General features: G+C 42.4%; 7 protein-coding genes, 3 long non-coding RNA genes and 5 other non-coding genes across 19 annotated transcripts; 6 read left to right on the top strand and 9 right to left on the bottom strand.

The window, feature by feature from the left end:
- Positions 1-6,809: 6,809 nt before the first annotated feature.
- On the bottom strand, positions 6,810-14,798 carry LOC112229065. Its single transcript, XM_024394964.2, has 4 exons — positions 14,721-14,798; positions 13,743-13,839; positions 13,480-13,584; positions 6,810-11,264 (listed from the first exon to the last, which is right to left on the bottom strand). Exons 3-4 carry the CDS (start codon positions 13,571-13,573, stop codon positions 7,570-7,572), a joined length of 3,789 nt encoding a protein of 1,262 aa, XP_024250732.2. The 5' UTR covers positions 13,574-13,584; positions 13,743-13,839; positions 14,721-14,798; the 3' UTR covers positions 6,810-7,569.
- Positions 14,799-17,299: 2,501 nt separating this feature from the next.
- Positions 17,300-20,311, bottom strand: LOC112228226. Its single transcript, XR_002950003.2, has 2 exons — positions 20,164-20,311; positions 17,300-17,999 (listed from the first exon to the last, which is right to left on the bottom strand). It is a non-coding gene; the product is annotated as an uncharacterized LOC112228226 (long non-coding RNA).
- Positions 20,312-36,648: 16,337 nt separating this feature from the next.
- LOC112228228 lies at positions 36,649-39,927 on the bottom strand. Its single transcript, XR_002950005.2, has 2 exons — positions 39,459-39,927; positions 36,649-37,968 (listed from the first exon to the last, which is right to left on the bottom strand). It is a non-coding gene; the product is annotated as an uncharacterized LOC112228228 (long non-coding RNA).
- A 20,528-nt stretch (positions 39,928-60,455) lies between these two features.
- Positions 60,456-68,973, top strand: LOC112228229. The gene is made up of 3 exons (XM_024393388.2): positions 60,456-60,871; positions 63,289-63,393; positions 64,516-68,973. The coding sequence occupies exons 2-3, from the start codon at positions 63,300-63,302 to the stop codon at positions 68,235-68,237; spliced, it is 3,816 nt and encodes a 1,271-aa protein (XP_024249156.2). The 5' UTR covers positions 60,456-60,871; positions 63,289-63,299; the 3' UTR covers positions 68,238-68,973.
- Positions 68,974-77,881: 8,908 nt separating this feature from the next.
- LOC112228230 lies at positions 77,882-81,656 on the bottom strand. 3 transcript variants are annotated; one of them, XR_002950009.2, is made up of 7 exons: positions 80,864-81,640; positions 80,245-80,326; positions 79,910-79,951; positions 79,604-79,653; positions 79,321-79,377; positions 78,656-78,708; positions 77,882-78,124 (listed from the first exon to the last, which is right to left on the bottom strand). It is a non-coding gene; the product is annotated as an uncharacterized LOC112228230 (long non-coding RNA). The 3 variants fall into 3 exon arrangements; XR_002950008.2 differs by having other exon boundaries at positions 79,321-79,653; positions 80,864-81,656; XR_002950007.2 differs by having other exon boundaries at positions 79,321-79,951; positions 80,864-81,652.
- On the bottom strand, positions 78,794-78,869 carry LOC112229160. Its single transcript, XR_002950136.1, has one exon. It is a non-coding gene; the product is annotated as a small nucleolar RNA SNORD65 (small nucleolar RNA).
- LOC112229163 lies at positions 78,975-79,051 on the bottom strand. Its single transcript, XR_002950139.1, has one exon. It is a non-coding gene; the product is annotated as a small nucleolar RNA SNORD65 (small nucleolar RNA).
- LOC112229161 lies at positions 79,460-79,534 on the bottom strand. The gene has a single exon (XR_002950137.1). It is a non-coding gene; the product is annotated as a small nucleolar RNA SNORD65 (small nucleolar RNA).
- On the bottom strand, positions 79,765-79,839 carry LOC112229162. The gene has a single exon (XR_002950138.1). It is a non-coding gene; the product is annotated as a small nucleolar RNA SNORD65 (small nucleolar RNA).
- Positions 80,043-80,109, bottom strand: LOC112229152. The gene has a single exon (XR_002950128.1). It is a non-coding gene; the product is annotated as a small nucleolar RNA SNORD49 (small nucleolar RNA).
- Positions 81,657-83,249: 1,593 nt separating the features above from the next.
- On the top strand, positions 83,250-87,478 carry camlg (calcium modulating ligand). The gene is made up of 4 exons (XM_024393389.2): positions 83,250-83,768; positions 85,567-86,033; positions 86,191-86,256; positions 86,387-87,478. Exons 1-4 carry the CDS (start codon positions 83,630-83,632, stop codon positions 86,585-86,587), a joined length of 873 nt encoding a protein of 290 aa, XP_024249157.1. The 5' UTR covers positions 83,250-83,629; the 3' UTR covers positions 86,588-87,478.
- Positions 87,479-88,720: 1,242 nt separating this feature from the next.
- ddx46 (DEAD (Asp-Glu-Ala-Asp) box polypeptide 46) lies at positions 88,721-112,544 on the top strand. The gene is made up of 23 exons (XM_042309107.1): positions 88,721-88,866; positions 89,489-89,680; positions 89,820-89,939; positions 90,041-90,128; positions 90,231-90,399; positions 90,540-90,772; positions 90,925-91,035; positions 91,386-91,551; positions 94,446-94,566; positions 96,807-96,982; positions 97,827-97,948; positions 100,926-101,004; positions 102,055-102,137; positions 102,289-102,453; positions 104,121-104,283; positions 105,069-105,262; positions 107,275-107,412; positions 107,700-107,849; positions 109,748-109,969; positions 110,068-110,286; positions 111,139-111,283; positions 111,441-111,514; positions 111,792-112,544. Exons 1-23 carry the CDS (start codon positions 88,850-88,852, stop codon positions 111,837-111,839), a joined length of 3,195 nt encoding a protein of 1,064 aa, XP_042165041.1. The 5' UTR covers positions 88,721-88,849; the 3' UTR covers positions 111,840-112,544.
- Positions 112,545-112,924: 380 nt separating this feature from the next.
- LOC112228232 (UPF0461 protein C5orf24 homolog) lies at positions 112,925-114,895 on the top strand. Of its 2 annotated transcripts, none has more exons than XM_024393391.2 (2): positions 112,925-113,337; positions 113,988-114,895. In XM_024393391.2, the coding sequence occupies exon 2, from the start codon at positions 113,994-113,996 to the stop codon at positions 114,603-114,605; it is 612 nt and encodes a 203-aa protein (XP_024249159.1). In that variant the 5' UTR covers positions 112,925-113,337; positions 113,988-113,993; the 3' UTR covers positions 114,606-114,895. The 2 variants fall into 2 exon arrangements, with proteins under 2 accessions (XP_024249159.1, XP_024249158.1); XM_024393390.2 differs by having other exon boundaries at positions 112,933-113,337; positions 113,991-114,895.
- A 5,049-nt stretch (positions 114,896-119,944) lies between these two features.
- On the top strand, positions 119,945-124,784 carry txndc15 (thioredoxin domain containing 15). Of its 2 annotated transcripts, none has more exons than XM_024393393.2 (5): positions 119,945-120,135; positions 120,668-121,116; positions 121,485-121,648; positions 122,559-122,689; positions 124,116-124,784. In XM_024393393.2, the coding sequence occupies exons 1-5, from the start codon at positions 120,030-120,032 to the stop codon at positions 124,310-124,312; spliced, it is 1,047 nt and encodes a 348-aa protein (XP_024249161.2). In that variant the 5' UTR covers positions 119,945-120,029; the 3' UTR covers positions 124,313-124,784. The 2 variants fall into 2 exon arrangements, with proteins under 2 accessions (XP_024249161.2, XP_042165591.1); XM_042309657.1 differs by lacking the exon at positions 119,945-120,135 and adding an exon at positions 120,202-120,298.
- Positions 124,785-125,843: 1,059 nt separating this feature from the next.
- LOC112228234 (pterin-4-alpha-carbinolamine dehydratase 2) lies at positions 125,844-136,234 on the top strand. Its single transcript, XM_042309550.1, has 4 exons — positions 125,844-126,008; positions 127,456-127,587; positions 134,987-135,067; positions 136,097-136,234. Exons 1-4 carry the CDS (start codon positions 125,910-125,912, stop codon positions 136,190-136,192), a joined length of 408 nt encoding a protein of 135 aa, XP_042165484.1. The 5' UTR covers positions 125,844-125,909; the 3' UTR covers positions 136,193-136,234.
- The last annotated feature ends 6,256 nt before the right edge of the window (positions 136,235-142,490 follow it).

The following is a 142,490-nucleotide window of genomic DNA, read 5'->3' as shown; positions in this document are numbered from 1 at the left end:
TTCACCTTCACACTCCTGGGCCAGACTACACTCAATCATATGACCCACTGAAGAGATGAGTCTTCAGTAAAGACTTAAAGGTTGAGACCGAGTTTGCGTCTCTCACATGGGTAGGCAGACCATTCCATAAAAATGGAGCTCTATAGGAGAAAGCCCTGCCTCCAGCTGTTTGCTTAGAAATTCTAGGGACAATTAGGAGGCCTACGTGTAGGTATGTATGGCAGGACCAAATCAGAGAGATAGGTAGGAGCAAGCCCATGTAATGCTTTGTAGGTTAGCAGTAAAACCTTGAAATCAGCCCTTGTCTTGACAGGAAGCCAGTGTAGGGAGGCTAGCACTGGAGTAATATGATCCATTTTTTTGGTTCTAGTCAGGATTCTAGCAGCCGTATTTAGAACTAACTGAGGCCATGATTATTTTCATCATTGTGTCAAGAGATATAGTACTAAAACACTTGATCCTAGGTCCTGGCAGAGTTGTGCAGACTCAGGACAACTGAGCTTTGAAGGAATACGCAGATTTAAAGAGGAGTCCGTAATTTGCTTTTTAATAATCATGATCTTTTCCTCAAAGAAGTTCATGAATTTATTACTGCTGAAGTGAAAGCCATCCTCTCTTGGGGAATGCTGCTTTTTAGTTAGCTTTGTGACAGTATCAAAAAGGAATTTCGGATTGTTCTTATTTTCCTGAATTCATTTGGAAAAATAGGGTGATCGAGCAGCAGTAAGGGCTCTTCGATACTGCACGGTACTGTCTTTCCAAGCTAGTCGGAAGACTTCCAGTTTGGTGTGGCGCCATTTCCGTTCCAATTGTCTGGAAGCTTGCTTCAGAGCTCGGGTATTTTCTGTGTACCATGGAGCTAGTTTCTTATGAGAAATGTTTTTAGTTTTTTGGGGTGCAACTGCATCTAGGGTATTGCGCAAGGTTAAATTAAGTTCCTCAGTTAGGTGGTGAACTGATTTTTGTCCTCTGGCGTCCTTGGGTAGACAGAGGGAGTCTGGAAGGACATCAAGGAATCTTTGTGTTGTCTGTGAATTTATAGCACGACTTTTGATGTTCCTTGGTTGGGGTCTGAGCAGATTATTTGTTGCAATTGCAAACGTAATAAAATGGTGGTCCGATAGTCCAGGATTATGATGAAAAACATTGAAAGATCCACAATATTTATTCCATGGGACAAAACTAGGTCCAGAGTATGACTGTGACAGTGAGTAGGTCCAGAGACATGTTGGACAAAACCCACTGAGTCGATGATGGCTCTGAAAGCCTTTTGGAGTGGGTCTGTGGACTTTTCCATGTGAATATTAAAGTCACCAAAAATGTGAATATTATCTGTTATGACGACAAGGTCCGATAGGAATTCAGGGAACTCAATGAGGAACGCTGTATATGGCCCAGGAGGCCTGTAAACAGTAGCTGTAACAAGTGATTGAGTAGGTTGCATACATTTCATGACTAGAAGCTAAAAAGACGAAAACATCATTTTTTTTGTAAATTGAAATTTGCTATTGTAAATGTTAGCAAAACCTCCGCCTTTGCGGGATGCACGGGGGATATGCTCACTAGTGTAGCCAGGAGGTGAGGCCTCATTTAACACAGTAAATTCATCAGGCTTAAGCCATGTTTCAGTCAGGCCAATCACATCAAGATTATGATCCGTGATTAGTTCAATGACTATAATTGCCTTTGATGTAAGGGATCTAACATTAAGTAGCCCTATTTTGAGATGTGAGGTATCACGATCTCTTTCAATAATGACAGGAATGGAAGGTCTTTATCCTAGTGAGATTGCTAAGGCGAACACCACCATGTTTAGTTTTGCCCAACCTAGGTCGAGGCACTGACACGGTCTCAATGGGGATAGCTGAGCTGACTACACTGACTGTGCTAGTGGCAGACTCCACTATGCTGGCAGGCTGGCTAACAGCCTGCTGCCTGGCCTGCACCCTATTTCATTGTGGAGCTAGAGGAGTTAGAGCCCTGTCTATGTTAGTAGATAAGATGAGAGCACCCCTCCAGCTAGGATGGAGTCCGTCACTCCTCAGCAGGGCAGACTTGGTCCTGTTTGTGGGTGAGTCCCAGAAAGAGGGCCAATTATCTACAAATTCTATCTTTTGGGAGGGGCAGAAAACAGTTTTCAACCAGCGATTGAGTTGTGAGACTCTGCTGTAGAGCTCATCACTCCCCCTAACTGGGAGGGGGCCAGAGACAATTACTCGATGCCGACACATCTTTCTAGCTGATTTACACGCTGAAGCTATGTTGCGCTTGGTGATCTCTGACTATTTCATCCTAACATCGTTGGTGCCGACGTGGATAACAATATCTCTATACTCTCTACAATCGGCAGTTTTAGCCAACGTCATCTTCAGATTAGCCTTAACGTCGGTAGCCCTGCCCCCTGGTAAACAGTGTATGATCGCTGGATGATTCGTTTTAAGTCTAATACTGCGGGTAATGGAGTTGCCAATGACTAGAGTTTTCAATTTGTCAGAGCTAATGGTGAGAGGCTTCGGTGTCTCAGACACCGTACCGGGAGGAGTAGAGACAAGAGAAGGCTCGGCCTCTGACTCTGCCTCGCTGCTTAATGGGGAAAACCGGTTGGAAGTTTCTGTCGGCTGAATGAGCGACACCGGGTGAGCATTCCTACAGCATTTCCCTCCAGAAAACGTGAGAAAGTTGTCCGGCTGTGGGGACCGTGTGAGGGGATTTATACTAACGTTACTATCTGTACTTACTGGTGGCACAGACGCTGTTTCATCCTTTCCTACACTGAAATGACCCTTTCCTAACGATTGTGTCTGAAGCTGGGCTTGTAGCACAGCTATCCCTGCCGTAAGGCGATCGTTCTCCTGTATATTATGAGTACAGCGACTGCAATTAGAAGGCATCATGTTAATGTTACTACTTAGCTTCGGCTGTTGGAGGTCCTGACGAACCACGTCCAGATATAGCATCATGTTAATGTTACGACTTATCTTCGGCTGTTGGAGGTCCTGATGAACCATGTCCAGATAAAGCATCATGTTAATGTCACTACTGGTTGGCTGGTGGAGGTCCTGTAGAACCACGTCCAGATAAAGCATCATGTTAATGTTACTACTGGTTGGCTGGTGGAGGTCCTGATGAACCACGTCCAGATAAAGCATCATGTTAATGTTACTACTGGTTGGCTGGTGGAGGTCCTGACGAACCATGTCCAGATGTAGCATCATGTTAATGTTACTACTGGTCGGCTGGTGGAGGTCCTGATGAACCACGTCCAGATATAGCATCATGTTAATGTTACTACTGGTTGGCTGGTGGAGGTCCTGACGAACCACGTCCAGATAAAGCATCATGTTAATGTTACTACTGGTTGGCTGGTGGAGGTCCTGACGAACCACGTCCAGATAAAGCATCATGTTAATGTTACTACTGGTTGGCTGGTGGAGGTCCTGACGAACCACGTCCAGATAAAGCATCATGTTAATGTTACTACTGGTTGGCTGGTGGAGGTCCTGACGAACCACGTCCAGATAAAGCATCATGTTAATGTTACTACTTAGCTTCGGCTGTTGGAGGTCCTGACGAACCATGTCCAGATAAAGCGTCCGGAGTGAAAAAGTTGAGGAAAAAAACAAAAATATAAACGGTAATTAAAAAGTAAAAACCGTAAAGTTGTCAGGTAGCAAAAGTAAGGTTGTATGTAAACTTCCGACGTCAACTGTATGTTTGTGGGTGTAGATATGGTTGTCCTTGTTTGATAGAGCCATTTGGATGTTTTTCAGCTATGTTCCGATCTGTGGATTCATTGTCTCACGTCAGAATTAGACTTTCATCCATGTTTCTCCAATGTCAAATTTCAAAGTTGTTGCAAGTTTAAGTTTAGGCATTAACTCAGAATTTAAGGTTAGGCTTAAGTTAAGGCATGAACTAGAAACACTTAAAGGTAAGGAATAAGGTTTGGGATAGGCTGAAAACAAAAATCTCAAAACAACTTTCAATCATTGGATTTTAACTTGCAACCTTTGGATTCAGAGGCAGATGCTAACACCCATCCACCATCTGTGTCCACGGTGTCAGAGACCTACTTGAAGGTAACAGCTCTCACTGTACTTTGCTCCATTCACCTTTCCCTCGATCCTGACTAATCTCCCAGTCCCTGCCGCTAAAAAACATCCCCACAGCATGATGCCGCCACCACCATGCTTCACCGCATGGATAGTGCCAGGTTTCCTCCAGACGTGACGCTTGGAATTCAGGCCAAAGAGTTCAATCTTGATTTCATCTGAGATTCCTTTGGCTGCTTTCTGGCAAACTCCAAGCAGGCTGTCATGTGCCTTTTAACGGAGAAGTGGCTTCCGTCTGGCCACTCTACCATAAAGGCCTGATTGGTGGAGTGATGCAGAGATGGTTGTCCCCTTGATTCAGACTCCTTGACTTTTTCCAAATTTTGTTAGGTTAATTTTAGAATAAGGCTGTAATGTAACAAAATGTGGAAAAAGTCAAGGGGTCTGAATATTTTCCGAATGCACTGCACTTAAGGGTGTTTGGCCACCACAAGCTGTCAGAATAGCTTCAATGCTCCTTGGCATACATTCTAATTGTGGACCTAAACCATGCCAGGAAAATGCACCCCATACCATGACATTATTTGTAGCCCTCATTTACTCAAGTGTTTCCTTGAGTATATATACAGCTTGTTGCATTGTGGCCATAGACACATAATCCATAGAAGGGTTTGGAATCTCTTACCCTGGCAATTAGACTGTTAAACTAATAAGTACACTAGCAATGGACGCCAGTCCTGACTTGGGAACGGCCATCTATGGACTGTACACTGAACAAAAATATAACCTGCCTGCCCTGACCCTGACTGCCGTCCGGTACTGCTGCTCCACCTCTGCTTAACTGACACCTGCCTGCCCTGACCCTGACTGCCGTCCGGTACTGCTGCTCCACCTCTGCTTAACTGACACCTGCCTGCCCTGACCCTGACTGCTGTCCGGTACTGCTGCTCCACCTCTGCTTAACTGACACCTGCGTGCCCTGACCCTGACTGCCGTCCGGTACTGCTGCTCCACCTCTGCTTAACTGACACCTGCCTGCCTTGACTTGTCTATTGCCTGCCCCTGTTTGGATTATTAAGCCATAGTTAATTCAACATGGTCTGCATCTGTGTCTTCCCTTCATATCTGATATCCTTCATATCTGATATCCTTCATATCTGATATCCTTGATATCTGATATCCCGCCAAAATCCAGCAACTTCTCACAGCCTTTGAAAAGGAGTGGAACCACAATCCACAGTCCACAGGCCACAGTCAACAGCCTGATCCACTCTATGGGAAGGAGATGTGTCGCGCTGCAAAGGTGCATATCTGTATCCCCAGTCATGTGAAATCCATAGATTAGAGCCTATTTTATTTATTCCAGTTGACTGATTTCCTTCTATGAACTGTAACTCAATAAAGTCTGAAATTGTTGCATGTTGCGTTTATATTTTTGTTCAGTATATTTCTATGGCTGGTTGCAACTGTCTGTTTGCCTTTTGCAGATTTCAAAATACAATGCTGGAAAAATGTAGTTTGGAAAGCAAATGTCTACTGCTGAAAAGAGAAGACTAATCTGTATGTTAAAACAATACAAAAAATTTAAAAGAAATCTACTCCAAATTTCTAGCTGACAGCAGCACTGTTTTTCAAAGTCGCTCATCTTGAGATGGACTATTGCCACAGCAAGCACAATGGCCATCACTGTGGGTAGTCTATGGCTTCATCTCCATCATTAGGTGAGTCAGTGTGCATCATTTATTTTAGATTTTTTTAAACCCTGGGCCTATGATTTCTTAATCCGGCCCTGTTCACAGGCTGAACTAGAACCAATAATTATAAAAACACAAATCAAATAATGATTTAATGTTTCCTTTAGACAAAAAAAAAACGTTTTTGAATTGTTTGATTTCAGATTCAAATCAAATAAACGAGGAACGACCCTTTATTATTTTCTTTACTTGTCATGCAATAAAAATATGAATTGGCCAAAAAATCCACAGACCTCTGTGTCCTCATATGTAGTTAAGGCTAAGCTCCTATACGCTATAGTCGATGCTACACAATTTCACACAGTCAACTCTGTCCAATACAACTTTAACTCATTACCTTGACTCGTTCTCTGTCCAATCTAACGTGACCCTGCTGTAAATCAAGCAGACAGATGATCAACACCAATCATCTGCTAGGGATGTTAGATCTAATATGGACCACGGCACAATGGACTTCATCGGGTTAACGAAGGAGACAACTAAATATTTTGGACATTCCTCGCAAACAATATTTTCCCTGCACATTGGCTGTTGTTGCATCGAGTGCTGTATCACTTCGAAGAATCTAAAATATATTTTGATTTAACACTTTTTGGGTTCCTACATGATTCCATATGTGATCTCATAGTTTTGATGTCTTCACTATTATACAATGTAGAAGATAGTAAAAAATAAAGAAAAACCCTGGATTAGTAGGTGTCCAAACTTCTGAATGGTACTGTCCATTTTGGATTTGTGTGCCCATGAAAACTATATTCACACCGTAACATAAGGAAACACTAAATGTTAAGTAAGCCTAGTCACAGTGCATTTCCAAACTCTCCATACAAAGAACTGTCAGAGCAACATCCAGGATTCTTACCGGGATCAAGTTCAATGTCTCATTTAACTGATAAATGCTTAATATATGATAGAACAACAAACACTCGGCAATAAATGCAATAAATGTAGTGTTTTATGTCACATGATATTGAACAAATTTGTCAAGACACCAACCATGAAAAAGGGTTAAACAGAGTTGGTTAAATTAACTCTGGAATTTTATTGAATGTTCCTTATATCAATTACTAGTTATCAACAGCTGTATCTGAGAGTTGTCCACCGCAGGAAATCATCACTGGTACTGTAGTTTATATTGACCCTTAGGTGATGTCAGAGGTGTTACTGTGTTTCCAGGCGTTATACCTATCGCTAGTGCGGACATTGCCATTCGATACACAGAGAAGCTTTAGTAGAAATCTCATGCATCCGGTGGACAAGGTTGAACATAGGAATGTGTGTTGTAATACACAGTACACCTCCATTAGGATGATATCCATCCTTATTCTTTCATTTAATGATGTTCAATGTGTCATTATTTCTATATAGTCTACACTTTCTCCTTCTGAACTTCTAGCACCGGTAGGATGGGTGTGGCTTTGTGACAATGACCACAAGAAAAGCCACTAAGCGATTTGATGCAGTTACACCTCTGACATTGCCTGAACAAAGACAATGATTTTCTATAGAGTTCTGATTTAATCTAGGATCTCATTTTTGTTCAGTTACCTTGGGGTGGACAAATTAACATAAGGCTTTACACAAGGCTAAGAGTTTTAATACAAAGCCAATGAACCACACATCTCAGTTGGCTCTAATCAGTAAACACAAACGTTCCCAACATTGGGAAGCTTAATGTTCAAATGGAGACAACATTTTTCATTTCCAGATAATGTTAGCAGGACAACATTCCATGACTGACTTATGTTGGAACGCCATCCATCCTATTTTTCCTTCAGGAATTTTCGCTCATTTGGGAGTACATCTTCTCCTTTTATAATCTTATCCAGAATCGTAAACTCTCCCTTCATTTTCTTCAACTCTACGATCCGATCCTCGAAGCCTGGTTTGCGTTCGTCCTCCTCTGTGCGAATGATTATCTCAATGTACTCCACAGTGGAGAGAGAGCTTGGTTTCAGGGCAACATCATTAAGTCTCTTGAGACAGTCAGAAGACTTCTTGATCGAATTCATCAGTGCGTCCTTGATCATCTGAAACTCATCCTCAAGCTTATCCAGCATCTCCTTGGTTTTCATAGACTTGCCCCACGCCTTCATGAAGTTGTCCTTCAGTTCTTGAATAGTCTTTTTCTCAGTCTTTGTTTCGTAAGTCAACAAGACTTGTTCCCTTATGTGGTTACTGGAAGAGCATTTTCCTGGACATATGGTACAGTTGCCATCATCATCCATCACGGCACAACTGTTGATGTCATCCTCATTTGGAAGAAAACAGCAGGTGTGACATGTTACATTACATACCATGCAGTTTGTTGCAAAGTCCTGGGATAATCTGCTTCTCTTGACCTGTAGCACATTTATCTCAGTCTCAAAATGTTGGTTCTGTTTCATGTTCTCATCCTCGTTCTCCAGACACTGTTTGAAGCTTTTGATCTCACTTAGCTTTGACAGACCTGCTGTGATCTGAGGGGTCAGGCGTGTCATGGTCTTCTCCAGAAGCTCACGTTCTTCCAGAACTTTCTTTGTCAGGGTCACATCTTTACTCTCAATGCTTTCCAGTGCTTGGAAAAATTTCTTCATCTCCTTGAAAGTTGACCTCCATTGCTCTGGACACTGGGCCTTATGATCATCATCAGAATCATCCTCTTCAGAGCTGCTCTCCGCCTCCTTTAAGAACAGAAATGAACTGTTGAACTTGAAATGGGTTGGTAGCCCCTTCTTGTCTTTCTTACAGGGCAGATTTATAGCGTTGATGGCCTCTAGTACCGGTATGTGCTTCCCATCAACAAATGTCACAAGCATCAGGATGTTTTCAGCAACATCCTTTCCAAAGATGGACAGGATGGAATCAAAGATGTATCTCTGGGAAGGACTGAGACGAACAAGTGGTGCCTGCACAACAAAGCAGACAGCATCAATGTGATCAATCCCTAAAGGGTTACACAAGAAATCCTTCAACATCTGGATGAGCAATTTATCATGAGCCATTCCTCTGGTGTCTCCGAACCCTGGTGTGTCAATGACAGTCAGAGAATAAGGAATCTGATAGCCTGGCTGGTTGTAGAGCTCATATGATGTCACAACCACAGTCTGGCTCTCAGCCTGGGACCTGTTGGTCACCTCATGGATGAGCTTAAAGCGGTAACAATCTTCCCACTTTACCCCAAGAATGTAGTTTATCATGGTATTGACCAGAGTTGTTTTTCCTGCACCTGTGGCCCCCAGAAGCAATATCACCTTGTTATTCCCTTGCTCAACTTTCCTCCCAAATGTGTACCGGTCAAAACTGTCACTTACACCAAACTTCTGTTCCAGATTCAGCCAGTGGATTGAGGGTTTGCCCTTTTCCACCTTCTGGGATTTTGTGAGGAATTCCTGACTTTTTGCTCCTGTTGATTTGCTTGTCTTCGGTTGGGCATCAGAGACCCTAAGGGTAGTCAGCACAGTCTCAGGACTGGGTAGACTATTCCCTGTTTCGCCACAGTTAGCATAGACTCTGATGCTGTATGCAGTGTCAGCCTCTAGTCCTTCCAGTGTACTCTCTCTAGTGGTGGCTTTGATGGTGTGCCACATCTGATTGTCTATAGCCTTTACACTCTTTCTGTATTCTACCACATAACCAATGACTTCAACATCATCTCCCGCCTTGGTAGGAATGTCCCAGTTCACTCTGATACTTCCCGATTCTATCCTCTTCTCTGCAGGTGGTCCAGGGGGGCTACATGGGCGGGTCCTGACGTATTCTGTCCAGTCACTGGAGAGGCTCACACCAGGTCTACACACTGCCTTGCAGCTAAAGCGGTACTTTTTGTAAGGGTCCAAACGACTGATGGTGACCTGGTTAGTTGTAGCATCAGATTTGACCTCGGTCCACTCAGAGTCAGCCTGCTCAGCCTGGTACAAAACCTGGTACGACGCCACAGAGGTAACACCAAGGTTGGGAGGGTTGACTTGCAAGTGGACACAGTCATGCCCCAGACTCTTGATGTTGGGAACACCTGGCTTTGATGGCAGCTCAAACTGTGGAGTCAAAAGTGTCCCTCTTTCATAGAGATAGATGGAGGATGCGGTGAGGAGTTTGTTTGGAATTGATGCAATACAGAATGCAAGATTTTCTCTGCCTTTGTTAGACTCTTTGAAGTCTAGGAACAGATTTATGGTTTGTCTGGTTAGGGTCGTTACCTCCCCTGAGCGAAACCACCTTTCTGCCGTAGTCTTCCCGGCTGCGTTGGGGTTGTAAGGTATCAGTGAAAAATCACTCTTAGATTCTTCCAGCAAGTAGTTCTCCAGGACTACCAGATACTCTTCTTTCTCCTTCAAAAAGGATAATGCAAAACACACTACATAATCATTAGCTTTATCAAGCACTAATCCATCCAATTCACTGCTTGAATACACAACTTGTACCTCTTTCATTATGTCAAGGTAAGAGCTGACAACATTCATCTCTCTCTCTCTGTCGTCCAGGTACGTGATCATGAGGTCATTCTGGAATGGAGAACGTTCTTTGCTGTTGAGAATTTTTATCAGCTCTTCCTCCTCCATTCCTCCTCCTCTTATGTTGGGAAGAACCTTGCAGAGACCTTTCTGGAACACCAGCTTGTACTCTGAGCACAAGTCCCTGAACTTGTTGAGCTTGGCTTTGAGTTCAGGGAACTTGATAGCCATGTCTTCCTTCACCATGTCCTGGCATTGTACATCCGTATTGTCCAGTCCGTCTAAGATTCGCTGTACGCGACACACCTGGCTAACACTGATCTGCCTGACTAGCTGGGCAGCTGCAGAGTCCAGGTTCTTGAGAGGATAGAGCCAGACGGTCATGGGCACGGCATGTTCTCCGTTATTCCCAAGCAGACGTGGCAGGCCAGCATACACCTTGATGGCATCTCCAAATGTGACAGGGTTGTTTTCTAGTGCCAAATCACCATGGAAGGTGCAGTTGAATTTATTGGTCTCTCTCTGCTCTTCCTCACTCATCTTCAAATTTCCCTGCCCTTCTATTGACATGAGAGGGATCTTTTTTATTGTAGCCTGCAGGTTTCCATGGATGTCCTGGTGGTTTTCTCCTGAGGAAACCTCTTGGTCAAAAACGAAGAAGGCCTGGGCTCCGTAGAGCAGGCCAGTCACCACATGGGTTGCAGAGCCCTCTTGTAAGACATTACAGTGTTTCACATTTCCTGCTCCCAGGTGGTCCATGGTCAACTGCTCGAAGCGAGTGGTGTTACGGTACTGCAGAGAAACCCTAGACTGATGCTTTGAGGTCTTTTTGTCATGTAGGAATTCAGCAGAACCCTTCACACTGACTAAGCCACCAAGAAAACTGGCCTCAAGAGATGCAGACACATTCAAAGCTTCTGACTTGGCTTCACTTGAGTCTGAAGCAATGATTTTGAAGTCGGTGTTCGGTTGTGGACGGACATTGATGTGTTTCTGCAGCATCTCAGAATCCCAGAGAGTGATACCTGCAGTTTAAAGAGAATGACCAAAGAACGTTATTGTGAAAATTATAATCCATCGTGTACATGTGTAAATATTTATATATGTAAACATGGTTTCATTCAAATAACTAATTAAAGGTACATATTGAACTCAAAGTAAATATTCTAGGTGTCAACCCATAGTTAGAAAACCTACACCTCCTACCCTCAGAAGTAAAGAATGCTCTGTAGCACCATTTGAACCAGTCTGGAAATGGGTTCTATCTGGAGCTTCTTTCAGGTCAAATAGAACATATGTTCCAAATAAAGAGTGCCATTTGGAACAGGAAAAGTTATCTAGAACATTCCCCTACAGGGACACATGGTGCCACATACAATCATTAATAAAGTGCCATCTTTGCCATTGACAGCATTACTACAATATGAACACTTCAAAACCAACTTGCATGCCATCACCCTTTTGTCCCAAGTGCGTCCTCTAGCTTTTCTTACTCTGTGGTGACCATAAAGATGCACCAGAAATATCATCTCTCTCTGCAATGACCGCTTCTGTGACAGTATCATAGAGGACTTTAGTGCCCAAAAGCCTGTTTTAGCATGGGCAACTCCATTCAGGACTTTCACCATTTGAAGTACTCAACTGGGAGAGACTTCCTTTAGGTTAAAGAAGGATTATAAAATTAAATCTGGGTCCCAAGGAGGGCTCAGACAGAATATAATCACTGCCACCTGGTGAGGTTAGCATAGGGCTAGCAGATGCCATGTTATCTGATGGGACCAGCTACAATTTAGCGAACCTGTGGCCCCCAGAAGCAATATCACCTTGTTATTCCCTTGCTCAACTTTCTTCCCAAATCTGTACTGGTTAAAACTGTCACTTACAACCAACTTCTGTTCCAGAATCAGACAGTGGATTGAGGGGTTGCCCTTTTCCAACATCTGAGATGTTTTGAGGAATTCCTGACTTTTTGCTCCTGTTGATTTTCTCATCTTCGGTTGGGCATCAGAGACCCTAAGGGTAGTCAGCACAGTCTCAGGACTGGGTAGACTCTTCCCTGTTTCGCCACAGTTAGCATAGACTCTGATGCTGCCCCAATGTCCTTCCAGTGTACTCTCTCTAGTGGTGGTTTTGATGGGTGCCACATCTGATTGTCTATAGCCTTTACACTCTTTCTGTATTCTAACATAACCAAACTTCAACATCATCTCCCGCCTTGGTAGGAATGTCCCAGTTCACTCTGATACATCTATCCTCTTCTCTGCAGGTGGTCCAGGGGGCTACATGTTACAGGGTAGACGTATTCTGTCCAGTCACTGGAGAGGCTCACACCAGGTGTAAAGCCTAAAGGTTGGGTGATTTGACCTGTGTAGTAGCATCAGATTTGATCCACTGTCAGCCTGCTCAGCCTGGTACAAAACCTGTACGACTGTTCGGGAGGGTTGACTTCCAAGTGGACACAGTCATGCTCAGACTCTTGATAGTGGGAATACCTGGCTTTGATGGCAGCTCATACTGTGGACTCAAAAGTGTTCCTCTTTCATAGACATGGATGGAGGACGCAGTGAGGTGTTTGTTTGGAATTGATGCAATGCAGAATGCAAGATTTCCTCTGCCTTCGTTTGACTCTTTGAAGTCTAGGAACAGTTTTATGGTTTGCCTGGTTAGGGTCGTTACCTCCCCCGAGCGAAACCACTTTTCTGCTGCAGACTTCTCGGCTGCGTTGGGGTTGTAAGGTCGTTACCCTAACCAGGCGGACCAGCTACAATTTAGCGTTCTGTCACATGCAAGTAAATCAACCATTTTAATTTGCTGAGACGCATTTTGAGCTGAGAAACGGTTTAAATGTAAATGGCTGCTTCTGTTCACAAATATGGCCCCAATGTCTTCTACTTCTATGAGTGTATTAGCAGTTTGTAAATAAACTGTAAAGGTGCAGACCACCACCTACTGTGTGGAGTGTTACAGTATAGTCTGAACAGGTATAAAGCCAAGGTTGGTGATTTACTGACATCTGCAGTTATGGAATGTCTGTTCAGAAGTGCAATTCATTGGCTGACCCCTCCTGCTGATTCTTCCTTAATCCATAGAAACTACTTTAAAATGGTGAAAGCCCTCAATGGTGTTCCCCGTGCTGGAACAGTGTGCCCTCTATCCAACTCAATGGTGGAAACATTGTCAATGAATTTAAGATGATGCATATTGATTACCTCCAAACCAACGAGGAATAGTTTCCTGTACCTGGAATGAGGACATCTCTACGACAGTCATACAGCATCCCCAGCTGGAAGGGTCGGCCCAGAGCGGCTAGCTCGATGGTCTCCGAGTTAGACATGACTCAGTGTTCTGAAAACATATCAGTACTGGGGTTACTTCAGCAGCCCCGGTATTAGACCCTTTCAACAGATCATTTGGCTGTTTTTTGCTCATTGCCCAGGCAATGCAGCGTGTGTAAAAAAAATCACTGATATACAGTATGTTATGGAAACATTTGAGTCACTCACATCTTTGTCCACCAGTCTTGTTGTTCTTTCTGAACAGGAAGAGGTCTCTGGAGCCCTGACGGTTGGTGCTCTTATTTCTTTGGATAAAACCCTTGAACTGCAGAAACACAAAGACACTGTATATGTTGATGACTGGCAGACATAATACAGTCTTAATTAAAACAATCCACATAAAGATTTGACTGAAGTAATGCACCAAGGGTAAAAAAAAAATAAAAAAATAGGAGACATGTTACAATTGTGATTAGAAAAGTTTTCACTCTGGAATCGTTCTTCAGCAAAACGGCAGCCACACCTCTGTTCTTTGCATTCAGCTTAGCTTTTGGATGAGGCTGGTAACCCTCTAGAAGGGCTGTCAGTCAGCGCTCTAGATGATATTCACAGGATAGTTTTTAAAATGTATTTTGAAGCTATATATGGTTTACTTTGTAAACAATGGAGAAATAAAACCGTATATCATTGTCATCATTTATGCAACTACAAGCCACGCTAACATCATTGGGAGTTTCTAGAATTTGAAGACATTGGGTGCTCAGCTCCCCCCAAAAAATGGAATTTCAACAGCTAAACGCAGGAATTTGGTGCACTTTGAGATGAACATTGAGAGATGAGATATTCGAGTTAACTTGTACTTTTCCCCCTGCCACAGCAGACACTGCCAGTACTCAATTATAGTAGCTACTGTAGGTCTCTAGCCTGGAAAACTATTTTTCTAGTTTATTTAGCAAATGTCTTACTTTTTTAAACTCTGCATTGTTGGTTAAGGGCTCGTAAGTAAGCATTTCGCGGTAAGATCTACACCCGTTGTATTCAGCGCATATGACAAATACAGTTTGATATGATTCGATTTTTGATCTACAGTGTATTGCCAAAAACCCCTCAACAACTTCAAACAGACAGACTTGCCCAACGAGCCAAACTGATTAAAGGATCCCACAGTATCCAAACACACGCAGTGGTAGTAATTAGAATACATACAGCAGCTTTAGGTAATAGGCAGAGGGCTGAGCTGTCACGACTTCCGCCGAAGTCGGTCCCTCTCCTTGTTTGGCGGTCGACGTCACCGGCTTTCTAGTCACCATCGAACCATGTTTCATTTTCGTTTTGTTTTGTCTGTATTACACACACCTGGTTTCAATCCCCATATCATGTTCCTTATTTAACCCTCTGGCATACCTTTCTGTTCTGTCCATGATTGTTGGTGTCTTAGTGTCACAGGTCGGCTCATAGCCTGCGGCAAAAATTAGGGGACACGAACAACAGGTATAGGCCAATCAAAAAGGTTCTTTATTATAAACCAAACTATTAACTGTAAACAGAAAAAGGAAGGAGGTGTGAAAGTATCATAATGTAAGGTGTATGGAAAGTGCAGGGATGCATGAATCTGTGTGTGTGTGAATGACTGAGTGAAAACTAAGTAAAACTACAAAGGAACAAACAAAACAGGATCATACCTGGAGGAGCAGAGAGAGAATTGATGATTACTTGATGAGAGACTCCGAATTGATGATTACTTATGTGCTGCCAGCTGTGGATAGCTAGCTACACTGCATGTGCTTTCTTCCTGTCCTACAGTTACAAATAACACCGTTCAGATTATGAAATAGCAGCCTACCTTTTGGCTCTTGGTCATTGTACCATACATTTTTTATTCCATAATTTGAATTCCATCTTTTGGCGATTCTCGTTGAGCAGTGGAGAACATACTATTAATGTTTAATCCACAACTCTGTCCATCGCTGTTGTAAAGTGACTGCGATTCCAAAATGAAAGCAGAATAACCTACAATGTTTTTACAGTTTTACTCACGGGACAATAGCATCCAACACAGAGTAAGAATAGCCTATAGGCCTAGTGTTTACATTAAAACATTTATTATTTTGTATTCATTCAGGTTCACAGTGCGGACCAAACCAAGGTCCCCGTGCCGAACGGTTTGGCAGGTATACCTGTACAGTTACAGCCCTATCCTAGTATAGTGACTCAACCAGGGCAACTCAACTGTAAAGAAACATTTAAAATGTTCACATAACAGCGCAACACAACTCCAAACACAACACATAAGAAGCTACATAGCCCCCTAGGCTTTATGAATATAAAGAGACTTGAGCCAAAGAAAAATGGACTTTTGGAATGGACTGAGTTAACAGACCTCGTCAGTTCTACCATTACCTAACATTTGAAGACACCATTTAAAGGCCTATGTATTTAATGTTTTGTTCCCTGTACAATATAACCACAAAACTAGCCATCTTTTCCCCCCTCTTTCTGGCTGCTCTCCCCCTTCTTGCAGGTTCCCCTCTCAAAAATGCAACAATAGAAAAAGTAAGTGACTAAATAAGTAGCTAAATTGAAAAAAAGAGTAAAAATAAAAGCACAATTAAATTATTTCACCAATTTAATAATGGGCAGTTCTTTACAAATAGTTACATAGCCTATATGGAAATAACACGAGCCAAGCATGTTTACATGTAGAATGATATAGGTTATAACACCTGTGATTAATTTCATTTCATCAGTTCTACCACCTCAACATTGCTCATTTTAAAAAGGGTTAATTATGTTGTACCAAATTTCAGCTTCCGTCCACAGGGGGGCACTGTGTCACTGTCAGAAGATATGTGCTTCAGTCAGAACCAGTTAATCATCTCTTCGGTCTCAGCTAGCTACAGAAGCTAGCTAGCTAGCTACAGAAACTAAACCCATCAAATACACTTGCTGGAAATAACGACTTTTCCTAATATCATGACTTCTATCAACATCCTTAGCTTGCTCATTCACTAAATATACTGTTAGATAACTCAGACTGACATCCAGCACCTTTAGGATACTGAAACTTAACACTAGCTTATTAGCATTAGCCTAACCTTATGCTGATGGAGACTAGTTAGCTACCAACAACCCTGCAGCTAACTCTGCTGCTGCACTGACCTTCTGGCTGTTCTACCCTCTCCACCTCATTCACTACTCAACCTGATCGCTTTTTTTTGCCTTTCGGGAAAAAATCTGAATATCCATATTTGTTGTGTTATGTTGAGGTGTTTTACTGAGTGATGGGATTGACACCTAACCAGTGCTGTAGGGGTGGGGTCAAGGGACGGGAGCGGTCCACTGCGTTGTGAAATCTCGACCAATCACAGCAGGCACTGAGTCACATCAGGGATTTCTTGCAGTGCCTGCTACTGCCTAGCAAAGTATATTGGATAGTTTATTTTAGTCATAAAATGTGAATAGCGCAACTGATGTGTGGTTATGAAAACTCAGACTGAAATGTATATATTTTTTAAAATAATATTGATAATAATAATAGCATCAAAATGGTATGGTCGGGCTGGACCATTAACATCCAGGGCTGAAGCCCCAGAAGCCCAGGCCTAATGGCGCCACTGGCTAACATACTGGCTATGGATACATGTTTATAGAAAACATGCCTTGCATTGAATGCTGTCTATAAGGGAGTTTAATGTAAATATTGAATGTAATAAATCCTGAGTAAACTGTTTGCATTTTTCTGTGTCAGGTGTGACGTGTCAGAGAAGACATCGGACAACAAGGCATCAATAGAATCTATTTATTGCAAAGCTACAGAGGATTCTCAGATATTGACAGGCATTGGTTTGAAAAGCATTTGGCGACAGCAGCCAGGTAAACAAAAACGGTTAACAGGGTTATTAAACCACTGTGTCATTTGTGTGAACTATCCCTTTAAGCACATAATTTGGGGGAAATAAAAACAGGCAGCGCAATTGTGGATATTAAAGGTTTACAATGATTGTGTGCTTTGGTCAGTAATTCATTATGTGGATCATTTAAACAGTTTATGCCCTTGTCACTTCATATTTGGATACATTTTAAACGGTTTTCTGATCTCCTTTTGCATTTTCTAGCTGAATTCTTGTCCTTTCATCTTTCTCTCGCTGTCTATTGTGTTCCATTAATTGTAGTCTTTGCTTCTCAAGCTCCTGTCTTCGTTTTTCTTCCATATTTTGTTCTGTTTCCATTCTCGCGTTCTTAACAAGGAGCTCCCTGTAATCCTCTTCTGTCTTTTTCTTTTCCTTCTCCATGTTCTGTTTTTCCTTCTCCATGTTCTGTTTGTCCTCCTCCGCTTTCTGTTTGTCCTTCTCCGCTTTCTGTTTGTCCTCCTCCGCTTTCTGTTTATCAGTTTTGGCTTGATCGCGGTCTCGCTCTGCCTTATCCGCTCGATCTTTTGACGAATCTCCACCCATTCTCTTGTTGATCTTGTAGGTCTCTGACTTTCTTGGAGATGAGATATGAAAATAACCAAAAAACAGACAGTGAATGCTTTTGCTCTCGAAACAGTATTTTTTGTACTGTATATTTGGTACTGTTTCCTGAAGAAAGTGTTCCAGCTTCGACTACATTTTGTTTTGATAAACGTGGGTTCTTAGACTCAGTAGAAGCTATTAAGGTATTTGTGATCCACCAGTATGACTAAACAGGATGGTCAAACAAGGCTAACTTTAATGTTTCTTTAAATACCTTCAGACAATATAACTGCCACCATCCTCTGTGTTTCTACTCTACATTTGTAAATAATTTGTTCTTAATTGACTTGCCTAGTTAAATAAAAGTTTCATATAAAAAATATTGATGGTGAAAATCTATTTTCTCATCTGTCTGTTCAAGTGAAATGGTGCTGGGAGTGTAAAGTAGTAATGTTGTCTTCCTCTGAATCTCTTTCCAAGTTGTGGAAGGTGTAAATATGGCTGGATTGCGTTCCAGTGCTTCTAAATCGCAATAATTATTCAATACGCTCAAACTAGCTAGGCTTCAGTAAATTATTGCATAAAGATTATTTTCACTCCATCAGGGATAGCGTACACAGACAGGAATAATATGATAGACAATCAAATTCTCTCCATGAGCGTTTTCGCGTTCGAGGACACCCCGATATTTGGCTGATAAAGCTTCAAAACAAGTTAGTTAAAAGCTTGAACAGAATCCAGTTAATTAATAAATCTCAACAAAAACATAAGAAACTGTGGCTACTTTGAAGAATCTCAAATATAGAATATATTTTTGTTTGTTGAACAATTTTTTTGGTTACTACAGTGCATGATTCCATATGTGTTATTTCATAGTTTTGATGTCTTCACTATTATTCTACAATGTAGAAAATAGTACAAATAAAGAAAAACACTGGAATTAGTAGGTTTGTCCAAACTTTTGACTGGTTCTACATATACACACACACACACACACACACACACACGCGCGTTCTTGTACTAAGATGTATATTAACAAAACATCCCACACATTGAAAGTACGTCTTGGAGAACATAAATCCACTATTAGAAGTCAAAATATCACCTTGCCAGTTGAGACACTTTATAGAACACAGAACACAATCATTCTATTAATGAATTGCGTTGCGTCGGGATCAAAAAAGTTAATCTACATATATGTGGTGACCATGACAACAAATTACTACACAGAGAAGCCATGTGGATATATACATTAAATTCTGTATCTCCACGTGGTGTAAACTAAGCATTAGACTTCACCTCCTTCCTATAAGCCACATTTAGACTGTTATACAAGAACACTGTCCATATCAGACCTTGCATACAGTTTATGAGTTCGACCCACGAACGAACGGCTTTACCTGATATCCTTTGTGAATTGATACGATGTATTTAGTTGAGCGGACACCTGCGGTGGTATATTTGAGTTGTCATTCGCTCCCGCTCCCAAACCCTATAATTCTGTTTTTCTTTGTGACTAATTTGTATACAGGTAGAGCAGAAAAGACACATCCCTGATTGCTCTGGAAGAGCGCGATGGTTCCCGTTTGTTCAGTAAATTATCCTCCTTATTAAAAGCTAGTCTCGGATTGGTACATACATTTTTGGACATTTAAATTGACACAGAATAACCATACATTTTTGAAGAATATAATTTAAATATCCCATTAGAACCCCACATAAACGCTGATTTTACTCCATTATTAGTAAATGTAAAGAATCAATGTACAGATTAAAAGCATGGTTAAAACTATGTCAATCTTGGCATCTAGAGCACTGTTAATTTGACAGGGATTACATTTCCCTGGCCCCATCCTTCAGTTGTATACCACAATAAGTGGAGAAACGCACGATTTGTGTAGTATTTCTCAAAGATCAACTCAAACCAGAATCGACATTTGGTAAAACAAGGCAGCGATATTGTTTTAGTGATGAAAGGGAGGAGAGAAGCATCCGGCAGTGGGATTTTATTTTGCAATGATGTCAGATGTCGAACAAAAAAACGTATTTGTTTAAAGTAACTTATTCGTTGTTGTAATATCCCAAACGGACGTGCCAGTTTCACCAACTGCAGATTGCAACTTTAATGATTTCCCGTAAAGGTTTCGCTAAGCAACCATTTAGGCCTACCGTTGAAATATGGTTTAGTAGCCTACCTTAAATCAACGAAGCTTGCCGATGGATGTCAAACAGAATAAAATCACATGTAGATGTTCAGAATAGAAGCCAATGATGCAACATACACCAGCAAGTATGAGATGAATCTCTACCAAGATGTAGACTGGCGTCTGACACCCTCTTTTATAGACCAAATCACAGAGTTTCTAAACCCAGAGGCGCAACATCGCAAGATTTCCAGGAACGCTTGTGAAATAGACTAAACAGAAGAGGCCGGGGTTTGGGGCTTGAGAAGTCAATGAGAGTGAAATATCTTCCTTAGTTATTCATTTTCACGAAATCAAAGGGCTCAACCAAGATTCGAGTCAATTTCTTAAGTAGTTGAACATGTTATTACGCCAACCTCGTGAAAGTGATAAACTGACACGTTTTAATTTTTGTCAAAAACAAGTTTATATCGAAGGACTGCATTTGAATTGACGGACTGCACATGCGCAGTTCAGCGCGAGACGACCGTTAGACCGTGGCTTGTTTCTACGCCTGAGCGTCACTATCCAACGTCAATATGACATCCCCTACAAGTGTGGTCGGGATTTCTGTTGGAGAGAAGCAGTTTTAGCTTATCTTCATACTGTACTGTCTTTGACCAAATCTCTTTTTATTGTAAAACACGTGACCACCCCACAAATCAAATCAAATCAAATTTTATTTGTCACATACACATGGTTAGCAGATGTTAATGCGAGTGTAGCGAAATGCTTGTGCTTCTAGTTCCGACAATGCAGTAATAACGAGCAAGTAATCTAACTAACAATTCCAAAAAAAACTACTGTCTTATACACAGTGTAAGGGGATAAAGAATATGTACATAAGGATATATGAATGAGTGATGGTACAGAGCAGCATAGGCAAGATACAGCAGATGATATCGAGTACAGTATATACATATGAGATGAGTATGTAAACCAAGTGGCATAGTTAAAGTGGCTAGTGTTACATGTATTACATAAGGATGCAGTCGATGATATAGAGTACAGTATCAACGTATGCATATGAGATGAATAATGTAGGGTAAGTAACATTATATAAGGTAGCATTGTTTAAAGTGGCTAGTGATATATTTACATCATTTCCCATCAATTCCCATGATTAAAGTGGCTGGAGTAGAGTCAGTGTCATTGACAGTGTGTTGGCAGTAGCCACTCAATGTTAGTGGTGGCTGTTTAACAGTCTGATGGCCTTGAGATAGAAGCTGTTTTTCAGTCTCTCGGTCCCAGCTTTGATGCACCTGTACTGACCTCGCCTTCTGGATGACAGCGGGGTGAACAGGCAGTGGCTCGGGTGGTTGATGTCCTTGATGATCTTTATGGCCTTCCTGTAGCATCGGGTGGTGTAGGTGTCCTGGAGGGCAGGTAGTTTGCCCCCGGTGATGCGTTGTGCAGACCTCACTACCCTCTGGAGAGCCTTACGGTTGAGGGCGGTGCAGTTGCCATACCAGGCGGTGATACAGCCCGCCAGGATGCTCTCGATTGTGCATCTGTAGAAGTTTGTGAGTGCTTTTGCTGACAAGCCAAATTTCTTCAGCCTCCTGAGGTTGAAGAGGCGCTGCTGCGCCTTCCTCACGATGCTGTCTGTGTGAGTGGACCAATTCAGTTTGTCTGTGATGTGTATGCCGAGGAACTTAAAACTTGCTACCCTCTCCACTACTGTTCCATCGATGTGGATGGGGGGTGTTCCCTCTGCTGTTTCCTGAAGTCCACAATCATCTCCTTAGTTTTGTTGACGTTGAGTGTGAGGTTATTTTCCTGACACCACACTCCGAGGGCCCTCACCTCCTCCCTGTAGGCCGTCTCGTCGTTGTTGGTAATCAAGCCTACCACTGTTGTGTCGTCCGCAAACTTGATGATTGAGTTGGAGGCGTGCATGGCCACGCAGTCGTGGGTGAACAGGGAGTACAGGCGAGGGCTCAGAACGCACCCTTGTGGGGCCCCAGTGTTGAGGATCAGCGGGGAGGAGATGTTGTTGCCTACCCTCACCACCTGGGGGCGGCCCGTCAGGAAGTCCAGTACCCAGTTGCACAGGGCGGGGTCGAGACCCAGGGTCTCGAGCTTGATGACGAGCTTGGAGGGTACTATGGTGTTGAATGCCGAGCTGTAGTCGATGAACAGCATTCTCACATAGGTATTCCTCTTGTCCAGATGGGTTAGGGCAGTGTGCAGAGTGGTTGAGATTGCATCGTCTGTGGACCTATTTGGGCGGTAAGCAAATTGGAGTGGGTCTAGGGTGTCAGGTAGGGTGGAGGTGATATGGTCCTTGACTAGTCTCTCAAAGCACTTCATGATGATGGATGTGAGTGCTACGTAGTAGTCGTTTAGCTCAGTTACCTTAGCTTTCTTGGGAACAGGAACAATGGTGGCCCTCTTGAAGCATGTGGGAACAGCAGACTGGTATAGGGATTGATTGAATATGTCCGTAAACACACCGGCCAACTGGTCTGCGCATGCTCTGAGGGCGCGGCTGGGGATGCCGTCTGGGCCTGCAGCCTTGCGAGGGTTAACACGTTTAAATGTCTTACTCACTTCGGCTGCAGTGAAGGAGAGACCGCATGTTTTCGTTGCAGGCCGTGTCAGTGGCACTGTATTGTCCTCAAAGCGGGCAAAAAAGTTATTTAGTCTGCCTGGGAGCAAGACATCCTGGTCCGTGACTGGGCTGGGTTTCTTCCTGTAGTCCGTGATTGACTGTAGACCCTGCCACATGCCTCTTGTGTCTGAGCCGTTGAATTGAGATTCTACTTTGTCTCTGTACTGGCGCTTAGCTTGTTTGATAGCCTTGCGGAGGGAATAGCTGCACTGTTTGTATTCAGTCATGTTACCAGACACCTTGCCCTGATTAAAAGCAGTGGTTCGCGCCTTCAGTTTCACACGAATGCTGCCATCAATCCACGGTTTCTGGTTAGGGAATGTTTTAATCGTTGCTATGGGAACGACATCTTCAACGCACGTTCTAATGAATTCGCACACCGAATCAGCGTATTCGTCAATGTTGTTGTCTGACACAATACGAAACATCTCCCAGTCCACGTGATGGAAGCAGTCTTGGAGTGTGGAGTCAGCTTGGTCGGACCAGCGTTGGACAGACCTCAGCGTGGGAGCTTCTTGTTTTAGTTTCTGTCTGTAGGCAGGGATCAACAAAATGGAGTCGTGGTCAGCTTTTCCGAAAGGGGGGCGGGGCAGGGCCTTATATGCGTCGCGGAAGTTAGAGTAACAATGATCCAGGGTCTTTCCACCCCTGGTTGCGCAATCGATATGCTGATAAAATTTAGGGAGTCTTGTTTTCAGATTAGCCTTGTTAAAATCCCCAGCTACAATGAATGCAGCCTCCGGATAAATCGTTTCCAGTTTGCAGAGAGTTAAATGAAGTTCATTCAGAGCCATCGATGTGTCTGCTTGGGGGGGGATATATACGGCTGTGATTATAATCGAAGAGAATTCTCTTGGTAGATAATGCGGTCTACATTTGATTGTGAGGAATTCTAAATCAGGTGAACAGAAGGATTTGAGTTCCTGTATGTTTCTTTCATCACACCATGTCACGTTGGCCATAAGGCATACACACCTACACTCTTCTTGTAAATCATATAATGAGTAAAGGTCAGCTTCTGTGGTAACATTGGAGTAACATTGGAGACAGAGTTTATCCTCTACTCTTGAAGTACTCCCTCATGTGCAATTTAACAGTCAGCCTATGGTCTCATGAGTCTTCTCAGGTACCCCCTGTGGAAAGGCCAAGTACCCCCAGATGTCCTAATACCCCTGGGTAGGAACCAAGGCTCTAGTGGATACAGACTGCTACAGTAGACTACTGGTGGTCATGGAATTGATCTGATTAATTGTGTTTCTGCTTTGTATGCTACTTTGAGTACAGTACAACTCCAGTACAATGCCCATGCACTGATGGGTGAAGGTGAATATAAACTTTGTTACATTGTCCTTACTGCATAGTGAGTTTTGATTGACATTCACGTAGATACAGAATAACAATATAATCATTGGAAACCGTGAATAATGGACTTAGGCCTTCAGTTGGGAAATAAATTCCAATTGGTTCTACATCATCAAATTCTAAAATCATGAAAAATACCAGAAACAGAGCATCACTTAAAGGGGAATGGAAACACTTTAGGAAGTAAATATAATAGATGTATTCAATCCACTAATCTTAAACATGTATTTAACATAAAAACATCTCTATATTTAGTATTTTGATCGTCATAAAGGTTTCCTTGAGCTACGGTCAACGCCATTTAAATTGCCATAGTAACAACTGACGCCAGGGAGTCACTGGCAGGAATCAGGTAATTGTCCGTGGTACTGAGTTGTCGCACGGAGACTGAATCGAAGAGAGTGAGGTCAGGTGCGGACAATGAAGATGACAACAGTTAGTAATTCAAGCAAACTGTATAGCGCCAAGCTGTACGAATCTATAAAGAGTTTATTTAATGTCTCAATACATACTGTACCTATTTGATGGTTTGTGTCGAATTTGAATAGGGGTTTTAGGGCGGCGCTGACCTTTGCTTCACAAGTTAACTGTGTGTCGCGGCTTTTGAGAGTCATGATGCAGTGATGACGCAAAATAAATCCTTATGGATTGAATTAACTACTGTATTGATGAACTCACAAGTAATTCACTTTACAATCACTATTGACACTGTCTTGATAAATAAATAAATACAGTTTTAATTGATGAATTGGACAAAGTAGGGAACTTTATTTTCAGAGGGGAAGGATGTGATTCTGTTCAATGTGAGATGAAGGAACATAATGGCACTTTATATAATGTTAATGAACAACGCATGAGAATGATTAGAGTTTATACTACAACTTCCAAAAGCACAAAATAAGTAATTGTATAAACTACATATCGTTAGTAAATTACTGTATAAAGCAGCAATATTAACATAAAAATAAATATAACACCACAACATAAATGTAACACCAACTGACCTCTGACCTCTCAATCCATCATATGCACCGAGTACAATAAGTTATGAACACCTGCTCTGTCCATGACATATGTAATAACGTTATGTTGGATTACACGGAAATGATGTCCACATTTGTGAGTCAATTTCATGTTCATGAAACCCCCCCAAAAATAACTGATTTCCTTTTACATATTTTATACTATGCTAGGCTATCGATAAACTTACAACAAATGCTTGTCTAGCTTTGGCTGTAAAGCATATTTTGAAAATCTGAGATGACAGGGTGATTAACAAAAGGCTAAGCTGTGTTTCAATATATTTCACTTGTGATTTTCATGAATAGGAATATTTTCTAGGAATATTTATGTCCGTTGCGTTACGCTAATTAGTGTCAGTCGATGATTACGCTCCCTCACGCGGGATGGGGAGTCACTAGAGGTTAAAGGGGAATGGAAACACTTTAGGAAGTAAATCTAAGAGATGTATTCAATCCACTAATCTTAAACATGTGCATTTAACATAAAAACATCTCTATATTTAGTATTTTGATCGTCAACAATGTTTATTTGAGCCTGGTCAGCTCCAATTTTAATTGCCATAGTAACTACTGACTCCAGAGCATCTGTCATGTCTACTCCCGCTCCTCCCCTCCCGCATTCGACGTCCTCTAGTCAGGATCGAGGGAAAGATGAACTGAGCAAAGTACAGAGAGATACTTGATGAAAACCTGCTCCAGAGTGCTCAGGACCTCAGACTGGGGTGAAGGTTCACCTTCCAACATTACAACACCCCTAAGCACAGCCAAGACAACGCAGGACTGGCTTCGGGGCTAGTCTCTGAATGTCCTTGAGTGGTCCAGCCAGAGCCCGGACTTGAACCTGATTGAACGGCTCTGGAGAGACCTAAAAATAGCTGTACAGCGACACTCCCCATCGAACTTGATAGAGCTTGAGAGTGATCTGCAGAGAAGAATGGGAGAAACTCCCCAAATACAGTTGTGCCAAGCTTGTAGCATCAGACTCAAGAAGACCTAAGGCTGTAATCGCTGCAAAAGTTGCTTCAACAAAGTACTGAGTAAAGGGTCTGAATACTTATGTAAATGTTATATTTCAGTTTGTTTATATAAATTAGCAAAAATGTCTAAAAACCTGTTTTTGCTGTGTCATTATGGGGTATTGCCAGCCTGCCTTTTTCTCCTACTTTTTTCACTGCTTCTATTTATTTTTCCCTTAATCCTAAAAATGTTTTTCCACCATTCCTCAAGGGGAACCCATCCTGAGCCTTTATTCTTCCACCAATCCTCATGGGGAACCCATCCTGAGCCTTTATTCTTCCACCATTCCTCAAGGGGAACCCATCCTGAGCCTTTATTCTTCCACCATTCCTCATGGGGAACCCATCAAGGGGAACCCCTGAGCCTTTATTCTTCCACCATTCCTCATGGGGAACCCATCCTGAGCCTTTATTCTTCCACCATTCCTCAAGGGGAACCCATCCTGAGCCTTTATTCTTCCACCATTCCTCAAGGGGAACCCATCTTGAGCCTTTATTCTTCCACCATTCCTCAAGGGGAACCCATCCTGAGCCTTTATTCTTCCACCATTCCTCAAGGGGAACCCATCCTGAGCCTTTATTCTTCCACCATTCCTCAAGGGGAACCCATCCTGAGCCTTTATTCTTCCACCATTCCTCAAGGGGAACCCACCCTGAGCCTTTATTCTTCCACCATTCCTCAAGGGGAACCCATCCTGAGCCTTTATTCTTCCACCATTCCTCAAGGGGAACCCACCCTGAGCCTTTATTCTTCCACCATTCCTCAAGGGGAACCCATCCTGAGCCTTTATTCTTCCACCATTCCTCAAGGGAACCCATCCTGAGCCTTTATTCTTCCACCAATCCTCATGGGGAACCCATCCTGAGCCTTTATTCTTCCACCATTCCTCAAGGGGAACCCATCCTGAGCCTTTATTCTTCCACCAATCCTCATGGGGAACCCATCCTGAGCCTTTATTCTTCCACCATTCCTCAAGGGGAACCCATCCTGAGCCTTTATTCTTCCACCATTCCTCATGGGGAACCCACCCTGGGGGCTGCGGTGGTCACTGCTGTGTGGGCAGCGATGGGGGGCCGCTGCTGTGATCCTCACCACCTGGATGTGGTCATAGACCGTCCGGTTCAGGGGGAAAATCCCAGCCTTCCTGAACCCACCCTTGATGTATTTAAGGTGCCCAGGGTGGTAGGGCTGGTGCTGCATGGCGGAGAAGTGTTTCTTGCCTATGACAACATCCCCCAGCACCAGGCCCAGGGGTGCCGCGTTGGTAGTGAAGACTGACTTCAGAGGGCCGAAGACACAGACATTTCCTCTCAAAATCAAATGAATTTCGTAATTTTTTTTGTGTTCATGCAACCTCATTGTTAAACATAGTTCCAAGGAAATGGACATCATTTCCATGTAATCCACCATAACGTTATTGCAAAGGTCATGGAAAGAGCAGGGGTTCATAACTGTTAGTACTCAGTCTATATGATGGAGTGAGAGTTCAAAGGTCAGTTGGTGCTATATTGTTGATTTATACATGAATGTATTAATTTCTTATTAGTTTATCATCTCGTGCTTTTGGAATTTATAATATTAACCCTAATCATTCTCATTCTTTGTTCATTAACATTATATAAAGTCACATTATGTTCCTTCATCTCTCATTGAACAGAATCACATCCTTCCCCTCTGAATATAAAGTTCCTTACTTTGTCTAATTCTTATATTTGATGGTACTTATTTATTTATTGAGACATTATCAGTGGGAAAATGCTCACCTTCAATGGCCACTGGCACGCTAGAGAAGTATGCTCTTCACAGATTAATCTCAGTTTCAATTGTACCGGGCAGATGGAAAACAGCAAGTATGGCGTCACGTGGGCGAGCGGTTTGCTGATGTCAACATCGTAAACAGAGCACCCCGTGGTGGTGGGTTTATGGTATGGGCAGGCATAAGCTACGGACAACGAACACAATTGCATTTTATCGTTGGCGATTTGAATGCACAGAGATACCGTGCGTTGTCTGTTTGTGTCTCTTAGGAGCAGGGCACCTATCAAGGGGGTAATATCTGGGGTATCGTGGGAAGTAGATGTTGAAGAGAGTGATTGATGCCTGCCGGATGCCCGGTTTTTGATAGGGAGTCTCTCCCTATTCACGTGCAGTTAATGTATTAACTACAGAGTCAGAGCTTTTATCCAAAGACCAATGGGATCGTTGCAAAGCTTTTGGTCATGTAGCAAGTGTTTTCAGAAGGGAGAAACCGAGATGTCCTAGTTGTGGAAAAGATCCTATTACATGTTATAAAAATGATGAATATGTGACGTGTTGCAATTGCGGTGGGAACCATGGAGCCACATCTTCTGAATACTTTACAAGGGTGAAAGAGAATGAGGTGGCCAAAGCCAGGGTTGTACAGAGCATTTCATAAGCAGCAGCTGTGAAAAGGGTTGAGGGTTTGAATGGTGCATCAGAGTCCATGGTGGTGGATTGGCCTACACTGCAGGAAGCAGGGGTTTCCTTTCACCAGCAGGATCCGGACATTTTAAAGGTTAAGGAGGTGGACTTTGTGGCCTTTATAGCTGTGGTAATTAATGGCACTGCCAAGGTGAAGAAGAGGTCCAGGAAGATAGAAATCATAGTGATTGCAGCGGAGCGGTTCCCAGGGCTGAAAGATTTCTCAGTGAAGGAGTTACATGCAATATTGTCACAAGACATACCATCGCTCTCAGGTTCTAGAGCCTGAGAAGGGAGATCTGGAGAATTAAAAGAAGGAAGGAAGGAAGTGGGAGTTTTGCTTGTTTTGGCAATGTACTATTTTTATTAGGATGGATTAAGTTAGTTTCACTATTACATATGGATTTATTTACGACATTATTTTATTTAAATGTTTTGGTTTTCAAACTGTCCAGTTGGTGGCGGCAGTACACCTTTTGGGGTGTTGTCTGCCATAAAACGCACAGAAGATGGAGGCAGGGAGAAATAGAAACCAACCATAACAAGCCGATTTGCGCAAGAATACGAACGTGTTGCTTGTCATAGCTAGGTTATTTATCATCCGATATGATTATTTAGTACCACACGGAGGCTCTATGACTGTAGTGGCACTTTGATGACTTGTGATTGGCCGACAAGCTACACGCGCCACTCTGGGCGATTCTTGTTGAGCAGTAGAGAATATATTAACATATTATCCACAACTCTGTCCATCGCTGTTGTAATCGACAGTGAAACCAAAATGTTCCCAAACGGGAGATTTATACGATGGAGGATTCTCCAATTCTGGTTTATCAATCCCACCACTCACCATCTACAGAGTTCCCGGCTGCACCTCACAAAAGGAGCGTTTCAAATCCGTCAGTTAACATTCACATTTTGATTACAATGTGCGCATAAATTGTAGTTGTTTTAACAGAATAATCTACAATGTTTTTTCAGCTTTACTCACGAGGCAGTGGCATTCAACGCAGCGTAGGCATGGCGTTTTTTTATTTTTAAAATGTTTTTAGTATTCATTCAGGTTCACAGTGCGGACCGAACAGTGTTCCCCATGTCGAACGGTTTGGTAGGTATACCTGTACCGTTACAGCCCTATCCTAGTATCCTACTATACTGACACAACCAGGTTAACTGAACTAAAGAAAAATGCATGTGTTCACATTACAGCGCAACACAACTCCAAACACGACAGATATGCTGCATAGCCCTCTAGGCGTTATGAATATAAGCCAAATGTACTTATAGAACAAAATGAGTTGTACGACCTCGACAGTTCTACCAGCTAATGTGAGATTTTTAGATTACAAAACATTTGAGGACACAATTTAAAGGCCTATGTATTTTCATCGTTTTGTTCAGTGTACAATATGACCACAAGGCTGGCCATCTTTTCCCCTCTATCTGGCTTCCCTCCCCCTGGTCTAAATTCAAGTTTGATTATTTGTCATAAACACGGAGCACAGTGCAATGAAATGCTTACTTCACCTCTCTGCAATGCAACAATAGAAAAAGTAAGTAGCTTAATTAATAATTAAAATAATTATTTCAATTTAATAATGGGCAGTTCTTTTTCTTTTTCTTTTATTTCACCTTTATTTAACCAGGTAGGCCAGTTGAGAACAAGTTCTCCTTTACAACTGCGACCTGGCCAAGATAAAGCATAGCAGTGCGACAAAAGCAACAACACAGAGTTACACATAAACAAACGTACAGTCAATAACACAATAGAAAAATCTATGTACATTGTGTGTAAATGTAGAAGAGTAGGGAGGTAAGGCAATAAATAGGCCATGGAGGCTAAATAATTACAATTTAGCATTAACACTGGAGTGATAGATGTGCAGACGGTGATGTGCAAGTAGAGATACTGGGGTGCAAAAGAGCAAGAGGATAAATAACAATATGGGGATGAGGTAGCTGGGTGGGCTATTTACAGATGGGCTGTGTACAGGTACAGTGATCGGTAAGCTGCTCTGACAGCTGACACTTAAAGTTAGAGAGGGAGATATAAGACTCTAGCTTCAGTGATTTTTGCTATTCATTCCAGTCATTGGCAGCAGAGAACTGGAAGGAAAGACGGCCAAAGGAAGTGTTGGCTTTGGGAAGGACCAGTGAAATATATCTGCTGGAGCGTGTGCTACGGGTGGGTGTTGCTATGGTGACCAGTGAGCTGAGATAAGGCGGGGCTTTACCAAGCAAAGACTAATAGATGACCTGGAGCCAGTGGGTTTGGCGATGGATATGCAGTGAGGGCCAGCCAACGAAAGCAGACAGGTCGCAGTGTTGGGAAGTATATGGTGCTTTGGTGACAAAACGGATGGCACTGTGATAGACTACATCCAGTTTGCTGAGGCGAGTGTTGGAGGCTATTTTGTAAATGACATCGCCGAAGTCAAGGATCGGTAGGATAGTCAGTTTTACGAGGGTATGTTTGGCAGCATGAGTGAAGGAGGCTTTGTTGTGAAATAGGAAGCCAATTCTAGATTTAGATTTTGGATTGGAGATGCTTAATATGAGTCTGGAAGGAGAGTTTACAGTCTAATCAGACACCTAGGTATTTGTAGTTGTCCACATATTATAAGTCAGAACTGTCCAGAGTAGTGATGCTAGTCGGGCGGGTGCAGGCAACAATCGATTGAAGAGCATGCATTTAGTTTTACTAGCATTTAAAAGCAGTTGGAGGCCATGGAAGGAGTGTTGTATGTCATTGAAGCTCGTTTGGAGGTTTGTTAACACAGTATCCAATGAAGGGCCAGATGTATACAGAATGGTGTCATCTGCGTGGAGGTGGATCAGAGAATCAGCAGCAGCAAGAGCGACATCATTGATGTATACAGAGAAAAGAGTCGGCCCGAGAATTGAACCCTGTGGCACCCCCATAGAGACTGCCAGAGGTCTGGACAACAGCCCTTCGATTTGACACATTGAACTCTATCTGAGAAGTAGTTGGTGAACCAGGCGAGGCAGTCATTTGAGAAACCAAGGCGGTTGAGTCTGCCGATAAGAATATGTTGATTGACGGAGTCGAAAGCCTTGGCCAGGTCGATGAAGACGGCTGCACAGTACTGTCTTTTATCAAGTGATTGACAGAGTCAAAAGCCAAGTTTCTGCAGGGGGTGCTGAGCTGTTGGCCGGGGTAGGGGTAGCCAGGTGGAAAGCATGGCCAGCCGTAGAAAAAAATGCTTGTTGAAATGATCGATTATCGTAGATTTATCGGTGGTGACAGAGTTTCCTAGCCTCAGTGCAGCTGGCAGCTGGGAGGAGGTGCTCTTATTCTCCATGGACTTTACAGTGTCCCAAAACCTTTTGGAATTAGTGCTACAGGATGGAAATTTCTGTTTGAAAAATCTAGCTCTAGCTTTCCTAACTGACTGAGTATATTGGTTCCTGAATTCCTTGAAAAGTTGTGTATCGCCGGGGCTATTCAATGCTAATGCAGAACGCCTCAAATAGTTACAAAGCCTATATGGAAATAACAGACATGAGCCAATCATGTTTACTTGTAGAATGAGAAGTTAAGACCTATGATTCAGTTAATTTAATCAGTTCTACCACCAAAATTGCTAATTTAATAAGGGTTAAATATGTTGGGCTTACCTCCGCTGTACCCGCACCCCACCACCCCACCATACCCCTGTCTGCGCATTATGCCCTGAATATATTCTACCATGCCCAGAAACCTGCTCCTCTTATTCTCTGTCCCCAACGCTCTAGGCGACCAGTTTTGATAGCCTTTAGCCGCACCCTCATACTACTCCTTCTCTGTTCCACGTGTGATGTGGAGGTAAACCCAGGCCCTGCATGTCCCCAGGCTCCCTCATTTGTTGACTTCTGTGATCGTAAAAGCCTTGGTTTCATGCATGTCAACATCAGAAGCCTCCTCCCTAAGTTTGTTTTACTCACTGCTCTAGCACACTCTGCTAACCCTGATGTCCTTGCTGTGTCTGAATCCTGGCTCAGGAAGGCCACCAAAAATTCAGAGATTTCCATACCCAACTATAACATCTTCCGTCAAGATAGATCTGCCAAAGGGGGAGGAGTTGCAGTCTACTGCAGAGATAGCCTGCAAAGTAATGTCATACTTTCCAGGTCCATACCCAAACAGTTCGAACTACTAATTTTGAAAATTACTCTCTCCAGAAATAAGTCTCTCACTGTTGCCGCCTGCTACCGACCCCCTCAGCTCCCAGCTGTGCCCTGGACACCATTTGTGAATTGATCGCCCCCATCTAGCCTCAGAGTTTGTTCTGTTAGGTGACCTAAACTGGGATATGCTTAACACCCCGCCAGTCCTACAATCTAAGCTAGATGCCCTCAATCTCACACAAATCATCAAGGAACCCACCAGGTACAACCCTAACTCTGTAAACAAGGGCACCCTCATAGACGTCATCCTGACCAACTGGCCCTCCAAATACACCTCCGCTGTCTTCAACCAGGATCTCAGCGATCACTGCCTCATTGCCTGTATCCGCTACGGAGCCGCAGTCAAACGACCACCCCTCATCACGGTCAAACGCTCCCTAAAACACTTCTGTGAGCAGGCCTTTCTAATCGACCTGGCCCGGGTATCCTGGAAGGATATCGACCTCATCCCGTCAGGTGAGGATGCCTGGTCATTCTTTAAAAGTAACTTCCTCACCATTTTAGATAAGCATGCTCCGTTCAAAAAATGCAGAACTAAGAACAGATACAGTCCTTGGTTCACCCCAGACCTGACTGCCCTCGACCAGCACAAAAACATCCTGTGGCGGACTGCAATAGCATCGAATAGTCCCCGTGATATGCAACTGTTCAGGGAAGTCCGGAACCAATACATGCAGTCAATCAGGAATGCTAAGGCCAGCTTCTTCAGGCAGAAGTTTGCATCCTGTAGCTCCAACTCCAAAAAGTTCTGGGACACTGTGAAGTCCATGGAGAACAAGAGCACCTCCTCCCAGCTGCCCACTGCACTGAGGCTAGGTAACACGGTCACCACCGATAAATCCATGATTATCGAAAACTTCAATAAGCATTTCTCAATGGCTGGCCATGCCTTCCGCCTGGCTACTCCAACCTCGGCCAACAGCTCCTCCCCCGGCAGCTCCTCGCCCAAGCCTCTCCAAGTTCTCCTTTACCCAAATCCAGATAGCAGATGTTCTGAAAGAGCTGCAAAACCTGGACCCGTACAAATCAGCTGGGCTTGACAATCTGGACCCCCTATTTCTGAAACTATCCGCCGCCATTGTCGCAACCCCTATTACCAGCCTGTTCAACCTCTCTTTCATATCGTCTGAGATCCCCAAGGATTGGAAAGCTGCCGCAGTCATCCCCCTCTTCAAAGGGGAGACGCCCTGGACCCAAACTGTTACAGACCTATATCCATCCTGCCCTGCCTATCTAAGGTCTTCGAAAGCCAAGTCAACAAACAGGTCACTGACCATCTCGAATCCCACCGTACCTTCTCCGCTGTGCAATCTGGCTTCCGAGCCGGTCACGGGTGCACCTCAGCCACACTCAAGGTACTAAACGATATCATAACCGCCATCGATAAAAGACAGTACTGTGCAGCCGTCTTCATCGACCTTGCCAAGGCTTTCGACTCTGTCAATCACCATATTCTCATCGGCAGACTCAGTAGCCTCGGTTTTCGGATGACTGCCTTGCCTGGTTCACCAATTACTTTGCAGACAGAGTTCAGTGTGTCAAATCGGAGGGCATGCTGTCCGGTCCTCTGGCAGTCTCTATGGGGGTACCACAGGGTTCAATTCTCGGGCCGACTCTTTTCTCTGTGTATATCAATGATGTTGCTCTTGCTGCGGGCGATTCCCTGATCCACCTCTACGCAGACGACACCATTCTATATACTTTCGGCCCGTCATTGGACACTGTGCTATCTAACCTCCAAACAAGCTTCAATGCCATACAACACTCCTTCCGTGGCCTCCAACTGCTCTTAAACGCTAGTAAAACCAAATGCATGCTTTTCAACCGATCGCTGCCTGCACCCGCATGCCCGACTAGCATCACCACCCTGGATGGTTCCGACCTTGAATATGTGGACATCTATAAGTACCTAGGTGTCTGGCTAGACTGCAAACTCTCCTTCCAGACTCATATCAAACATCTCCAATCTAAAATCAAATCAAGAATCGGCTTTCTATTCCGCAACAAAGCCTCCTTCACTCACGCCGCCAAGCTTACCCTAGTAAAACTGACTATCCTACCAATCCTCGACTTCGGCGATGTCATCTACAAAATGGCTTCCAACACTCTACTCAGCAAACTGGATGCAGTATATCACAGTGTCATCCGTTTTGTCACTAAAGCACCTTATACCACCCACCACTGCGACTTGTATGCTCTAGTCGGCTGGCCCTCGCTACATATTCGTCGCCAGACCCACTGGCTCCAGGTCATCTACAAGTCCATGCTAGGTAAAGCTCCGCCTTATCTCAGTTCACTGGTCACGATGGCAACACCCATCCGTAGCACGCGCTCCAGCAGGTGTATCTCACTGATCATCCCTAAAGCCAACACCTCATTTGGCCGCCTTTCGTTCCAGTACTCTGCTGCCTGTGACTGGAACGAATTGCAAAAATCGCTGAAGTTGGAGACTTTTATCTCCCTCACCAACTTCAAACATCAGCTATCTGAGCAGCTAACCGATCGCTGCAGCTGTACATAGTCTATTGGTAAATAGCCCACCCATTTTCACCTACCTCATCCCCATACTGTTTTTATTTATTTACTTTTCTGCTCTTTTGCACACCAATATCTCTACCTGTACATGACCATCTGATCATTTATCACTCCAGTGTTAATCTGCAAAATTGTAACTATTCGTCTACCTCCTCATGCCTTTTGCACACATTGTATATAGACTCCCCCTTTGTTTTCTACTGTGTTATTGACTTGTTAATTTGTTTATTCCATGTGTAACTCTGTGTTGTCTGCTCACACTGCTATGCTTTATCTTGGCCAGGTCGCAGTTGTAAATGAGAACTTGTTCTCAACTAGCCTACCTGGTTAAATAAAGGTGAAATAAAATAAAATAAAATACAAATGTTGTAGTAAAGTTCAGCTTCAGTCCACAGGGGGGCACTGTGTCACTGTCAGAAGATATGTGCTTCAGTCAGAAAAACATTTGCTCATCTCTTCATTTTTATTTTTTTTATTTAGCTAGCTACAGAAACTAAACCCATCCAATACAATCGCTGGAAATAACTACTTTTCCTAATTTCATGACTTATATAAACATTCTTAGCTTTCCCATTCACTAAATATACTGTTAAATAACTCAGACTCGCTTAGGATACTGAGCGCTAACTTATTAGCATTAGCCTACCCTTATGCTGATGGAGTCTAGTTAGCTACCGCCAAACCTGTGGCTCTGTTTCTGCACTCTGACTTTCTGGCTGTTCTACCGCATTCATTACTGCCTCAAACCCGCCCACTTTATTTGCCTTTCGGAAGAAATTCTGGAGTGTCCATATTTGCTGTGTTGAGGCATTTTACTGAGTGATGGGATTGACATCTAACCGGTGCTGTAGGGGTGGGGTCAAGGGACGGGAGCGGTCCACTGTGTTGTTATATCTCGACCAATCACAGCAGACACTGAGTCACACCAGGGGCTTCTTGCAGTGCCTGCTACTGCCTAGCAAAGTATATTGGATTGTTTATTTTAGTCATTAAAATGTGCATAGCGCAAGTGATGTGTGGTTATGAAAACTCAGACTGAAATGTATATACTTTTTAAATAATATTGATAATAATAATACCATCAAAAGGGTCGGGGCTGAACCAAAAACATCCAGGGCTGAAGCCCCGGAAGCCCGGGCCTAATTACGCCACTGGCCAACATACTTCGTCTGGTCAAGATACATGTACATTTTATATAAAGCATGCCTTGCATTGAATGCTGGCCTATAAGAGTTGAATTTAAATACATCCTGAATAAACTGTTTAGATTTTTCTGTGTCAGGTGTGACGTGTCAGAGAAGACATCGGACAACAAGGCATCAATAGAATCTATTTATTGCAAAGCTACAGAGGATTCTCAGATATTGACAGGCATTGGTTTGAAAAGCATTTGGTGGCAGCAGCCAGGTAAATAAAACCAAAAGACGGCTAACAGGGTTATAAAACCACTCGCCACTTCAACACAGAATGAGGAAAATAAAACAGGCAGTGCAAATGTGGATATTAAAAGTTTACAATGTTTGTGTGCTTTGTTCAATAATACATTTTGTGGATAAATTAAACAGTTTATGCCCTTTTTTATACAGTGTTCTGATCTCCTTTTACAATCTCTTTTTCCTGCTTAATTCTTGTCCTTTCATCTTTCTCTCGCTGTCTATTGTGTTCCATTAATTGTAGTCTTTCCTTCTCGAGCTCCTGTCTTCGTTCTTCTTCCATCTTTTGTTCTGTTTCCAGTCTCACGTTCTTAGCAAGGAGTTGGTTGTAATCGTTTTCAGTCGTCTTTCCCTTCTTCACTTTCTTTTTTTCCGTTTTGGCTTGATTGAGGTCTTTCTCTGCCTTATCCGCTCGGTTTTTTGATTTATCGCTACCCATTCTCTTGTTGATCTTGTAGGTCTCTGACTTTCTTAGAGATGAGATATGAAAATAACCAAAAACAGACAGTGAATGCTTTTGCTCCCGGAAACAGTACTTTTTTTTACAGTATATTTGGTACTGTTTCCTGAAGAAAATGTGTGTGTCTGCTTCGACTACATTTAAAAATATATATATAAGTGTTCTTAGGCTCCGTAGAAGCTAAGGTATTTGTGATCAAACATGCATCTCAACACTGACCCAACAGCATGACTAAACAGGATGATCGAACAAGGCTAACTTTGTAATTTCTTTAAATACATTGAGACAATATAACTGCCACCAGCCTCTGTGTTTCTACTCTAGAAACACTGTAAATAAACATTTGTAAATAATGTATTCTTAATTGATTTGTGAAAATCTATTTTCTCATTTGTCTGTTCAAGTGAAATGGTGCTGGGAGTGTAAAGTAGTAATGTTGTCTTCCTCTGAATCTCTTTCCAAGTTGTGGAAGGTGTAAATAAGACGTGATTGCGTTCCAGTGCTTTTGAAGTCGCAATAATGCATCAGTAAATTATAGCATAAAGATCACTCAATTTGTTTAATTATTTTCACTGCATCAGGGATAGCATACACAAATGTTTCAGCTTTACAGCCTTCTTCGGTGTTTAGGTACAACTTTATTCTAATTCAAAACAACATTTGTAAAGAACCGATGAGCAGCAGGTGCTTCTAATCAGGGTTGCCACTCATCTGCCAATCAGGGATGTGGCTTCTGTGGTCTACCTGAAAACAAGTTACAATCACAAAGAAATACAGAATTATAGGGTATGGGGGCTGGCCGGATGGGCAACTCACAAATCAAATCGCCCCACTCATGTCAATTCATGAAAAAAAGCCCACCACAAAGGACATTATGCAAAGCCGTTAAGAAATATGTTGGGCAACTCAAATTATATGCAAAGTCTGATATGGACAGTGTTCTTGTATAGCAGTCTAAATGTGGGGAAATCTAATTCTTCATTTAAACCGTGTGGAGATACATAATGTCATTTATTTATCCACGTGGCTTCTCATTGTAGTAATTTATCGTCATGGTCACCTATACTTGGGGCGGCAGGGTAGCCTAGTGGTTAGAGCGTTAGACTAGTAACCGCAAGGTTGTGAGTTCAAACCCCCGAGCTGACAAGGTACAAATCTGTCGTTCTGCCCCTGAACAGGCAGTTAACCCACTGTTCCCAGGCCGTCATTGAAAATAAGAATGTGTTCTTAACTGACTTGCCTGGTTAAATAAAGGAAAAATAAAATAAAAAACTTGGTGGATGAACGTTTTTGATCCCGACGCAACGCAATTCATTAATAGAATGATTGTTCTCTAAAGTGTCTCAACTAGCGAGGTGATATCTTGACGTCTAATAGTGGATTTATGTTCTCCAATACGTACTTTCAAGGGGCGAGATGTTTTGCCAAACTATTTCTCATTACAAGCACACTAACATATAAATAACTCATTTAGTTGTGGAAGTTATACATGACTTTATCTCATAGGTCCTAGAAGTCTGAGGGCATACAACGTTAGAACGTTTCCTTATGGCGCTACAAGAGGTACAAGATCTACAGGGAATCATCCTTTAATGAATGTCTCTTTTCTCTCTCTGACCACATCTGATTGAACTAATGTTTGATAGATTTATTGATCGTTTATAGGTGAATAAAGGTGGCTTCTGGAAGGCAGAATGTTGATTAACAACAGACTTGATGCCATTACTGCTTTCAAAATAAGCGAAATAAATGTTTATTTGTTTGTAAATGTTATAAAGCAATGTATAGATTCAAAAGATGGTTAAAACTATAATGCAGATATCATGGACGGTCAGTCCTGGCATCTAGAGCACTTTAGATTTTGAGAGGGGTTACATTTCCCTAAACCCATCCCTGAGCTGTGGACCACAATAACTGGAGGCACTGACAATGTTATTTCTCAAAGATCAATTCAAGTTAGAATCTACATTTGGTGAAACAGCGCCTTTCATATTGTTTCAGTGATGAAACGGAGGAGAGGAGCGTCCGTTTCTGGTATTTTTTGTTGTTGCATTGATATCCGATGGGAAAAAAGTGTACTTTGTTTAAAGTAACTTATTCGTTGTTTTAATATCCCAAACGGACGTGCCAGTTTCACCAAATACGGATTGTGGCTTTAATGATTGCCCAGTAAAGGTTTAGCTAAGCAACCATTTAAGCCTACAGTTGAAATGAAATAAGGGTTCGTAGCCTACCTTAAATCAACGAAGTTTAATGGATGTCAACCAGACAAAATTACAAGTAGATGTTCGAAATAGGAGCCAGGTATACAACATACGTATATGTGTCTCTACCTAGATGTAGATGGGGTGTTACACCCTGTTTTATAGACCAAATCACAGAGTTTCTAAACCCAGAGGCGCAACATCGCGAGACATCCAGGAACGCTTCTGAAATAGTAAACAGAACATGCCGGGGTTTGGGGCTTGAGAAGTCAATGAGAGAAGTGAAAACATCTTCATTAGTTGTTCATTTTCTCGAAATCAAAAGGCAAAACCTAGATTCGAGACAATTTCTTAAGTAGTTGAACCTGTTATTACAGCAACCTTGTGAAAGTGGTGAACTGACACTTTTTCATTTTTTGTCAAAAACAAGTTTATATCGAAGCAGTGCCTTTGAGTTGACGGCCCGCACATGCGCAGTTCGGCGTGAGACGACCATTAGACCCGATGACTTGCTTCTCTCCGGATGAGCTCTGCTAGCCAACGTCGCCATGACATCGCATACAAGTGTTTTCCGGGATTTCTATTGAAGAAGCAGTTTTACCCTATCTTCATACTGTCTTTGACCAAATCTCTCTTTCTTGTAAAACCACCCCAACACTCGTCTTGTAAATTACATGACTACAAGTCAGTCTCTGGCTGTTATACTGTAACATTGGAGACAGCTCATCCTAGTGGATACAGACTGCTACAGTAGACTACTGATGGTCATTGAGTTGATCTGATTAATTGTATTTCTGCTTTGTATGCTACTTTGAGTACAGTACAACTCCAGTACAATGCCCATGCACTGATGGGTGAAGGTGAATATAAACTTTATTACATTGTCCTTACTGCAGAGTAAGTTGATTGTTATTCTGTACCTACATGAATAACAATATAATCATTGGCAAACCTTGAATAATGGCCCTAGACCTTCAGTTGGGAAATAAATTCCAATAGGACCTACATCATATAAAATTCTTAAATCATGAAAAATACCAGAAACAGAGCATCACTTAAAGGGGAATGGAAACACTTTAGGAAGTAAGTATAATAGATGTATTCAATCCACTAATCTTAAACATATATTTAACATAAAAACATCTCTATATTTAGTATTTTGATCGTCAACAAGATTTATTTGAGCTATGGTCAGCGCCATTTTAAATTGCCATAGTAACGACTGATGCCAGGGAGTCACTGGCAGGAATCAGCTAATTGTCTGTGGTATTGAGTTGTCGCGCGGAGAGTGAATTGAAGAGCGTGATGTTAGGTGATGACAACAAGTAGTAATTCAAACACAAACTGAATAGCTCCATGCTGTATGAATTGGCTCCAACAACAATTGGAAGCTAACATCGGCCTACCCAAGGACCCACAACTTTTGAAGAAATGGCTTCATGTCCTGAAGAGAAGTACTTTTTCTGCTGTTTTCACCCGATTTGTCCAACTTATCACCTCTAAAATGTCAATAAACCACTCTAAAGAGAATAAATATGTCTCATTACACACAGTGCATTCAGAAAGTATTCAGACCCCTTGACTTTTTCCACATTTTGTTATGTTACAGCCTTATTCTAAAATGGATTAAATTAAATAAAACCAATCAAGTTGTAGAAACATCCCAAAGATGATAAATGGAAACAGGGTAAACCTGAGCTCAATTTCGAGTCTCATAGCAAATGGTCTGAATTTCTTACGTAAATAAGGTATTTCTGTTTTTTAATAAATAAAACTTTTTGCTTTGTCGTTATAGGGTATTGTGTGTATATTAGGTACATTTTTAAAAAAAAATCATTTTAGAAAAAGGCTATAAGGTAACAAAATGTGGGAAAAGTCAAGGGGTCTGAATACTTTCCAAATGCACTGTACTGATGGAAATAAGATAAACGCTGGATGGGGTTACATAATTAAAGGAAAGAGTGGAGACATAAGCAGAGCCAGAGGCTCAGCACAAGTAGGAGAAGTAGAGGCCCTGTTAGAAGCAACAAGATTGTCACCTCCGTTGAAAGGAGAGGACCAAGGTGCAGCGTGGTGAGCATACATTTTCTTTATTCAATCAAAATGACGCCGAACAATAAACACTACAAAACCAAACCGTGAAGCTCAAAGGCTTTGTGCCCTAAACAAAGTCAACTTCCCACAAACACAGGTGGAAAAAAGGGATGCCTAAGTATGGTTCCCAATCAGAGACATCGATAGACAGCTGTCCCTGATTGAGAACCACACCCGGCCAAACACAAAGAAATACACAACACAGAAAATAGAATACCCACCCCAACTCACGCCCTGACCAAACCAAAATAGAGACATAAAAAGGATCTCTAAGGTCAGGGCGTGACAAAGATGTACAGAAAATAGTGACAGATTCTAAATATGTACAGGAAATAGTATTTGAAGATAATATATTGTAGGGGATGAATGGAGGAATTACTAGGGCCACATGGGAAAAAAATAGCAGGTATAGTAAAATCTGGGAATTATATAATAGTGCATGTTAAGGCCCACCAAAAGGGCACATGGACAGAGGACCAAGAGATGGCAAGGGGGAAGTTTGTTTAATGATGGGAGGTGGTGGATAAATAGATCCCAGGGGAAAAAGACTCATACCTCAAGAATGTTTATTTTGCCTTTATTTAACGTGGCAAGCCAGTTAAGAACAAATTCTTATTGACAATGGTAGCCTAGGAACAGTGGGTATAACTGCCTTGTTCAGAACTACACATTTTTGCCCTGTCAGCTCGGGGATTCAATCTAGCAATCTTTTGGTTACTGGGCCAACGCTCTAACCTCTAGGCTACCTGCCGCTCCCGTGTATGTGCAGAGGGAGTGTTGACCCAGCTGTTGAGGTACAAAAAGGAGACAAGTCACAAAGAAGCCAATGTGATGAGCCATGCATCAGGGAAACACTACTTATTTTCATTACATTGGGTACGTAATGAGTTCTAGTGTGACGTTTGTCAGGAGGATTATTAACAAAGAGTTCGGTCCTATTGGGAAGTCTCTGCATGTACACTTAGGTTAATACGTTTTTTAAAATTGTGATTTGACGCATGCACAGGCTTCACTGTGACTAGGCCAACACACCAGGCTACCAGTGAAGGGCTTAAAGGAATCCTGGTAGATGCCTTCAGTGACCTAGAGGTGCCAAAAATAAAGTTGGGATAAGGGATCCCTGGAATCCTTACAAAAAGAAAACATTTGAATGGGGAGAGCAGAGGTCGGACGCTGACGCAAAAGGATTGGATGAGTAGTTTAAAGTTTTTTGCTTTCGCTGTAGGGTCCTGCTTGTTTTGTGTGGGGCATTAAAACAGGGATAAAAATATACAAATATTGCGCAAGGAAATTATGTGTACGCTAAACGAAACAGTAGAAACGATTTACTAAATGGTGTATCAGACGCTATGAGTCGAGTACAGCTGGTGAGTTTAATAGTGTAATGAACATGGAGCTATACAAGACAACGCGAGAGTAGGGTCTGGACATGAAACATAGTTCCATTCCCCACGCAGTATTGATTCTAAGGGAGTGACAGATATAAAGGAGGTAATCAGTGAAGTTGATGGAGTCCAGGTGTATCTCATAATGAGGCACAGGTGCGCATAACGATGTTGCCAGGTGTGCATAATGATGGTTGTCAGAGTCAGTGATTAGTAAACCGGCAACGTCGAGTGCCGCATAGAAGGAGCAGGACCAGGAGAAGACGTGACAAGGTGAGTGCTCAGGTTTAGGAGGACAGGTAATAAAAGGATGAGAAGAGCTAAATAAATGGTTTGAAAAACTAGAATTTGAAAATAGTAGTGACTTGTTTGACCATACATGCCCAAATAAGACAGGGTCAGCAGATTCATCGCTGCAACTTAGGGAGGAAATGAATGTGGTAGTGAATAAGTGTACAACAGGGTACTCAAACAGGGCCTCAAACAAGTCACTACTATTTTCAAATTCTAGTTTTTCTAACCATTTATTTAGCTCTTCTCATCCTTTTATTACCTGTCCTCCTAAACCTGAGCACTCACCTTGTCACGTCTTCTCCTGGTCCTGCTCCTTCTATGCGGCACTTCTATGGGAACAAGAGCAAGAGGCTAACATGATAACTAGGGCCTACTACACTGGTGGAGGAAAGGTCATAGAGGTTGCAGGCAGTTTAGTAAACATGTTAAAAACCAAAGATACACCCTCCTGAATGTTCATGACAAACAACAGATGTATGGAATGGGTCAGAAGGTTAGGAATCGTACGAAAGACACTAATAATTCACCGCGGACAGTATCTGGTGTAAAAGACTGTTCTCATTATGTGTAGAAACCAGGGTCTAGCCCTCAAACTGCAGCCATCTCGACCCTGGTACCTCAGAATAAAAACATCAACTCATGCTATGGAATGCGGTCTTGTTAAGATTTATCACCCAAGGCATCATAAATCTTCTGTCAGCATTAAGCCCCCAGAAGCCCTTCTCAGTAGAACACACACAGATGACAGTGTTCTAAGAACCCTCTTCTGTTGCATAAAACAGTCATTAAATGCAATAACAGTATTTATAACATAATCTTGTAATTTCTCTCACAAAAGGATAATCGCAGTGGTGGAAAAAGTACCCAATTGTCATACTTGGGTAAAAGATACCTTAATACAAAATTACTCAAGTAGAAGGGAGAGTCACGTGGTTAAATATTACTTGAGTTAAAGTCAAAGTATTTGGTTTGAAAAATACTTAAGTATATTTTAGCAACTACATTTACTTTTGATACTTAAGTATTAAAAGTATAAATATTTTCATATTCCTTTTATATTAAGCAAACCAGATGGCACAATTTTCTTGATTTAATTTTTTTTTTATGAATAGGGCACACTCCAACACTCAGACATCATTTACAAATGAAGCATTTGTGTTTGGTGAGTCCGCCAGATCAGAGGCAGTAGAAATGTTCTTGTGTGTGTGAACAGATCACCAGATGGTGCAATCTCTATTGCACTCCACACTGCCCTTTCCCACCAGGACAAAAGAAACACTGGTGTGAGAATGCTATTCATTGACTACAGCCTAGCGTTCAACAACATAGTGCCCTCAAAGCTCATCAATAAGCTAAGGACCCTGGGACTAAACACCTCCCTCTGCAACTAGATCCTGGACTTCCTGATAGGCTGCCCCCAGGTGGTAAGGGTAGGTAACAACACACCCGCCACGCTGATCCTCAACACAGGGGCCCCTCAGGGGTGCGTGCTAAGTCCTCTCCTGTACTCCCTGTTCACTCATACCTGCACGGCCAGGCACGACTCCAACACCATCATTAAGTTTGCGGATGACACAACAGCGGTAGGCCTGATCACTGACAAAGACGAGACAGCGTACAGGGAGGAGGTCAGAGAATGGGTGTGTGGTGCCAGGACAACAAACACTCCCTCAATGTGATCAAGACAAAGGACATTGAAAAATCAGAAACTTTCTGTCGAAAAATTATGCAGAAAAATGAATCCATGCTTTAGTTATTTCTAGGTTAGACTACTGCAATGCTCTACTTTCCGGCTACCCGGGTAAAGCACTAAATAAACTTCAGTTAGTGCTAAATACGGCTGCTAGAATCCTGACTAGAACCAAAAAAATTGATCGTATTACTCCAGTGCTAGCCTCCCTACACTGGCTTCCTGTTAAGACAAGGGCTGATTTCAAGGTTTTACTGCTAACCTACAAAGCATTACATGGGCTTGCTCCTACTTATCTCACTGATTTGGTCCTGCCGTACATACCTACACGTACGCTACGGTCACAAGACGCAGGCCTCCTAATTGTCCATAGAATTTCTAAGCAATCAGCTGGAGAGAGGGCTTTCTCCTACAGAGCTCCATTTTTATGGAATGGTCTGCCTACCTATGTGAGAGACGCAGACTCGGTCACAACCTTTAAGTCTTTACTGAAGACTCATCTCTTCAGTAGGTCATATGATTGAGTGTAGTCTGGCCCAGGAGTGTGAAGGTGAACGGAAAGGCTCTGGAGCAACGAACCGCCCTTGCTGTCTCTGCCTGGCCGGTTCCCCTCTCTCCACTGGGATTCTCTACCTCTAACCCTATTACAGGGGCTGAGTCACTGGCTTACTGGTGCTCTTCCATGCCGTCCCTAGGAGGGGTGCGTCACTTGAGTGGGTTGAGTCACTGACGTGATCTTCCTGTCTGGGTTGACGCCCCCCCTTGGGTTGTGCCGTGGCGGAGACCTTTGTGGGCAATACTCGGCCTTGTCTAAGGATGGTAGGTTGGTGGTTGAAGATATCCCTCTAGTGGTGTGGGGGCTGTGCTTTGGCAAAGTGGGTGTGGTTATATCCTGCCTGTTTGACCCTGTCCGGGTGTATCATCGGATGGGGCCACAGTGTCTCCTGACCCCTCCTGTCTCAGCCTCCAGTATTTATGCTGCAGTAGTTTATGTGTCGGGGGGCTAGGGTCAGTCTGTTATATCTGGAGTTCTTCTCCTGTCTTATCCGGTGTCCTGTGTGAATTTGTCTGCTCTCTCTAATTATCTCTTTCTTTCTCTCTCTCGGAGGACCTGAGCCCCAGGGCAATGCCTCAGGACTACCTGGCATGATGACTCCTTGCTGTCCCCAGTCCACCTGGCCGTGCTGCTGCTCCAGTTTCAACTGTTCTGCCTGCGGCTATGGAACCCTGACCTGTTCACCGGACGTGCTACCTGTCCCAGACCTGCTGTTTTCAACTCTCTAGAGACAGCAGGTGCGGTAGAGATACTCTTAATGATTGGCTATGAAAAGCCAACTGACATTTACTCCTGAGGTGCTGACTTGTTGAACCCTCGACAACTACTGTGATTGTTATTATTTGACCATGCTGGTCATTTATGAACATTTGAACATCTTGGCCATGTTCTGTTATAATCTCCACCCGGCACAGCCAGAAGAGGACTGGCCACCCCTCATAGCCTGGTTCCTCTCTAGGTTTTTTCCTAGGTTTTGGCCTTTTCTAGGAAGTTTTTCCTAGCCACCGTGCTTCTACACGTGCATTGCTTGCTGTTTGGGGTTTTAGGCTGCGTTTCTGTACTGCACTTTGAGATATCAGCTGATGTAAGAAGGGCTTTATAAATAAATTTGATTTGATTTGAACTGCTCGGCATCCGACCGCAAGGCACTACAGAGGGTAGTGCGAACGCCCCAGTACATCACTGCGGCCAAGCTTTCTGCCATCCAGGACCTCTATACCAGGCGGTGTCAGAGGAAGGCGCTGAAAATTGCCATACTCCAGCCACCCTAGTCATACACTGTTCTCTCTGCTACCGCATGGCAAGCGGTACCAGGGCGCAAAGTCTAAGTCCAAGAAGCTTCTAAACAGCTTCCACCCCCAATCCATAAGACTCCTGAACACCTAATCAAATGGCTACCAAGACTATTTTATTTGCATTGCCTGCCTGCCTCTGTACCAAGGTAGCTTCCCCCCCCATAAGTATATAGTCTCGCTATTGTTTTTTACTGCTGCTCTTTAATTACTTGTTACTTTCATTTCTTATTCTTAGCCTTATTTTTTTTTAACTGCATTGTTGGTTAGGGGCTCATAAGTAAGCATTTCACTGTAAGGTACCCGTTGTATTCGGCGCACGTGACTAATACAATTCGATTTGGACCATTTTCCCATCCTGCTAAGCATTCAAAATGTAATGAAAACTTTTGGTGTCAGGGAAAATGTATGGAGTAAAAAGTACAATATTTTCTTGTAATGAAGTAGAAGTAATAAAACATATAGATAGTAAAGTACAGATACCTCAAAAAACTACTTAATAAGTAGTATTATTACTTAACTACTTTACATGGGGCTAGTAACCGGAAGGTAGCAAGTTCAAATCCCTGAGCTGACAAAGTACAAATCTGTTGTTCTGCCCCTGAACAGGCAGTTAACCCACTGTTCCTAGTCCGTCATTGAAAATAAGAATGTGTCCTTAACTGACTTGCCTAGTTAAATAAAGGTTAAAAAAAACATTACATTTTTTTATTTTTTTTAAACACAACTGGTTAAATCAAGAACTCTCTTGAAAATTGAACTCAGGAGCCCCTTGCAAGCTGGGGTGATCAACTGCAATAGCAGTTGTGGTTAACGCTGGAGGCTGGGCACACCCAATCTAAGACGTAGTAGATGAAGACACATGAAGCTCTACTCGGAAAGCAAAGAATAAACTTTTTTTTTAAACGGGGCCTTAAATCTGATATCAAGATTACCCGCTTGTGAAGAAGGCCTAAAGAAAATAATGGGCCAATCATATCGATTGGATGCCATGACGAATTTGACGCTAAGCGACCAACCGCTGGAGACTTCCTTCAGCAAAGATGGCTGACAAAAATACTAGGACCGAAGCAAATGTTAGGTCATTATAACGCCATAACGAATCAATCAACAAATGCACAGTTGAGGGAATATGTTAGTTAATGTAGAGACAAACGATTATAAATATTTGTTGGTCATGAAGTCAATTGACAAAAATCGCTATTTAGCTAGTTTATCTAACTACCTAACATCAGCCAGCTAGCTTTATGGGTGTTGTGACATGAGTATGAAATTGTCATTCGTGTTTAATGTTTCAGTGACTCCTGAGAAAACCACCAAACCAGGCTGTCGTCTTGTGAAACAGTGGATGTAAGGAATATAGTTAGCTAATGTTTTACTGAAAATGTAATGTACATTTTGTATGCTTGCCTTGCTGGTATTTGCCATGAAATGCAGTTGAAGTAATGTAGCTAGCTAACCATTGTCTTGCTTATTGTGTAGTGGAGGATAAAAATACCTGTATGCCTATGGATGTGTAGCTAGCTATAAAAAAAATAGCTAAGATTTATATATTTACTGATCATGTGCTCTACCTTGGCAAATAAAGGTGCGGTTCAGGTCATTTTTCAGTCATATACAATACCAAGAATAGCAAACTCCAGTCTTTGAATGATGCTTTGTCTGCATGTATGTATTACAATTATACACTTCAACAGTGTTTACCAATTCTGGTCCTGGGACATCTATGGTTACACATTGTAACTATGCAATATGTAGACTTTACAGTGAAATGTTTACTTACAAGCCCTTAACCAACAGTGCAATTCAAGAAGAGTTAAGAAAATATTTACTAAGTAGACAAAAATAAAAAATATAGTTTAGTTGAAGAGACACTGTTCAACAGGAATCTGTGTGTGGCCTCACCTGCTGTCCACACTACGTGGCTGCAGAGTACTTTATGCTGAAAAACATGCACAGACACACGAGGATAAACAATTTAGTTAAAGAAATAACAAAGTTTTCTCTTGTCTATTCTGTTGAAGGTGGAAGGAGCCACAGTTATACAATATAACGTAGTTATAGAAATTATGAAGTGTCTTACTATTCTCCATGGTTGGCCCTCTTCCCTGTTCTTTGAAGTTGGAAGGAGCCACAGTTATACATCTGAGCTTGCTTACTGCACAACACAATCCATCAAACATTGATACATGAATGTGTGGGTTATAAGGTGTCTAATTGTTTTAAATGAATAGCCTGTTTGTTTTTGTACAGACATCACACTCTTAAACAGCACCCTCACCTGATAAGTAGAAATCAAAGGGAGAGAAACTGGGAATTGAATAACTGCAGTTGACATTAGCTAAGTAAATAGAAGAATAGTCTTAGAAAGAGGAGGAAGGGAAGCGCTACTAAGGTGCACAATAGTACATTTTGGTAGACAGAAGGGGCTCTTTGGTAAAAGAGGTAAATTGGTCATCAAAAAGGAGGACCAAGGCACTCTTCATATAATGAATTAAAATGGCTTTATTTGTATGGCATGTTCAATAGAAACAACATTTAAAAAGAAAAAAATGTTTTCTGCGAAGCGTGAACATGCCATACAAATAAAGGCATTTTAATTCATTATATGAAGAGTGCCTTGGAAGAATACTCTTAGTGCAGTGTGGATGGCTCTTAAAAGGGCCTTTGGTTGTGCATAGTGTAGTCTATGGTGTTGCCAGGGAACAGCACCCTCTTCGAAGAAGTAGGTGAAGAGCTCCAACACACGGATTGCCTCTCTTGCTGCGTTGTTGGAACATCTTGACACCGTATTGACGCAATAGTAGCCTTGGTGTGCAGGCCTTCAATGGTGGCAGGGTGGGCACATCCATTGTAAGGCAGGATTATCTCTGTGTTGATGGTAGATGGTGATGATACACCAGTACAGGTGGTGTGGTACCAACTGGAGCATGTGGAACACTCCTTCTGTGAAAGTACATGTCAATTAGGCCATTGATTCCATGATATGATGTCACAGTTAGAAGGATAGCTCAGCAATCCACGATTTGGTTTTGTTTAACTAACCACTGCCGTTCAATTCTAGGTGAAATCATTGACAGACAATCCATGCAAGAGATGATTTGGCCATAAATGTGGCAAAGAGGGGAGATTGACAGTTTGGTGAAGAAATGGCCATTAGCATTTGTTGGCAGTGGCTAGTTAAACCTGAATATTAATCACTACCTGCTATAAATGTAAGGAAACAGATTAAACGAATGAAATTACTAATCCACCCCTTTTAAGGTTATAGACATAGAATTACTACAAAAGTCAACACCTCTCAGACCACAGCAAATTGCCTAGACTCCGACCATTGTTCATAGAGCAACGGACATTTGGGCCCCGTTCAAACGTGGAAAGATTAAAGTTCTTATGGAATTGTCACGTCAACTGTGTGACATGGAGTTGTGTGTGACATGGAGTTATGTTAGATTATAAGGCTACTTAGGATTTCTAATGTAGTCGGCCAGCTCCTTTGACCTCCATGTAGGCTGAAACTACAGCAAAACGTTGCCAACCTCAAACATGGCAAGTTAAACGATAGTGCCATCAAAACACTATTGATAGTCTATATAAAAGTAGGGGCCCAATGTAGCAACACTAAATGAGATAAGCCATCAGTGACTTGGGTTGCAGCACCTTATACCCCATCACACAGTAATGACACACGCTACAGTGTATGATGTAGACTAGACTACAATCCTCCAGTTTTACATTGTCTATCACTTTTTTATTTTTTTATCTGACAATCTCACCTTTGTCCAGGATCTCTTTCGCCACCTCCATTCTGGCCCCACTGTCACGAATCCCGCTTCCTGAGTCTGTTTGCCTGTGTTTCTGTCCTGGAGTGTGTTTCCGGTGTCCTGGAACGCACCCTGTCTCGTTGCCGGGCGAATTAGCTTGTTGGGAGATCGATGTTCACCCGCACCTGTATCCCATCAGTAATCTGCACACCTGTCCTGATCATCACCTCTCCCCTTCAAAAGCTCTGACCTGACATCCATTCCCTGCCGGATTGTTAGCCATGAACAGTATGTTGTGCCATAGTATCAGCCTCAAGTTGGATAGAATTTGTTTTGTTGTTTTTTACGTATTGCTTGCCTTAAACTTACCTCCGTTTGTTCTGTCTTCAGTTACTCACCCGGATCATTTGCCCCATTCCCGCCTGGTCGTCGGAGGATTCCGCTACCCCATTGGATCCACCTATTTACTCCCATCAACTCACCACCGCTGCCCGCTACGCCACCTGGATATATCCACCCATTCACATTCACTTGTAAATAAATACTCACCTTCTTCCTACTCTCCTTGTCCTGGTCTGCTTCTGGGTTCGATTTTGAAAGAACGTGACACCCACTGATGTTAACATGCATTGGGACAGTTGGGTCACTTAGTACCTTCTCCCTCTGCATTAACTCTCTGGCCATCTAGGTAGTATATAAACAACAGACGATGGGACAAATCATGTCTACCATCTATAGAGCCATTATTGTCTACCATCTATAGAGCCATTCTTCATTGACCTGGGTCATAGCAACCAGGTTCTCCATTGAGGTTCTCCATTGACATGGGTCATAGCAACCAGGTTCTCCATTGACCTGGGTCATAGCAACCAGGTTCTCCATTAACCTGGGTCATAGCAACCAGGTTCTCCATTGACCTGGGTTGTATTCATTAGTGGACACCATAGCACATCGGTTAGCAACAGAATAAAATAATGGTTTCTCCTTGAACACCTATGCACATGGGTCCCTTCCTGTTTCGGACCATTTTCTTAGGTGTGAACGTGACCAGTGTGCTAATCTAATCCTTTCAATGGAATGACTTTGGCTAAACCCTCAAAGATCTCTGCATGTGAACATTGGGTGCATTTGTTTTTGGCCCACTTTTTTTGGGTGGCCTACCCTTAAGGGTTACGAACAGATTTCTAACATAGATTTTGCCTACTGAATTATCCTGGGAACTAATTAGCATATGAACTCACCAGAAGCACATAACACAATTGTGGCCGTCTCTTTGCTTGGTGTGAGGTATTGTTGTCGCCTGGGAGGGGAACATTGTTCAACACAGATTCTGTGCCGGGTTCTGTGGGTTTCGTTGCTCAAACCAGTAACTGGTTGGGGAGGAAAACATGACTTGTTTGTACATATACCATGACATTCTCTACTCGCTAGTTCCAACAATATACATACACCTGCATTGCATACCACATGAACAATGGCTGCTCATGATTGAGATGGCCTGCTTAAATGGAGATCAATAATTCTTCATAATGACCTCTTCATAGCATGAATACAACTAATTGAGTCTTCAATATGCAACTGGACTATAAATTGTAACAATAGTCTCAACATCATTGACAGGTCAACTTAATGAATTATGAATACTATGCCGGACATTGGAGAAATAGCTGAACAATCATTTTGCCAGACCATAGAATAGATTTACCATACCTGATGTGCTTGATCAGGTTTTCACTCATATGGTGCTCCGCATTAGGGGAACCAGTAGGGTCCAGGACAATGGCAGAGTGGGTCCTGCGATTGACATACTAAAATGCAAGCAGTAATAAATACCAAGCCAGTGTATCAAATGGCCTCAAACATATTCAAGTAAAAATATATATTTTTTAAAAATACCATTATTTAACTAGGCAAGTCAGTTCTTATTTTCAATGACGGCCTCTGAACAGTGGGTTAACTGCCTTGTTCAGGGGCAGAATGACAGATTTTTACCTTGTCAGCTCAGGGAGAACAAACAGTTCTATTTTTGTTTCATCAGACCAGAAGACATTTCTCTAAAAAAGTATGATCTTTGTCCCCATGTGCAGTTGCAAACCGTAGTCTGGCTTTTTTATGGCGGTTTTGGAGCAGTGGCTTCTTCCTTGTTGAGGGGCCTTTCAGGTTATGTCGATATAGGACTCGTTTTACTGTGGATATAGTCAACTTAGTGTATGTAAACTTCTGGCCCACTGGAATTGTGATACAGTGAATTATAAGTGAAGTAATCTGTCTGTAAACAATTGTTGGGAAAATGACTTGTGTCATGCACAAAGTAGATGTCCTAACCGACTTGCCAAAACTATAGTTTGTTAACAAGAAATTTGTGGAGTGGTTGAAAAACAAGTTTTAATGACTCCAACCTAAGTGTATGTAAACTTCCGACTTCAACTGTACACACACTACCGTTCGAAAGTTTGGGGTCATTTAGAAATGTCTTTGTTTTTGAAAGAAAAGCTTTTTTTTTTGTCCATTAAAAATAGACTGACGAGTTTCAGAAGAAATGTCTTTGTTTAAATCGAACCCTGGCCTGTAATCGAACCTGTAATGAACAGGTTTTCAGATTTTATAAAAATTTATATATAAACATTTACATGAGTATTCAGACTCTTTGAAGTTGAGAAACACGACGCCTCACAAGTCCTCAACTGACAGCTTCATTAAATAGTACCCACAAAACACCAGTCTCAACTTCAAACTCTGTTCTTACCTCTTTCCCTTTCACACTCTCACACCTCTCTCCCCACTTCCTCTTTCTTCCTGTTTTTATAATGCACACCAGATGTGCAATGAAGTACAGAACTTTTATTCATAATACATTTATTATAATTGTAATATAATGTATTTATAACACTTGAATTTTTTCAAATCATTTCACATTCTCTACTGGTTGAAATAAGTCTCTGATTTGATGAAATACTCCACCTATCCTGTGTCCTCAGATCAGTGCAGATGAAGGAAATTAGATATTGAGATGAACTGTTTATTCCAGTATTTACATGATACATAGAAAGTATAGGGTACCTTTCTTTTTAAATTCTGTTTCTATATATATGTGAATTACAAATCTGTCTTTAACTAGTTAAATCATGTTTCTAGTCCATTGCATAGTTACAATGTGTAACCATAGATGGACCAGGATTGGTAAACAAGGTTGAAGTGTATAATTGTAATACATACATGCAGACAAAGCATCATTCAAAGACTGGAGTTTGCTATTCTTGGTATTGTATATGACTGAAAAAGACCTGAACCGCACCTTTATTTGCCAAGGTAGAGCACATGATCAGTAAATATATTCTTAGCTATATTTTTTATAGCTACCTACACATCCATAGGCATACAGGTATTTTTATCCTCCACTACACAATAAGCAAGACAATGGTTAGCTAGCTACATTACTTCAACTGCATTTCATGGCAAATACCAGCAAGGCAAGCATACAAAATGTACATTACATTTTCAGTAAAACATTAGCTAACTATATTCCTTACATCCACTATTTCACAAGACGACAGCCTGGTTTGGTGGTTTTCTCAGGAGTCACTGAAACATTAAACACGAATTACAATTTCATACTCATGTCACAACACCCATAAAGCTAGCTGGCTGATGTTAGGTAGCTAGATAAACTAGCTAACTAGCGATTTTCGTCAATTAACTTCATGACCAAAAGATATTTATAATCGTTTGTCTCTACATTAACTAACATATTCCCTCAACTGTGCATTTGTTGATTGATTCGTTATGGCGTTATAATGACCTAACATTTGCTTCGGTCCTAGTATTTTTGTCAGCCATCTTTGCTGAAGGAAGTCTCCAGCGGTTGGTCGCTTAGCGTCAAATTCGTCATGGCATCCAATCGATATGATTGGCCCATTATTTTCTTTAGGCCTTCTTCACAAGCGGGTAATCTTGATATCAGATTTGAGGCCCCGTTTAAAAAAAATGTTTATTCTTTGCTTTCCGAGTAGAGCTTCATGTGTCTTCATCTACTACGTCTTAGATTGGGTGTGCCCAGCCTCCAGCGTTAACCACAACTGCTATTGCAGTTGATCTTTTTCGCTTAGCCCTTGTTTTTCTAGTTTTTTGTTTATCGCACCTAAACCCCTGTGGTTTAGGACAATCTCAAACCAACACCCTAACACCCTAGCTAGCAAAGGGCTCCTGAGTTCAATTTTCAGGAGAGTTCTCAATTAACCAGTGCTGTAAAGTACTTAAGTAGATTTTTAAAGTATGTTTTACTTAAGTGTTTTTTGGGGGGTATCTGTAGTTTATTATTTATATTTTTAACAACTTTTACTTCACTATTGTACTTTTTACTCCATACATTTTCCCTGACACCAAAAGTACTCATTACATTTTGAATGCTTAGCAGGATGGGATAATGGACCAATTCACAAACATATCAAGAGAGCATCCCTTACTGCCTCTGATCTGTCAGACTCACCAAACACAAATGCTTCATTTGTACATCATGTCAGAGTGTTGGGAGTGTGCCCCTGGCTATTCATACATTTATAAATAAAGAAAATGGTGCTGCCTGGTTTTGCTTAATATAATGATTTTAAAATGATTTATACTTTTACTTTATTTTTTATTTTTTTATACATAAGTATATTTTTGCAATTACATTGACTTTTGATTCTTAAGTATAATTCAAACCAAATGCTTTCTGACTTTTACTCCAGTTACTGGATGACACTTTCAAATCAAATCAAATCAAATGTATATGTATAGCCCTTCGTACATCAGCTGATATCTCAAAGTGCTGTACAGAAACCAAGCCTAAAACCCCAAACAGCAAGCAATGCAGGTGTAGAAGCACGGTGGCTAGGAAAAACTCCCTAGAAAGGCCAAAACCTAGGAAGAAACCTAGAGAGGAACCAGGCTATGTGGGGTGGCCAGTCCTCTTCTGGCTGTGCCGGGTGGAGTCTATAACAGAACATGGCCAAGATGTTCAAATGTTCATAAATGACCAGCATGGTTGTATAATAATAAGGCAGAACAGTTGAAACTGGAGCAGCAGCACGGTCAGACTTTTACTTGACTCATTTTCTGTTAAGGTGTATTTACTTTTACTCAAGTATGACAATTGGGTACTTTTTCCCACCACTGCAATTCAACTTTCTTTCTTTCTTCATCCCATACTCACTGCCTAATCTTATATTATTCTCACAGTTCACCGTTCACCCTGTCACCAGAACCCTCAATGGGATCCAAACCCCCTTTGTGGCGTTACCATAGGCCCAGTGTGATTCCACTGCAAACAATACTGATTGTTCATGTTTCCTCTTTGTTTCATTTTGCCAAATGTACAAAATCCATTTATCCTGTCCTGGAGCTATATTTATTTTCACATTTTGTTTTTACCCATTTTCAGTCTAAACTTTGGCTTAAGGCCTGGATACGACTTCTGAATTTTACAATAGTCAACCAGCCATTCCCACATAATTCTCTCCCATAAATGACTGGCTACCGTATATCCTTCCCCGTGCTTCCTACATATTTTAGTTCAATTTATCATAGCCAATTCAGGGGGTCTAACAGTTTTTCGGGAGCGGGAGCAGGCTTTCCGTTGCGATGTCGCAGAAGACCCATCTGCTATCCCCGGCCCGCTAGCTTTCTGAACGCCGTGTCTCCCGGCCCGCTAGCTTTCTGAACGCCGTGTCTCCCGCTCGCCTAGCGCAGTAGCGACTACCGAACGTCTCCGTTTCACCTATTGCTGCTCATTGGACCCTATAATCACTCGGCTACACAGCTGATGCCTCCTGGACTGTTCACTGACACAGTACTTCATTTTGTTTATCTATTGGCCCCAGCCTCAAACTCAGGTCCTGTGTGTACCTAACCTACCTCGCTCTCTGCCCATTCATCACCTTTTACCCGTTGTTGTTGCCTTACCCACTGTTGTCTTAGCTCTCCCAATCAACACCTGTGATTGCTTTATGCTTCTCTCTCATGTCCATATGCCTTGTCTATTGCTGTTTATTGTTATTGTTTTATGTTACTGTGGAGCCCCCAGTCCGCTCAATATGCCTCAGCTAGCTCTTTTGTCCCACACCCCACACATGCAGAGACCTCACCTGGCTTAACTGGTGCCTCCATATGTAACGGATGTGAACCGGCTAACTAGTTAGCGGTGGTGCAGCGCTAAATAGCGTATTAATCGGTGACATCACTTGCTCTGAGACCTTGAAGTAGTAGTTCCCCTTTGCTCTGCAAGGGCCGCGGCTTTTGTTGAGCGATGGGTAATGATGCTTCGTGGGTGACTGTTGTTGATGTGTGCAGAGGGTCCCTGGTTCGCGCCCGGGTATGGGCGAGGGGACGGTCTAAAGTTATACTGTTACACATAGATGCAACCTCTCTCATTGTCACTCTATGCCTAGGCTTACCTCCACTGTACTCGTATCCTACCATACCCTTGTCTGTACATTATGCCCTGAATCTATTCTACCACGCCCAGAAATCTGCTCCTTTTATTCTCTGTTCTCATTTGTTGACTTCTGTAACCGTAAAAGCCTTGGTTTCATGCATGTTAAAACCTGTCTAGGTCTGGGGTTCCGCTACCCCGTTCCACTAGCGGAACCCCTTGCCAACAGCCGATGAAATTATAGGGCGCCAAATTCAATCAACAGAAATCTCCTAATTCAATTTTCTCAAACATACAAGTATTAGACACCATTTTAAAGATACAATTCTTGTTAATCCAACCACTTTTCGGCGAAAGCAGAACATATCATTATGTTAGGTCAGCAACTAGTCACAGAAATCATACAGCGATTTTCCAACCAAAGAGAGGAGTCACAAAAAGCAGAAATATTGATAAAAATAATCACTAACCTTTGATATTCTTCATCAGATGACACTCCCGGGACAATATGTTACACAATACATGTATGTTTTGGTCGATCAAGTTCATATTTATATTCAAAAACCTCAGTTTACATTTGGCTTTGCCTCCAAAACATCCTGTGAATTTGCACAGAGCCACATCAAATCACAGAAATATTCATAATAAACATTGGTAAAAGATACAAGTGTTATTCACAGATTTGCAACCGCTGTGTCAAATTTTTTTTTTAATTACTGAAAAAGCAAACCATGCAATAATCTCAGTACGGCGCTCAGAGACCAACACAACCCAAGAAGATATCTGCCATGTTGGAGTCAACAGAAGTCAGAAATAGCATTATAAATATTCACTTACCTTTGATGATCTTCGTCAGAATGCACTCCCAGGAATCCCAGTTCCACAATAAATGTTTGATTTGTTCCATAAAGTCCATCATTTATGTCCAAATTCCTCCTTGTTGTTCGAGTGTTCAGTACACAATCTAAACTCACGACGCGTGGGCCGGTCCAGGAACAAGTTCAGACGAAACGTCATATTACAGTCAGTAGAAACATGTCAAACGAAGTATAGAATCAATCTTTAGGATGTTTTTAACATAAATCTTCAATAATGTTCCAACCTTTGTCTGTAGAAAAGCTATGGAACAGAGCTCGCTCTCAGGTGAATGAGCATCACGAGCTCAAAGCATTCTGCCAGACACCTGGCTCATTCCCCTCTCATTCGGCCCCACTTCACAGTAGAAGCATCAGACAAGGTTCTAAAGACTGTTGACATCTAGTGGACGCCTTAGGAAGTGCAACATGACCCATATCCCACTGTATCTTCAATAGGGAATGATTTGAAAAACGACCAACCTCAGATTTTCCACTTCCTGGTTGGATTTTTTCTCAGGTTTTTGCCTGCCATATGAGTTCTGTTATACTCACAGACATCATTCAAACAGTTTTAGAAACTTCAGAGTGTTTTCTATCCATGTCTACTAATGATATGCATATCATGCTTCCGTCTGGCCACTCTACCATAAAGGCCTGATTGGTGGAGTGCTGCAGAGATGTTTGTCCTTCTGGTAGTTTCTCCCATCTCCACAGAAGACCTCTGGAGCTCTGTCAGAGTGACCGTCGGGTTCTTGGTCACATCCCCGACCAAGGCTTCTCTCCCCTGACTGCTCAGTTTGGTCATGTGGCCAGCTCTAGGAAGAGTATTGGTGGTTCCAAACTTCTTCCACTTAAGAATGATGGAGGCCACTGTGTTCTTGGGCACCTTCAATTCAGCAGTAATGTTTTGTTACCCTTCCCCAGATCTGTGTCTCGATACAATCCTGTCTTGGACCTCTACGGACAATTCCTTCGACCATGGTTTGGTTTTTGCTCTGACATGCACTGTCAACTGTGGGACCTTACATCGACAGGTGTGTGCCTTTCCCAATCCTGTCCAATCAATTGAACTTACCGCAGGTGAACTCCAATCATAGTTGTAGAAACATCTCAATGATGATCAATGAAAATAGGAGTCTCATAGCAAAGGGTCTGAATATTTATGTAAATATGATATTTCTGTTTTTTATTTTGAACACATTTGCAAAAATGTCTAAAACTCTGTTTTAGTGTTGTCAGTAAGGGGTTATTGTGTTAAGATTGATGAGGATTTGTATTTTATTTAATCCATTTTAGAATAAGGCTGTAACATAACAAAATGTGGAAAAAGTCAAGGGGTCTGAATACTTTCTTAATGCTCTGTGTGTAATGAGACATTACATAATCTCTTTATAGTGGTTTATTGACATTTTAGAGGTGATAAGTTGGACAAATCGGGTGAAAACAGCAGTTACCCCAACACAACATATTTTCCCCTTTCACTATCGATCAGTAACCTTCACTTCTCCAGCCACCATTTTGACCCAGCGAAGCTCTACTACCTGCTTCAATCATGCAGAGAAGGGCAGCGGGGAGGTCTCGTCATTGATTTTGCTGGAAATTGGAGAAATTGTACTTTACAATGGTATTACCATTACAGTTGACTTTGTAGTATAAACTAATTTCTGCTAAGGTCAAGTGTACGGGAACACTGTGATGTACTTTAGGTAGCAGTAGCTTGAGCTGGCACAGGACATGGAGCCATTTCTTCAACAGTTGTGGGTCCTTGGTGTAATATTCACATGTGTAAACATACTGAATTGTAATTGGATGCATTTTACCGCCATATCATACTGTGCTATGATTGGTTAAGACCACCCAAATGGTTAGGTCATGGCAGTTTTATCCTGGTTGGAGATACGTCAACATGCCAGTTATAGCTAGCTAATAAAGAGCTACGTTAAGAAATATCCTGTAGTACTGCATTTTATTATTTTGTACAGCCTGACGCTATACAGTTTGTGTTTGAATTACTACTTGCTATTTTCATCTTCGTTGTCTTCACCTAACCTCAATCTCTTCCATTCACTCTCTGCGCGACAACTCAATACCGCAGACAAATTAGCTGATTCCTGCCAGTGATGCTGTAACGAAGACGCTGTGAGTCGAGAAGCAGGTGCAGGTGAAACGTTTAATAAAACAACAAACATTTTTATTCTGCACCTACATGAATGTCATTCAAAACGTACTATGCAGTAAGGACAATGTAATAAAGTTTATATTCACCTTCACCCATCAGTGCATGGGCATTGTACTGGAGTTGTACTGTACTCAAAGTAGCATACAAAGCAGAAATACAATTAATCAGATCAACTCAATGACCATCAGTAGGCTACTGTAGCAGTCTGTATCCTCTAGGATGAGCTGTCTCCAATGTTACAGTATAACAGCCAGAGACTGACTTGTAGTCATGTAATTTACAAGACGAGTGTTGGGGTGGTTTTTACAAGAAAGAGAGATTTGGTCAAAGACAGTATGAAGATAGGGTAAAACTGCTTCTTCAATAGAAATCCCGGATAGCACTTGTAGGTGATGTCATGGCGACGTTGGCTAGCAGAGCTCATCCGGAGAGAAGCAAGTCATCGGGTCTAATGGTCTGTCGCTCCGAACTGCGCATGTGCGGGCCGTCAACTCAAAGGCACTGCTTCGATATAAACTTGTTTTTGACGAAAATGAAAACGTGTCAGTTCATCACTTTCACGAGGTTGCTGTAATAACAGGTTCAACTAAAGAAATTGTCTCGAATCTAGGTTTTGCCTTTTGATTTCGAGAAAATGAACAACTAATGAAGATTTTTTCACTTCTCTCATTGACTTCTCAAGCCCCAAACCCCGGCATGTTCTGTTTACTATTTCAGAAGCGTTCCTGGATGTCTCGCGATGTTGCGCCTCTGGGTTTAGAAACTCTGTGATTTGGTCTATAAAACAGTGTGTAACACCCGGTCTACATCTTGGTAGAGACACATATCATATTTATTTTGTATACTTGGCTTTTCTATTTTGAACATCTACTTGTGAATTTTTGTCTGTTTGACAATCCATCGGCAAGCTTCGTTGACTTAAGGTAGGCTACTAACCCTTATTTAATTTAAACGGTAGACCTAAATGGTTGCTTAGCAAAACCTTTACTGGGCAATCATTAAAGCTACAATCCGTATTTGGTGAAACTGGCACGTCCGTTTGGGATATTAAAACAACGAATAAGTTACTTTAAACAAAGAACACCGTTTTTACCCCCCATCGGACGGAAATCATTGCAAAGAAAATACCACTGCCTGACGCTCCTCTCTTCCGTTTCATCACCGAAACAATATCAAAGGCGCTGTTCCACCAAATGTAGATTCTAACTTTAATTGATCTTTGAGAAATAACATTGTCAGTGCCTCCAGTTATTGTGGTCCACAGCTCAGGGATGGGGCTAGGGAAATGTAATCTCTCTCAAATTCTAAAGTACTCTAGATGCCAGGACTGACCGTCCATGATATCTGCATTATAGTTTTAACCATCTTTTGAATCAATACATTGCTTTACTACATTTACAAACAAATAAGCGTTTATTTCGGGTTCTAATGTGGTAAGACAATGGTAATAAGCTCGTGACGTATTTATACATTGTATTCATCAAAAATGGATGGTTATACTGCGTCATTAATTTAAATGTCCAAAAACCAATCCCAGATTGTAGATTTAATAATGTGGATAATTTACTGAACGAAAGTGAACCGTCGCGCTCTCCCAGATGCTTGGCTGGTGCGTAAATCCACCGAATTCAGACAAACAAAGGGTCTAATGGGTTCGCACTCAAAGTTGGCCATAAAGCTGACTTCATTATTCGATGTTTTTAGTTATTTTCACTGCATCGGGGATAGCGTAGACATACGTTTCGGCTTTACAGCATTCTTTAGTGTTTAGGTACAATTTTATTTTAATCCAAAACAACATCTGTAAAGAACAGATGAGCAACAGGTGCTTCTAATCAGGATCTGCCAATCAGAGGTGTGGCATTTTTTCGTGTATTTTTATTTAGGATTTTTATTTTTATTTAGGAAAATCATCTTTACAAAGATCATGTGAAAGAGTGGACCCGCTATATAAATTATTGCTTAATGATCTGGACGAGTCCCGAAATTAAATTAATTATTTAACTCTAGAGTACAATCGATTTCCTGAAACTATGTCAAATAACATGAACTCTATACATTTCTTAGATGTACTTGCTACAAAGAAGGGACAATCTAGTACTACAGTTTACAGGAAACCTACAGATAACAATTAGCTGCCAAATATGGTACTTTTTTTCCATCACCCTCTCCTCCTAAGAGGTTTACCAGTAAGCCAACTTAATAGACTGCATCGCATCTGTGACATAGAGGAAGAATATGACAGACAATCAAATTCTCTCCTAGAGCGTTTCCACTTGAGAGGATAAGCGATACCTGGCTTGATAAAGCGCATAAACAAGTTAAAAGCTTGACCAGAAGCCAGTTACTTAATACATCCAACAAGAACATGTGAAACTGTTTTTTTGTAAACGATATACTCACGTTCAGTGATCGCCGTAATGGCATCAAGTCTGTTGTTAATCAACATTGGCACATATTATTATCAGACTCCTCTTTAAATTCTGCCTTCCAGGAAGACACCTTTATTCACCTATAAACGATCAATAAATCTATCGAACATATTGGTTCAATCAGATGTGGTCAGAGAGAGAAAAGAGACATTCATTAAAGGATGATTCCCTGTAGATCTTGTACCTCTTGTAGCGCCATAAGGAAACGTTCTACCGTTGTAGGGGAGAGCGAGGTATGTCGTCACACTTTTCACGCTGTCTTGACATTTACTGGGCACAATACATCACAATGGTATAAATGTCATACCGAATGAAAGATGGAAGTCTTGGGCACATATTTTGTATTCATTGTATCATCATATCTTATTTCAGTACGGAGTTGTGAACCGTTAAATGGAGAGTGTGCACTTGTGACTATTTGCCCCATCAGCGGGTAAATTGTGGCACTCTTGTCTGGTAAATTGTCACATTGGATTATCAACAAATAAGAAAAACAAAAGGTGCCTTGACCAGATGAAGTATGTTGGCCAGTGGCGTATTTAGGCCTGGGCTTCCAGGGCTTCAGCCCTGGATATATTTGGTCCAGTACCGACCCTTTTGATGGTATTATTACATTTTTTTTTACATTTCAGTCTCAGTTTCCATAACCACACATCACTTGCGCAATGCAGTATTGTTATTATTTTATTACCTTCATTAAAATAAACAATCCAACCGAAGACTGGGGGACAAAAATGTGAGTGACTCAAATGTTTCCATAACATACTGTATATCAGTGATTTTTACACACGCTGCATTGCCTGGGCAATGAGCAAAAAAACAAGTAATTTTGTTAACAGCCAAATGATCTGTTGAAAGGTTCTAATACCGGGGCTGCTGAAGTAACCCCAGGTCTGATATGTTTTCAGAACACTGAGTCATGTCTGACTTGGAGACCATCGAGCTAGCCGCTCTGGGCCGACCCTTCCAGCTGGGGATGCTTTATGACTGTCGTAGAGATGTCCTCATTCCAGGTACAGGAAACTATTCCTCTTTGGTTTAGAGGTAATCAGTATGCATTAGTTTAATTAATTGACAATGTTTCCACCATTGAGTTGGATAGAGGGCACACTGTTCGCACAGGAAACACCATTGAGGGCTTTCACCATTTTTAAGTAAATCACCAACCTTGGCTTTATACTTGTTCAGACTATAGACACTCTACACAGTAGGTGGTGGTCTGCACCTTTTCAGTTTATTTACAAACTAAATCATAAAACATGAAAACATTGCCACCATTTACATTTAAACAGTTTCTCCAACTCAAAATGCATATCAGCTAATAAAAATAGTTGATTTACTTGCATGTGACAGAATGCTAAATTGTAGCTTGTCCCATCAGATAACATGGCATACGTTAGCCCTATGCTAACCTCACCAGGTGGCAGGCGATTATATTCTGTCTGATCCCTCCTGAGGACCCAGATTGAATTATGTAATCCTTCCTTAACCCAAAGAAAGTATCTCCCTGTTGACTACTTCAAAATGGTGAAAGTCCTGAATGGAGCTGCCCATGCTAAAACAGGCTTTTGGGGCACTTAAGTCCTCTGTGGTGCTGTCACAGAATCAGCCATTGCAGAGAGAGATGAGTTTTCTGGTGCATCTCTATGGTTACCACAGAGTAAGAAAAGTTAGAGGACGCACTTGGGACAAAAGAGTGATTGTTTGCAGGTTGTTTTTGAAGTGTTCCTATAGTAGTAATGGCAAAGATGGCACTTTTTTTCCCCCTTCTGAGAGTGTAATGTGGCGCCATTTGTCCCTGTAGGGAACCATCTGAAAAAAGGTTCTAGATAGAACTCTTTGTGATTCCAAATAGCACCTTTTATTTGGAACAAAGGTTCTATTGGACCTGAAAGAAGCTCCAGATAGAACCCCTTTCCAGACTGGTTCACATGGTGATACAGAGCATTCTTTACTTCTGAGGGTAGGAGGTGTAGGTTTTCTAACTACGGGTTGACACCTAGAATATTTACTTTGAGTTCAATATGTACCTTTAATTAGTTATTTGAATGAAACCAAGTTTACATATAGAAATATTTACACATGTACAATAAATTTCACAATAACTTTCTTTGATCATTATCTTTAAACTGCAGGTATCACTCTCTGGGATTCTGAGATGCTTCAGAAACACATCAATGTCCGTCCACAACCGAACACTGACTTCAAAATCATTGCTTCAGACTCAAGTGAAGCCAAGTCAGAAGCTTTGAATGTGTCTGCATCTCTTGAGGCCAGTTTTCTTTGTGGCTTAGTCAGTGTGAAGGGTTCTGCTGAATTCCTCCATGACAAAAAGACCTCAAAGCGTCAGTCTAGGGTTTCTCTGCAGTACCGTACCACCACTCGCTTCGAACAGTTGACCATGGACCACCTGGGAGCAGGAAATGTGAAACACTGTAATGTCTTCCAAGAGGGCTCTTCAACCCATGTGGTGACTGGCCTGCTCTACGGAGCCCAGGCCTTCTTCGTTTTTGACCAAGAGGTTTCCTCAGGAGAAAACCACCAGGACATCCAGGGAAACCTGCAGGTCACAATAAAAAAGATCCCTCACATGACGATAGAAGGGCAGGGAAATTTGAAGATGAGTGAGGATGAGAAGAGAGGGGCCAATAAATTCAACTGCACCTTCCATGGTGATTTTGCACTGGAAAACAACCCTGTCACATTTGAAGACGCCATCAAGGTGTATGCTGGCCTGCCACGTCTGCTAGGGGAGAACGGAGAACATGCTGTGCCCATGACTGTCTGGCTCTATCCTCTCAAGAACCTGGACTCTGCAGCTACCCAGCTAGTCAGGCAGATCAGTGTTAGCCAGGTGCGTCGCGCACAGCGACTCTTAGACGGACTGGACAATACTGATGTACAATGCCAGGACATGATGAAGGAAGACATGGCTATCATGTTCCCTGAACTCAAAGCCAAGCTCAACAAGTTCAGGGACTTGTGCTCAGAGTACAAGCTGGTGTTCCAGAAAGGTCTCTGTAAGGTTCTTCCCAAAATAAGAGGAGGAGGAATGGAGGAGGAAGAGCTGATAAAAATGCTCAACATCAAAGAACGATCTCCATTCCAGAATGACCTCATGATCACGTACCTGGACGACAGAGAGAGAGAGATGAATGTTGTCAGCTCTTACCTTGACATAATGAAAGAGGTACAAGTTGTGAATTCAAGCAGTGAATTGGATGGAATAGTGCTTGATCAAGCTAATGATTATGTAGTGTGTTTTGCATTATCCTATTTGAAGGAGAAAGAAGAGTATCTGGTAGTCCTGGAGAACTACTTGCTGGAAGAATCTAAAAGTGATTTTTCACAGACACCTTACAACCCCAACGCAGCCGGGAAGACTGCAGCAGAAAAGTGGTTTCGCTCAGGGGAGGTAACGACCCTAACCAGACAAACCATAAATCTGTTCCTAGACTTCAAAGAGTCTAACAAAGGCAGAGAAAATCTTGCATTCTGCATTGCATCAATTCCAAACAAACTCCTCACCGCATCCTCCATCCATGTCTATGAAAGAGGGACACTTTTGAGTCAACAGTTTGAGCTGCCATCAAAGCCAAGTGTTCCCACCATCAAGAGTCTGGAGCATGACTGTGTCCACTTGCAAGTCAACCCTCCCAACCTTGGTGTTACCTCTGTGGAGTCGTACCAGGTTTTGTACCAGGCTGAGCAGGCTGACTCTGAGTGGATCGAGGTCAAATTGGGTGCTACAACTAACCAGGTCACCATCAGTCGTTTGGACCCTTACAAAAAGTACCGCTTTAGCTGCAAGGCGGTATGTAAACCTGGTGTGAGCCTCTCCGGTGACTGGACAGAATACTTCAGGACCCGCCCATGTAGCCCTCCTGGACCCCCCACAGAGAAGAGGATAGAATCGGGAAGTATCAGAGTGAACTGGGACATTCCTACCATGGTGGGAGATGATGTTGACGTCATTGGTTATGTGGTTGAATACAGAAAGAGTGTAAAGACTATAAACAATCAGATGTGGCACACCATCAAAACCACCACTAGAGAGAGTACACTGGAAGGACTAGAGGCTGACACTGCATACAGCATCAGAGTCTCTGCTAACTGTGGCAAAGCAGGGAACAGTCTACCCAGTCCTGAGACTGTCTTGACTACCCTTAGGGTCTCTGATCCCCAACCGAAGACGAACAAATCAACCGGAGCAAAAAGTGAGGAATTCCTCAAAAAATCTCAGAAGGTGGAAAACGGAAAACCCTCAATCCACTGGCTGAATCTGGAACAGAAATTGGGTGGAGATGAACGTTTTAACCAGTACAGATTTGGGAGGAAAGTTGAGCAACGGAATAACAAGGTGATATTGCTTCTGGGGGCCACAGGTTCAGGAAAAACAACTCTGGTCAATACCATGATAAACTACATTCTCGGGGTAAAGTGGGAAGATTGTTACCGCTTTAAGCTCATCCATGAGGTGACCAACAGGTCACAGGCTGAGAGCCAGACTGTGGTTGTGACATCATACGAGCTCTACAACCACCCAGGCTTTCAGATTCCTTATTCTCTGACCATCATTGACACACCAGGGTTCGGAGACACCAGAGGAATGGCTCATGATAAATTGGTCACCCAAAAGGTGAAGGATTTCTTGTGTAACCCTTTAGGGATTAATCACATTGATGCAGTCTGCTTTGTAGTGCAGGCACCACTTGTTCGTCTCAGTCCTTCCCAGAGATACATCTTTGATTCCATCCTGTCCATCTTTGGAAAGGATGTTGCTGAAAACATCCTGATGCTTGTGACATTTGTTGATGGGAAGCACATACCGGTACTAGAGGCCATCAAAGCTGCAAATCTGCCCTGTAAGAAAGACAAGAAGGGGCTACCAACCCATTTCAAGTTCAACGGTTCAATTCTGTTCTCAAAGGAGACGGAGAGCAGCTCTGAAGAGGATGATTCTGATGATGATCATAAGGCCCAGTGTCCAGAGCAATGGAGGTCAACTTTCAAGGAGATGAAGAAATTTTTCCAAGCACTGGAAAGCATTGAGAGTAAAGATCTGACCCTGACAAAAAAAGTGCTGGAAGAACGTGAGCTTCTGGAGAAGACCATGACATGCCTGACCCCTCAGATCACAGCAGGTCTGTCAAAGCTAAGTGAGATCAAAAGCTTCAAACAGTGTCTGGAGAACGAGGACGAGAACATGAAACAGAACAAACATTTTGAGACTGAGGTAAATGTGCTGCAGGTGAAGAGAAGCAAATTAGCCCAGGACTTTGCAACAAACTGCCAGATATGCAATTTTACATGTCACACCTGCTGTTTCCTTCCAATGGAGGATGACATCAACAGTTGTGCCGTGATGGATGATGATGGCAACTGTACCATATGTCCAGAAAAATGCTCTTCTAATGACCACGACAGGGAACAAGTCTTGTTGACATATGAAACAAAGACTGAGAAAAAGACTATTCAAGAACTGAAGGACAACTTCATGAAGGCGTGGGGCAAATCTATGGAAACCAAGGAGATGCTGGATAAGCTTGAGGATGAATTTCACATGATCCAGGACGCGCTGATGAATTTGATCACGCAGTCTTCTGACTGTCTCAAGAGACTTAATGATGTTGCACTGAAGCCAAGCTCTCTCTCCACTATGGAGTACATTGACATACTCATTCACACAGAGGAGGATGAACGCAAGCCAGGCTTCGAGGATCGGATCGTTGGGTTAAAGAAAATAAAGGAAGTGTCTGAGATTCTGGGCAAGATTGCAAACGGAGAAGATTTACTCCCAAATGAGAGATCATTCTTAAAGGATAAAGAGGATAGAGGGCAGGAGGTTCCAACATAAGCCGGGGATGTTGTCCTGATAACATTATCTGGAAACAAAATTGGGTTTCCATTTTGAACATTTAGCTTCCCAATGTTGTCGGAACGTTTGTGTTTACTGATTAGAGCCAACTGAGATGTGTGGTTCATATGCTTTGTATTAAAACTCTTAGCCTTGTGTAAAGCCTTATGTTAATTTGTTCACCCCAAGGTAACTGAACAAAAATTAGGTCCTAGATTAAATCAGAACTCTATAGAAAATAATTGTCTTTGTTCAGGCAATGTAAGAGGTGTAACTGCATCAAATCCCTTAGTGGCTTTTCTTGTGGTCATTGTCACAAAGCCACACCCATCCTACCGGTGCTAGAAGTTCAGAACTAGCAAGTGTAGGCTATATAGACACTCAAATAAGAAGAAAATAACTTAAAATAAGGAGTAAGGATTGATATGATCCTAATGGAGGTGTACTGTGTATTACAACACACATTCCTATGTTCAAACTTGTCAAACATGGGATTTCTAATAATGCGTCTCAGTGTATCTTATGGCAATGTCCGTGATAGGTATCGGTATAACGCTGGGAAACGCTTGTTGATTTTACAGCTACAACACAGTAACACCTCTGACATCGCCTAAGGGTCTTTCTATAAACTAGAGTACCAGTGAGGATTTCCTGCGGTGGCCAACTCACAGATACAGCTGTTGATGATAAGTAATTGATATAAGAAACATTCAATAAAATTCACAAGTTAATTTAACCAACTCTGTTTAACCCTTTTTCATGGTTGGTGTCTTGACAAATTTGTTCAATATCATGTGACATAAAACACTACATTCATGGCCGTGTGTTTTTTTTTTTTTTTTTTTTTTTTTTTTTTGGTCAATGCTTAATTAATATATGGGTAGCCTAGTGGTTAGAGTGTTGGACTAGTAAACGGGAGGTTGCAAGTTCAAACCCCCGAGCTGACAAGGTACAAATCTGTCGTTCTGCCCTGAACAGGCAGTTAACCCACTGTTCCTAGGCCGTCAGTGAAAATAAGAATTTGTTCTTAACTGACTTGCCTAGTTAAATAAAGGTAAAGTAAATTTAAATTAAAAAAATCAGTTAAATGAGACATTGAAAAATGTTGTCTCCATTTGAACATTAAGCTTCCCAATGTTGGGAGCGTTTGTGTTTACTGATTAGAGCCAACTGAGATGTGTGGTTCATTGGCTTTGTATTAAAACTCTTAGCCTTGTGTAAAGCCTTATGTTAATTTGTCCACCCCAAGGTAACTGAACAAAAATGAGATCCTAGATTAAAATCAGAACTCTATAGAAAATAATTGTCTTTGTTCAGGTAATGTAAGAGGTGTAACTGCATCAAATCCCTTAGTGGCTTTTCTTGTGGTCATTGTCACAAAGCCACACCCATCCTACCGGTGCTAGAAGTTCAGAAGGAGAAAGTGTAGACTATATAGAAATAATGACACATTGAACATCATTAAATGAAAGAATAAGGATGGATATCATCCTAATGGAGGTGTACGGTGTATTACAACACACATTCCTATGTTCAACCTTGTCCACCGGATGCATGAGATTTCTACTAAAGCTTCTCTGTGTATCGAATGGCAATGTCCGCACTAGCGATAGGTATAACGCCTGGAAACACAGTAACACCTCTGACATCACCTAAGGGTCAATATAAACTACAGTACCAGTGATGATTTCCTGCGGTGGACAACTCTCAGATACAGCTGTTGATAACTAGTAATTGATATAAGGAACATTCAATAAAATTCCAGAGTTAATTTAACCAACTCTGTTTAACCCTTTTTCATGGTTGGTGTCTTGACAAATTTGTTCAATATCATGTTTTTTTTTTTTTTTTTTTTTTTTTGACATAAAACACTACATTTATTGCATTTATTGCCGTGTTTGTTGTTCTATCATATTGTTGTTCTATCATATATTAAGCATTTATCAGTTAAATGAGACATTGAACTTGATCCCGGTAAGAATCCTGGATGTCGCTCGGACAGTTCTTTGTATGGAGAGTTTGGAAATGCACTGTAACTAGGCTTACTTAACATTTAGTGTTTCCTTATGTTACGGTGTGAATATAGTTTTCAAATTGCAGAGCGCCAAATTCAAAATACAGAAATACTCATAATAAACATTCATAAAATATATAAGTGTTATACATCGGTTTAAAGATGAACTTCTTGTTAATCCAGCCACTGTGTCAGATTTCAAAAAGGATTTACCATGCCATTATCTGAGGACAGCGACCAGCACACAAAAGCATTACAAAACATTTTACAACCAAGTAAAGGAATTACAAAAGTCAGAAATAGCGATAAACTTAATCACTTACCTTTGATGATCTTCATATGTTTGCAGTCACAAGAGTCCGTGTTACACAAAAAATGCTCTTTTTGTTCGATAAAGTCGCTCTTATTGTCCCAAACCTCAGTTTTGTTGGCGCGTTTTGTTCAGTAATCCACTGGCTCAAAGGCGGTCACGACATGCAGATGAAAACATGCTAATAGTACCTGTAAAGTTCGTCGAAACATGTCAAACGATGTTCATAATTAATCCTCAGGTTGTCTATTGTCTAAATAATTGATCATATTTCAACAGGATAATAGCGTCTTCAATAGAAAAGAAAAACAACGAACGGCGCGCAATCGGTCACGCGCTCAAAACAGATCTGGTTCATTTAGAGTCCACTGAATACAAGCCTGAAACAATGTCTAAAGACTGTTGACATCTAGTGGAAGCCATGGGAACTGCAATTTGGGTCCTATCCAAATATATATACTGTATAGCCGTTCAATAGAAAAGTACCCACATCAAAAATATCCCACTTCCTGGGTGGATTTTCCTCAGGTTTTCGCCTGCCATATCAGTTCTGTTATACCCACAGACATTATTTTAACAGTTTTGTTAGAACTTTAGAGTGGCTTCTATCCAATACTGGGCCTGAGTAACAGGCAGTTTACTTTGGGCACGTTTGTTATCCAAACTTCTAAATACTGCCCCCTACCCAAGAGAGATTATTAACATTTAGTGTTTCCCTATGTTATGGTGTGAGTATAATTTTCATGGGCACACAAATTTTCACACATCAAATTTATTTTCTGAATGACAATCAAGTGACAAACAGCCGTGATACAACACTCGATGCAACAGCCAAAGTGTGGGGAAAATATTGTTTGCGAGCAATGTCCACAATGTTTTGTTGTCTCCTTCGTTAACCCGATGAAGACCATTGTGCCGTGGTCCATATTAGATCAATCATCTGCCTGCTTGATTTACAGCAGGGTCACGTTAGAATGAAAAGAGAACGAGTCAAGGTAATGAGTTAAAGTCGTATTGGACACAGAGTCGATTGTGCGCAATTGTGTAGCAATTGGTTTTGGGTCAGGGTAGCCTAGTGGTTAGAGCGTTGGACTAGTAACTGAAAGGTTGCGAGTTCGAATCCCAGAGCTGACAAGGTACAAATCTGTCGTTCTGCCCCTGAACAAGGTAGTTAACCCACTGTTCCTAGGCCGTCATTGAAAATAAGAATTTTGTTCAGGCCAAAGAGTTCAATATTGGTTTCCTACGGACCAGAGAATCTTGTTTCTCATGGTCTGAGAGTCTTTTGGTGCCTTTTGGTGCCTTTTGGCAAACTCCAAGTGGGCTATCAATTGTCTTTTACTGAGGAGTGGCCCCTTCCCCCCTCCGTCTGCCCCTTTAACAATAAAGGCCTGATTGGTGGAGTGCTGCAGAGATGGGAGAATCTTCCAGACGGACAACCATCTCTACAAAGGAACTCCAGTGCGCTGTCAGAGTGACCATCTGGTTCCAATGCCCTTCTCCCCTGATTGCTCAGTTTTGCTGGGCGGCAAGCTCTAAGAAGAGTCTTGCTGGTTCCAAACGTCTTCCATTTAAGAATGACGGAGGCCACTGTGTTCTTGGGGACCTTCAATACTACAGACATTTGTTGGGCACCCTCCCCCAGATATGTGCCTCGACACAATCCTGTCTCTGAGCTTTACGGACAATTCCTTCGACCTCATGGCTTGGTGTTTGCTCTGACACGCACTGTCAACTGTAGGACCTTTTATATAGACAGGTGTGTGCGCCTTTCCAAATCATGTCCAATCAATTGAATTTTCCCACAGGTGGACTCCAATCAAGTTGTAGAAACATCTCAAGAATTATCAATATCGAGTCTCATGGCAAAGGGTCTGAATACTTAAAACCTCTTAAGGATCGGGCCCTTCTTTTCAATTTTTGCCTAAAATGACAAACCCAAATCTAACTGCCTGTAGCTCAGGACCTCAAGCGCCAGAACAGAAACAAAGTAGAATCTCAATTCAACGGCTCAGACACAAGAGGTATGTGGCAGGGTCTACAGTCAATCACGGACTACAAGAAGAAAACCAGCCCAGTCACGGACCAGGATGTCTTGCTCCCAGGCAGACAAAATAACTTTTTTGCCCGCTTTGAGGACAATACAGTGCCACTGACACGGCCTGCAACGAAAACATGCGGACTCTCCTTCACTGCAGCCGAGTTGAGTAAGACATTTAAACGTGTTAACCCTCGCAAGGCTGCAGGCCCAGACGGCATCCCCAGCCGCGCCCTTAGAGCATGCGCAGACCAGCTGGCCGGTGTGTTTACGGACATATTCAATCAATCCCTATACCAGTCTGCTGTTCCCACATGCTTCAAGAGGGCCACCATTGTTCCTGTTCCCAAGAAAGCTAAGGTAACTGAGCTGAACGACTACCGCCCGTAGCACTCACTTCCGTCATCATGAAGTGCTTTGAGAGACTAGTCAAGGACCATATCACCTCCACCCTACCTGACACCCGAGACCCACTCCAATTTGCTTACCGCCCAAATAGGTCCACAGACGATGCAATCTCAACCACACTGCACACTGCCCTAACCCATCTGGACAAGAGGAATACCTATGTGAGAATGCTGTTCATCGACTACAGCTCGGCATTCAACACCATAGTACCCTCCAAGCTCGTCATCAAGCTCGAGAACCTGGGTCTCGACCCCGCCCTGTGCAACTGGGTACTGGACTTCCTGACGGGCCGCCCCCAGGTGGTGAGGGTAGGCAACAACATCTCCACCCCGCTGATCCTCAACACTGGGGCCCCACAAGGGTGCGTTCTGAGCCCTCTCCTGTACTCCCTGTTCACCCACGACTGCGTGGCCACGCACACCTCCAACTCAATCATCAAGTTTGCGGGCGACACAACAGTGGTAGGCTTGATTACCAACAACGACGCCTACAGGGAGGAGGTGAGGGCCCTCGGAGTGTGGTGTCAGGAAAATAACCACACACTCAACGTCAACAAAACTAAGGAGATGATTGTGGACTTCAGGAAACAGCAGAGGGAACACCCCCCTATCCACATCGATGGAACAGTAGTGGAGAGGGTAGCAAGTTTTAAGTTCCTCGGCATACACATCACAGACAAACTGAATTGGTCCACTCACACAGACAGCATCGTGAAGAAGGCGCAGTAGCGCCTCTTCAACCTCAGGAGGCTGAAGAAATTTGGCTTGTCACCAAAAGCACTCACAAACTTCTACAGATGCACAATCGAGAGCATCCTGGCGGGCTGCATCACCGCCTGGTACGGCAACTGCTCCGCCCGCAACCGTAAGGCTCTCCAGAGGGTAGTGAGGTCTGCACAACGCATCACCGGGGGCAAACTACCTGCCCTCCAGGACACCTACACCACCCGATGTTACAGGAAGGCCATAAAGATCATCAAGGACAACAACCACCCGAGCCACTGCCTGTTCACCCCGCTATCATCCAGAAGGCGAGGTCAGTACAGGTGCATCAAAGCTGGGACCGAGAGACTGAAAAACAGCTTCTATCTCAAGGCCATCAGACTGTTAAACAGCCACCACTAACATTGAGTGGCTGCTGCCAACACACTGACACTGACTCAACTCCAGCCACTTTAATAATGGGAATTGATGGGAAATGATGTAAAATATATCACTATCCACTTTAAACAATGCTACCTAATATAATGTTACATACCCTACATTATTCATCTCATATGCATACGTATATACTGTACTCTATATCATCTACTGCATCCTTATGTAATACATGTATCACTAGCCACTTTAACTATGCCACTTTGTTTACATACTCATCTCATATGTATATACTGTACTCGATACCATCTACTGTGTCTTGCCTATGCTGCTCTGTACCATCACTCATTCATATATCTTTATGTACATTTTCTTTATCCCCTTACACTGTGTATAAGACAGTAGTTTTGAAATTGTTAGTTAGATTACTTGTTGGTTATTACTGCATTGTCGGAACTAGAAGCACAAGCATTTCGCTACACTCGCATTAACATCTGCTAACCATGTGTATGTGACAAATAAAATTTGATTTGATTTGATTTTGATTTGATTTGACCTGAAGCAAGGATATGCATATTCCTGGTATAATTTGAAAGGAAACACTTTGAAGTTTGTGGAAATGTGATATTAATGTAGGAGAATAACACATTAGATCTGGTAAAAGGTAATGAAACAAACATGCGTTTGTCTTATTTTGTATCTTTGAAATGCAAGAGAAAGGCCATTATCTGATTTAGGACTATCGGCGCAATTTAGATTTTGGCCACTAGATGGCAGCAGTGTGTGTGCAACGTTTTAAACTGATCCAATGAACCATTGTATTTATGTTCAAAATGTATCAGGTCTGCCCAAATGTGCCTTTGCAAAACCGCTCAAGGTTGTCAATATATATATTTTCAAGTACATAACTGTGCACTCTCAAACAATAGCATGGTATGTTTTCACTGTAATAGCTACTGTAAATTGGACAGTGCAGTTAGATTAACAAGAGTTTAAGCTTTCTGTCCATATAAGACATGTCTATGTCCCGGGAAATTATCTTGTTTATTACGTCTTGCTAATCACATTAGTGCACGTTAGCTCAACCGTCCCATGGGTGGGACACCGATCCTGAAGAGATCCTTAAGAGGTAATCTAATTTCAGCAGTGCTGATGTAACGGATCTGAAACGCTAGCTTAGTTAGCGGTGGTGCACGAAACAAATAGTGTTTCAATCGGTGATGTCACTTGCTCTGAGACCTTGAAGTAGTGGTTCCCTTTGCTCTGCAAGGTCTGCGGCTTTTGTGGAGCGATGGGTAACGATGCTTCGTGGGTGACTGTTGTTGATGTGTGCAGAGGGTCACTGGTTCGCGCCGGGGTATGGGCGAGGGGACGGTCTAAAGTTATGTTACACCGAGCCCTCCTGTTGTTTGAACTTACATGGACTATGGCAGCGTCAGCTGTCGCAGAACGGTCGGAAGTAGGCTTTTTTATGTCCTGTACTCATGCTACAAGACAGCACAGGGTTTTTGCCCCCAGGAACCAAGATGTTGATTACCATAGAGCTGCCAATGACAACAGCTGGTTCTTTCACCTTGAGTGGTTTCGCAAACCCCTTGAGGACCGAAGGGCAGTGGCGCCCGATGGACCCGAACTAGCTGTAGTATCCATTGTGAATGATGAATGACCGGAGTCTTAGCCCCCAGGGAATAAGGCACCGGAACCTCTTGATCCAGGGTGGCGAAGCCATTTCTAGTCCGTGTCTGGCCCTGACTTAACTTCGCCAAGGGCCCCTGTTGGGCCCCTGTTGCCAGAAGTCGCTGTTTTCGACTTCCACGGTGAGTGACATCCAAGTCATCCAGAAGCATCCTATTAACTCCAGTCTCCAGGGAAGGGGGAGACCCCTTTGGGAAGGGATCCCTGCAGAGTTCCCGGCCAGTCGGCTGTGGAGAGCCGACACGGCAGGCAACACTTCCACCAGGTCAGAGCGGCATCCGGGGACATGGATTCCACAGGAGCTTGTGTAGGTTCGCTACTTGTGTGCTAAGAGTAGCCACTTCTCCGCTGTTGTCCTCTGCAAAGGAATATTAGCTCTTGATCCATTAGCCTCATTATTATCAATATGGGTTTAAATGAAACATAAAATGTACCCTAAATTTGTATTAAGCCTTTGTGCTTCATACCGGGACTATCCAACCTTGTAGCTGGAGAGCTACCGTCCTGTAGGATTTTGCCCCAACCCTAATCTAGAGCACCCAATTCTAATAATTAGCTGGTTGATAAACTGAATCAGGTCAGATAAAACTGGGGTTGGAACTAAAATCTACAGGACAGTAGCTCTCCAGGAACTGCGCCGGAGAGCCATGCTCTAAACCAACCAAATTAGACAGGGGTTTGCACAAGAAATGCAGTCAAATATAGATCCTCACACTAATTAGTGGCCTGTAGGCCAAGTTCTCCCTGGGAGATAACTTCCATAGCGTAAGAGGGGGAACAGCCATCAACAGGAAGAAAAAAGGAAATTGAGTGGTAGCGCTTACAGGACTGGCCATCTTTCCTAAACCATAGTACAATAATAAGAGGGATAGCTTCCATTTATATTGCCACATAGTGACGCAACACTATATCCCCACCAGGAAGCAGCCCCAGTCTGTATGACACTTCAATATATTGTCCATTGTCTGAATGTCCTGGACCATAGAAAAATATAACCAAGTCCAATGTTATGAAAGTGTGTTCCTTTTACCAAACTGAGGGCTGTTCTCATCATCCTATGGAGGGAAGCATCATAACCATAGGCTTAGTTGTGTTTGTGCATGGATACCATACCTGAATATTGAGCCAATCCCAGAGCTGTCAGCTCTTCCCCATGTCTGCTGGGCTTAATGTTTTTCCTCAAAGACATCTCGAGCCTCCTTGACAGTGGAAAACATTTTTTATTCTGGTAGGTCAAGATGAACTTTGGCAGGTTTAGCTGGAATCTCACATCATTGGTCACCCTTTTTCTACAGCTCAGCACTCAGCTCTATTAAATGCTAATCCTCTTCCATGCATTCCTCAAAGACGTCTCGAGCCTCCTTGACAGTGGAAAACACTTTTTTATTCTGGTAGGTCAAGATGAACTTTGGCAGGTTTAGCTGGAATCTCACATCATTGGTCACCCTTTTTCTACAGCTCAGCACTCAGCTCTATTAAATGCTGATCCTCTTCCATGCGGCAGGGTAGCCTAGTGGTTAGGGTGTTGGACTAGTAACCGAAAGGTGTCAAGTTCAAATCCCCGAGCTGACAAGGTACAAATATGTCGTTCTGCCCCTGAACAGGCAGTTAATCCACTGTTCCTCGGCCGTCATTGAAAATAAGAATTTGTTCTTAACTGACTTGCCTAGTTAAAGGTAAGATCACCTCATTCTGCTGCGAGGTGAACAATTTGCCATTTGACTTCAAAACTGTCGATTTGTACAATCCTATACCAGGGCCCTTTGCGGACCAGGGCCCTTTGCGGACCAGGGCCCTTTGCGGACCAGGGCCCTTTGCGGACCAGGGCCCTTTGCGGACCAGGGCCCTTTGCGGACCAGGGCCCTTTGCGGACCAGGGCCCTTTGCGGACCAGGGCCCTTTGCGGACCAGGGCCCTTTGCGGACCAGGGCCCTTTGCGGACCAGGGCCGTGCAATGTTATTCAGCAGCATGGGAAACAGCATTCTGAGCCAACTCATGTTAATAAATGTATTGCTTACCTGACATATAAATTACAGGATTATTTCACATTCATGCACAAGTTAACTGCAGATAAACAAAGACCTTGGTTAAAACCGATTTATTGAAGTTAAAAAGAATGACCGTCTTTGCTATAGTCACAGACAAACACCATTACTCAGCAAAACCTCACAAACAAAGCAGAACACACATGGAAAAGACAAAGGAAACCACTGCTGCTCATGATATTTATTAACAATGTTGAGCCTTCGGTCTTCAGGTATCCATGTCCCAGGTGAGTCCCATATGGGCTACCACACAACACAATTCCTTCCAGTTGATCACTTCCTGAAACAGGAGGTAAGAAAAAAAAAAAGGTATAACAGTATTAACATTCAATGTATCAAAAATATATGATCCTATATTATATAATTTCCTACCATACAGAACAAACATTTAAATGAAAATCAAAGACAAGTCTAAAAACAACCCTCCACAAGCAGGGTCTGTACCATTATTTTACCAATCATGTCAGTAGAATTAAACAGTCATATAAAAACAAAAAAAACGCGAGGAACTGCAGTGAGATCGTAGACCATCAGCAGTAATACATTAAGTCCTATCAGTCAGGTACTTATGGAACCAGCTAAATGCTGCTTCACCCAACCCATTAGAGTCCATGCAATAAGGAATGATCAACAGTATCTAAGGCTTTGGAGAGATCAATGAACTATTGTGCTGATCATTTTATTATCCATAGTATTTATTATAACATTTAAAGTCAGGGCTGCTGCAGAAATTGTGCCCTCAGGATAAATGTGTAAGATCAACTGTTGATCTTAACACTGGTCTCTTAGTGGCAGTTCTGTGGCAAGTTACCAGAGGAAGAAAGGACCGACCGTCTTGGAAACTCCGGCCACGTGGAAGAGAATCTGAAAATGTATGAATATTGTTAAGAGTTAATTCCCATTTTAATACATTGAACTCCGGTCAAGTCAATAACAGCCACTTGATGTGGTTCAGAAAACCGAATTATCACCACTAAACAATCTGACGGTAATTCCAGCTGTTTTCAGTTTAGTAGTCATCATTACCACACCAGGACCCATACAGAAACACACAGCATAGATATATAACAGATAGATAGAAAATGTATAAATAATCAGTTGAAAGAAAACTAGAGAACTAGAGTTGTCAAATTAAAAAACGCTCAAATGTCACCACTATACAATCTGCAGGTAATTCCAGCTATTTTCACTTTAGTATTCATCATAGGGGCAATAGGGTAGCCTAGTGGTTAGAGTGTAGAGGCGGCAGGGTAGCCTAGTGGTTAGAGTGTTGGACTAGTAACCGTAAGGTTGCAAGTTCAAATCCCTGAGCTGACAAGGTACAAATCTGTCGTTCTGCCCCTGAACAGGCAGTTAACCCACTGTTCCTAGGGCCGTCATTGAAAATAAGAATTTGTTACTTAAAAAATAAATAAAAATAGCATAAACACAGGTGACCAAGCTAAGGCAGCTTGAGCCCAGAGTGAATGTCCTTACCGTCCACAGGTCCAGTCCAGGGAGAACTTGCAGGGATGTTATTCAAAGGGACACCACCTGAAAAGCAGAGAATCTAAGATTACAATATGTGATAATGTTATATATGCAAGTTCCAATTTTTCCAGTCGGAGCCAGTCATGTTCAGAAAACCGAATATCACCACTGTACAATCTGACGGTAATTCCAGCTGTTTTCAGTTTAGTATTCATCACAACACAAAATGACAGCTACCCTGAGAAAGGGACGGGTGAGGTGTTGGCTTTCGCCAGCGTGATAGGCTTACCTTACCAGGTTAAGTCTACTTGCCATCAACCCATTGGGGTGGTTTAACACCTGTTAAAAACAAACTCACAAGGGTTATGAGAATATGAATACTATCATCTATTCAGAAGCAGCTCAAGAGTGGGGAAGAAACTAAAGTAGATAAAGTAACTGCCAGGTCAGGTTCAGAAAACCGAATTTCAGCACTAAACAATCTGACGGTAATTCCAGCTATTTTCAGTTAAGTATTCATCACAACCAGACTAGACAGAAACCAACGATAAAATGTCAAAGTAAAGTCTAGGTGAAATGGGTGTGGTAGTCTTACCGTGAGTCTTCTAGTCATCAACTCATTGGGGCGGTATCACTCCTGTTCAAAACAAATCACAGGGGGGTTATGAGAATCGATATGAAAACAATTATCTCCTGAACATGGCTGAAGGTCTCTTAACACAGCTGTTGCTCAGTAGTAGTTGAAATCATCAGTTGTTGCATCAAACTCTTCCTATTCAAGCTTTCATCACTGCCAGCTGTGGCCATGGTGCCTATTCAAAATCATTGATCAGAGGACTAGACACCAATTCGTTTAAAATTATAAACAATTTGCCATTGAATACCCAACTAGACATTACTAGTCTGGCCTCAATAGCCAGTTGAATTTACCAGCCATGTGCAGTCAATGGGGTATGCTCCAGTTCATACCGCCCTGGCCAGGTCCAGAAGGAGTGGGCTCCCGAATCTAGAACTAATGTACAATTTGGTTAATTGCATGAGGACTTAACAGGACTTGCATTTCAAAAAAATGTGTGGACTAGCTAACTTAGCCAACTAAACGCCTCGATTTAAGATGGAGTTGAGCTGCAACTATGGGCGGACTGGAGCTCCGACGTCACAATAGTGACGTTTACAACAACAAAAAGAAAACGAGTTCAGCGCCCAAACAGGCCGCAATTACAAACACCATGTCTGTAATTTCGGGATATTCTATGGGTGCCGAAATCAGTAGTTAACTTCCATGTTATGTAACGTATGAGCAGCGCCAGTTCGTCAACACTAGTCGCCCCTTAGCTCAATCATAAAGCGCGGAGTTGCGTTTAATCGGCTACAGTTACCCATGCTAATTTCCATTGCGTAAACTGGTTTTCCGTGTTCGTGGATCAGATGGCTAACAGTTTAGGAATCTTCGTCTTACTAGATCACATCCATAAATTGTCAAAAATCGACCACGTTAGTTACGTATTAGCAGTTAATTCAGTAACATCCGCGCCAAACATAAACTTACCCCCGGAATGGTTTTACGTTTCTCCAGTTCCCCACGTGCATGGTTCTGCAAGGCCCAACCCTCCACAACACCAATTTAGCTACTTGGAGTTAATGACCAGTTCAGGAGCATTGCAAGACTCAAGTGGCAGCAGTGTACCAATAACTAACGTTAAACACCAATGAAGCATTTCTAAGCCATAACTTCGACATTGAGAAAGGCGTCTTCAGGTCGATCACAAGACTAATCGAATGAGCAAGCATGTGGCTGGCCAGTCTTTTGCGCTATATAAACTTTTGGTGCATTCAAGCGAATTGGGGATTCGGAAAAAACGAGCTCAGAATGGGGGGGGAAATCTTAGGATCGGGACGTCAGTGACCTTCATGTCAGAGAAGTCGGAGTTCTAATGACGATGGCGCTTTCAAGACAACTGGGAACTCGGAAAAAAACTAGGTCAAATCACGACGGAGAAAGAGTTCCGACTTGGAATTCAAAATTATTTTTCCCAGTCCGAGCTAATTTTAGCCAGAGTTCTCAATTGTTTTGAAAGCGGCATGACGCCCGAGTTTACGAATAGTAATTCCAAGTTGGATGACCGTTCAAAACTCATTTTTCCAGTCAGAAATGTTTTTTTTATTAGTTCCCAATTGTTTTGAAAGCACTGAATTCGGAGGTTGGAGATTCCCGAATTCCGAGCTAGGTTGAAGTTCCGAGGTGTCGAGAACGCACCATTGGTCTCCGGGCATTATATTGAAAGGGTGATGACACGTTCATGTGCTCATCGAAACTCGGACATTTCTGACTTGGAAGTTCGTTGAAGAAACATGAGTTCCGAGTTTCCCACTTGAAAGTACCAGAATCGACTAATAGTAAACTCCTCTAGTCTGTAGGGTGGGGAGGAAGGTAGGGAGTCTGTAGGGTGGGGAGGAAGGTAGGGCGTCTGTAGGGTGGGGAGGAAGGTAGGGTGGGGAGGAAGGTAGGGAGTCTGTAGGGCGGGGAGGAAGGTACGGAGTGCGATGACAGGAGGACATCTCCTGAGTACAAACCAAGTGGAGTTACTTTTACCTACTCTCTTGAGAACCGTAAGGATCTCGAGGTGGAGTCAGCCGGTAGTAATGATTGCTCTGAAGTTGAGCCTGACCAAGATGAGGTCAACCTTACCTGTGGCAACGGGTGTGGTGGAGACTTCCTAGCTTTGCCCCGATGAACAAACCAGAAATTATTATGGACCGTTAGGAGTGAGATTTTTTGCAGAAAGTGGATCCATGTTTTTTTGGCCGACACATATGTTGTATGAAGGTGGGTGATGAACAAACTGGGAACTGTTACATTTGTCAACGTCTCGGGAAATGGAATTGTGTTGATTTATTTTGCGCATCGTCCGTCCAGAGGCAGCAGGTGCTCCGCATCACGTGTTCCGGGGGTCAACCTATTTTTTTTAACTGGGCATGTCAATTACGGACTAATTCTAAGTTACAATGACAGTCTATCCTGGCCAAACCCTAATCTGGATGACACTGGGCCAATTGTGCACCGCCCTATAGGACGCTCCATCACAGCCGGTTGGAATACAGCCTGGAATTGAACCAGGGTCTGTAGTGATGCTTTCAATATGCAGTGCCTTAGACTGCTGCACCCCTCGGGAGTCCTAAAAGTAACTCCACTTGGTTTGTTCTCAGGAGATCAGGAGAGCATAGTCAGAGGGCAGTGTGAAGATGGGGTTGGGAAAGCACTTTGTGTAAACTGTGGAGGGCACACATGCAGCTGGAGATCCGAAGTGCCCTGTACGAGAGAGACAAGTTGAGATTTCCAGAGTTTGAGTGGGGAAGAAGGTTTCATTATGCTGAAGCAGTAAGGACCGTAGAGGATAGCCAAAGGGTGAGGGATTCAGCTGGTGAGTAGGCTTGAAGAGAGGGAGAGCCAGAAGGGATGAGTTTTAGTATTTCTTGCGTTTATAGCCATGGTGATCAACTGCACTGCACTGATGGAGCGGAAAGCACAGAAGATAGATGAGGTAGTTGAAGCAGCAGAGAAACATTGAGGTGTGACATTTTAGTGCAGATGATCTACATGGAGTTTTGAAAGAAGGGGTTCCATCCTCCCAGTCCGACAGCCTGGTGTAGGATCATTTAGGCCCAAAGTAGTGGGATGGGTGGTTGTTTTTTGGGGGGATAGTGGAGGCTCCACAGGAGGTTGGTGACACCTTAATTGGGGAGAATGGGCTTGTGGTAATGACTGGATTGGAAATAGTGTAATGGTTACCAATATATCAAACATGATTTCCAGATGTTTGATCCCATTCCATTTGCTCCGTTCCGGACATTATTATGAGCCGTTCTCCCCTCAGCAGCCTCCTGTTGTGTTTTGGTGCAGGGTTAGATGGTGGTGCAATTCAAAATGTTTCAAATGTGCTGTGTTGTGTATTTCTGCCTTTCCCCTTTTCTTGTGACCAAAATGTGCAATCCACACTCCGACCTGCGAAAGGCAGAAATACATAACACAGCACCTCGTCTGCCGGAAATTCTCACCAAAAAAAGAAAAAGAAGGATCTCTAAGCAAATAATTTAAATTAATTTAAACTCGGATATTCTGAGTTTCCGGTAGGACGTGAACGTGGAATGAGATCATCAACGTGCGCACTTACACAGACAATAGGGCCCATTATGACGTGTCCCACTTAGTGTTCGCTGTTCTCTGTTGTAATAATCTAAGGATTTGTGTGCACGGTTACACAGATCAGAAAATAGTGTGTCTTATATATCAAATAATCATATTATTTCTGAAACTATGGACGCCCCCGAAGAGAAAACTAGTCTTTCTGCTGCACAAAGAAGAGCAGAAATTCGGAGGCGAAAATTGCTCATGAATTCCGAAGACCGAATGAACAGAATCGTGGGTTTCACCAAAGCTGAAGCTGAAAAGAACGGTAAGGAAAATCTAACTGATAGTAAATGGTTTGCTGGCTGATCAGACAAGCAGATTGCATTGCCTGTTAGTTTATTAGCTTGCAGCTCTACCATCGAAACTGGCAACTAACGGTAGCTTGTTACCATCTAAATGTTAGCTGCACAGTACACACTTACTGAGCTAGCTAGGGACCATAATGGTGCAGTGAGTTGAAGAGAAACCTTGCGTCAGTGTGGAATGTACTATAGTCATGACAATTCAGTGCCCTTCTGTAATATATAAAAAAGCTTACTAATATAAATGTGCATTTATATATATTAGTATCAGTCAAAAGTTTGGACACCTACTCATTCAAGCGTTTTTCATTATTTTACTATTTTCTACATTGTAGAATAATAGTGAAGACATCAAAATTATGAAATAACACATGGAATCGTGTAGTAACCAAAAAGTGTGGAAGAATCTCAAATATATTTTGGATTTCTTTAAAGTAGCCACCCTTTGTCTTGAGAGCTTTGCACACACTCAAGCAGCTTCATGGTTAATTTGAGGAATTGATTTCCTTAATGCGTTTCAGCCAATCAGTTGTGTTGAGACATGGTAGGGGTGATCAAGTGCATATTATGGCAAGAACAGCTCAAATAAGCAACTAGAAACAACAGTCCATTACTTTAAGACATGAAGGTCACCTAATGTGGAACATTTGTGAAGTCGCAAAACCCATCAAGCGCTATGATGAAACTGTCTCTCATGAGGACCGGCACAGAAAAGGGAGACCCAGAGTTACCTCTGCTGCAGAGGATAAGTTCATTAGAGTTAACTGCACCTCAGATTGCAGCCCAAATAAATGCTTCAAAGAGTTCAAGTAACAGACACATCTCAACATCAACTGTTCAGAAGAGACTGCTTGAATCAGGCCTTCATGGTCGAATTGCTGCAAAGAAACCACTACTAAAGGACACCAATAACAGGAAGAGACTTGCTTGGGCCAAGAAAAATGAGCAATGGACATTAGCCCGGTGGAAATCTGTCCTTTGGTCTGATGAGTCCATATTTTGAGATTTTTGGTTCCATCCGCTGTGTCTTTTGTGAGACACGGTGTGGGTAAACAGATGATCTCTGCATGTGTGGTTCCCACCGTGAAGCATGGAGGATGAGGTGTGATGGTGCTTTGCTGGTGACACTGATTTATTTAGAATTCAAGGCACACTTAACCAGCATGGCTACCACAGCATTCTGCAGCGATACGCCTTTCCATCTGGTTTGCACTTAGTGGGACTATCATTTGTTTTTCCAACAGGACAATGACCCAACACACCTCCAAGCTGTGTAAGGTCTATTTGACCAATAAGGGGAATGCTGCATCAGATGACCTGGCCTCCACAATCACCTGACCTCAACCCAATTGAGATGGTTTGGGATGAGTTGGACCACAGAGTGACGGAAAAGCATCCAACAAGTGCTCAGCATATGTGGCAACTCCTTTAAGACTGTTGGAAAAGCATTCCAGGTGAAGCTGGTTGAGAGAATGCCAAGAGTGTGTAAAGCTGTCATCAAGGCAAAGGGTGGCTACTTTGAAGAATCTAAAATCATCTAAAATATAATTTGATTTAACACTTTTTTGATTCCATGTGTTATTTCATAGTTTTGATGTCTTCACTATTTCTGCAATGTAGAAAATATAAAAAATAAAGAAACTCTTGAAAAAGATTCTGGTACTGTGTATATCCATATATAGAATCTCTATGTTCGTATCTCACTTCACAGAGAAGTCTAGTTAGCCTAATCCATTAAACTGACAATGCCGTCTCATACAGGAGCGTCAAGTCGTGTCACAGAGCCTAGGTTCCACCTGGACTTGGACAGGAACAAGCCGTGGTCAGCATCCTCATCCCCAAGACTGTCTCCATTCCTCCCAGAGGCAGTAGGCAGCAGCCACCCCCATAGCGATCTTCCAGAGAGGAAAGGCTCTCCCCTGCCAGACAGCAGCGAGGTGCTGGGTGTAGACAAGGATGTGACTCCAGGGGTCCGACAAAGGCCACGGGGAGAGGCCCAGCTGGCAGCTGATGAGCCCAGCCATTCCGAATCCCCACGCAGAGGGTTGCAGAAGTATTTATCCCGCTTTGATGACGCCATGAAGCTCAGAGGCCAACTCGCCAATGAGAATCAAGCCCAGGATGCAGCCGGGTCAGACCCAGAAGAGTTGGACTCCTTCAGGCTCTTCAGACTTGTCGGCAGTGTCCTCCTCGCCATCTTTGTCCGAGGTTTTGTCTGCAAGTATCTGGTGAGTCGGATCAGAAAAGTGTTGCATCTTCCCTTGAGGTTTTTGAATTTGTTCAATACCACTGACCTATTCTGTCTTCGATTCGGCTGCACTGATTGTGATATGAGAGTAGATCTGTAGCATTTCACTAACTAGGTTGTACTCTTTTCTTTTGCAGTCCATATTCGCACCATTTCTCACCCTCGAACTGGCCTACATGGGGTTGTACAAGTATTTTCCAAAGGTTTGAGATACATCTACACCGTTACTATGTAGTGAATGGAGCACAGCTATAACAAATGGGTCAGATGTACGTGGTCATATCCTGTGCAGTATTATTATAGATACATAAACGTGTTATAACTTTCCGCCAGGTTGAGAAGAAGATGCAGACCACAGTGCTGACCGCCGCCCTCCTGCTGTCTGGAATCCCCGCTGAGGTCATCAACCGCTTCATGGACACCTACAGGAAGATGGCTGACGTCTTCGCCGACCTCTGTGTCTACTTCTTCACCTTCATCCTCAGTCACGAGATCCTGCTGTTGCTTAGTTCAGAAGAGACTGATACTCCCTGATGGACTGGAGGTCGCCGTGCTATGGCGCTGTAAATGTCACCCTCTCTCTGGGTGACAGAGGAGGGCATGACCCCTGATAGAGGGCATGACCCCTGATTGCAATCCTTCACCCTACCTCCCAACCATGTCCCATCCTGAGTCAGTACACCCCATAGGGGAGGGTGTTCGAGGTGCAGGGTCTACAGGTGGATAAGAGAGGAAGACAGAACTTACTGGTTGAACAAGGTAACATAACATGCATTTGTGTTCTGGCCCTCTTTACTATCCAGTAAAACAACACATGTCACTGCACCTATCTGTTGTATATTTAAACATCTTACATATTAATCTTGTCCATAGGAGCTGCTTTTAAGTTACTGTTTAAGTAGCTCCCTACAGTGTTTACATAAGTGGTTCAGTTACTTTGCAATTTTGTTTGTTTCAAGTGAATTAATCTATCTCGTATGGAAGACAGGAGAAGCACACTCCAGTGTTTTGTTTTTGGACCCTTTTTATGCTTTAAAGACATGGTTGACTTTATCTGTACATGTGCTCTTATTAAAAGAGGTCAATGGTGTGATCTGAACTAGGGAGAACAATTGCTTAGGATTGTCTTTTTGGAAAGTGTGTTTTGTCACTGCTATTCAGTGTCGGGCGGTGGGGTCTTATAAGCTTGTTTATTATCTGTGCTGAATAAGTCTGATTTGTGGAAATGTCATGTATTGCTCTGCTAGTTATCCCAGCCTCACTAATACAGTCTTTCTGTGGCATGCTACATCATCTGTTAATTAAACAAACAAACAAAAATGTCTTTAACAAGGCAAGTCAGTTGAGAACAAACTCTTATTTTCAATGACGGTCTAGGAACAGTGGGTTTAACTGCCTTGTCAACTCCTTTCGGTTACTAGTCCAACGCTCTAACCACTAGGCCACCTGCTGGTTACTAGGCTACCTGCTGGTTACTGGTCCAACGCTCTAACCACTAGGCCACCTGCTGGTTACTAGTCCAACGCTCTAACCACTAGGCCACCTGCTGGTTACTAGTCCAACGCTCTAACCACTAGGCTACCTGCTGGTTACTAGTCCAACGCTCTAACCACTAGGCCACCTGCTGGTTACTAGTCCAACGCTCTAACCACTAGGCTACCTGCTGGTTACTACTCCAACGCTCTAACCACTAGGCCACCTGCTGGTTACTGGTCCAACACTCTAACCACTAGGCTACCTGCTGGTTACTAGTCCAACGCTCTAACCACAGGCTACTTGCTGGTTACTAGTCCAACACTCTAACCACTAGGCCACCTGCTGGTTACTAGTCCAACACTCTAACCACTAGGCTACCTGCTGGTTACTGGTCCAACGCTCTAACCACTAGGCCACCTGCTGGTTACTGGTCCAACACTCTAACCACTAGGCTACCTGCTGGTTACTCCAACGCTCTAACCACCTACCTGCTGGTTACTAGTCCAACACTCTAACCACTAGGCCACCTGCTGGTTACAGTCCAACACTAACCACTAGGCTACCTGCCTCCCCACATCCTACATGGCATCCAAATGAATTATTTTAGTTGGTGTGAGACTTTTTTTTTTTTTTTGTGAATTCATTGCTTGTCAGAACGGCTTGATTCATTTTCATAATTTTGAAAATTATAATTTTGTTCAAGGTAAATGCTTTATTCATGCTTTATTTATTGTATGTGAAATATTGAAATCAATATCAAACACAAATATAAAGAGATGGGAATGTTGCATCTTATAGTGGTATTTAAGTTCTGCTAAACAACATACTGTAATAAATATGCTGTGTTAAACAAATAAAACCAGTTTCCAGTTTTTTTTTTGTTCAGTCATTAAACTCCAAGATGTAGGCAGGGACAGAACGACAGATTTGTACCTTGTCAGCTCGGGGATTTGAACTTGCAACCTTTCAGTTACTGGCCCAACGCTCTAACCACTAGGCTACCTTGTGACCTTGTAGATTTGACCTTGTACATTTGGGTCAACTATGTCTTATGATGTGTTTATGCACTAGGAGAGTAAATGCTAATATGTATATTTAAAAAAAACTTCTTAGTAACAATATTTCTACAATGATGACGTTAAAATAATCATCCCACCACTAGAGGCGGACACATCCAATGTAGCTACGCAATCTAAGAAGAACCGTCCCTTTTTGATTACGTTCCAGGAAACAGCTAACGTGATCACGCATGAAAACAAATGCACAAAAGTTTAACAATAAAACATTGATATTTAATCTCTTTGTGGACTCAACGTAAACATGGGGCGCGAGTCAAGGTAAGTGAGGAGTTTACGGGTCTCTTGTAATTATTATTTTTTGTCTGTTTTGAAGGATTAAAAAAAGCCGAGCTAGCTATCAAGTGTGCAACGTTGAGCCAACGCGCTAGCTAACAAGCTAGCTAACGTTTACAGACCATTGAATGTGATAGATAGCTAGCTGGCTAGTTAGCCTAATAGACAAAGTAAAAATACTTGATAATGCATTCACAAACGACACAATTATTTAAAACACATTGGCCATGTGCTGTGCAGTTGTATATGGTGCTTTCTAGACAACTAGGAACTCGGGGGGGGCGAGGTCAAATCATGACGTTCGTGATCTTCAGGTCGGGAAAGTCGGAGGCCAAAGATCTTTGCATAGATGGCCGAGTTTCCCACTTGCAATTCTGAATTGGATGACTGTTCGAAACGATTTTCTCAGGCCGAGCTTGCTTTTTTTTCCCCCTCCGAGTTCCCAGTTTTCTTGAACGTAATGAACTCGTACATTTCAGAATCCCCAGTTGTTCGCGGCATTACTCTCTCGCACTAACGACGTTTTTAACTCACATATATTTTTATGTCAGTTGTTTTAGTTAAGTGATTTGAAGTGTTTTAAATCATTTCTGTCAATGTTTGTTAGGCATTACAGGAAACGGTCGGCATCGAGGGGTCGGTCCGGGAGTCGATCAAAGAGCCGTTCCCCAGACAAACGCTCCAAGAAGGATGATGGGGCTGCCTCACGAAACCGAGACAGGGACCGCAACAGGCGGGGAGAGAGGTCACGCAGCCGTGACCGACGCCGATCAAGGTCCAGAGACAGGAAGCGCCCCAGGTGAGTTGTGTGTGTGTGTGAGAAAGACAGAGACCAAGAGTGAGTGATTGATCAAAGTCATCAGAGTAAGGGTGAGTCTTTGAGTGTGAAATATATGCCTGGTCTGATATTGTTATTGAGTTTGTCTGATGTGATCCAGACGCTCTAGGAGTCGGGAGAAGAGGCGCTCCAGGAGCCGTGACAGGAATAGAAGGTCTAGAAGCCGAGGACGCAGATCTCAATCCGCAAGCCCCAGCAAAAGCAGGAAAACTGAAGAGACGTGAGTTTTTACCAAAGGGTTATATTCCCCCCCACCCCCTCAATAAATATTACTTACACCTGACCTTAACTTGTTCTCCTTTGACTGTTTTGGTTTGCCAGTCTGTCTAAAAGCAAGGAAAAAGACAACCCTGAAGCCTCTGCAGAGAAGAAGAAAATCAAAGAAGAACAAGAGGAGGTGGTTGAGGATGTGAGTCCTATTCCGCTAATAGATGTTGTTCAGCAATTTGGAAACTTTGACCGAAATATGACAGTTGAATATTTGTGCATTCTTTATGTGTTGTCCCCACAGCAAGACTTTGACCAGAACAAGCTGGAGGAAGAGATGAGGAAGAGGAAGGAGCGAGTGGAGAAGTGGAGGGAGGACCAAAGGAAGAAGGCCCTAGGGAACATTGAGGAGATCAAGAGAGAGATTGAGGAGATGAAGCAGGGAAAGAAGTGGAGTCTAGAGGATGACGATGGTGAGGAACAAGCTCAGGCTTCTACTTTTCATGGTTGTGTTGTGGGCTTCATGTGCACCTAAATGCATTAGTTTCCACTTTCAAAGACTGATTTAGATAACTGCCAACACAGGGTCTCACCAGACTTCTCTTCCTTTCAGATGACGATGAGGAAGGGACAGCTCCCGAGGAAGAGCCTGAAGAAGGCGAGGAGGGTAAGGGGCCGGAGGAGAAGGAGGAAAAGAAAGAGGAGGAGGAGGAAGAGGAGGAGGAGGTTACTCCCATGGAGCAGGAAGCAGAGGATGAGCTGGATACCTTAGACGCCTACATGGAGGAGGTCAAGGAGGAAGTCAAGAAGTTCAACATGGGCCCCCAGTCTAAAGGGAACGACAAGGTAAGTTAAACCATCCCCCAATAGTTTCCTTCACACATACAGTATTTAGCTCGTTGGAAACATTACTGTCAGTATGTGCTGCTTTGGTCTTTTTGTGTGTGATGCAATCTCTCTCTCTCTTTTTATTTTTTTGTTGCCCTCCACACAATTAGAAGGGAGGAGTAAATGTATCCAAAGTTGTCACCGTATGCAAAACTAAGAGGGGACCAAATGTCCACAAAAAGAAGGGTGAGCTGATGGAGAATGACCAGGATGCAATGGAGGTAAGCTGTTTTTGTCCTGTCATGCTCTTATTGTGATCGTTTGTGTAAATGTATAGGGCTCATGGGGTCAAGTGTTAGTGCACTATGTAGGGAATAGGGTGCTATAGTAGTGCACTATGTAGGGAATAGGGTGCTATAGTAGTGCACTATGTAGGGAATATGGTGCTATAGTAGTGCACTATGTAGGGAATAAGGTGCTATAGTAGTACACTATATAGGGAACGGGGTGCTATAGTAGTGCGCTATGTAGGGAATAGGGTGCCATTTGGTCCAAAAGTTTCAAGAACTTCTCTCGAAGTTCTCTCACTGAAGAGAGCAGGTTCCTACATGTTGTGTCACTGTCTTCCCAGTACTCATCAGAGGAAGAGGAAGTGGATCTGGCGACAGCCCTGACTGGCTACCAGACCAAACAGAGGAAGGTGCTGGAGCCAGTGGATCACCAGAAGATTGAGTACGAACCGTACCGCAAGGACTTCTATGTAGAGGTGCCAGAGCTGGCCAAGATGTCTCCAGAGGGTATGTGTGTGTATTATGTGTGTGTGTGTGTGTGTGTGTGTGTGTGTGTGTGTGTGTGTGTGTGTGTGTGTATATAAGAACTCACACCCACACTTATTTTTTGAGAAAGGGTCTATTTGCAATGACTGATAGTGGTTGTTTTCCCCGTAAAACTTAGTTAACTGCACTAACTGTACAGCTTACCGTATACTTCCCAGTCTAAACAGTTTGCACGTATATCATGAATACTTTGTGCCGTTTTTTTCCCACTTTGGTCTTTGCCAGTTTTCCTGGCTGTTTGTGCGCACACATGTTTTTCTTGAGGCAAGTCGAAGTTCGGTGGCCAAAGTCTACGCCCCTTCTTCAGTGATTGGTCAACAGTACTAGTCCAAGTAGGAGTGAGAACATGAAGTGTTTGTTGTCATTCAATGAGAGATGACTAGTTTTCATGTACATTTTTTCACTTGAGAAATGCTGCACCAAACATCTTAGCTAGATGTAAATTTGCACGACTAAGATCTCTGCAAAAGATACTTTTTTTTTTTTAATGATACATTTGTATCTTTGATTAATTTGGACTATTTTGAGGAAGTGTATCTGGCTATGTATCTGCTACGGTGGCTCAGAAGGGACAAACAACAGTAATATTGCATTTTTTTCCTTAGTTTTTCAAGCAAATTACTTTGAGGAGTATGAGCACAGATGGTCGCCTAGTCGTGTTCTGCCAAAAGCAAACCGAGCCTGTGTGTGTGGCAAGGATTCCATTAGAAAATTGTGGCGCAGGAAATTTGACCAGCAGCATTTTAATTTACTGGACTCATAACCATTGAGTGTGTAACCTGATTAGAGCGTCCAACCACGGTGCTCAGAATGACAAATCACATTTAGATTATGGTAATTAATCTCAACAGAACATGCAAATCGAGGATACAACAATTTGTGGTCCTTACTGAATTCCGATGCCCACATTTAACTTTTCCTCAGCCAACAAGATGAGTAACGAATAGCAAAATTACTAGCCTAAACATTCTGATCTGTTGCATCCGACTCATTTGCTTTTTAATGTTTTATTTTTATGTAGCATATGCATACTGGTTGTATGGATTTTGGATCTATCATCCCACAACTGTCCCAGAGTGTGTTTGGAAAAGTTTCTTTCTTTCTTGACAAACTGACCAATAGAATAGGTTAAAAAAAAAATATTTAAAACATCTTCACATTTATAAGCGCAGCAATGCGCACAAGGCAGTAGGCTACATGCGAATGTTTGTTCCATAATGCAGTTAGTCAGAAAACACTGTTGTCAAAAAGCGAGCGGTTTCCCGTGACAGAGATTCAAATAACATTTTAGATATGTAGAAAGAAGGGGAGCTATAATGTGCAACAACTAGCATGGGTTGCTAATATAACTAGAATTGTGTGTTTGTGACTACTGGACAATGAAATAAAGTTGATATCTAAAATAATTGCCTTCACGGATAGGGTCTGATTTTGGCTACTTTGAAAGCAAGGTAAAAACATGCCTCATATAATATGTAGTAAAAACATTCAGGTTTCAAAAATTTTTAAGTATGTTTTCAAAATGTGTACTGCCTCCAGCTCATTGCAAAGGGGTGTGTGACGTGCTGACGAAGACTGCCTTCCGTTGCCTGTGTATTTCTTGTTTGAGATGTTGTAGTAGCAGCTCTCGCGCTGTCTGACAGATATTCCTCTCAAAATCTTTGTATCTGTATGCTGTGTAAATGAGATACATAACAAATATCTACACGGGCCGGTTTTTATTTATTTTTATTTCACCTTTTATTTAACCAACTAGGCCAGTTTAGAACAAGTTCTCATTTTACAACTGTGACCTGGCAGTGCGACCAAAAACAACACAGAGTTACACATAAATGTACAGTCAATAACACAATAGATTTTCTTTCTATGTACAGTGTGTGCAAATGTAGAAGAGTAGGGAGGTAAGTCAAGTTTAATTCCACTTAGTTTTGCAAATGAACCTATAGACCTATAGATATAGATAGACCGGTCAAATGTATTTCCATCAATGACTAGGTTAAAAATATAGATATAGGTAGATAGACCGGTCAAACGTAATGACTAGGTTAAAAAGATATAGATATAGGTAGATAGACCGGTCAAATGTAATGACTAGGTTAAAAAGATATAGATATAGGTAGATAGACCGGTCAAATGTAATGACTAGGTTAAAAAGATATAGATATAGGTAGATAGACCGGTCAAATGTAATGACTAGGTTTATTTTCCAATGGGATTTGTTTCTTCTTCTCACGTCCGGTGCCAATTTAATTTATTGGCTAATACCGGCCCACGGAAAACCTTGGTGTGGATATTTTTAGTTGCTTTTGTCTGCTAAATGACAAGTGTCAATGTTGCTCGTGGGTGGGCAACTGGCCCCCTTTTGTAGGTCCACTGATCGATTTCCCCCCATATTTTTAAAAAACAATTTAGGAACTCGATTGGGGTCTCGATGTTGAGAGAGTAGCGGAATATACCAAGTGCAATTTCAAAATGTGGTTGGGCATCGGCAGTTTGTCTCTTTATGTCAGTCACTGACAGTCACTCAATTAGCACGTTAGCAACAAAAATAAAAATGGTAGATTGGTAAATTAGTCTAGCAGACAGCTATCCAAACTTGTAGTAATCATGGTCGAATTTCCAGCCGGGGGTGGCATTGACTTTGTTAGTCACTCTCACTCAGAAATCATATATATATATATATATGCGAACATTTCTCTACACCCCCACGGCAAAATGTGTAGAATTGCATAAAATTAAGGCAGACCTGCGAGCCACTGCGGCCCGTCATGAGTTTAAAAAAATTGTGTGTGTGTCCCCTTATCAAAGTTGCCCATCGTTGATCAAACTCCTTTCCTTTTGATGAATGCATACAGAGGTGAATGTCCACAGGCTGGACCTGGAGGGAATCGCAGTCAAAGGGAAAGGTTGTCCCAAGCCCATCAAGTCATGGGTTCAGTGTGGCACGTCTATGAAGATCCTAAGTGCACTGAAGAGGTGAGTGTCGCAGACAAAGTTTGACATTGTAGCAGATATAAGTAAGTTACCTATCGGTCCAAATGAATAGGACCTTAACATACATTTGTTATGTAATCGGCAGTTGATCAAATCCGAAATGTTATTTGTCACATACTTTTTTAAACAACAGACTGGCCAAATGGCACCTTATTCCCTCTATAGTGCACTACTTTTGACCAGAGTCCTATGGACCCCTATTCCCTATATAGTGCACTACTTTAGACCAGAGCCTTAATAGTGCACTATAGAGGGAACTGGTATGGAGTAGGTGTGATGGTTTCTAAACCCCCTGCTACTGTGATTTTCAATGTGAAATAATCTACAGTGGATCTACTTAACAGTGAATTGTTTACTTACGGGTCCTTTTCAACAATGCAGAGAAACTAAAAGTAAGAAATCATATTTATTAAAAAAATAACACATGGAATAAATACACAATGAGTTACGATAATTTTGCTATATACACACGGGTACCAATACCAAGTCGATGTGCATGGGGTACGAGGTAATGGAGGTAGATATGTACTGTACATATAGGTAGGGATAAAGTGACTAGGCAACAGGATAGATGATTTACAGTAACTGCAGCGTATGTGATAAGCCAAAACCGTAGGTGTAAAAAGGGTCAATGCATATATTCCGGGTAACTATTGGTTAACTATTTAACTAACTATTTAGCAGTTTCATGGCTTGGGGGTAGTAGCAGGTTCAGGGTCCTGTTGGTTCTAGACTTTGTGCATCAGTACCAATTACTGATGCACATCTTCCTGGGCTTTCCTCTAACACCGCCTGGTATAGAGATCCTAGATGGCAGGGAGCTTGGGCCCAGTGATGTACCGGGCTGTACGCACTACCCTTTGTAGTGCCTTGCGGTAGGATGCCAAGCAGTTGCCATACCAAGTGGTAATGCAGCCAGTCAAGATGCTCTCAATGGTGCAGTTGTAGAACTTTTTCAGGATCTGAGGGCCCATGTCGAATATTTTCAGCCTCCTGAAATGAAGAGGCTCCGCTACAACCCCGTCGATGTGGATGGGGGGCATTCTCGGCCCTCCGTTTCCTGTAGTCCACAAACAGCTCCTTTTGTCTTGCTGATGCTGAGGGAGAGGTTATTGTTGTCCTGGCATCTCCCTGCCAGGTCTCTGACCTCCTCCCTAAAGGCTGTCTCATCGTTGTTGGTAATCAGGCCTACCACCGTCGTGTCGTCAGCAAACTTAATGATGGTGTTGGAGTCGTGCGTGGCCACGCAGTCGTGAGTGAACAGGGTGTACAGGAGGGGATTAAGCATGCACCCCTGAGGGGCCCCTGTGTTGAGGATCAGCGTGGCGGTTGTGTTGTCTCCCTTACCACCTGGGGGCGGCCCATCAGGAAGTCCAGGATCCAGTTGCGAGGGAGATGCTTAGTCCCTGAGTCTTTTAGCTAAGTGATGAGCTTCGTGGGCACTATGGTGTTGCATGCTGAATGGTATTCAATGAATAGCATTCTGACATAGGTGTTCCTTTTGTCAGGGTGGGAAAGGGTAGTGTGGAGTGCAATGGAGATTGTCATCTATTGGGGCAGTATGCGAATTGGGTCCAGGGTGTCTGGGATGATGGTGTTGATGTGAGCCATGACCAGCTTTACATCTGTAGCCATGAAATGCTTTGAGAGTGTAATGAGTCGGTAGTCATTTAGGCAAGTTACTTTGGCATTCTTGGGCACATGGATTAATGTGGTCTGCATGAAACATGTAGGTATTACAGACTGGGTCAGGAAGAGTTTAAAAATGTCAGTGAAGACTCTTGACAGCTGGTCAGCGCATGCTCTCAGTACACGTCCTGGTAATCCGTCTGGCCCTGCAGCCTTGTGAATGTTACCCTGTTTAAAGGTCTTACTCACATCGGCTATGGAGAGCGTGATCACACTGTCTTCCGGAACAGCTGGGGCTCTCATGGATGGTTCAGTGTTGCTAGCATCAACACAAGCATAGAAGAAGGTATCTAGCTTGTCTTGTAGGCTTGCGTCACTGGACAGCTCGCGGCTGGGTTTCTATTTGTAATCCTTGATAGTTTGATGCTTTGCCTGTTTGATGGTTTGTCGGAGGGCTTAGCGTCCGGATTAGTGTCCCGCTCCTTGAAAGCGGCAGCTCTAGCCTTTTTAGCTCAGTGCTGATGTCGCCTGTGATTCACTTGCCATACACTTCTAGATAGGTGTGTTAAGTGATGTTGTCTTCACATCTCCAGACACAGCTATGAGAAGCCCACCCCCATCCAGGCTCAGGCCATTCCAGCCATCATGTCTGGGAGAGATCTCATTGGCATTGCTAAGACTGGCAGTGGAAAGACCATCGCCTTCCTCCTTCCCATGTACCGTCACATCATGGACCAGAGGCCCCTGGAGGAGGCTGAGGGACCCATCGGTAAGGGCCCCTTTTGTACTAGTTTTCTGTCATACAACCCCATATCAATTACACCTAAATTAACCTGAATGCTGGCATATCTGCTTTCTATGTGTAAATCACAATTTTCTAATCAAATTTATTTATATAGCCCTTCGTACATCAGCTGATATCTCAAAGTGCTGTACAGAAACCCAGCCTAAAACCCCAAACAGCAAGCAATGCAGGTGTAGAAGCACGGTGGCTAGGAAAAACTCCCTAGAAAGGCCAAAACCTAGGAAGAAACCTAGAGAGGAACCAGGCTATGTGGGGTGGCCAGTCCTCTTCTGGCTGTGCCGGGTAGAGATTATAACAGAACATGGCCAAGATGTTCAAATGTTCATAAATGACCAGCATGGTCGAATAATAATAATAAGGCAGAACAGTTGAAACTGGAGCAGCAGCACGGCCAGGTGGACTGGGGACAGCAAGGAGTCATCATGTCAGGTAGTCCTGGGGCATGGTCCTAGGGCTCAGGTCCTCCGAGAGAGAGAAAGAAAGAGAGAATTAGAGAACGCACACTTAGATTCACACAGGACACCGAATAGGACAGGAGAAGTACTCCAGATATAACAAACTGACCCTAGCCCCCCGACACAAACTACTGCAGCATAAATACTGGAGGCTGAGACCGGAGGGGTCAGGAGACACTGTGGCCCCATCCGAGGACACCCCCGGACAGGGCCACATTTTAATTTGCTGAGCAGAATGGTCCTATCAAACGATATGACAGCTGTTCAAGGAAGGTGCTGTATTTTGTAAGGGCAAATAGACGATGAGAGTATGTTGTCTGAGTTCTATTTGTCTGTTCTCTTCCCCCATTCAGCTGTGATCATGACTCCCACTAGAGAGCTGGCTCTGCAGATCACCAAGGAGTGCAAGAAGTTCTCCAAGCCTCTGAACCTGAGGGTGGTGTGTGTATATGGAGGCACTGGGATTAGTGAACAGGTAGAACCAATTACGACTTACCATGATGATAAAAAAATATATATAAAAAAAATTGTACATTGTATTTAAAGAAATCCTAGGTTGTAGGTTTGAATAATACAGGGCTCGACATACATTTTTAAAATTTTATTTAACTAAGGAAGTCCGTTAAGAACATATTATTTACAATGACGGCCTACCAGAAGGCAAAATACCTCCTGCGGGGACGGGCTGGGATTAAAGATAAAATATAGGCCAAAGCGCACATCACGACAAGAGAGACCACCATAACACTATATGAAGAGAGATCTAAGACCATAGCGTGGAAGCAACACATGAAAACACAGCATTAATGCTTGTTCTCTTGTCTGGGACAAGTTTAAAAAAAATATATATATATATATAGTCTGACAAGAAGAATATAGATTTAAGTTGTCTGAATGTACAATAAAAAATATAAAAAATCACTATGAAACAGTTGGCCTACTCCAATCAGAATTGGATAAGAGGCGCCAACATTGGCATAATATTCAGATATATTTTTCATATATATATATATATATTTTTTTTTTTGTCAAAGTGTAGGTGAGATGCATATTGGCTACAGCCTCATGTCCAAACCGATGCCGACATGAGGGAGGCGCCATAAAATGATGCCAAACTTTGAGACTTTTTAAGTATATTAAATATAGGCTAAACAGTATTCATGTTTGCCTAAATATAATGAAGGATAAGTTGTGTTAGTGTCTAAAAGGCTTGATTCTGTCTAACATACTGGAGGCATGGTTCGTTCAGATTAAATAGGCTGTCAGCATTTTTTTTTTTTTTAAGAAAGAAAATTAAAGTTTTAACCATAAACTTAATTGTTTAAAACCTAGACGTTTTATAATTTTCTGAAACATGTCTTTCTAAAGTAGCCTAGCTGAAATCTGACAATAGAAATGTTGAGGGGAATTATTTCACTTAAATGCTGGTTGCCATGGCATATTCTCATGTTCTATTGGGTTTCAAATTAACAATTTTATTGTCCGGCAACCAAATGCATATTTCTAGTCGTTAGTAACCCTTGCTAGTTGTTGCATCGGTAGTCATATTAGCAACCCGTGCTAGTTGTTGCATCGGTAGTCATATTAGCAACCCGTGCTAGTTGTTGCATCGGTAGTCATATTAGTAACCCTTGCTAGTTGTTGCATCACTAGTCATATTAGCAACCCGTGCTAGTTGATGCATCACTAGTCATATTAGCAACCCGTGCTAGTTGTTACATCAGTAGTCATATTGCATGCATCACTAGTCATATTAGCAACCCGTGCTAGTTGTTGCATCGGTAGTCATATTAGCAACCCGTGCTAGTTGTTGCATCGGTAGTCATATTAGCAACCCGTGCTAGTTGTTGCATCACTAGTCATATTAGCAACCCGTGCTAGTTGTTGCATCACTAGTCATATTAGCAACCCGTGCTAGTTGTTGCATCAATAGTCATATTAGCAACCCGTGCTAGTTGTTGCATCACTAGTCATATTAGCAACCCGTGCTAGTTGTTGCATCACTAGTCATATTAGCATCCCGTGCTAGTTGTTACATCACTAGTCATATTAGCAACCCGTGCTAGTTGTTGCATCAATAGTCATATTAGCAACCCGTGCTAGTTGTTGCATCACTAGTCATATTAGCAACCCGTGCTAGTTGTTGCATCACTAGTCATATTAGCATCCCGTGCTAGTTGTTGCATCACTAGTCATATTAGCAACCCGTGCTAGTTGTTGCATCACTAGTCATATTAGCAACCCTTGCTAGTTGTTACATCGGTAGTCATATTAGCAACCCTTGCTAGTTGTTGCATCGGTAGTCATATTAGCAACCCTTGCTAGTTGTTGCATCAATAGTCATATTAGCAATCCGTGCTAGTTGTTACATCAATAGTCATATTAGCAACCCGTGCTAGTTGTTGCATCAATAGTCATATTAGCAACCCGTGCTAGTTGTTGCATCAATAGTCATATTAGCAACCCGTGCTAGTTGTTGCATCAATAGTCATATTAGCAACCCGTGCTAGTTGTTGCATCACTAGTCATATTAGCAACCCGTGCTAGTTGTTGCATCACTAGTCATATTAGCAACCCGTGCTAGTTGTTGCATCACTAGTCATATTAGCAACCCGTGCTAGTTTTATATATAGTTGTTTTCATTTGTATTTTTTTACTTTTTTTAAAGCGATGAGGCTGATGCAACAGATCACAGCAGAAATAAAAACTGGATCAACATTTTAAGCTAAACGGTCTGATCTGTTGCATCAGCCTCATTTGCTTTTTAAAAATGTTTTAAAGTGCAGTGGCTGAATACATTTTAGATATGTCGTCCCAGAACTGTCCCCCAGAATCTATTTTCAACCGTCTTATTATTTTGAATCAAAGGTTCGCACTTAATTTCGAGCCCCTGGGGGGGGAATTATTTTATAAAGACATAAAAAGTATTTGGTTGTAATGTTGCTATGTTTGATAAGCTCCCACGTGTGGCCAACCATCTTCAAGGAGAGCCTTTTAAAGGGCCAGTGCGCCAGGAGAGCCTTTTAAAGGGCCAGTGCGCCAGGAGAGCCTTTTAAAGGGCAGTGCGCCAGGAGAGCCTTTTAAAGGGGCAGTGCGCCAGGAGAGCCTTTTAAAGGGGCAGTGCGATATTTTAAGACAGGCTTGAATATACAGAGAAGCCCAGTAGGCATAGTGTAACCTCCAATTCTGTCGGATTCTCTAAGGTTAAATTGATTAGTAATACATTTTTATTTTGTAAAGTTGTTCATCGCATCATACAAAGATTAACATGGTGTTACAGACCTTTTTTAGGGGGGGGGGGGGCGACATGTGACCTTGAGCTTTTGGGCAAGTAGTTATTAAAGTAAATGTCAAGCCCTATAATCAGTTAGGAAAAGGCAAACGGGATTGTACGTTGGTTGAATATCATTATTTAAATTTAAAAAATGGTTTGTTTCTTGCTTGTGATGCAGATTGCTGAGCTGAAGAGGGGAGCAGAGATCATTGTGTGCACACCAGGGCGAATGATTGACATGTTAGGTGCCAACAGCGGTGAGTGACACACCTTGTCTCATAGCCCTCTTGTGTTATTGTATCCAGTTAACATATAATGATAGGGATTCCTGATATGTGAGAAACCTGCAGTGTGTGTGTGTGTGCAATGTCCAGTGTTATAATTATTTTGACTTAGAAAGGTCTCTTTCTGACCAACAGAAAGTGAGATAGAAAGTGAGATGGAAATGTCCTGCTTTGCATGAAATGTTTCCGTACGAGAGTCAAGTCGGTACCTCTTTTTTTTTACTAAAACTGTCAACGTTATCTGACCGCCTTGGGAATCATATCCGACCATTTTTGAAGTGTTCCCTGAAGAAATAATGATCAGCTACAAGTAGGTGAAGAGACGATACTGCCTCGTGGGTGGTCCTCACGTTCAGAGGCGTAAGTCAAGCTTTCAACAAACCTTTATCCCAAGTCAAGTTTCCTTGTTAGTCATGTAAAAAGTCAGACATTTCACTCGTGTATGGATTTGAATAACATGTGAAGCCTAAAGTAGAACATGGTTGTCCGACAAGTGTGAATATGTTTACGTTTGTATTTAAAAGTCAGTGTTGTTTTATGACTGTGTGTAAATGCTACATTTAAAAATAGAATCATGTAATAAAACGCACAGTTTTATAGCGCTCTTTCCTTCCGCACATGCCAGGTAATCTCTCTGTTTCGTTTTGTAGGTGAAAAGGCGGTCAACATAGTGCTTTGACGTGGCCTCATCTCTTTTATTGTATTGGCTGTTTTCTGACATTTTTACAGGTTCCTCGTGCCCCTGAGATGGTACGCAAGACGAGACAAATATAGAAACCTAATAATCTGTCCTCTTAACAGCCTGAACACAATAAATGGCAGTTGTGTGAATTGAAGTGAAATATTTAATGCCTTAGGAAAAGGGAAGACTTTAAAAAATATATTTTTATTTTTTTTTTGTTTGTTTTTAGGCTTGTTGAGGTAAATTTACCAGGAGGTTCAGGAACTTTGTGTGAAAGCTTTGGGTGAGCCCACTTTCCAGAGAGTAACTTGTTATATACTCTACTTTCCTTGGGTGTGTAGGGCGAGTCACAAACCTGCGGCGAGCCACGTACGTGGTCGTGGACGAGGCGGATAGAATGTTCGACATGGGCTTTGAGCCACAGGTAGACAGACGCACATTACTTGTTTTTTTAAAGGAAAATCAACTTTTTTAAAGAAAAATCGCATCATTTCATGTTATCGCAGCTATTTAAACCTGACCCGGGCACCAGAATAATAGGTCATATCCTTCTCCTGTAATGTTCCTTCCCCCAGGTGATGCGTATCATGGACAACGTGCGTCCAGACCGGCAGACGGTCATGTTCTCCGCTACGTTCCCGCGGGCCATGGAGGCACTGGCCAGGAGGATACTGTCCAAGCCCATCGAGGTTCAGGTGGGAGGCAGGAGCGTGGTGTGCTCTGATGTGGAGCAACATGTGGTAAGACTGGCCTTTTTACATTCTCTGTGTGTCCTGAATTGTTACCATTTTATAGTGCACTACTTTTAACCAAGGACCATAGGGCTCTGGTCAAAAGTAGTGCACTTTAACGGGAATAGGGTGCGAGTTCAATCTCTTTAACCTTTTTTTTTGGTGCCCTGTGGATAGGGCCCGGAGTTATTCCTAGTCAGTCATGTGATGTGGTGACGAAAAACTCCTGTTCTACACAGGATATCAAATGTAAACCATCCCGTCAGAGCAGGGTTACGTAACTGGAGGCCCGCAGGCCAGTCATTTTATTTTGCTCCTCAAATTTTGTGAACAAATTTTTAAAAAATTAAATTTTTGAGACATAAGACAGTAAAAACACTAGAAAATCAGCTCCAGGTGATTTAACATTTTGGAAATCTGTTCCAGACTATTCCCACACATAACACAGATACAGTATATACTGTATGAGATCGTATACCAATGTAAGAAAAGTTTGAAATTGTGTTTTATTCAAATATTATATCTGTTTGGTCGTCTTGCGATTTTAAATTTAGCAGTTTTACAAATTATTTGTGATTTTGTTCCGGCCCCCTGAACATCCGCACAAGAAAAAAAGCATTTGCCCACTGAAGTCCGTTACGATGCTAAACTGCAGTCAAGTCAAGACCCTGGTGAGGACGACGAGCATGCCGATGAACTTCCCTGAGGCGTTTAAAAAATAAAAAAAAGTTTGTGCAGAAATTCTTTGGTTGTGCAAACCCACAGTTTCTTCATCTGTCTGGGTGGCTGGTCTCAGACCATCCCGCAGGTAAAGAAGCCTGATGTGGAGGTCCTGGGCTGGCGTTGTTACACGTGGTCTGTGGTTGTGAGGCTGGTTGGATGTACTGCCAAATTATCTAAAACAATGTTGGAGGCGGCTTATGGTAGAGAAATTAACATTATACCAACAGCTCTGGTGGGCGTTCCTGCAGTCGGTATGCCAATTCCACTCTCCCTCAAAACTTGACACATCTGTAGCATTGTGTTTTGGGACAAAACTGCACATCTTCGAGTGGCCTTTGCACCTGTGTATTGATCATGCTATTTAATCAGCTTCTTGATATGCCACACCTGTCAGCTGGATGGATTATCTTGGCAAATGAGAAATTCTCATTAACAGGGATGTAAACAAATTTGTGCACAACATTTGAGATAAATAAGCTTTTTGTGTAATATGAACAATTTCTGGGATTTTATTTCAGCTTATGAAACATGGGACCAACACTTTACACGTTTTGCATTTAAAAAAATATTTTTATATATTTTTTGTTTTGGTGGCTTCAGAATGTATTCACACCTTTTTTAAAAACTTATTTCACATTTTTGTGTTCGTCTAAATTTTTAAAATGGGTTAGATTTTGGATGTTGTGGCCTACACACAGTACCCCATAACGTCAAAGTGGGAATTATGTTTTTTTTTTTTTTTATGAAATGAAAGGTGGAAATATCTGGAGTCCTTAACTATTCACCATGAATAAGAATATATCTCCTATTTTGTCAATGGCACCACCATCCATCTTTTACATATTCCATATTGGTCATTTGTTAAATTAGTGTTGTTGCCATTTCTCTCTTGTCAAGCTGAAGTCACATAGACATCCATGTTTTCCCCTCATCATGTCTTCTCCTCCACCTAGCTGGTAATTGAGGAGGACCAGAAGTTCCTGAAGCTGCTTGAGATCCTTGGCCATTACCAGGAGAAGGGCTCGGTCATCATCTTTGTGGACAAACAGGAGCATGCTGACGGGCTGCTCAAAGACCTGATGAAGGCCTCCTACCCCTGCATGTCTCTGCACGGAGGTAATGTCATACAAACGCACCCGTGTTCTATTGTCATTAGTCTGAGGCTCCGCCCACAAAATTGGTCCTCTGGTCAAAAGTAGTACCTTCAAACTCAACTCTTGACCTTGAAGACAGTTCCAATCAGGAAGTGATTTAGACCTGGGACACCAGGTGTGTGTGCAATTTTTAATTATCAGGTAGACCAGAAAAGCAGCCAGTTCGGGACATCGTAGGGTCTTGAGTTGAATAGCCCTGATGTAGAGAATTGGGTGGCATTTGGGACACACTGAGTTAGTCCAGGGTTTGAAAGTGACCGGGCTGAGCTCATTCAGTTAGTCCAGGGTTTGAAAGTGACCGGGCTGAGCTCATTCAGTTAGTCCAGGGTTTGAAAGTGACCGGGCTGAGCTCATTCAGTTAGTCCAGGGTTTGAAAGTGACCGGGCTGAGCTCATTCCGTTAGTTCAGGGTTTGAAAGTGACCGGGCTGAGCTCATTCAGTTAGTCCAGGGTTTGAAAGTGACCGGGCTGAGCTCATTCAGTTAGTCCAGGGTTTGAAAGTGACCGGGCTGAGCTCATTCAGTTAGTCCAGGGTTTGAAAGTGACCGGACTGAGCTCATTCAGTTAGTCCAGGGTTTGAAAGTGACTGGGCTGAGCTCATCGTCTCCTCAACCATTTTCCTTATTATATCTTCTAATTAAACTATGTTTATTTATGGCAGATAAACATTTCGCCTTTATCATGTCCGTTGTTTTGAACTATATCATTTGATAACAAGCGTCTGTTTATCTCCGTCCACTCAATGTAGGCATTGACCAGTACGACAGAGACAGCGTCATCAATGATTTTAAGAACGGGGCGTGTCGGCTAATGGTGGCCACCTCTGTGGCAGCCAGGGGGCTGGACATCAAGCAGTTGATCCTAGTCGTCAACTACAACTGTCCCAACCACTACGAGGACTATGTCCACAGGGCTGGACGTACAGGGAGAGCCGGGAACAAAGTGAGTAGTGGTCCTGTACGATACCCTAGTAGTCCATCAAACTAATTAATTGTGGGTACTAGTTTATCAAGAATTCCAGGAATTCTGATCACTAAAATGGAACAAATTACTGGGCAAAAATTTTGTTGTTTTTTATTCCCCTCCAAGGACCTCTTCAACCATATTAGGAAAAAAAAGATGCATTTGATTGATTGGGGTGGCAGGGTAGCCTAGTGGTTAGAGCGTTGGACTAGTAACCGGAAGGTTGCAAGTTCAAATCCCCGAGCTGACAAGGTACAAATCTGTCGTTCTACCCCTGAACAGGCAGTTAATCCACTGTTCCTAGGCTGTCATTGAAAATAAGAATTTGTTCTTAACTGACTTGCCTAGTTAAAAAAAGGTAAAATAAATAAAATTGTTATCTAGAAACAATTAATTTCAAACTAGGGGTATAACGGTTTGGTACGTATTGCTGGTTTGGGGTCACGGTTCGGTTTCGCTACAGCGGGAAAATGTAATGCCAGTAGTTACTGTAGTTTTGAGTTTCATTAAGAAAATACAGAGTTGTCGGTATTTAAAACTGGATGGTTTTCAGAGATGGGAGGGGTTTGAGTGGAGCTGAGATAGATGGGAGGGGTTTGAGTGGAGCTGAGATAGATGGGAGGGGTTTGAGTGGAGCTGAGATAGATGGGAGGGGTTTTGGAGCTGAGATAGATGGGAGGGGTTTGAGTGGAGCTGAGATAGATGGGAGGGGTTTGAGTGGAGCTGAGATAGATGGGAGGGGTTTGAGTGGAGCTGAGATAGATGGGAGGGTTTGAGTGGAGCTGAGATAGATGGGAGGGGTTTGAGTGGAGCTGCATAGATGGGAGGGGTTTGAGTGGAGATAGATGGGAGGGGTTTGAGTGGAGCTGAGATAGATGGGAGGGGTTTGAGTGGAGCTGAGATAGATGGGAGGGGTTTGAGTGGAGCTGAGATAGATGGGAGGGGTTTGAGTGGAGCTGAGATAGATGGGAGGGGTTTGAGTGGAGCTGAGATAGATGGGAGGGGTTTGAGTGGAGCTGAGATAGATGGGAGGGGTTTGAGTGGAGCTGAGATAGATGGGAGGGGTTTTGGAGCTGAGATAGATGGGAGGGGTTTGAGTGGAGCTGAGATAGATGGGAGGGGTTTGAGTGGAGCTGAGATAGATGGGAGGGGTTTGAGTGGAGCTGAGATAGATGGGAGGGGTTTGAGTGGAGCTGAGATAGATGGGAGGGGTTTGAGTGGAGCTGAGATAGATGGGAGGGGTTTGAGTGGAGCTGAAGGGTGAGACTAACAACAAACAAATAAAAACAAGAGAGCTAATGTTAAATATACCGCGTCCGTAAAACGAATAGCTGGAAGTAGAAGCCTAAGTATTGTTGTCCATTATTTTACTCTAATTAGGGGAGAGATGGTTAATGGATAATGATAAATAAGGAAAATAAGTATTTATTTATTTAAAAAATAAAAATGGGGGATTGGAAATGACGCTGATAATTACATTGATAGAACCCACAATCAGTCTAAAATATTAACTCTGATTTTTTTTGCCCCACCAATAAATTCCAAAGGGTTGGTATTCCTAAATCAGTATATAATCACGAGTCATATCAGAACCTGTACTCACAGGACGAGTAACTGGAAGGTTGCAAGTTCAAACCCCCGAGCTGACAAGGTACAAATCTGTCGTTCTGCCCCTGAACAGGCAGTTAACCCACTGTTCCTAGGCTGTCATTGAAAATAATAATTTGTTCTTAGTTGCCTAGTTAGGTAAAAAAAAAAAGGTGTATATATATATATATTTTTAAAGTATTTAATTTTTTTCCAGCTCAGATTTACACAAGGCATGCATCGTCTGCGGAAGACACATTTCAGTGGAAGGCATATAGGCCTAGTGTTCAGGGTTCACCGCGAGGACCCGAACCCAGGTTCCGTAACGAAAACGGTTCAGGAACAAATACGCGTACAGTTACAACCCTAATTTTAAAACCCACCCTGATTTTGTTTTGTCCCAGGGCTTTGCCTACACCTTCATCACAGATGAGCAGGCACGCTACGCCGGGGACATCATCAAGGCCCTGGAGCTCTCAGGGTCCCCTGTGCCCAAGGAGCTGGAGCAGCTGTGGCTGTCCTTCAAAAACCAGCGGCAAGCGGTAAGTAGTTCTGAAGTAGTGCTGTTCCTGTGTTGTCGTGGAAACGGTCTATGTGTGCCCAGCAACAACAACAAAAAACACTGTGCATTACAGCTGATGATTGTCAGCGACGAATTACAATATTATATTCTGTGTCCTTTTTAAAAAAAAAAAATATTTCTTCAACTCGATATTCAACAAGATTAGACCGGTTTTGTCGCTGGCTTATTTCCCATTGCTGCTAGCACTGTGTCATCAGTAGGTGAATGTAACACACCCTCTCTATAATGGCCTTTTTCTTTCCCCAGGAGGGTAAAAGCATCAAGAGCAGCAGCGGGTTCTCGGGGAAGGGCTTCAAATTTGACGAGACGGAGCATGCCCTGGCTAACGAGAGGAAGAAGCTGCAGAAGGCCGCTCTGGGTCTGCAGGACTCTGATGACGAGGACGGAGCCCTGGATGTGAGTACGGGTTCTGATCATGTGGATCGAGCCCGGGTTCTGATCATGTGGATCAAGCCCTGGATATGAGTGCAGGTTCTGATCATGTGACTAGGGCCCTGGATGTGAGTACAGGTTCTGATCATGTGACTAGGGCCCTGGATGTGAGTACAGGTTCTGATCATGTGGATCGAGCCCTGGATGTGAGTACGGGTTCTGATCATGTGGATCAAGCCCTGGATATGAGTACAGGTTCTGATCATGTGAGTACAGGTTCTGATCATGTGACTAGGGCCCTGGATGTGAGTACAGGTTCTGATCATGTGACTAGGGCCCTGGATGTGAGTACAGGTTCTGATCATGTGACTAGGGCCCTGGATGTGAGTACAGGTTCTGATCATGTGACTAGGGCCCTGGATGTGAGTACAGGTTCTGATGATGTGACTAGGGCCCAGGATGTGAGTACAGGTTCTGATCATGTGACTAGGGCCCTGGATGTGAGTACAGGTTCTGATCATGTGAGTACAGGTTCTGATCATGTAGCCTGGGCCCTGGATGTGAGTACAGGTTCTGATCATGTAGCCTGGGCCCTGGATGTGAGTACAGGTTCTGATCATGTGACTAGGGCCCAGGATGTGAGTACAGGTTCTGATCATGTGACTAGGGCCCTGGATGTGAGTACAGGTTCTGATCATGTGACTAGGGCCCTGGATGTGAGTACAGGTTCTGATCATGTGACTAGGGCCCTGGATGTGAGTACAGGTTCTGATCATGTGACTAGGGCCCAGGATGTGAGTACAGGTTCTGATAGGGCCCATGTGAGTACAGGTTCTGATCATGTGACTAGGGCCCTGGATGTGAGTACAGGTTCTGATCATGTGCCTGGGCCCTGGATGTGAGTACAGGTTCTGATCATGTAGCTGGGGCAGGTTCCAGGATGCTGGATGAGTACAGGTTCTGATCATGTGACTAGGGCCCAGGATGTGAGTACAGGTTCTGATCATGTGACTAGGGCCCAGGATGTGAGTACAGGTTCTGATCATGTAGCTAGGGCCCAGGATGCGAGTACAGGTTCTGATCATGTGACTAGGGCCCAGGATGTGAGTACAGGTTCTGATCATGTAGCTAGGGCCCAGGATGCGAGTACAGGTTCTGATCATGTGACTAGGGCGCAGGATGTGAGTACAGGTTCCACACTCTCCTAAAGCTTAGAGTAGAATGCCAACTGTGGCTTGTATATAGCCTCGCTACTGTTATTTTACTGCTGCTCTTTAATGAGTTATTTTACATTTTTTAACTTAATTTTCTTAGAACTGCATTGTTTGTTAAGGGCTTGTAAGTAACCAGGGCCCAATAGGGTTATAGAGGGTTATGTAGGGAGCCATTTGGGACATACACACTCACCTGGTTCCAGACTGTGGGTTATAGACTGTGTTATGCTCTTTAAGAGAACACTTAATTTTCTTAGAACCTGGTTCCAGACTAGGGTTATAGAGGGTTATGTAGGGAGCCATTTGGGAACACTCACCTGGTTCCAGACTAGGGTTATAGAGGGTTATGTAGAGAACACTCACCTGGTTCCAGACTAGGGTTATAGAGGGTTATGTAGGGAACACTCACCTGGTTCCAGACTAGGGTTATGTAGGGAACACTCACCTGGTTCCAGACTAGGGTTATGTAGGGAACACTCACCTGGTTCCAGACTAGGGTTATGTAGGGAACACTCACCTGGTTCCAGACTAGGGTTATGTAGGGAACACTCACCTGGTTCCAGACTAGGGTTATGTAGGGAACACTCACCTGGTTCCAGACTCTTAATAATGTATATCGCAACCCATCCATTGTGGTCAAACAATGCGTTTCTAAAACCTCGTAGAATACGTACTATATTGACACGATATCTCACCCTGTCCTTACAGATTGACGAGCAGATCGAGAGCATGTTCAACTCCAAGAAGAGGGTGAAGGATCTGTCGGCTCCAGGGGGAGGGCCGCCCAGCGCTGCGGCAGTTGCGGCTGCAGCAGCAGGGGGCCTAGCCAACCTCGGTGCCCCCTCTGCTGGGAACATCCAGAAACTGGAGATGGCCAAGAGACTGGCTCTCAGGATCAACGCCCAGAAGAACTTGGGGGCTGAGGCTCAGGTGGGTGTGGGTGGGTCTGTGTTTCTGTGTGAGTTTTTTTTTTTTTTAGTAGTCTTCAACCTTCCATCCTGACATAATCCATTACTCTCTCTGGACAGGATGTGATGCAACAGGCCACCAATGCCATCCTGAGAGGAGGCACCATCATGGCCCCCTCCGTCTCGGCGAAGACCATCGCCGAGCAGCTGGCTGAGAAGATCAACGCCAAGCTCAACTACATCCCTGTGGAGAAGCTGGAGGAGGAGAGGCAGGCAGCTGAACAGGCCGAGACAGTCAAGAGATACGAAGAGGAGCTGGAAATCAATGATTTCCCTCAGGTCAGTTTTTATATGGGCCTGGATCCCAAATGACACCCTATTCCCTATATAGTGCACTACTTTTACCCTATTTCCTAATCCCTAGACAGTGTCTTATGGGCCCTGGTCAATAGTAGTAAACTACATAGGGAATATGTTGTCATTTGGGACTCAACATTAGGGTGTAGGTGGAGGACTCATTGAATCTCTAAACGAAAGTTATTCTCCATTTCTATGTGAACTATGCTTTACTTTATCATGCTGATTTTCTTTCAGTTGAACACTGAACGGTCTATTTGCCATGTCTGTTCCTTGACGGACAGAGCTTACGGTGAAACACAAACTGGTTGATCTTATTCGTATTTGTGACCGACCGGCTCGATTTGGTCTTATGTAGCAAAAAAAAAATATATATATATTTTTTTTTTAACATTAGATTAAAGTAGAGATTAGAAAATGGTATATCGTACAGTTGAGGAATAAAGGGAAAGTAATTCTGCTTTGAAAGTTGATAAACTTGTTTTGTGTACACCTATTGGAGAGCTCTTCTTTGTCTACATCCATTCTGCATTGTTCACACCCTCTTAAGCCTTAGCCTCACTCATCTCTTTAAGGGTTGACATGTGAGGCTTCGCAGAGTGGATACGATAGTGTACTAAACAACCAAAGATTTCAAGACTAAAAGCTGGTTTTTACTACATCTAATTGACATGTCGGTAGACGGTTGTCGTAGTGACATGAACATTCTGTTGTCCTACTCTGAGACGCTTTGTGAGGTCAGTACCACCTAAACACAACCCTATATCAACGCTTTGTAAATAACGGCCTAAGCGAACAGGAAGATGTTAATGTCTGTTTCCTGTGTTCCACCAGACTGCGAGGTGGAAGGTGACATCTAAAGAGGCCCTCCAGAGGATCGGAGAATACTCTGAGGCAGCCATCACCATCAGAGGAACCTACTTCCCTCCAGGCAAAGAGCCCAAAGAGGGAGAACGCAAGATCTACCTGGCTATTGAGAGTAAGCACCTATTCTATTTACAATGACCACTTCCAAGTCTTCACCAATGTTGGAGAGTTGAGTGTTGCATGTTAGCAGTAGTGAGTGGGGTTTTTGTTTGTTTGTTGTTGTTGATGGATGTCACTTGTTGTAATATTTTGATGTATTTGATTGACAGGTGCAAATGAGCTGGCCGTTACGAAGGCTAAGGCTGAGATCACTCGGCTCATCAAGGAGGAGCTTATCAGATTAGTAAGTTCTGGCCATAGAAATAGAATTCATATGTATGGTTCTGTCCTCTCTTATCTCCGAACTATATCTGTCTATCTATTTATTTATGCTGGGCCTAGGGAATCATTCTATAATCATTTGTGTCAGTCTACATGTTGGTTGCATCATTGTATGAACACCAGTAATAAAAGTTGAATGTATTAAAAGTACTGAAAGTAATTAACTTGGGGGGGGGATGTATAAAAAAATAAATTTAAAAAAATTCTCATTGCTCAATAAATGTTCTCTCTCATTTTAGCAAAACTCCTACCAACCCACCAGCAAAGGAAGATACAAGGTCTTGTAGTGAGGATGAGATTGGGCTCAGACGCAGTGACTTCTTCTTTCTCCAACGTTTCATCATATTGGTTTCAGAATGTATTAGTATATATTTTTTCACTGTAAGACCAGTGACCTCCAGAAGGGATTGTTCTCGTGAGAGTAGGATTGTTCTCGTGAGAGTACTTTCTCTTTTAGACTAAGTTTCCTCTCTGTACTTTAAGTGGAGATTTAGTCGTGATTTTTTTTTTTTTTGGTTTCACGGCGCAAAATGTATCTGATATCCGTTCTATAATATACCAGCTGAAAATGTAACGGGTTCTCTACCACCATGATTCAAACTTTTGCTTATTTTTGTCCTTAAACATTAAGCATAAGTAGTTTTTATTTTACCTTTTTTTAACTAGGCAAGTCAGTTAAGAACAAATTCTTATTTTCAATGACGGCCTAGGAACAGTGGGTTAAACTGCCTGTTCAGGGGCAGAACGACAGATTTGTTTAACCTTCCGGTTACTAGTCCAACGCTCTAACCACTAGGCTACCCTGCCGCCCCGTAGTTATAGATCCTGTATTATTTCTGTGTAAAATAATATTTTGGGTCACTGGTCTGTAGTCATCTGAACAAGTGAGGAGTCACGCGTTGATTTTTTTTTTTTTTTTTTTTAACAGCCCTTGAATGATGTAATGTGTTTTTACTTCTTTCCCTCTAATAAAACATTGTGTTGGTAAGGAACATGTTGTCACTGGTCTGTTAGTTTGTGTGTCACATCTGGATTTGATGTTCTTTACATTGTACTGACAATCTTATCAGGCTATGATTGGGTTTTGTAGTGGCTTAAAAAAACAGGGCATATTATATGTGAACTACAAGATGAAAACCTATATTGACAGAATTCAAGCTTAACCATAACCACAATGGAGGTTTGTGTATGTACTGTGACCTTGATTGCTTAATAATTACGTATAGCCTACTGTGGAAAGAACCAGCACAACGGATTTTTCTTTTGGACTAAATTATTTAGTCTGCAGAAAAAGTGGTTGAAACTATTTCATGGTCCGTTGATCAAGTTGCTACTTTCCAAATAGTGTTTCGGTCTTTGGAGGAATAGTGTATGACGTAGCTTTACTGCGCATGCAAATAATATAACAAATTGATATTGTGAGGAAATTAGTTGCTATTACAATTGCGAATGTATTCAAGAACTGGCGTAAACACGATGAAAATGTAAATCATAATTTGCTTGGAGTTGCTGCAATTCCCTTTTGGAGTACCGCGCAGGCGCAGTGGTCCCCTGTACCTTATAAATTTTTAATGGCAATGGCTGCGTTTCTCATCTAAACATCTCATGCGAAACAACAAACCTATAAATACGACATTTCTTTGCACCTCTGACAAAAGGCGTTATCGATTTAGTAATAGTAATCGATCGATTGCGATCTACGAAAAATGGATCGGCTGTAGAATTTGAAGATAGAAGATCTGTCATTTTTAACCCTTTGCATTCCATGATCCACAAACAATCGAGGTACAGTAATTGCTTGGTTTTATGAATTACTTTAATTTGCCATGTTTTTAATGTTATCGAAACATCAATTTCTGAACATATTACTTGTAAATGAGCGCGTGGTAAGTGATTTCCTAAATGTGTTGCGAAAACGAAAGCTTTTGTGTCAGGATTGTCTGCAAAATACAACGAACAACTAACTGATTAATATATTTCGCTGAAAAAGAGGGTAGGCATTACTAGGCAACTGTGATGTGGGAAGGCTAGTCATTTGAACTCTCATTGTAACATTGAGTCTTTATCATGACGAGCTGCACCATCCCTGCACGTTCAACGAAGCTAGCATTGGATGTTGACAATAGACCCATTACAAGAGTCAAGATATTCTATACTTTTATAGTTTAATAACTCATTATGGGTGCAGTACAGAAGTTGTCTCTCATTTGAAGTATTCTACTCCAGCATTGATTTGTAACAGAACAGCCGAAACACAATATGCCACTACTGACTAGTCAACTAGTTTGTGGATGAGACTGGAATACGATTCCTGTGTCTACTCTTAACTTGCACTACTAGCATTAAACCTGTAAAAAAAAAGGTTATTCATTACATTTGAAGTAGTTTAGCATTTTCTCAACAATACATCTCTTGTATCCCATTGTTTTCTCCAGCAGAAGATGATACGTCAGGTGACCAACAACAATGACTATTGCATGAGTGGCAGGCCGTCATGCCTGGCAGAGGATGGCCGACACCCCACCAGTCACTTTGACCTATGCACTGCCCAGTCCAACAAGTTCTACCAAGCTCCCCCGCCCCCTCCCTTGCAAATGACCTTGCCCCCTCTGCCCCTGCCACCCCAGAACAACCTGAAACCCATGCCTTGTCAGAGGCAGAATGGCCTCAGTGAACCTCACCCCCAAGCTGTTGGAATTACGAACAATGAAAAGCCAGAGGACTCCAAGAAAAAGAAAAACCCTGGGAGGTCTGGAAGGAGAGGAAGACCTTCGGGGACCACTAAATCGGCAGGTTACAGGACCAGCACAGGGAGGCCTCTAGGAACCACCAAGGCTGCCGGGTTCAAGACCAGCCCAGGGAGGCCCCTGGGAACGACCAAGGCAGCGGGATATAAGGTCAGCCCTGGTAGGCCCCCTGGCAGTATCAAGACCCTGTCTCGCCTCAACAAACTAGGCTATGGTACGTGTAGCGCCGCAGCATTCCCCTACACTATGATGAACAAAGGCAGCCTCTGCGAACCCTCGTGCAAGGAAAAGGAGACCAACGAGTAAAGTCCTACTTTTCTCATGGCTTGTTGGAGAAATAAAAGGCTGCATGTCCTAAGTGCTGTCAAATAGAGGGGTTGTTTGTACCATTTCCCTGGTTGAGTGTACAGATGTACTATTACTGGCATGTGCCTCCTCTGTGTGCATGCTTCTATCCAAACCGGATTTCTTTGTAATATAGAGTATAGCTTATACACTACACTGAGTGGACAAAACATAAGGAACACCTTCCTAATATTGAGTCTCCCCCCCCCCCTTTGCCCTCAATTCATCAGTGCATAGATTCTACAAGGTGTCGAAAGTGTTCCACAGGGATGCTGGCCCATGTTGACTCCAATGCTTCCCACAGTTGTGTCAAGTTGGCTGGATGCCCTTTAGGTGGTGGACCATTCTTGATGCACACAGGAAACTGTTGAATGTGAAAAACATAGCAGCTTTGCAGTTCTTGATTACAAACCGGTGTGCCTGGCACCTACTACCATACCCCGTTCAAAGGCACTTTGTCTTGGCCTTTCACCCTCTGAATGGCACGCACACATACACAATCCATGTCTCAATTGTCTTTAAAAGTCTTTAAAAGACTTTAAAATCCTTCATTAACCCGTCTCCTCCCATTCATCTACACTGATTTCAAGTGGATTTAACAAGTGACACCAATAAGGGATCATAGCTTTCACCTGGATTCACCTGGTCAGTCTAGGTAATGGAAAGAGCAAGTGTTCTTAATGTTTATTTTTTTAAATTCTCAGTGTATGTGATACAGGTATAGCGTATACATTATGTGATGAAGAAATGCGGGTGTACAGTACACTAGAGTAGTTATTGTTTGACATGAGAAAGTTAACACATTATCTTCCACAGAACTGTAATTCACCTAAAAGGATTCCTGTTAATCCAATCTCTATGGTTTGCAGTGTCTTTTCTCAATGAACTAATACTGTATGAATTTTATGCTGATGTTAAACAGTAACAAAAAAAAACCATAACTATCCCTTAATTAGGATGTTACGCGTCTACACAAATTAATCTATATTTGAATTTGAACATAGGTTATAACATTGTTGATACAGCAGATGGTCAGTCTTTGTTGTTACTGTCAGAATGGCTACGTATTGAGGCTGTGCTACTATGAAATCTCTGTAGATAGTTTTATACTGTGAAATGGCTATTGTTTTTAAATCAACAGATCCTGAAGGTGCTATGTATCTCAGAATGTATTGACATGGTTTCTATTACGGCTGCAGAGCAAACTATTGTTTCGTATGAACCATTCTATTAATAGGTCTACACGAGACTAACGTGGCCTGGGGGTGCGTTCAGCAGGACGTTGTTCAACGTTCAGATAGAAAAACAGCATGTAGAACAAACACGCCTCTCTGACACGTAGAATAAGGCATTGTGTCAGCTCTTGTTTCTATCTGCTAGGTTCCAGAACGTTTTGACTACTGAATGTGACCTGTTGCTGGTGTCACAGTGGTGTCTGTATGTGTTGGTCTAGTACTACACCAAATATACCAGCACAATTCCTCACAGGAAGAGATCCTCCAGTCCGTTTCATTGGGTTCCCTTCGTACTGAAACACAACATTTTTACACCATTTTAATTATTATTTTCCTTATAATTTGAATATCAGACAATCAGCAACTAGTGTCTCCATAGGTGCGGAGTGTTGTTTACCTGTTACTTTGGAATTATTGATCGTTTTTGAAAGCTATGATGAATACACATCAATATAGTACATGTCACTGTAATTCCAATTACATATTTACATTACCATGCATTTAAAATAATAGAGGCATACTTGCTTCGTAAGTTTTTTTGTGCTGTGATTTCTGAGGGGAACCCATGGGATGTTTTGGAGAATCAAGGTATTTTTGAGTAGGGGATATTTTTTTGGGGGGGGGGACTTCTTATGGGAATGGCTGGGTTATTGTGTTTTGTAAATACCTGAAACATTTCCTCTAATTTGGTCTTTTTCCCCTGTTTTACCTCGGAGCAAGGATAGTGTCAGCTGTCCTGTGTTGTCAATTGTCAGTGCAATGTTTTGTGTTATGATTTATTCTCTATCACCATCTTGAAGAATAATAATAATAACGTGTATAGTGCTTTTAATACAAGAAACACATTGCTTCACATTATAAAATAATACTATTCTTTTGATTCAAATATGATCATGTTTATTATTGAATTGTGTACAGCACTTGAGGCCTTCTCATTGAAGACCCACACAATAATTTATGATTTGTCCATTGGAGAGATTAGTTGCATTTGGATGTAAAATAAATTATTCATTTTTTATTGAATAATGATGACATAGGGTACTACTATGTTCAAATCAATCTACAGTGTGGTATCATCTTAACCAAAGAATCAGATGTTTTCTGCCTTCCAGTTTGAGATGTTTAAGTAAATGCATGCTAGAGTAGCCCATAACAACTAATCAGATATTTTGAACAAATATAAAAATGAATCCTCTTAACATATAACATTCTGTAACTTGTATTTGGGAGAGAGAGAGAAAAAAAAACATGTATTTAAATCTTCTATATCTACTACAGGTATAATCTATAAAATTGCTACTCAATTTCTGTTTGAAGTTGTATACAGTATGTACCCTTGCGCATCAAAGTTATATGCATTAGAGTTTTTGAACACCGAAACAATAGTTGCGTATCTTGTCAAAAAGCGAAGAGCTTTTAATTTTGCATTGCAATACATTCAAAAGCCTTTTAGGTAGTGCTTATGTAGCAATGTTTCATATTACATATTACATCCACTGTTTATTGCCATACAGTATTCACAATATTATAATGTTCTACTGTGTCATTACATGTATTGTAACATACCATTCTCTTTACTGCGATGGGTTAGGTATTGACATTATAAAAACTAATGTTTTGGTAAGAAATATAAATATATTAGTTCAAGTTTACAATGTTATTTTATGGTATAACGGGGGGGGGAATTGTACATTCTGCTTTGGTGTTTTGTGAATATGCTTGTTATTCATACATAGGTTACACCCATGTCTCCATAAATGCTGGTTACATAAGAGTATACTTGATTTCTATACCAGAGTCCTCTATTTGAAATACTTGCTTCCATCACTCTGCTTGAAATATGTTTGTGAAACACAAAGCGTTTTATTCACGTGGGTATTCATTTTATTGCATTCTGTCTGCATCAAATGTAATAATGCATTTATAACATTGAGTTAGTTGCACTTCAGTTATAGGACATTTTGAACATTTATCCTGTCAACCATTAATCTTGTATATTTATCTGAACCTTTATCTTGTATCATTAGAGGCAATCATTTACTTGTAATTACTTAGGCCTATCACTGCATCCAATCAGTCAAAAATATGAAACTGACATTTTTTTTTTAGGTGAAAAAAAAAAACATGAATGGCTGGGAAGATTTGTTTAACCCATTTTGGAAATTGATGATCATTATTAATAATGTCTATGTCAAACTGTTTACATGGGGTTATCTTTTACTGTTTTCCCCCCGCCACAGTTTCTGCTAGATACCCGTGGATCTGTTGCAATATCTTCTAGCAACTTATTGCAACGACAAACTTCCTTCTCAGAACATTTTATTTCCTTCTCAGAACATTCAAGTATTTATTTCAATGGAATTGCAAGGCCCATGCTACGAACACGTTGTAATCACTATGATAGGAATTTGTATTAATTGTTTTACTATCCCTGCATGATTGTTGAGTGTTGAAAGTTGTGTAATAAACTAATTATAAATATATTTCTTGAATGATAGGCTATCATTAGATGCATTGCAATACAGCCTACATTGGGTGTATGTAATAGATTATGCTTTACAATATGATAATATGATAAAGGATATGACATCCTTTATGATCTAGTTAGGTATAAACATTTCAAAAATATTCAAACAAACAAAGATTTCAAACACAGCCTAGTATTGACAAAATGTCTTCTTCCTCTGTGGTATTGACCAATTCCAAAGCATAGAAATAGAATACTTAGAACATACATCCCCTTTCAAGTCTATGACGGCACAAGTGACTCCCTAAAAACACGGCACTTTGATGAAGCTACAACCGGAAGTGGCTTTTCGTAGCAGGTTAGGAGAGCATTTTCCCTAACCCTTTCCCTAACCTGCTACGTTAATTCTCCGAATGGGTGGACGGGCGGCCATTGTGAGAGTACCTATAGCAAAGCTGGTGGATAAATGCAGATAGTTCACTCATGCCGTTTGCCATTAAAAATGGTCCGTTCCGGTCTACTTAACGGGATGGGTCTCCCATAGACACCAATGCAATAGCAGCTGCGTCTGGTCTACTTAGTTCATTGACTTTCATTGAATCAGAAAAAAACAGCGAGTGGGGTGTCGCTTCCTGTTCTGTCGCTGCCCATACGAGCAAAACACAATGTAAAAGCAAGAAGTATACCCATCAATCTGTGCTGTGATTTTTTTTTAAACAACTCAACTGACATTGCAAAGAATACATTCCGTTGCATAAGCCACATCAGTTAGCATCATTTAAATGAACATTCTACATTACCATGGAAATTATTGCATTACAATACCAGGCAGACATTGTGAATAGACCCATGATTTTAACAGTCAAATTGCCAGGGTTAGAGGTTCCAAGGCCATTCTATTCGTTCTATTTCTATGGTCCGAAGATGGTATGATAATAATGCATCCCTATATACTTCCCGTTATGGTGTCTAGCGCCACTGATGCAACCTCCATTTGAAGTAGTCCATTTTCTTCACGATTAGCTGATCCCCCCGATGACCCAGTTGGACATGACTCTATCAGGTTTGATCAGCAAATGAAGTTGGGAGTCCTACCCAGTTGACTACATTTCATGGTGGAAGCCCTCAATAGCGCTGCCCGTGTTAACACCACAGATAGAACAATGAGGGTTAGTTTTTAAAAGTATTTGCTAATACCACAGCCAATACGGTATTTTGACCACTAGAGGCCTTTATCATTCAATTCAATGAGCATTATTGGCATGGGAAACATGTGTTAACATTGCCAAAGCAAGTGAGGTAGATAATATACAAAAGTGAAATAAACAACATTCTCTGTGAGTCAGAACCATACAGTCATTTGTCAGAACTTGTCTTTGCCTCTGTCATTGGCAATGTTCGAGATTATCAAACCCGTGATGTAACATGGGAAAAGTGTGACTGACTGATCTACAAATCATATTGAGTAATTATTTATGGTGCAAGGTGATTTGCAGATCAGTCAGTCTCGACTCGCCTTTCAAATCGGTTGCAATATCAAACATGCGCAATCTCTATCTATTGACCCGGAAGTTGTTTTTACTGTAGTGCATCGCTTGATATTCCCGACAGCGACTCACAACATTGGTTCCACTTATCATAAATGCACGTAACTTATATATATTGTTGTAGCTAATAGTAATTATGTCCAGAATATCAAGTAGACTCATTTTGACATGTATTGTATGTTTTACGATTTATGTTTCTGATGTTTCTGAAATAAAGAAAGCATCGTCAGTAACAGCTCAAGGTAAGAGAAGGGGACGCCAGCAGTTAGGTAGTGTTAGCTGTTTTTAATGTAGCTAGTTAGCGAGCAAGCTATAACGTTAACTGTTTAGTTTCAACTATAAAGCCAGCAAAGTTGACAGGCTAGCTATCTTACTACATGCTCTTGTGTAAAGGAGTCCAAAATGGTACCTGGTCACATAGCTTTAGCTATTTTTGTTGTTGTTACATCGTTAGGTGCATGTTTACCCCCAGTATCTTGTGCAGGTCAAAATGTTCTAACGTTACCATTTAGCGCTAGTAACGTTAGTTGGTTGTCAGAGAGGAAGAGGCGAAACATATTCCAAAATCTCTGGTCACGTAAGCTGGATCAGTGGTATACATGTGTATGATGGCTCTTATTCGTTCTACCTCGTCTACAGTGATGGTGTATTCATTTGATTAATAGTCTAATTATTAGAACCAACAGGAACACATCTAGTAGGTTGATTTCATAATGTTGTTTCTACAGTTAACTTCTGAAATTATATAATAATATGTACCTGTTGTATTTACAGAGAATGATGAAATACCAGAATTCAAGTTCTCTGAGGACGTGGGCTCTGATATGGAAAATATTCCCAAATTTGTGGGAATGGAGGACCTTGAGTCTCAGCCAAAGAGGCAGTACAAGACTGCAGAGATCGCAGACGCGGTAATGGGAACCGAACTACCTGTCAACCCAGCAGGAATCGAGTCACTGATCCCCAAGAATGTGAAAGACTTTCAGACAGGGTTCTCGCCACTCTGCGACGATGAGGCAAAATGTCCCTCACCTTTGACCCAAGAGGAGTCCAAGAATTCAGAACCCATGGAACCAGTCATATTGGGGATGGTCCACGTAGACGCCATGACAAATGAAGAACAGAACTCCACAGAAACTACAAAGACTTACAAAGTCAACTGTGATAAAAGGAACATAACAGGGGTGGACAACTTCACAGTGCAGGTCCTAAATGCCTCACAGGTAATCAGATGTCTGGGTTTGTTTAACTATATGCATCATGACATGAACTAGTGTGCCTGAAATAGTAGGTCCCACTGCCTTAAATACTCCCTAGACCGGGGTGCCTGAAACAGGGGTTGAAACCCGGTCCCCGGGCGTCTGGAACAGACTCCCGGTCCCCGGGCGTCTGGAACAGACTCCCGGGGTGCAACAGTTTGTGTAGGTTTTTGTTCTAGCCTAGCTTGATTTAACTAATCATGGTGTGGTCGAGACTGGAACAAAGGCCTGGCACACACTGCAGCCATTCAGGATCTGATAGAGACACCCCTGCCATAGACCTCAAAGATAACCTGTTATCTATGTCCAATGGGATCCCCCCCCTCCTACAGGACTTGATGGAGTTCCTGAATGTAAACGGCACAGAATGCTCTCTGGTATTGTTCTTCACTACCTGGTGCCAGTTCTCTGCCAATCTGGCACCTCACTTCAACGCACTGCCCCGTGTCTTCCCCGGCATGCACTTCTTGGCACTGGACGCCTCCCAGCATAGCAGGTAAACTGCCAAAATACTTTACACCGGTGCAGGGCTCTCCAACCCTGTTCCTGGAAAACTAGTCCTGTAGGTTTTCACTCCAACCTTAAACTAGCCCACCTGATTCTAACAATTTAGTTGGCTGATAAACTGAACCAGGTTAGTTACAGCTGTGGTTGGAGTAAAACCCTACAGGAGGGTAGCTCTCCAGGAACAGGGTTGGCGTGAAAACCTACAGGAGGGTAGCTCTCCAGGAACAGGGTTGGCGTGAAAACCTACAGGAGGGTAGCTCTCCAGGAACAGGGTTGGCGTGAAAACCTACAGGAGGGTGGCTCTCCAGGAACAGAGTTGGAGTGAAAACCTACAGGAGGGTGGCTCTCCAGGAACAGAGTTGGAGTGAAAACCTACAGGAGGGTATCTCTCCAGGAACAGAGTTGGAGTGAAAACCTACAGGAGGGCAGCTCTCCAGGAACAGGGTTGGAGTGAAAACCTACAGGAGGGTAGCTCTCCAGGAACAGGGTTGGAGTTAAAACCTACAGGAGGGCAGCTCTCCAGGAACAGGGTTGGAGTTAAAACCTACAGGAGGGCAGCTCTCCAGGAACAGGGTTGGAGTTAAAACCTACAGGAGGGCAGCTCTCCAGGAACAGGGTTGGAGTTAAAACCTACAGGAGGGCAGCTCTCCAGGAACAGGGTTGGAGTTAAAACCTACAGGAGGGCAGCTCTCCAGGAACAGGGTTGGAGTTAACCTACAGTAGGGCAGCTCTCCAGGAACAGGGTTGGAGTGAAAACCTACAGGAGGGCAGCTCTGCACCAGTGTATCAATATGTCCTCATTTGTATCCAACACAATGAGAAAGGCCACTTTTAGTTTTCTGTCGGTGTGTTGAGCGTAACAATATCACGTTTTCTTTTTGTAACGTGTTTCTCTCCAGTCTCTCCACAAGGTTTGGAACTGTAGCAGTTCCCAACATCCTCCTGTTTCAAGGTGTGAAACCAATGGCCAGATTCAACCAGACTGACAGAACCCTGGAGACGCTGGTGTCTTTCATAGCTAATCAGACAGGTATGTAAACAAAGGCAACGAGGCATCAGTCCCCTATCATTTAGTATTGGATGTATACTATTTCAAAATGAAAGACGGTGTAGGATTAGACCTATATAGCAGGTGTTGTCAGAGGGAAGGCCCAAAAAATTGTCAAAGACTCCAGTCACCCAAGTCATAGACTGTTCTCTCTGCTTCCGCACGACAAGCAGTACCGGAGCGCCAAGTCTAGGTCCAAAAGTCTCATTAACAGCTTTTACCCCCAAGCCATAAGACTGAAACAATTAATCAAATGGCCACCCGGACTATTCATATTTAACCCCCCTTTGTTTTTACACTGCTGCTACTCACTGTTTATTGTCTATGCTTAGTCACTTCACCCCTACATGTACAAATTACCTTAACTAACCTGTACCCACGAACATTGACTCGGTACCAGTACCCGCTGTATATGGCCTCGTTGTTGTTTTGTAATCTTAATGTTTTTTTTATTTTATTTTTTACTTTAGTTTATTTAGCAAATATTTTCTTAACTCAGTATTTCTTGAACTACATTGTTGGTTAATGGCTTGTAAGTTAGCATTTCACGGTAAGGTTGTATTCGGCGGATGTGACATACAATTTGATTTGGTGTTGTAAGCCTTAAAGCCCCCATGCGGTCTTTATATATATATATATATTTTTTTTTTTTTAAATCATTGCTTATGAATCATTGTTTTATTTAATGAAAATAACTCAAATAAATTTGATCATTTTATTTTAATCAGCCAACTTTGGCCCTTGAAATTCTCAGTCTGATTGTGTGGGCGTTAGTAAACACATTTTAAGATATTTACAGCCCTGATCGGCTGATAGGATGGTCTAGAGCCCACCCCTTACCCAGATGAACAGTCATTGGTCTATTATAATCAACCACATTGTGACATCATGATGTGGGCCATAAGTTCCATCCCACCCGAACAGGGTAGCCTAGTGGTTAGAGCGTTGGACTAGTAACCGCAAGGTTGCAAGTTCAAATCCCCGAGCTGACAAGGTACAGATCTGTCGTTCTGCCCCTGAACAGGCAGTTAACCCACTGTTCCTAGGCCGTCATTGAAAATAAGAATTTGTTCTTAACTGACTTGCCTAGTTAAATAAAGGTAAAAAAATCAAATAAAAAAAACAGTCTGAAATTCCAGGCATTTTCAAACAGCTCTTACACAAAAAGAAAATTATCATAATTTTCGAGTGCTATTTCGACCTCATAAATCAAATCAGTTTGGAAATATCATTTAAAAAAAAACATGTAAATCTAGTTTAACTGCACTGCCCATCTGATGCATTTCCCCCTGCCTGACAGAATGTAAACTTGGGGACTCATCTGCTTGTTCTCATCAATGTATCTCCAATATTTGAAAGACAGGTCATTGGTATTCATTAAAAGTGTTTTTAAATCTGTCTCTTAAAGGTTTCGAAGTGAGCCCAGATCAGAATGTAACAGAGGAGGATTTATCTGGACCTCTTCCCAATGTCCCAGTGAAGAGTATTGATTGGCTGCTGGTGTTCTCCATCTTGTTCATCTCCGGCTTTACCACCTATGCCATCCTACGGACTGACAGCATCCGCTGGCTCATCCCAGGCCAAGAGCATGAGCACCAGGACTAATATTTACAACCCAGAGACTGTAAGCCCTGTGAATAAAAGTTCCTCTCAACGTGAGAGTTGTTGGGCATAAAGTGTGGTAAACCTGGACATGTATTCAGAAATTGTCACAGATAAGGAGCGCTGATCTAGAATCAGGTTTTTGCTTCAGCACATAATTAATAAGATTGGAACGACCTGATCCTAGATCAGCACTCATACACTTGAGACCCTTTACGAATACGGACCCAGATTTTGGAGACGGCCCAAGACACAGCGTCAGCTCAGTCCTGATGGTTGTCGGTGTTAACTGCTGGCTTCGCTGTAACATAGCTACTGTGATATAGATATACATAATTGTTTGCTGAATGAATTACCCCTTGGATGTTTGAACACACATGTTCAATGAGTCAGCGTGACATGCTGGTTATTTGCAACTGTTTTGATGGTGATGTGATTAAAAGTGTCAAATTAAACACGTTTTAAATGCAGGGTTTAACCTAGCTCATGACTCTTCATTTACATTACACATAAGAGTCATTGGACTTAGGTGTGTTATGTTAAGAGCCCCAATTCATACCATCAGTCACCTAATCACCCCCAGTTTACAATTGGCTCATTCGTCACTCTCCTCCCTTGTAACTATTACACAGGTAGTTTCTGTAAATGAGAATGTGTTCTACGTCAATTTACCCGGTAAAATAAGGGTCAAATTAAATGAGAGCCCAGGTGCTCGGTCTGAACACGCAGCGCTTGTTTTAAGGGTTTGGAAGCATAAGGACCATATATTTTATGTCCGAGACAAAAAAAAAAACCTAAAGGTTAAATTGATACAAACGTTTTTTATAGGATTAGTGTTCCCATATATCCATAATACAGCGCGTTTCCGGAAGACACCTGTGCTAATTAGCTGTCTAGCATGCTGCTAACACCTGTGTGTAACGGAAGGCCGCCAGAAACGTGTTGTCACTGAAAAATGTTGGCTGCAACTATGATAAAGCCTGTTAAAACTATACACAGTAGCTGTATATTTAGCATTTATGAAATGATTTTGATGTTTCTAGAACCGTATCGCAATTGAGAATCGATTCTGAGTATTTTGCTGTTTTGGCTGCAAAAACCAGTCTTCCTCTGAAAATAACATATAAGGTCCTTGGACGTTAAGGAGTAACGGTAGGCTCCTTAAGAGTACTTCTTGATATCCTGCCTACATTATGACTTGAAATAACCTGCAATTTGAAAAGGACTTGGACAATAGAGTTTTTATTTATTAATTTATTATTTAAATCAGGCAACCTCACAGGCAGCCTCCGTTTTAAATGGTCGCTACTAGTTACCCCAGCCACAAAGTCACAAACCCCGCCCAATTAAAAAAAATATATATATATGTCTTCTTGATGTGATTTTAAACTTTACCCTAATCTCAACCACACTGCTAACCGTATGCCTAACCACAACCTTAAATTAAGAACAAAAAGCTACGTTTTAATTGTATAATTATTGACGATATAGCCCTTTTCGACTTTGTGGCTGTGCTATCTAGTGGAACATTTTTTAAATGCTAGGTTGACTATTTGTGAGCGGGGACAGGGCATGAGGATAGATCTGTTGACCAACTGTTATGCATGGGTTAATGTTTACTCTCAGGGCTAGCAGTGTATGGCCGTGTGCATATCAGAGACTGGGCAACGTACTACTGCCCAGATATATATCCAAAATGGTAAGTGCTGCTGGCTGGGTCGATAACATTATTAATACTCATTTAGTAGTCGTTGAGAACATTGCAGCAAATAGCATCGTTAGATTTGCAACGTGACAGCTGCAACTGTCCCAATACGATTTAAATGAGAACCGCGATAGCGTTTTATGTGTCATTGTGCAACCGTTTCAAAAAATGTACAACAATATATCTTTATCGTGGAAGAGCTTGACTATCACTATGTTTCCACAATGTAACACTTTCACCTTTGTTGCAAAATACTGTACGTCATGAAGGGGGAGTGGCTAAAGGGCACGTCATACTTTATTTTCTCCAGCAGGTGGTGTAGTGACATTGCTGATTTACATTTATGGGTCTTTCTCGTGCAACCTGTTGCACTGCTAATAGTAGTAGCTATGTTCCCCATAATGTCATTGAATATACACTGGGTGGTACAAACTACTCAAAGATTAGGGAATGTACAGGGAAAAACGGTTATAACCATATACCTCTCAGCTGGTCGATGGCAGACGTATTAAACCAACCATTATCTGATCATTTTCACCAGTGGTGGAAAAAATACCTTACTATCATACTTGAGTAAAAGTAAAGATGCCTTAATAGAAAATGACTCAAGTAAAAGTCACACAGTAAAATTCTACTTGAGTAAAATTATAAAAGTATTTGGTTTAAAATATACTTCAGTATCAAAAGTAAAAGTATAAATCATTTCAAATTCCTTATATTAAGCAAACCAGATGGCATAATTTTCTTGTTTATTTAAATTTTTTGACAGAAAGCCATGGGTACACTCCAACATTCAGACATAATTTACAAACAAAGCATGTGTGTTTAGTGAGTCCTCCAGATCAGAGGCAGTAGGGATGACCAGGGATGTTCTGTTGATTAGTGTGTGAATTGGACAATTGTCCTGTCCTGCAAAGAATTCAAAATGTAAGGAGTACTTTTGGGTGTCAAGGAAAATGTATGGAGTAAAAAGTACAACATTTTCTTAAGGAATGTAGTAAAGTAAAAGTAAGTCAAAAATATAAATAGTAAAGTACATATACCCCAAAAAACTACTTAAGTAGTTTAAAGTATTTTTTACTTAAGTACTTTACACCACTGATTTTCACCTAATAAAATCGGTCAGACCAGGGTTCAGGGGTGAACTTCGTAACAGAATGCTCATATACATTTTTAAATTTAATTTAAATGGAACCTTAATTTAACTAGGCAAGTCAGTTAAGAACAAATTCTTATTTACAGTGACAGCCTACTGGAGACCCCCACTGGCCATATAGAATGTATTGTGTTGAACTGATCTGTCCGTTCGTTACATTTCCATATGCAATATTGTGGAACATTTTAACTTCACTGAATGCACCCGAGAGGTCACTTAAAGGGATGTCGTTTTACACATGATTATATATACAGCCATTGTGTTTTCTCTCTGATGTCCCTTCAGTCTGGAGACCCCAACTGGTTGCCCCCAGCTGACAGAGAACAGCTGCTAATGGAGCTGAAGGCTACTGGCTGGGTAGAGGTGGAGGAGCGGGATGCCATCTACAAAGAGCTCCACTTCAAAACCTTTAATCAGGTGTGAACTCTGACCTCTAACCCCCCCCATATCCACACCCTCATCCTCTTAACAATAAAGTTAACACCATCAACCTAATTCTGACCCCCAAGCCCAGTTTTAGGTCAGTATGTTAGAAACCCCACTGCTGTACGGAACAGGGTTAATGTTATTACAACTATGTCAGCTTACGCCCCCCCCCCCTAATCCATTGCAGTGAATGTCCCATGTCCCTTTGCAGTGAATGTCCCATTGCAGTGAATGTCCCATTGCAGTGAATGTCCCATTGCAGTGAATGTCCCATTGCAGTGAATGTCCCATTGCATGTAGCAGGATGTAAACCTTTTTGTTTTGTTCTGTTATTATTTCCATGATCCACTGTTATTGTAACAATGTTAAATATATATATATATATATATGGCCCTGCGTTTCCGTAGGGAAGGGTGTACTGGCAGCTACCCTTACAGCCAATGGAATAGCACCGTCTCCACGTGTTACTGCAGGTGACACCCGCTGCTACACCTATGAGTCTATTCCCCCTGCCAGTAGAAGTTAATAAAAGTCATGGTTACGCCTTCCATGGCATTTGTAGTAGAGGAGCTCTGTAGAGACAGTTGGAGTGCGATATCCCGCTTAGTTTGGTACAGGGTGTGTGTGTGTGTGTGTGTGTGTGTGTGTGTGTGTATAGATATATGTATGTGTGTGTGTGTGTGTCTCTCCCTCCACTAAAGGTAGTGACTTCCTAGTCCTGTTATACTGCTCTTTTGGGGGCGGTGGACTTCAGACTTGTTACCGGAGGATCAGGAGAAAGACAGCTGGAATAGTTACTATCGGAAACAGACAAATTCATGTGTATTTTGTAGCTGATTGGTTGCAGGTGCAGTGAGGGAGGGACAGGTTTTTGGGATCAGTCCTGTCTGGAGTGTGTAATCCCTTAGAGAATTATTATTATTTTATATATATATATAGTTTTTATTTTTTTTATTTTAAATGTAACCTTTTATTTAAATAGGCAAGTCAGTTAAGAACAAATTCTTATTTACAAATGACGGCCTACAGGTGTGTGAGGTACTTTTTGTGTAATGACGCTCTCCTGTTTCCAACCTCATACTAGATAAGTAGCCTCTGTTCTTTAGGTTTTTTTTTTTTTTTTTTTACACCTTTGCTTGTGAGTCAACATTTTCTCAATGAGTAAGGAGTGAATTTAAAAAATATTTTGAACAGTGCAGATGCATGTATCTCAATCAGCAGAGTGACCTTAAAAATCCATCTGCTCCCTTCAAACCAAGGACCAAGACAAGAAAATGGAAATGTGAAGTTGTGTTTTTCACAAGGTCCATGTTTTATCTTTTTTTGTTGTTGTTGTTGTAAATTTGTCTCTTTTTGCTCTTCCAGATGTAAAGTGAAGCATCTCAAGGCCACTTAGCGGACGTTGATCCAGTGGTTAGCTGTTTTAGCCCCTAACATATTCTGTTTTTACACTCTGCTGCTTTTGAAGTCCCAGGCTGGGCTCTGACCCCCCTCCATCTCCCTCTCTGGCTCTAAAGCCTCTCCTCTTACCCCCACATGCCACAACACATTAACATGAGGAAGACCAGAGGGGCATTTGGCAGCAATTGAGATTTTGATCAGAATTATTTCTTTCACAAACAATCAAATTGGTTAAAATGTTTCATCTGCTTCGGAAACCACGAACAATCCCGCTTTGCAACATTCCCTCCCTCCCTCCCTGTTCCTTGTTTGTGCCTCATGGTGAATGGGGACGAGCTTCAGTTGCTCCAATTTGACATCTCGTCCATTTTTTTCCCTCCCTTGTTCTCCCTCTTTTCTCTTTATATATTTTCACAATTTGTGTTGTTCGTTTTTTTTTCTATGGCTGTTCTTTAGGGCCTTTTACCGGAGGGGGATGAAGAGTGACTTGCTGGCTGATTTCCATTTGCCACTTATCTCCAAGTGATGGGCTTGACGAAATCAGATCCCCATGAGTTTTTAATGAGTCACACATCCCTTTTCCATAAAGGGATCCCTTCAACACTTGTCCTCTGGGGGGAGCTAGTATTTTACCCATCAATTCATGTGTAAAACGGAGAGGATGGACAGTGGAGAACAGTGAAGGCTGTGTGCCACTCACAGTTGCCAATCAGGAATAAACAAGACAGTGGGGTTTTAGTTAACATGTTTATTAACTTTGATTACAGCAGCAAGTGGAAGTCTTGTCATAAATAATGCTGTAACAAAAACCAGTAGTAATTTATCTACAGAGAGTGGGGTACAGCACATTCTTATTTGTAATAGTCAGAGAAGTAAATGTGAGTTATTTTTCTTGTCAAGCCGGAGAAAAATCTAATCCCTTTGAACGTTGAAATCCCTTTTCTGAAGCAGTGCTTGTTGACTGGCATCCAAACGGTCTCATGTGGAAATGTCTCTTGTTATATTTCGATGCTCATATAATTATTTATACAGTATGTGCATTTTTTAAATTGTATAGCTGTAGTCATTAATATTTAGAAATCTAAACTCCTTGATTTGATTTAAAAAAGAATAATAATAATTTAACAGTCATCTGTTTCTCATTGAGGAGTGGGAAGCAGATGGATACAAATGACAGTATTTTAATGTCTGAATTTAAGAGGCAACATAGGCAGTAGCTATATCGTTTTGTTCCATGACCTGTGACCTGGAGTTAAATCAATGACACATTCCATCAACCTCTTAACATTCTTTCATCCACCAAGGAGAAAAGTCTAAGCTTTTATCTCCGAGCCTTGATAAAAGTCCAAGCTTACATCCCAAATGGCACCCTATTCCCTATTTAGTGCACTACTATAGCACCATATTCCCTATTTAGTGCACTACTATAGCACCATACTCCCTATTTAGTGCACTACTTTTTCCCAGAGCTCCGGGTGGGAATCAGGTGCCATATGGGACATGACCCCAGAATCTCTATAAAAGCTGTAACCACGCATTAAAGCCAAATGGATGTTATTTTCAAACTTACAAGGTGGCTGGTGATGATTCTCTCTTCAGAAGGAGCTGGTGCCAAACCGCTAAGGAATGAGAAATCTTCTCTCTTTATTTTCAGCCAATGAGACAAAGTTCAAAGTTCAAACTTTTTTTTTTGTGTGTGTGTTTGTCAACAAGGCGATGCCATTGGTAAAGGTTTAAATCACTGGCATGTCTAGACGCTTCTATGTAATATCAGGGAGGCCCGGCCGCCTGGTTGTCCTGTAGGGTTGTCTCCATAGAGATACAGCTATCTTTCTCTGGCCTGGCTGGTCTAGCGGTAATGCCACAGCCTCCGCCTGCGGCACACGCGTCTACAGTGTTGGCGTAGGTTCAAATCCGGGCCTACTGCCCATTGACACAACCTCGCTGTCTTACCCCACAGCCAGCCTCTTATCTGTTCAATAAAACCAGAAAATACCTTTAAAAATAGTTTGTTTGTATCTGTGGTTGTCCTGGGTCACAGACATGAGCTGTTAGTGGAAGACATTTGCATTTCAGCTCCAGCAGATATTATCTGTCTGACTATCTGTACAGCTCCCTCAACATCCCCCAGGTCCACTCTGCACAGCTCCCTCAACATCCCCCAGGTCCACTCTGCACAGCTCCCTCAACATCCCCCAGGTCCACTCTGCACAGCTCCCTCAACATCCCCCAGATCCACTCCGTACGAAGCGGATCCCCTGTTTTTATATTCTGAGAGGTGCTCCCTGCCGCCTCCTCTGCCAAATCTCTCTCAAGCCTCTCCCTCTCATTATTAAGGGCTCTGTTTGTATTGAGTAAGTTTTCGTACAACTAAATCTGCTTAATCTGCTCAGTGGAGTACAGCCCCCCCACCCCCACCCACCCCTGTGTCGTCTCGAAAATGAAATGGCACTTTCCCTGGGAACTGCAGGAATCCTTCCATTGATCTGATATGAGCTGCTCGTGTTGTGAAATGGCCGGAGGGGACCTGCGAGGTGTGACGCCCAAGCGGAGGTGGTTAGATAATCGGCCTATCAGTCTTGGTAAGACAAGCTGGCCATGACGTTTGCTGTCTATTGAGGAGGAGCCAATGACTTGTTAGTTATGGAGCGTCTGTTAACCCTGTAGTAGAAGACAATTACACGACACCTTACATAAATAGGAGTTTACGTTTTTTTTTATGAACATTTGTTCTGTATGATATTTGCTTTTTTGTTTTCATAGGGTGTGCTGCACCTTTTGTCAGAGCTATAGAATTAAGTTTATTTTCATGAAATATTAAAGTTCGATGTTATGAACGTTAATCCCATGGGATTAGTATGGATCATGTGTCCTTTGAAAGTCTTGACAACAACACAGTGTTGATGCACTACTGTACCATCGAGAGAGCCAATGTGAAGCCAATTATGAGGCAATGGAATGTATCTTCCGACCAAGAGGAGGGGAAATGTAAAGGGGTGTGGTCATCAGCACCATCATTCTGTTTGTGACCTCTCTCTCTGTGTCTCTCTCTCTCTCGGTCTCTCTCTCTCTGTGTCTTTCTCTCTCTCTGTGTCTGTCTGTCTATGTGTGTGTGGAGTTATGAACATTTTGAAGCTAGCGTTAGTGTTGATGGTCTTGGAGGGTAATGTAATCACCAGAGAGAGCGAGAGAGAGTAGAGGGGAGGGGGGGGGTGAGTGGCACAATCTGCATGCACTTACTCCTGGCAGAGAATCCAGGCGTCCCTAAGCCTTGGACCGCGAGGCGGTGGAAAACGATCTGTAAATGTCAGGCACATGTGTTTGAAGCTAGAGCTGTGTTTCAGCCCCGGCCGCAACGAGGGAAAAGCTCTCCGACGTCAAATGGTCTCATCCAGTGTTTTATGACAATCACGGCGGTAATAGCCCAAAAATGCCAGTCAAAAAGCGGTGCGTGGGGAACCAGGGCCTACTGGCCCGTCTGTTGGGTGTTTCTGATTATTTGAGATGGGGGTCTGTGCTGTGTCACGTCAAATTAGCAGAAACTGACAGCTCGTCTGTGGGCTGTAGTAGTGTGGCCAACAGGCCGGTGCGTTGTGTGTTCCGACGGTAGGCTTCGTGATAGTTCAACACACGGGTCCAGAGCGGGAGAGTCCTTGACCTCTTGACCTTTTGGTGTCAGTCGGAGCTGAGGGTTGTGCCTTCTCTTGTCCGAGGGGTGTTGGGATGACCTCTGGGTGACCTTGGTTAAACCACACTGGGCCGTGTCTCTATATTCGCCGATGTAGTACAGGAACCCTATCGCTCTGGTGAATTTGGGACGCACCCTTCTTCTACTGCCCTAAGAGAACTCCCTCCTTGCCACAGAACTTACAACATACCTGTACACATATAGGCCCAATTCTATAGCCTACAAAAAGGTCACGTATTTTATATATATTTTAAATATAAATGCAACATGCAACCATTTTTACTGAGTTACTGTTCATATAAGGAAATCAGTCAATTGAAATAAATAAATTAGGCCCTAATCTATGGGTTTCGCTTGAATGGGCAGGGGCGTAGCCATGGGTGGGCCTTTTGAGGGCATAGCCAATCAGAATGAGTTTTTCCCCACAAAAGGGCTTTATTACAGACTGTCCCGCAGGTGAAGAAGCCGGATGTGGAGGTTCTGGGCTGGCGTGGTTAAATGTGCTCTATGGTTGGGAGACTGGTTGGACAGGCTGCCAAATTCTCTAAAACAATGTTGGAGGCAGTTTATGGTAGAGAAATGAACATTCAATTCTCTGGCAACAGCTCTGGTGGACATTCCTGTAGTCAGCATGACAATTGAACGCTCCCTCAAAACATGAGACATCTGTGGCATTGTGTTGTGTGACAAAACTGCATATTTTAGAGCAGCCTTTTATTGTCCCCAGCACAAGGTGCACCTGTGTAATGGTCATGCTTCTTGATATGCTCCACCTGTCAGGTGAATGGATTATCTTGGCAAGGAACAAATGCTCACTAACAGGGATGTAAACAAATTTGTGCACAATTTTAGATAAATGTCCAGAATTTTTTATTTCAGCTCATGAAACACGGGATTATATTTTTGTTCAGTGAATGTCATTGAAAGGAACACTAGATTTAGTTAAGAAATAATGAACATGATCACGGTTGACTGTTACCTACTGTATACTTGTCAGTCACTAGTCTGGGAAAACCCGACCCTAGGCAACACAGTGACTAAGATCTGGTTTCAGTGATGGACTCGTTTGGCATAGAGAATCTACAGTACGTCACTGTCTACGTCGATGAGGGAGAAAACAATTCTAGAGAGTCTCCCAACAAATCATGAGGCAGACATGACAAAAACGTTGCGATTCGAAACCAAACTTTGCAGGACAAAACTTTGCAGTGAAGGTAGTTGATGCAAACACGAGCCATCTGTGAAATGCACTCAGTAAATAATATAAACTCCATCTTGATAGCTACTATTTAGTATTTAATTAAAGCGGATAAGGTGGTGAAGTAGGTAGTGACGTAGTTTCTCTATGCCAAAAGAGTCCGTCATTGAAACCCGACCCTAGTCACTGTTGCCTAGGGTCGGGTTTTGTGACTGACTAGTCAGTCAGTCACAGGGTGCAGATTAGTTCTGGTTAGCACAGGGAGGGAAATGTTTAGACAACACCTGACCTGGCAGCCTATTTAATAATCTCCATTATTGCCAATGAGAGTTGACAAAAAGCAGACTGACTGCAAACCTAAATTGGTGCCAAGGGGTCAAGTTGCAGGAATATGCCAATTACTTAAATTGATCAGGAGATGGTTTCCTTGATAACCAATTTGATCAAGTTCGCCGATCGTGTTACATCATGCCGGGGAGAAAAAGGAGGTCTCCAAATTGGTTACAACACACTAAAGACTAAATGTGACTTCCTCTCTCTCTGATTCTGCTTAGTCGGATGCCTCCCAAATGGCACCCTATTCCCTATATAGTACACTACTTTAGACCAGAGCCCTATTCCCTATATAGTACACTACTTTTGATCAGGGTCCCTAAGAAATAGGGTGTCATTTGAGATACACGTGTCATGTCAGTAGGTGGGTGGAGCTACAGATCTGGCTGCCGAGATGACCTGTAAACAATGGCGTTTCAGTTTATGTAATTAACTGAGGAGGAAGTATTTAGGGGCTTAATTGAGATTGCAGTGGGAAATTGCTCTGAAATGGCTCTGCCTGATTTATTCACAGTGGGAACACAGTGCGGAGCGAGGGATTGCACCCTTCTTTGTAGATTAGAAAAACCATAATCACTCCCTTCATGCATGACTCTGATTGGAGTGCACACATGCCACCAGAAAGATGTAGAGAGAGAGAGTGTGTGTGTGTGTGTGTGTGTGTGTGTGTGTGTGTGTGTGTGTGTGTGTGGGGGGGGTTCTTCCTGAATTTCAGAAAGCATGAGGCCAGCAGCTTACTAACTCTGTTTTCACCTGGTTCCCTCACCTAGGCCTTTGGCTTCATGTCCCGAGTGGCTTTGCAAGCAGAGAAGATGAACCACCATCCAGAGTGGTTCAACGTTTATAACAAGGTATAGTGACACTCTGCTGTTGCCTTATTTTGAAGAGTTGAACTGCTGAATACATATTTTATATTAGCTATGGTTTGATATCCTTCACAAACTGCCATTTGCTAGAGTTGAATTTGCCACGTGAAACAATTGTTAGACTACAGGGAGGGCTTTCTTATGTTTCAGGGGCCATCGTACACAAGTCAAACTGATGAGCAAGGGGGCGAAAGCAGTAGCTTTCAACAGTAATTCAGACATTTTCTTGAGGAAAATCTCTGCTAATAAGTGTATTTTCCCCCTCGTGTAGAAATAAGTCGCAGTTGATATGACAAAAACGGTGCCCCTGAAAATCTCTCGGCATTAAGCTTTAGCCACTGAGTCACTGTGTGGCAGACCAACTGCGCTGAGAAGAATTCAACATTAATCCTCTCTTTATTAAAGTGTCTACAGGTTTTTGGGCCTTCACAATACTTTCCACTGTGCTCTGAAAATAAAAAATAAAAACACATGATATGACTTGGATGCGTAGTCTGATATGGATGTGTAGGTTATTATTTCAACCTTTTATTTAACGAGGCAAGTCGGCTAAGAAAAAATTCTTATTTACAATGACGGCCTGACACCGGCCAAACTCTAACCAGGACGATGCTAAGCCCTATAAGACTCCCGGTCACAGCCCGGGATCGAACCAGTGTCTGTAGTGACGCCTCTAGCACTGTAATGCAGTACCTGTGATATGAATGTGTTGTAATTATGATCTTGTTTAGAGGAACATTTAGTTGTTTTGTTTTCATATGTCATATGAAAACAGGGTAGCCTAGTGGTTAGAGCGTTGGACTAGTAACCGGAAGGTTGCAAGTTCAAACCCCCTGAGCTGACAAGGTACAAATCTGTCGTTCTGCCCCTGAACAAGGCAGTTAACCCACTGTTCCTAGGCCGTCATTGAAAATAAGAATTTGTTCTTAACTGACTTGCCTAGTTAAATAAAGGTAAATTAAAATAAAAAATATTCTTTGTACTTTGTTTTTTTCCACTCTCTCTCGTTTTCAGGTCCAGATAACACTAACTACGCATGACTGTGGAGGATTGTCCAAACGGGATATCAAGATGGCCAAGTTTATTGACAAAGTTACCTTGTCCATGTAGATGTTCCTCCTGTATATTTCAAATAAAACAATGTATTCATTATAATGTGTAGGCCTAATCATTTTTATGAAATGCACATTAATGATGTAATTCTATTTTACAGTTGGAATGAATCATTAAATAGAGCACTGCCCTAGGCCAGGGGTTCTCAAAGTGGGGTCCGAGGACCACTGCAGGTCCCTGGAGGTAGTGCAGGGTGTCTGCTGCCAGCACCAAAAATATTTGTATTGCTTTACATTATTTTTTTTTTTTAAATGAATGTTACTACCAGATTAAATTACTTTTGGCCAAGCAAATCCCTGTAATAAGTTGGTGTGTGTAATACAATGTAATATTGTTAATGTACTGAACCCTAGGCATCATGGGCCTGGGAAGCTGACCGGGATATTGGCATCCACAGTACTCCACCAATTATACAATGTTTGACTCGACTATTCCACTCAAAGTATTATTATAATAATTTTTTTACATAAATGCACTGCAATTTACGATTTAAAAATGCAAAGTGTTCTCTATCTGTCTCATGGATAAATATGTAGAATTGCAGGATATTCACTTTAACCCATTTAAATCCCATCGGTTGTACTTTACTGGCTCTAGATAAGTTTAAAGGTGTACATTATCAACATAAAGTAATATATTATGCTTTTCTTTTTATGTGTCTAGTATGATTTCCAATAAGTTTTTTTTAATATGATTTCTGTATAATCACAAGCCTAAATCTCCAAGGTGCACTTTTAACAGATTAATTTGGTACCAGAAATCTGTATCAATTAAAAACAAGTTTGTAAGTATAATGTTTTAAAGGATTTAGTTTACATATGTGCCTTCATTTTCAATACATTGAATCCATGATGCTCATGGTGCCTTCAGAAAGCATTCATACCCCTTGACTTATTCCCCATTTTGTTGTTACAGCCTGAATTCAATACCCCATAATGACAAAGTCAAATTTATTGAAAATTAATTACATAGTTAATTTACACTCCTGAGTCAATACTTAGAATCACTTTTGGCAACAATTACAGCTCTGAGTCTTTCTGGGTAGGTCTCTAAGAGCTTTGCACACTTTGATTGTACAATACTTGCAAATTATTCTCTTTTTGTACTCTTCCAAATCTGCCCAAGTTGGTTGTTTATCATTGCTAGACAGCCGTTTTCAAGTCTTGACAAAGATTTTCAAGTCAATTTAGTTCACAACTGTAACTAGGCCACTCAGGAACATTCAATGTACTCTTGGTAAGCAACTGTAGTTATTTTTGTTTTTGGTTTGTTTTTGGTTATTTTAGAATAATAGTGAAGACATCAAAAACTATGAAATAACACGTGTGGAATCATGTAGTAGCCCAAAAAAGTGTTGAACAAATCAAAATATATTTTATATTTATGATTCTTCAAAGTAGCCACCCTTTGCCTTTGACAGCTTTGCACACTCTTGGTATTCTCTCAACCAGTTTCATGAGGTAGTCACCTGGAATGCATTTCAATTAACAAGTGTGCCTTGTTAAAAGTTAATTTGTGGAATTTCTTTCCTTCTTAATGCGTTATGAGCCAATCAGTTGTGTTGTGACAAGGTAGGGGTGGTATATAGAAGATAGCCCTATTTGGTAAAAGACCAACTCCATATTACTGCAAAAACAGCTTAAATAAGCAAAGAGAAACTACAGTCCATCATTACTTTAAGACATGAAGGTCAGTCAATCCAGAAAATTTCAAGAACTTTTAAGGTTTCTTCAAGTGCAGTCGCAAAAACCATTAAGCGATATGATGAAACTGGCTCTCATGAGGACCGCCACAGGAAAGGAAGACCCAGAGTTATTTCTGCTGCAGAGGATAAGTTCATTAGAGTTAGCAGCCTCAGAAATTACAGCCCAAATAAATGCTTCACAGAGTTCAAGTAGCAGACACATCACAACATCAACTGTTCAGAGGAGACTGTGTGAATCAGTCCTTCATGGTCGAATTGCTGCAAAGAAACCGGTGGAAATCTGTCCTTTGTTCTGATGAGTCCAAATTTGAGATTTTGGGTTCCAACCGCCGTGTCTTTGTGAGAAGCAGAGTAGGTGAACGGATGATCTCTGCATGTGTAGTTCCCGCCGTGAAGCATGGAGGAGGTGGTGGGATGGTGTGGGGGTGCTTTGCTGGTGACACTGTCGGGATTTATTTAGAATTCAAGGCACACATAACCAGCATGGATACCACAGCACTCTGCAGCGATACGCCATCCCATCTGGTTTGCGCTTAGTGGGACTATCATTTGTTTTTCCAACAGGACAATGACCCAACACACCTCCAGGCTGTGTAAGTGCTATTTGAAACAATGTACAATTCACGAAACATCCATTGAATTATTCGAATAATTGTGTCGCTGAGGCCGATAATTTTTTAAAATATATTCATCCAATATTTGACATGTTATTGGATGACGTGATGTCATCGTCGCTGCTTGCGCTGCTCCCTGTGCATACTGAGTGCTAGTGCGCATGTGATGTCGGTTCATATAAACCGGAGGCAACCTGGATATAGATGGCCCATGAATCGGTGGAAGCCAACAAGGTGCAAATTACAGGGGAACTGGGGGGCGCTCCCAGCTAGGCTCCTTTAACGCATATATTGTCCTTTGTACTTCCTCATTTTTGCCAGTTGTTTTCCATGCGTCCTTAATGAAAATAACCTTTGTTCCAATGCATTAGATTTATATATTGATTTATCATTGTTTATTTTTGTCGGTCAGCTGTTTACGACGCTCATTGCTTTGTTTTTCAGGTGCACCGTAGGGGCACTGTTGTTCTCCGTACCGTCTGTGGCCAGAAGTACTCGACCAATTATTTAGCTTTATTTTCATCGTGCACCACTCCCCAGCATTCTTCTTGCCAATGTCCAGTCTCTTGACAACAAGGTTGATGAAATCCGAGCAAGGGTAGCATTCCAGAGGGACATCAGAGACTGTAACGTCTTTGCTTCACGGAAACATGGCTCACTGGAGAGACGCAATCCGAAGCGGTGCAGCCAGCGGGTTTCTCCACGCATCGCGCCGACAGAAACAAACATCTTTCTGGTAAGAAGACGGGCGGGGGCGTATGCCTTATGGCCAACGTGACATGGTGTGATGAAGGAAACATACAGGAACTCAAATCCTTCTGTTCACCTGATTTAGAATTCCTCACAATCAAATGTAGACCGCATTATCTACCAAGAGAATTCTCTTCGATTATAATCACAGCCGTATATATCCCCCCAAGCAGACACATCGATGGCTCTGAACGAACTTTATTTAACTCTCTGCAAACTGGAAACGATTTATCCGGAGGCTGCATTCATTGTAGCTGGGGATTTTAACAAGGCTAATCTGAAAACAAGACTCCCTAAATTTTATCAGCATATTGATTGCGCAACCAGGGGTGGAAAGACCCTGGATCATTGTTACTCTAACTTCCGCGACGCATATAAGGCCCCCTGCCCCGCCCCCTTTCGGAAAAGCTGACCACGACTCCATTTTGTTGATCCCTGCCTACAGACAGAAACTAAAACAAGAAGCTCCCACGCTGAGGTCTGTCCAACGCTGGTCCGACCAAGCTGACTCCACACTCCAAGACTGCTTCCATCACGTGGACTGGGAGATGTTTCGTATTGCGTCAGACAACAACATTGACGAATACGCTGATACGGTGTGCGAGTTCATTAGAACGTGCGTTGAAGATGTCGTTCCCATAGCAACGATTAAAACATTCCCTAACCAGAAACCGTGGATTGATGGCAGCATTCGTGTGAAACTGAAGGCACGAACCACTGCTTTTAATCAGGGCAAGGTGTCTGGTAACATGACTGAATACAAACAGTGCAGCTATTCCCTCCGCAAGGCTATCAAACAAGCCAGTACAGAGACAAAGTAGAATCGCAATTCAACGGCTCAGACACAAGAGGTATGTGGCAGGGTCTACAGTCAATCACGGACTACAGGAAGAAACCCAGCCCAGTCACGGACCAGGATGTCTTGCTCCCAGGCAGACTAAATAACTTTTTTGCCCGCTTTGAGGACAATACAGTGCCACTGACACGGCCTGCAACGGAATCATGCGGTCTCTCCTTCACTGCAGCCGAAGTGAGTAAGACATTTAAACGTGTTAACCCTCGCAAGGCTGCAGGCCCAGACGGCATCCCCAGCCGCGCCTCAGAGCATGCGCAGACCAGCTGGCCGGTGTGTTTACGGACATATTCAACCAATCCCTATACCAGTCTGCTGTTCCCACATGCTTCAAGAGGGCCACCATTGTTCCTGTTCCCAAGAAAGCTAAGGTAACTGAGCTAAACGACTACCGCCCCGTAGCACTCACATCCGTCATCATGAAGTGCTTTGAGAGACTATCAAGGACCATATCACCTCCACCCTACCTGACACCCTTGACCCACTCCAATTTGCTTACCGCCCAAATAGGTCCACAGACGATGCAATCTCAACCACACTGCACACTGCCCTAACCCATCTGGACAAGAGGAATACCTATGTGAGAATGCTGTTCATCGACTACAGCTCGGCATTCAACACCATAGTACCCTCCAAGCTCGTCATCAAGCTCGAGACCCTGGGTCTCGACCCCGCCCTGTGCAACTGGGTACTGACTTCCTGACGGGCCGCCCCCAGGTGGTGAGGGTAGGCAACAACATCTCCTCCCGCTGATCCTCAACACTGGGGCCCCACAAGGGTGCGTTCTGAGCCCCCTCCTGTACTCCCTGTTCACCCACGACTGCGTGGCCATGCACGCTCCAACTCAATCATCAAGTTTGCGGACGACACAACAGTGGTAGGCTTGATTACCAACAACGACGAGACGGCCTACAGGGAGGAGGTGAGGGCCCTCGGAGTGTGGTGTCAGGAAAATAACTCACACTCAACGTCAACAAAACTAAGGAGATGATTGTGGACTTCAGGAAACAGCAGAGGGAACACCCCCCATCCACATCGATGGAACAGTAGTGGAGAGGGTAGCAAGTTTTAAGTTCCTCGGCATACACATCACAGACAAACTGAATTGGTCCACTCACACAGACAGCATCGTGAGGAAGGCGCAGCAGCGCCTCTTCAACCTCAGGAGGCTGAAGAAATTCGGCTTGTCACCAAAAGCACTCACAAACTTCTACAGATGCACAATCGAGAGCATCCTGGCGGGCTGTATCACCGCCTGGTATGGCAACTGCACCGCCCTCAACCGTAAGGCTCTCCAGAGGGTAGTGAGGTCTGCACAACGCATCACCGGGGGCAAACTACCTGCCCTCCAGGACACCTACACCACCCGATGCTACAGGAAGGCCATAAAGATCATCAAGGACATCAACCACCCGAGCCACTGCCTGTTCACCCCGCTGTCATCCAGAAGGCGAGGTCAGTACAGGTGCATCAAAGCTGGGACCGAGAGACTGAAAACAGCTTCTATCTCAAGGCCATCAGACTGTTAAACAGCCACCACTAACATTGAGTGGCTACTGCCAACACACTGTCAATGACACTGACTCTACTCCAGCCACTTTAATCATGGGAATTGATGGGAAATGATGTAAATATATCACTAGCCACTTTAAACAATGCTACCTTATATAATGTTACTTACCCTACATTGTTCATCTCATATGCATACGTTGACGTTATTACTGCATTGTCGGAACTAGAAGCACAAGCATTTCGCTACACTCGCATTAACATCTGCTAACCATGTGTATGTGACAAATAAAATTTGATTTGATTTGATTTCATTAATGTATGCAAAGAAAGGTAGGTGTTTTATGTCACATGATCTGTGAAGACTCTAATCATTAACTCGTGAATTATGGTGTAAAACATGTTTTGATTCATCTCACGTATTAAAATGTAATGTAGGCTGCCTGTTCTGCGTGTGTTCAGGTGTGTAAAATTGCCTCGGTTTTGAGAGGCTAGACTACTGGCAGTGGTGTAGGGGACGTTTTCCCACCTTTAAAAAAAAAATACAATAAATAAAAACAAACCGACCCAAACAAAACTGGATAGGCACAGACCTAAAAACAAAAGTACAGACCTAAAAACCAAAGTACTGTAATTTGATAGTTTCCTATAAAGGAGCATTGTTTATTTTTACCGCGACCGGCAATCAGAGTTTATCTTGATCTTTTTTTTTTTTTACCACTACATCACGTGCTACCGGTCGACCTATTTGATGTTCATGGTAATACGCATTGTAGCCTAGTCTAGTAAATTGACCCATGCTTTAGGGTGACCATCCCACTTTTCCTCGTACAGTTTCAGCCACATTTCAGGTATCTTGACTTT

This window comes from Oncorhynchus tshawytscha, linkage group LG30 (assembly GCF_018296145.1).
Source record: "Oncorhynchus tshawytscha isolate Ot180627B linkage group LG30, Otsh_v2.0, whole genome shotgun sequence".
In the NCBI taxonomy this organism is placed as follows: Eukaryota; Metazoa; Chordata; class Actinopteri; order Salmoniformes; family Salmonidae; genus Oncorhynchus; species Oncorhynchus tshawytscha.
Note: the sequence above shows the minus strand (reverse complement) of the source record. Positions and strands in the feature narration are given on the sequence as shown.

What these genes read in the sequence shown, in the direction of transcription:
- LOC112228229 (XM_024393388.2), top strand. Translation starts at nt 63,300, where the DNA reads ATGTCTGACTTGGAGACCATCGAGCTAGCCGCTCTGGGCCGACCCTTC. An exon ending in TAGAGATGTCCTCATTCCAG is followed by an intron (nt 63,394 to 64,515) that starts GTACAGGAAACT and finishes TTTAAACTGCAG; the next exon opens with GTATCACTCTCTGGGATTCT.
- ddx46 (XM_042309107.1), top strand. An exon ending in AAGAGGAGGTGGTTGAGGAT is followed by an intron (nt 90,129 to 90,230) that starts GTGAGTCCTATT and finishes TTGTCCCCACAG; the next exon opens with CAAGACTTTGACCAGAACAA. An exon ending in CTGATGTGGAGCAACATGTG is followed by an intron (nt 102,454 to 104,120) that starts GTAAGACTGGCC and finishes TCCTCCACCTAG; the next exon opens with CTGGTAATTGAGGAGGACCA.
- camlg (XM_024393389.2), top strand. Translation starts at nt 83,630, where the DNA reads ATGGACGCCCCCGAAGAGAAAACTAGTCTTTCTGCTGCACAAAGAAGA. An exon ending in GTTTTGTCTGCAAGTATCTG is followed by an intron (nt 86,034 to 86,190) that starts GTGAGTCGGATC and finishes TTTCTTTTGCAG; the next exon opens with TCCATATTCGCACCATTTCT. An exon ending in TGTACAAGTATTTTCCAAAG is followed by an intron (nt 86,257 to 86,386) that starts GTTTGAGATACA and finishes ACTTTCCGCCAG; the next exon opens with GTTGAGAAGAAGATGCAGAC.
- LOC112228234 (XM_042309550.1), top strand. Translation starts at nt 125,910, where the DNA reads ATGCATGGGTTAATGTTTACTCTCAGGGCTAGCAGTGTATGGCCGTGT. An exon ending in CCAGATATATATCCAAAATG is followed by an intron (nt 126,009 to 127,455) that starts GTAAGTGCTGCT and finishes ATGTCCCTTCAG; the next exon opens with TCTGGAGACCCCAACTGGTT. An exon ending in ACTTCAAAACCTTTAATCAG is followed by an intron (nt 127,588 to 134,986) that starts GTGTGAACTCTG and finishes TCCCTCACCTAG; the next exon opens with GCCTTTGGCTTCATGTCCCG.
- LOC112229065 (XM_024394964.2), bottom strand. Translation starts at nt 13,573, where the DNA reads ATGTCTAACTCGGAGACCATCGAGCTAGCCGCTCTGGGCCGACCCTTC. An exon ending in TAGAGATGTCCTCATTCCAG is followed by an intron (nt 11,265 to 13,479) that starts GTACAGGAAACT and finishes TTTAAACTGCAG; the next exon opens with GTATCACTCTCTGGGATTCT.
- LOC112228232 (XM_024393391.2), top strand. Translation starts at nt 113,994, where the DNA reads ATGATACGTCAGGTGACCAACAACAATGACTATTGCATGAGTGGCAGG.
- txndc15 (XM_024393393.2), top strand. Translation starts at nt 120,030, where the DNA reads ATGTCCAGAATATCAAGTAGACTCATTTTGACATGTATTGTATGTTTT. An exon ending in ATCGTCAGTAACAGCTCAAG is followed by an intron (nt 120,136 to 120,667) that starts GTAAGAGAAGGG and finishes TTGTATTTACAG; the next exon opens with AGAATGATGAAATACCAGAA. An exon ending in GACGCCTCCCAGCATAGCAG is followed by an intron (nt 121,649 to 122,558) that starts GTAAACTGCCAA and finishes GTTTCTCTCCAG; the next exon opens with TCTCTCCACAAGGTTTGGAA.